The 144,179-nt window shown below is 46.9% G+C and overlaps 2 protein-coding genes and 2 long non-coding RNA genes across 10 annotated transcripts; 1 reads left to right on the top strand and 3 right to left on the bottom strand.

Moving 5' to 3' along the window:
• Positions 1-29,348: 29,348 nt before the first annotated feature.
• LOC130679472 (uncharacterized) lies at positions 29,349-47,832 on the bottom strand. The gene is made up of 2 exons (XR_008992424.1): positions 47,600-47,832; positions 29,349-29,687 (listed from the first exon to the last, which is right to left on the bottom strand). It is a non-coding gene; the product is annotated as an uncharacterized LOC130679472 (long non-coding RNA).
• An 8,768-nt stretch (positions 47,833-56,600) lies between these two features.
• On the bottom strand, positions 56,601-64,291 carry LOC118908576 (uncharacterized). Of its 3 annotated transcripts, none has more exons than XR_008992422.1 (6): positions 63,965-64,291; positions 61,624-61,779; positions 61,179-61,331; positions 60,760-60,903; positions 60,341-60,484; positions 56,601-57,139 (listed from the first exon to the last, which is right to left on the bottom strand). It is a non-coding gene; the product is annotated as an uncharacterized LOC118908576 (long non-coding RNA). The 3 variants fall into 3 exon arrangements; XR_008992423.1 differs by lacking the exon at positions 63,965-64,291 and adding an exon at positions 62,909-63,183; XR_008992421.1 differs by lacking the exons at positions 61,179-61,331; positions 61,624-61,779 and having other exon boundaries at positions 63,965-64,281.
• An 11,202-nt stretch (positions 64,292-75,493) lies between these two features.
• Positions 75,494-91,771, top strand: PTPN23 (protein tyrosine phosphatase non-receptor type 23). 3 transcript variants are annotated; one of them, XM_036878233.2, is made up of 25 exons: positions 75,494-75,709; positions 81,893-81,967; positions 83,663-83,790; positions 84,004-84,080; positions 84,643-84,692; positions 84,804-84,935; positions 85,200-85,280; positions 85,350-85,481; positions 85,556-85,603; positions 85,950-86,006; positions 86,125-86,183; positions 86,278-86,357; positions 86,476-86,590; positions 86,685-86,750; positions 87,043-87,188; positions 87,345-87,656; positions 87,737-87,891; positions 87,975-88,126; positions 88,204-88,383; positions 88,461-90,129; positions 90,202-90,386; positions 90,485-90,589; positions 90,661-90,799; positions 90,875-90,988; positions 91,076-91,771. In XM_036878233.2, exons 1-25 carry the CDS (start codon positions 75,626-75,628, stop codon positions 91,532-91,534), a joined length of 4,800 nt encoding a protein of 1,599 aa, XP_036734128.2. In that variant the 5' UTR covers positions 75,494-75,625; the 3' UTR covers positions 91,535-91,771. The 3 variants fall into 3 exon arrangements, with proteins under 3 accessions (XP_036734128.2, XP_036734125.2, XP_036734126.2); XM_036878231.2 differs by having other exon boundaries at positions 75,502-75,709; positions 91,061-91,771; XM_036878230.2 differs by having other exon boundaries at positions 90,875-91,771.
• A 260-nt stretch (positions 91,772-92,031) lies between these two features.
• SCAP (SREBF chaperone) lies at positions 92,032-142,680 on the bottom strand. 3 transcript variants are annotated; one of them, XM_036878234.2, is made up of 23 exons: positions 142,560-142,680; positions 121,897-122,120; positions 109,153-109,282; positions 103,492-103,649; positions 102,591-102,811; positions 102,326-102,431; positions 101,875-102,047; positions 101,337-101,463; positions 100,296-100,408; positions 99,244-99,338; positions 98,065-98,163; positions 97,755-97,973; positions 96,595-96,968; positions 95,992-96,159; positions 95,719-95,920; positions 95,510-95,625; positions 94,903-95,407; positions 94,714-94,799; positions 93,331-93,413; positions 93,064-93,230; positions 92,841-92,921; positions 92,505-92,711; positions 92,032-92,425 (listed from the first exon to the last, which is right to left on the bottom strand). In XM_036878234.2, the coding sequence occupies exons 2-23, from the start codon at positions 122,016-122,018 to the stop codon at positions 92,180-92,182; spliced, it is 3,798 nt and encodes a 1,265-aa protein (XP_036734129.2). In that variant the 5' UTR covers positions 122,019-122,120; positions 142,560-142,680; the 3' UTR covers positions 92,032-92,179. The 3 variants fall into 3 exon arrangements, with proteins under 3 accessions (XP_036734129.2, XP_036734130.2, XP_036734131.2); XM_036878235.2 differs by having other exon boundaries at positions 92,841-92,879; XM_036878236.2 differs by lacking the exons at positions 109,153-109,282; positions 121,897-122,120; positions 142,560-142,680 and having other exon boundaries at positions 102,572-102,811; positions 103,492-103,644.
• Positions 142,681-144,179: the final 1,499 nt, after the last annotated feature.

Genomic DNA, 144,179 nt, shown 5'->3' with positions numbered 1-144,179 from the left:
TCTAGCTTACTTTTCTGTAAAAATACAGCACATAATATGTATAATGTATAAAATATTGTTAATCGAGTGTTTATATTATTGGTAAGTCTTCCAGTCAAAATAGGCAATCAGTTTTAGGATAACAGTTTTGGCAGAGTCAAATGTTTTATGTATATTGGGACTCTGCGGGGTGTCAACCCCACTAGCCCCCATGTTGTTCAAGGGTCGACTGTATATACAGATCAAAGTACCTGAATGGAAAGCCCAGAAATGGCCCTAACCACCAATGGCCAGTTGATATCTGACAACGGTGGACAACATTAAATTCCGGAGAAAAAGTGTCTTTCCAGTAAATGGTGCTTGGCAACCAGCTGTCCACATGCAGAAGAATGAAAATGAACCTTAACTCATATCACATACAAAAATTAACTCAAATACATAAGGGCATACATGTAATATGTAAAACATGGGGATAAATGTTCACGACCTTGGATTTAGCTATGGTTTCTCAGATATGAAAGCAAAGTACAAGCAACAAGAGAAATAATAAATTAATTTCCCCCAAATTAAAATCTTTTCTGAATCAAAAGATACCAAGAAGTGAAAAGTCAGTCACAGAATAGAAGAAAATATCTGCACATTGTACATCTGACAAGAGCATTTATCCAGAATACACCACGAACTTGTACAGTGCAACAAGACATCTCAATTTTTTAAATGGATGAGAGACTCCAAGACATACAAATGCTCAACAAGCACATGGAAAGGTGTCACATAGAATTCCCTGTGCACACATGGGAATGGCTATAATCATAAAAACTGAAAATCACATGTTTCCAAGGATGCAGAGGAATTGGAGCCCCTAACCTTTGCTTGTGGAAATGTAAAACGTGCAGCCTGTTTATAACCACTTGGCATTTCCTCATAAAGATAAAATACAATTACCTAATTGTTGTTATACACCCACTCCTAGATAATACCCCAAAGACACGACAATGATGTAAAAACAGAAACTGGCCCACGAGTTCTTGGCAGCATTGTTCACCACAGCAAAAAGTCAGGAACAACTCAAACGCCCATCAAGGGATGAATGGATGGATAAAACCGGGTGGATCCATAAACTGCATTTTTCTGCCATATAAAGAAACAAAGGAAAATGGTCCACAGCCTTCTTGAAAACAGTGTGGGGAGTGGGGAGGGTGTCCCCAGAAACTTGAACATACAGTTAATGTTCAAGTTTATCCACACCACTCCATCAAAAACCTGTTACAGCTAAAAATAAAATCTATAATCTTACAGAATACAAAATCAATATACAGAAGTTGTTTGCTTCTGTTCACCAATAACCAACCATCAGAAATTCCATTTCAGGGCATCTGCCCAAACCACATGAAAGCAGAGACTTGGCTATTTGGACACCCATGTTCACAACTGCATGACTCACAATGGTTAAACGGTGGAGAAGACCCACGTGTCCACAGACAAATGGATGAACAAAGTGTGGTCTCCACACAGTGGAGTGAACAAGGGAGTCCTGGCACCTGCTACATGGATGGACCCTAAAGCCATTTTGCTCAGTGAAATGCACCAGTCACAGAAGGATGAATACTATGTGATCCCACTTACGTGAGATCTGGCAGAGCCCATCTGAGCTAAAGTCTCTGGAACAGTTCCAGAAAAAGGAAATGGGATCAGAATGGAAAGACATTTGCACACAGCTGGGGTAGGTGGAAACAGCTGTGTGGGGTCTCTGCACTGGATTATCATGTGGATGCCCTAATACCTCCCTCATTTAGGGTGAGGTGGTGGCTCCCTATTTGGGGGAGAGGCCAAGAGCATTTTGTGTGAACTGGTGGGTGTGGTAAAGTGGGACCATGGGACATTTATTGTAGAGTGTTTGTACTGACACTGCAAGTTTTCTGTGTGCTTGAAATTGCTGGAAAGTAAATTACTTTGCAGAACAACCATGTCAGTCCTGCACCAGAAAAGCAGGGCAGACATCACACCCAGTCACAGAGGCCAAGCCCTCCCCATTCAGTTCACCCAAAGTGGAGCACTACTCAGCCTGCGGGAGTCACTACAAGGCACGTGGTAAAATTCCCTTGCAGACACTGGGCTTGGTTGTTGGGACGACCTGGAGTGGAACAGTGGGATTCTTTAATTCCAGTATCCACACCACTCCATCAAAAACCTGTTACAGCTAAAAATAAAATCTATAATCTTACAGGATACAAAATCAATATACAGAAGTTGTTTGCTTCTGTTCACCAATAACCAACCATCAGAAAGAGAGATGAAGAAAACAATACCATTTACAACTGCATCATAAAGAATAAAGTACCTAAGGACAAGCCTAACCAATGAGGCGGGAGGCTTGAGGCTTGAGACCTGAACATTGTGGACACTGCAGACCTGGAAAGGAGGAGTTAGGCTATTACAAGTCCCATCCACCAACAGCAACCTGCAGACTCTGTGGGACCCCCCACCAAAATTCCACCGCACTTCACACAGAAGCAAACACCCAACAGGCTGAATGGAACTGCACAGGACCCCATCCCCACAGCCATCCTGAGAAAGCATAGCCCGGTCATCGTGCCCTGACCTCACACTACACTGTGGACCTGTAGCAACCGAGACCCCGTGTGGCGCCCAAGGAGAAGCAGTTGTGGAAACAGGACACCAGGCACCCTTCATCCCCCAACCTGCTCGGCATGAAGAACTGGCTCAACGAGGCCCCAGCGCAGCCCGCGGGTAGGGGCTGCCCTCAGGGAGCTGGGCTGAGTCAGCGCCATGCTGTGCCCAGGGGACCTCCCAGGCAGATCCCACCTCAGGGACCCTTCCCAGGAAACTGCCCCATGTGCTGGGTGCACAGCAAAGGCTGCAGCCCAGGTAAGTGGGCCGCTTAAGCAGCCAAGTCCCTTCCGACCCCATTCCCAACTCAGAGCCTCGTTAGGAAGGATGCATGCAGCCCAGAGGGCATCCCACAGGTGCAGCCAATCCACCCACTGCACGGGTCCCAAGGGGTGCAGTGTGGAGACACAGGCTCCCGGGTAAACGCTGGACGCCACACACCTGCCCCGGCCCATTCTCAGCCCGGGCCCAAATGCCCTGAGTGCTGCCCACCACACCCTGAACTCAGCCGCACCCATCTAGGCTCAGAGTCTGCAAAGACCCCATTCCCCATCACAGGCCTTCCTCCACCGGCCCCTGAAGAGGAGCGCTCAGCAGGTGATGCATGAAAAGCTTCTCCTGACCTTTCCCCATTGCAGCTCCTCAGGAAACTGAGCTGTCACTGTGGACATGGCCCACAGTGTCACGGAGCCACAGGGGAGCCGGAGCAATTCTGGCACCGGTCAGAGCTGAGAGAAAAGGCCTGTGTCCTGACTACACATGCACCCCACTGGTCCACAAAGAGGGCAGAGGCGCCGCTTGCGGGTCACGGTGAGTGGGGCAGGACCATGCTCACAGCTCAGAGAAGGTGGTGCCCCTTTGTGGCTAAACTGATGAACCACAAATCTTTGGAAATTCAAGCTGCAATGGGTACAAATTTCCTGTGTCTTCTCCACTTTGAGAGTGAAAGGAATGAAATGAAGTAGACATAGGCTTTACAACTTACACCAAAATTAACTCAAAATTCCCCATAAGCATGTTTCTTAGAAAACTAAAAATAGAAATACCAATTGACCTGGAAATTTCTCTCTTAGGAATTTACCCAAAGAATATAATTTCTCAGATTCAAAAAGACATATGCACCCCTATATTTGTTGCAGCACTATTTATAATAGCCAAGATATGGAAGCAACCTAAGTGTCCATCAGTAGATGAATGGATAAAGAAGGTGTGGTACATATACACAATGTGCCAGAGTCCACCTCCAGCAGGAGTGGGGGGGTGGGGGTGAAGCTCAAAAGGATGAGATGGAGTTGTTGCACAGAGAGACAAGACACAGAGTCAGATGGAGGTGGTCTCTCGACAAAGTGCTGATGACAGCTTTATTTATACCATTTTGCACAAGGATATGATTATTTTTTATTGTTCTGTTGATTAATTGGTATAGGCAGTTGATTAATAGGTATAGGCAAGCTTTTTTCTTTCTTCTTCTTTCTAATCTATTCGTGGTTGGTCAAGTGTTAGGTGATCGTTTTCTGTTCCTTGACCAAAACGTTTCCTAGCAACATGTACTCTATTGTGTTTTATGTTTCTATGCTATGCAGTTTCTAGGTAGTGCATGTGACCGCAGGAGCATGCAGTATCTAGCAGTTACTATGGAGTCTATCAACTCAGGGTGAAATACAGGTCACTCACTACCACAGTTACCTAGGCAGGTAACATCATGTATATATTTAATTCAATGGGTCACTTTATCTTCTCATAATATGTATTCTATCATAGGTAGATGCAAGGTAAAGATAGAAAGCATGATTTAGAACTGTAAGAAAGCAAGTATAGATGCTCAGGTTTGTGCCTATAGACTAGGTATTAATCCAAGCCAGCAAGGGCAACAAAACATCCACGGGTGTAGACAATTTCTCTCAAAACTGGGGGGTGAGGTTCAAGCCTCACCTCTGTTGGACCCCATTTTCTCACCTGATGGCCCCCCTGCGACTGTGCCTGTCTTAGGTTGTTCTTCCCTTGAGGAATCTTACCTGTCTCTGGCTAACCAGCCATCTTATGGGGCCATACAGGGAGATGTAAATCTGGTAAGTGAGAGAGAAGTAATGTTCTTTGAAAATGTTAGCTTTTCACTTCTTTGCAGATTTATGCCCCATGGCTTCTATGCCCAGCACTTGTCTTGAGGTATTTTTATCACTTCGAAGAATTATGGTACTTGGTAATTTCACATATGAGGCACAAATTCTAGTAAAGGGCTGTAATTAGGAAGGAAGAAGAAAAACTTTAGAAGTAGCAGAAGGAAGAGGGCAGAGCCAAGATGGCGGCATGAGTAGGACAGTGGGAATCTCCTCCCAAAAACATATATTTTTGAAAATACAACAAATACAACTAATCCTAAAAGAGAGACCAGAAGACACAGGACAACAGCCAGACTACATCCACACCTGTGAGAGCCCAGTGCCTGGTGAAAGGGGTAAGATACAAGCCCCGGCCCAGCGGGACCCAAGCGCCCCTCACCCCAGCTCCTGGCGGGAGGAGAGGAGTCGGAGAGGGAGGGAGACGGAGCCCAGGACTGCTAAACACCCAGCCCTAGCCATCCGTACCAGAGCGCAGACACAGTGCATACGTGGAGGGCTGGAAACTAGGGAAACAGGACAGCAGGACCTCTGAGCAGGTCCCGAAGCCAATGCCCCTGTGACAAAGAAAAGCGAGTGCTTTTTGAAAGTCTTAAAGGGACAGGGATGCCACAGCTGGATGGAAACATCCCAGGTCACAGTCCAGCAGCTGGAAATTCCAGGGAACTCCGGGTGCACTAACCCCCTGAGAAACAGCTCTGAGACCCCTCACGGAGGTAAACAGCCAAACAGCCCCACGTCCATTACCCCTCCAGAGCCCCACCATAGCAAAGAAGCAGCCGGAGGCTGGCCACGCCCTCAGCAAGGGAGCTTCCTCCATACCAGCCGGGCAAGATACAAAGACCCAGTCTACACGCAATTACCCAACACAAACCACTAGGGGTCACAGTTGCCCCAGTAAAGAAGGCTAGGAGCCAAGTGGAAAGCTGATAGATGCGTCAATAGCACTCCACTGCACCTATCAACATGAAAAGGCAAAAAAATTTGATCCAGACAAGACTAACCCAGACAGCTTCGGCATCTGCTACATCTTCCCCTAAGAAGGAACCTGGGGAGATAGACTTAGCCAGTCTTCCTGAAAAAGAATTCAAAACAAAAGTCATAACCATGCTGATGGACTTGCAGAGAAATATGCAAGAACTAAGAGGAGAATTCAGAAATAAAACAAGCTCTGGAAGGACTTCAAAACAGAATGGATGAGATGCAAGAGACCATTAATGGACTAGAAAACAGAGAACAGAAATGCAGAGAAGCTGATGCAGAGAGAGATAAAAGGATCTCCAGGAATGAAAGAATTCTAAGAGAGCTGAGTGATCAATCGAAACAGAACAATATTCACATTATAGGGATAGAAGAAGAAGAGAGAGAAAAAGGGATAGTAAGTCTCTTTGAAGAAATAATTGCTGAAAACTTCCCCAAACTAGGGGAGGAAATGGCCTCTCAGACTACAGATGTACACAGAACTCCCATGACAAGGGATCCAAGGAGGGCAACAACAAGACACATAATAATGAAAATGGCAAAGATCAAAGACAAGGACAAAGTATTAAAGGCAGCCAGAGAGGGAAAAAAAAGGTCAGCTACAAAGGAAAACCCATCAGGCTATCATCAGACTTCTCAACAGAAACCGTACAGGCCAGAAGAGAATGGCATGATATACTTAATACAATGAAACAGAAGAGCCTCGAACCAAGACTACTGTATCCAGCACGATTACCATTTCAATATGATGGAGGCATTAAACAATTCCCAGAGAAACAAAAGTTGAGGGAATTTGCCTCCCACAAACCACCTCTACAGGGAATCTTACAGGGACTGCTCTAGATGGGAGAACTCCTAAAAAGAGCACAGAACAAACCACCCAACATACGAAGAAGGGAGGAGGAGGAATAAGAAGGGAGAGAAATAATGAATCATCAGACCGTGTTTATAATAGCTCAATAAGCGAGTAAAGTTAGACAGTAAGATAGTAAAGAAGCTAACCCTGAACCTTTGGTAACCACAAACTGAAAGCCTGCAAAGGTAATAAGTACATACCTTCCAATAATCACCCTAAATGTAAATGGACTGAATGCACCAATCAAAAGACACAGAGTAATAGAATGGATGAAAAAGCAAGATCCATCCATATGCTGCTTCCAAGAGACTCACCTGAAACCCAAAGACATGCACAGACTTAAAGTCAAGGGACGGAAAAAGATATTTCATGCAAACAACAGAGAGAAAAAAGCAGGTGTTGCAAAACTAGTATCAGACAAAACAGACTTCAAAATAAAGAAAGTAACAAAAGATAAAGAAGGACATTACACAATGATAAAGGGCTCAGTCCAACAAGAGGATATAACCATTATAAATATATATGCATCCAATACAGGAGCACCAACATACCTGAAACAAATACTAACAGAACTAAAGGAGGAAATAGAATGCAAAGCATTCATTCTGGGAGACTTCAACACACCACTCACTCCAAAGGACAGATCCACCAGATAGAAAATAACTAAGGACACAGAGACACTGAACAACACAGTAGAGCAGATGGACCTAATAGACATCTACAGAACTCTACATCCATAAGCAACAGGATACACATTCTTCTCAAGTGCACATGGAACCTTCTCCAGAATAGACCACATACTAGGCCACAAAAAGAGCCTCAGTAAATTCCAAAAGATTGAAATCCTACCAACCAACTTTTCAGACCACAAAGGCATAACACTAGAAATAAACTGTACAAAGAAAGCAAAAAGACTCACAAACACATGGAGGCTTAACAACACGCTCCTAAATAACCAAAGAATCAATGACCAAATCAAAATGGAGATCCACCAATATATGGAAACAAACGACGACAACAACAAAAAGCCCCAACTACTGTGGGATACAGCAAAAGCAGTCTTAAGAGGAAAGTATATAGCAATCCAGGGATATTTAAAGAAGGAAGAACAATCCCAAATGAATGGTCAAATGTCACAATTATTGAAATTGGAAAAAGAAGAACAAATGAGGCCTAAGGTCAGCAGGAGGGACATAATAAAGATCAGAGAAGAAATAAATAAAATTGAGAAGAATAAAACAATAGCAAAAATCAATGAAACCAAGAGCTGGTTCTTCGTGAAAATAAACAAAATAGATAAGCCTCTAGCCAGACTTATTAAGAGGAAAAAAGAGTAAACACAAATCAACAGATTTAGAAATGAGAAAGGAAAAATCATGACGGACCCCACAGAAAGATAAATCAACAGATTTAGAAATGAGAAAGGAAAAATCATGACGGACCCCACAGAAAGATAAAGAATTATTAAAGAGTACTATGAAAACCTATATGCTAACAATCTGGGAAACCTAGGAGAAATGGACAACTTCCTAGAAAAATACAACCTTCCAAGACTGACCCAGAAAGAAACAGAAAATCTAAACAGACCAATTACCAGCAACAAAACTGAAGCGGTAATCAAAAAACTACCCAGGAACAAAACCCCCAGGCCAGATGGATTTAACTCGGAATTTTATCAGACGTACAGAGAAGACATAATACCCATTCTCCTTAAAGTTTTCCAAAAATAGAAGAGGAGGGAATACTCCCAAACTCATACTATGAAGCCAACATCACCCTAATACCAAAACCAAGCAAAGACCCCACCAAAAAAGAAAACTACAGACCAATATCCCTGATGAACGTAGATGCAAAAATACTCAACAAAATATTAGCAAAACGAATTCAAAAATACATCAAAAGGATCATACATCATGACCAAGTGGGATTCATCCCAGGGATGCAAGGATGGTACAACATTCGAAAATCCATCAACATCATCCACCACATCAACAAAAAGAAAGACAAAAACCACATGATCATCTCCATAGATGCTGAAAAAGCATTCGATAAAATTCAACATCCATTCATGATAAAAACTCTCAACAAAATGGGTATAGAGGGCAAGTACCTCAACATAATAAAGACCATATATGATAAACCCACAGCCAACATCATACTGAACAGCGAGAAGCTGAAAGCTTTTCCTCTGCGATCGGGAACAAGACAGGGATGCCCACTCTCCCCACTGTTATTCAACATAGTACTGGAGGTCCTAGCCACAGCAATTAGACAAAACAAAGAAATACAAGGAATCCAGATTGGTAAAGAAGGGGTCAAAGTGTCACTATTTGCAGATGACATGATATTGTACATAAAAAACCCTAAGGACTCCACTCCAAAACTACTAGAGCTAATATCGGAATTCAGCAAAGTTGCAGGATACAAAATTAACACACAGAAATCTGTGGCTTTCCTATACACTAACAATAAACTAATAGAAAGAGAAATCAGGAAGACAATTCCGTTCACAATAGCATCAAAAAGAATAAAATACCTAGGAATAAACCTAACCAAGGAAGTGAAAGACCTATACCCTGAAAACTATAAGACACTCGTAAGAGAAATTAAAGAGGTCACTAACAAATGGAAACTCATGCTCTTGGCTAGGAAGAATTAATATCGTCAAAATGGCCATCCTGCCCAAAGCAATAGACAGATTCAATGCAATCCCTATCAAATTACCAACAGCTTTCTTCAATGAACTGCAACAAATAGTTCAAAAATTCATATGGAAACACCAAAGACCCCGAATAGCTAAAGCAATCCTGAGAAGGAAGAATAAAGTGCGGAGGGATCTCACTCACCAACTTCAAGCTCTACTACAAAGCCATAATAATCAAGACAATTTGGTACTGGCACAAGAACAGAGCCACAGACCAATGGAACAGAATAGAGACTCCGAATATTAACACAAACATATATGGTCAACTAATATTTGATAAAGGGGCCATGGACATACAATGGGGAAATGACAGTCTCTTCAACAGATGGTGCTGGCAAAACTGGACAGCTACATGTAAGAGAATGAAACTGGATCACTGTCTAACCCCATACACAAAAGTAAATTCAAAATGGATCAAAGACTTGAATGTAAGTCATGAAACCATAAAACTCTTAGAGAAAAACATAGCCAAAAATCTCTTAGACATAAACATGAGTGATCTCTTTTTGAACATATCTCCCCGGGCAAGGGAAACAAATGCAAAAATGAACAAATGGGACTATATCAACCTGAAAAGCTTCTGTAAAGCAAAGGACACCATCAATAGAACAAAAAGGTATCCTACAGTGTGGGAGAATATATTCGAAAATGACAGATCCGATAAAGGGTTGATATCCAAAATATATAAAGAGCTCACACACCTCAACAAACAAAAAGCAAATAATCCAATTAAAAAATGGGCAGAGGAGCTGAATAGACAGTTCTCTAAAGAAGAAATTCAGATGGCCAACAGACACATGAAAAGATGCTCCACATCGCTTGTCATCAGAGAAATGCAAATTAAAACCACAATGAGATATCACCTCACACCAGTAAGTATGGCTACCATCCAAAAAACAAACAACAACAAATGTTGGCGATCTTGTGCAGAAAGGGGAACCCTCCTACACTGCTGGTGGGAATGTAAATTAGTTCAACCATTGTGGAAAACAGTATGGAGGTTCCTCAAAATGCTCAAAATAGAAATACCACTTCACCCAGGAATTCCACTTCTAGGAATTTACCCTAAGAATGCAGCACTCCAGTTTGAAAAAGACAGATGCACCCCTATGTTTATCGCTGCACTATTTACAATAGCCAAGATATGGAAGCGACCTAAATGTCCAACGGTAGACGAATGGATAAAGAAGATGTGGTATATATACCCAATGGAATATTACTCAGCCATAAGAAGAAAACAAATCCTGCCATTTGCAACAACATGGATGGAGATAGAGGGTATTATGCTCAGTGAAATAAGCAAGGCAGAGAAAGACAAGAACCAAATGATTTCACTCATATGTGGAGTATAAGAACAAAGGAAAACTGAAGGAACAAAACAGCAGCAGAATCACAGAACCCAAGAATGGACTAACAGTTACCAAAGGGAAAGGGACTGGGGAGGACAGGTGGGAAGGGAGGGATAAGGGCGAGAAGAAAAGAAAGGGGGAATTACAATTAACATGTATAGTGTTGGGGGGCCACACGGAGGGCTGTGCAACACAGAGAAGACAAGTAGTGATTCTACAGCATCTTATTATGTTGAAGGACAGTGACTGTGAACTTGGTGACGAGTAGTGATTTTACAGCATCTTACTATGTTGATGGACAGTGACTGTGAATGGGGATGTGGGGGGGACTTGGTGAAGGGGGGAGCCTAGTAAACATAATGTCCTTCATGTAATTGTAGATTAATAAAACCAAAATTTAAAAAAAGATGTAGCAGAAGGAAGAAAACATGAGAACATTTATTAAGTGTCAAATAGGGTTATTCCATTCAGTATTCCCCTATAACTCTATTTCTCTAATTTTCCTATAAAACTCACTAGCATTACAGAAAAGAGGGGCATTTCCACCTAGGTGGAGATGGGGTAGTCAATATTTGACTAGCTACCTGCAGGTTTTGGTATTCTATGCCAAGATTGCCATCTGGCCTCTGAGTGCTCTATTCTTCAGGACCACTGTCCTGAAAAGCTTCTGGGAAGTTTATGCTCTCCTCCATTCAATGCTGCTTAGCAAAGGTTAGCTTAGCCCTTGGCAACAATACAAGCAAAGACAAAGCCAATAGTATAATGGAGAATAACAAAATCAAGGTGGGTAATAGAGGGAGCCAGCTGTGAAGGCCCTTGATTTGTGGGGGTCTTTCTCCAGCCTGAGCTTTGCTACACAGCTTGAGTAGCATGGCTCCTGGCAACAGTGGAATACTACACAGCCATAAGAAAAAAACAAATCCTACCATTTGCAACAACATGGATGGAGCTGGAAGATATTATGCTCAGTGAAATAAGCCAGGTGGAGAAAGACAAATATCAAATGATTTCCCTCATTTGTGGAGAATAACAGCAAAGTAAAACTGAAGGACCAAAACAGAAGCAGACTCACAAAATCCAAGAAGGGACTAGCAGTTAACCAAAGGGTAGGGTGGGGGAGGGCAGGTGAGGAGGGAGGGAGAAGGGGATTGAGGGGTATTATGATTGGCACACATGGTGTGGGGGTCACAGGGAAGATAGTGTAGAACAGAGAAGACGAGTAGTGACTCTGTGGCATCTTACTACACTGATGGACAGTAACTGCAATGGGGTACAGAGAAGACTTTATAATGCAGGTGAATGTAGTAACCGCAGTGTTTTTTCATGTGAAACCTTCATAAGAGTGTATATCAATAATATCTTAATTTTAAAAACTATTTTTATGGTACACTCATAAAAAAATTTTCCATAGGCAAATTTTTATGCAAAATTATAAAATTTGTAGGTAAAAGCAAAATATATACAACCTTGCTGAAGACTTTCAACACCCAAAACCAAAGGATACATGGGCTTTATAAAATTATAATTTCTACTCTAAAAGACCTTGCTCAGAGAACCCAAACACAAGACACAAACTGAAAGAAAATATTTTCAAAATACATGTTTGACACAAGACAAATGCTGGGCATAGAAGCCACAGGGCAAAAATATGCAAAGAAATAAAAAGCTAACATTTTCAAACAATAAGGCTTCTCTCTCACTTACCAACTTTACATTTCCCTGTATGGCCCTGGAAGATGACTGGTTAGCCAGAGACGGGTAAGATTCCTCAAGGGAGGAACAACCTAAGACAGGCACAGTCTCAGGGGGGCAATCAGGTGAGAAATTGGGGATCAACAGAGGTGAGGCTTAGAACCTCACCCCCCCTGTTCTGAGAGAAATCTTCTGCATCCGTGGATGTTTTATTGCCCTTGTCTAGCTTGGATTAACACATAGTCTACAGGCACACACCTGATCATCTACATTTGCTCTCTTACAACACTAAACTATGTTTTCTACCTTTATCTTATATCTACCTACCACTTCAGCATTTTATTAAAAATAATAATAATAAAGAGAGAAATGTGGTATCCACATATAAATCAAGTATAAAAATCAAATGAGTATTCATATTTGAACTGACTGTTTATAGCTCATAATGCATGAGCAAAACCAAAAGTTTCTGTGATGACTGCCCTTGTACTGTTCACCATGTAACTTATTCACTATGTAAGAATTTGTTCTCCATGTAAGAACTTGTTCGTCATGCTTCAGAAGATTGGAGACTGACGAAAATTAGGCTTGGGGTGGATTAATGATTGTGCATTGAGCATTGACTCCCCTATACAGAATTTTATTGTTGTTAACAACCATTTGATCAATAAATATGAGAGATGCCCTCACAAAGAAAAAAAAAGTACACACTTCCAATTGTAAAACAAATAAGTAACCGGGATGTAATGTATAGCATAAGGAATATAATCAAAATATTGTAACAACTTGGTATGGTGATAGCTGGTACCTAGAATTATCATGTATATAAATGTTGAATCACTGTGTTGTACACCTGAAACTAATGTAATGTAATACTGTGTGTCAACTACCCTTCAATAAAAAATAATTATCTACAAAAAAAAAACATATTTGATAAAGGATTTGAACTCAAGATATACAAAAATCCATAAAACAAAAATGAGCCATTAAAAATATTTTACAATTTAAAAAAATGTCTCACCTTAACATCCAAGAATTACATCACCAGTATTTAGACAACTGCTTTGAAAAACTATGCCCCAGGTGAGGCTTAGAACCTCACCACCCTGTTTTGAGAGAAATCTTCTGCATCTGTGGATGTTTTGTTGCCCTTGTCTAGCTTAGATTAATACTTAGTCTATAGGCACAGACCTGATCATCCACACTTGCCCTCTTACAGCACTAAATTATGCTTTCCATCTTTATCTTGCATCTACCTACCACTTCAGCATTTTATCTTTTTAAAAAATAAGGGAGAAATGTGGGATTCACATATAAATCAAGTATAAAAATCAAATGAATAATCATATCTGACTTGATTGTTTATAGTTCATGATGCATGATCAAAACTGAAAGTTTCTGTGATATGACTGCCCTTGCACTGTTCACCATGCAAGAACTTATTCACCATGTAAGAACTTGTTCACCATGTAAGAACTTGTTTGTTATGCTTCAGAAGATTGGAGACTGTTGAGAGTTAGACTTGAGGTTGATTAATGATTGTGCATTGAATCCCCTATACAGAAATTTCTTGTTGTTAACAACCATTTGATCAATAAATATGAGAGATGCCCTCTTAAAAAAAAAAACTATGCCCCAACAAAAGCCACCATGCAATTTTACACAATAGCTCTATTCATAAAGGCTAAAAACTTAAAGAAATCAGGATGTGTTTCAGTAGATGAATGCTTTGGCAAATTGGGGTATGTACATTACATTTCAGTACAACTTGTACAGTGAAATGTACAGTGATTTGCCCAGTGAAGCTGGTGCCTTCATCACTGGAGGTTACAGGTCTACCCCACATGAGAAATGGTTTCTAACAGCTTCTTTGAGATTATGAAAGCATCGGCCTTGGGCCAGCAGAAGGCTTCATTCTTACCTGTGGGGTTAGAATGCATCACCCTCCCAGTACACGACATGGATGTGTTCGCCAACCTGGAAGCTCTCCAAAATCCATATTTTGAGACACTGGTATGACGTATTATTAACTCCATTTTTATCCCCTCCCCTTTCTCTGGAGAATTGAGGGGTGAGGCTGAAAATATCAAGCTTCTAATCATGGCTTGGGCTTCCTGCCTGTCAGACACCCAGCAGAACCCACCCAGAACCACCTACTATGAACAAAAGATGCCGCTATTACTCAGGAAATCCCCAGAGATTTAGGAGCGCAGTGTCAGGATTGAGACACAGACTAACATACATGTTTTCTACCATACTTCCATGTTCACAGTGGTGCATCCCAGGGAGAGGGTTGGGAAGTTGTGTTTCCACTATCCCAGGAGAATGAGGATTTAAAACAGAAACTAAGTTGAGTTATACAAAAAACATAATATATAAGGTGTGACCCCAAGATGTGCAGACTGAGATTCCAACTAAAAGGCCGATTTAGCTATAGTGACAAGTATCAACTTCCACAGCTATTTGAGGGTCTGACAGGCTGTGTCTCTAACTGTCCGTTTGCAGCTGTGGGTGGGGAGTGAAGGCCCCTCCCCCAGGGTGATGGAAAGAGACTTGTGCCTGTCTTTTTTTAAATTCCACATTAAATAATGTGAACATTAATAAAATACTAAGAATAGATTTAGGTGCAAATCTTGTGCATTGAAAATTATAAAACACTGATAATTTAAAAACTAAGAAAGATTTAATACATGTAAAGTCTACTCATGTTGATGGAAAGACTTAAATACTGTTAAGGTGGCAAAGACACAAATGCAACCTACATAGTCAACGTGATTTCTTTGAAAATTCACAGGCTTCAATGTACCAGCTGATCCTGACACATGGAATTTCAAGGGAACCCAAAGAGCCCTTGAAAACAATCTTGAAAAAGAAAATAAAAGCTGAAGGCTCATGGCCCCCAAGATATAATCTTAGTACAAAGTAACAGTAAATAAAACACTGTGACACTGTCATAAACATACACAGTTGGCCCATGGATAGCAGGGGTGTGAACTGCCCAGGTCCACTTGAGGGGATTTTTTTCCACAAATATATAGAAAAAACGTTTAAAGGCTTAAGACGATTTGAAACATTTGCTTTTTCTAGCTTACCTTACTGTTAGAATACAGCACAAAACATGTATCATGTACAAAATATGTGTTAATTGACTGTTTATATTATTGGTAAGTCTTTCAGTCAAAATAGGCAATCAGATTTAGGATAATACATAAGTTTGGGGGAGTGAGATATTTTATGTAGATTCTGACTCTGTGGGATGTCAGCTACACAAACCCCCGTGTTGTTCAAAGGTCAACTGTATGTATAGATCAACAAAACTGAGTGGAAAGCCCAGAAGTGATCCCAACCATCTACAGTCAATTGCTTTCTAACAAGAGTGGACAACATTAAATTAGGGAAAGAATGGTCTTTTCAGCAAATGGTGCTGGGCAAATGACTGTCCATGTACAGAGGAATGAAACTGAACCCTTAAGTCATATCACATACAAAAATCAACTCAAAACAGACAAAGGGCTTACATAATAGGTAAAATTATAGACTCTATAAGAAAACATGAGGAGAAACGTTCATGACCTTGGATTTAGCCATGGTTTCTCAGATTTGACACCAAAGGACAAGCAACGGAAGAAAGCATAAATCAGAATTCCCCCAAATTAAAAACTTTTTTGCATCAAAAGTCACCAACCAGGAAGTGAAAAACAGCCACAGAATGGAAGAAAATATCTCCACATTGTACATCTGACAAGAGCCTGTAACCCAGAAAACACCACAAACTTGTACAAGGCAACAAGACAACACCCAAATGTTTAAAGTGGATGAAAGATTCCAAGGAAGACATACAAACATTCAACAAGCACATGAACACAGCATTACTTGCAATGGAAAAGCAAATTAAACCACAGTGACCACCCCCTGCAAGCACACAGCAATGGCCTTCTTCAGGAAAATTCAAAATCACGTGTGGCCTAGGATGTAGAGTAATTGGAGCCCCTAATTTTTGCTTGTGGAAATATAAAATATGCAGCTTGTGTACAACAGCTTGGCATTTCCTCGTAATATATAATACAATTACCTAATTGTGGGTAAACACCCACTCCTAGATACATATACCAAAGAAATGAAAAAGCTCTTCAAACAGAAACTGGCCCATGAGTTCTTGGCAGCACTGCTCACCACAGCAAAAACGTAGAAACAACTCAAATGCCCTTAACGGGGTGAACGGATGAACAAAACAGGGTAGACCCATGAACTGCATTATTCTGCCAAATACAGAAATAAAGAAAAATGGTCCAAAGCTGCTTTGAAAACTGTGTGTATCGAGGGCGTCCCCAGAAACTCGAGCACAGAATTAACATATGATTAGCAATTCCATTTCAGGGCATTTACCCAAATGACATGAAAGCAGGGACTTAGACATTGTACACCCATGTTCACAGCTGCATGATTCACAACAGCCAAAAGGTGGAGATGACCCGGGTGTCCACAGTTGAAAAAAATGTGGTCTCTACACAGTGGAGTAAACAAGGAGTTCTAGAACCTGCTACACACATGGACACCAAAGCCATTATGCTCAGTGAAATGTGCCCCTCAAAGAAGGACAAATATTATGTGATCACACTTATGTGAGGTCCTGGAGAGCCCAACTGAGGTAAAGTCTCGGGAACAGTTCCAGGAAAAGGAAACCGCATCAGGACAGAAAGACGTGTGCACACAGCTGGGGAGAGTGGTGACAGCTGCGGTGGGTCTGTGCATTGGATTATCATGTGGAGACCCTAATACTTCCCTAAATTTGGAGTCAGGTGGTGGTTTCCTGGAAGCATGTCCCCGTTTGGGGTAAACTCTCCAGCATTTTGTGTTTAGTGGCAACTGTGGTGAAGTGAGACGCTAGGAAATTCAGTATAAAGAGAATATGTACTGATACTGCAAGATTTCTGTATGTTTGAAATTGCTAGAAAGTAAATTACTTTGCAAAACAACCATAAGAAAAGCAGAGGAGACATAATACCCTGTCAAGAGAGGCCAAGCCCTCCCCATCCAGTTCACACGAAGGGGGCGCTACTCACCTTGCAGGGGTCCAGGGATCTTTAGAAGGCATGTGGGATGATTCCCTGTAGCCACTGGGCCTTGGGCGTTGGGACGACCTGGGGTACAAACAGTGGGATTTTAGAATTCCAGTTTCCCACCCTACTCCACCAAAGACCAGTTAGAACTAAAAATGAATTCAATGAACTTGTAAGATACCAAACCAACATACAAAAGTCGGTTGCTTGTATTCACTAAAAACTAACATCAGAGAGATTAAGGAAACAATGCCCTTTACAAGTGCATCATAAAAAATAAAGTGCTGTGGGTAAAATTGCAGTATTTCCAGAATCTCTCACCTGGCCTTAGTAAATCTCCACATCAGTAGGTGTTTCCAAGGGGTGGAGAGAAGTAGTCCATCTCTATATCAACAGGTAATTATAAGGACTAGCGAGTGCATATCTGGCCTGGATAAGTTCAGTAGGACCCCTTCTTCTGCAGCCAGGTTTTGAGAGACACTGGAGAGCAGAAGTGGACTGATCTCGGTTCAAAAGTATTTTGCCCCAGAATTTTCCCCAGAAGTTACAGGTACCTAAGAACAAACTTAACCAAGGCGGTGGGAGGCCCGAGCTCCGAAAACTGTGGACACTGCAGACATGGACGGGAAGAATTAGGTTATTACAAGTCCCCTCGGCCCACAGCAACGTGCAGACTCCGGGCGACCCCCACCGAAACTCCGTCGCACCCCTCACAGAAGCAGAGCAAACGCCCTACAGTCTGGATTTAATCCCCACACAGCCATCCTGGGAAAGCAGAGCCGGGGCGCCGCACCCTGACCTCCCACTACACTGCGGAGCTGCAGCAACTGAGACGCCACGTGGCGCCAGAGCAGACGTGGGTGCCCACGCCCTCTGCACCCCAAACCCACTCTGCCCAAGGAGCCGGCTCACGAGACCCCGGACCCAGGCCGCGGGTGGGGGCCGCCCTCGGTCGTCAGGCTGGGTCAGTGCCGCGCTGCATCCCGGGGGCCTCCCAGGCGGCCGCCACCCCGAGGAGCCTTCCCAAGAAACCTCCCTGTGTGCTCGGCTCACAGCAAGGGCTGCGCCCTGGTAAGCGGGCCGCCTCAGCAGCCAAGTTCCTTGACCACACTCCCGTCTCAAAGCCTTGTTTGGAAGGAGGCCTGGAGCCTGCCGGGCGTCCTGCAGGTGCGGCCAATCCACCCGCTGCACGGGGCACGGGGTCCTGGGCGCGCAGCGCGGAGACACGGGCTCCTGGGACACGCTGGATGCCGCGCCGCCCGCCGCACCCGCGGCCCAAACTCACCCGCGCCCGCCTCGCCCCAAAACTCCGAGAAGACCTCGTTCACCGCCGCAGGCCTTCCTTCCCTGGCCCCTGGAGGGGAGCGCTCGGCACGCGGCGCACGGGGAGCCTCTCCTCTCCTTTCCTTCCAGTGGGTCCCGAGGAAACCGAGCTGTCACTGCGGACGCGGCCTGCGGGGTCCCGGGGACGCCACGGAGCCGGACAAATCCTGGCTCCCCTCAGCGAGAGAAGCAAAGTCCCGCGGCCTGAACGCACGTGCGCTGCGCGGGTCCACAATGAGAGCCCAGGCTCTGCCTGCGGGCCACGGGGGGCGGTACGGGAGGAGCGGCCACAGCTCAGAGGAGGTGGCGCCGCCTCGTGGCTAAAATGATGAACCACAACACTGGGAATTCAAACCGCAGTGGGCACGAATTTCCTACGTCTTCTCCAATTTGTTGGAGACCATACACAATGAAATTGAAGGTAGACACAGCTTTACAACTTACACCAAAATTCACTCACAATTCTCCATAGGCAAATATTAAATGCAAAATTATAAAATTCTAGGTAAAAGCAAGAAAATCTACACAACCTTGCTGATGACTTTTAACACCCAACACCAAAAGCCTATCCACAAAAGAAAAATAATAAATTTCTTGGTCTTTATAGAATTAAATTTTCTACTCTAAAAGATCTTGTTCAGAGAACCCAAACACAAGACACACAATGGTAAAAAAATATTTGCAAAATACAGAATTTGATAAAAGCTTTGTACTCAAGATACACAAAAATCCATAAAACAGAAAAGAACCATTAAAAAATATTTTACCATTGAAAAGGTAAGTCTCACCTTAGGATCCAAGAATTTTGTCACCAGTATTTAGACAACTGCTCTGAAAAACTGTCCCCAAAAAAATTCCACCATGCAATTTTTCACAGTAACTCTATTCATAAAGACTAAAAACTTGTGCTCTCCAAAATCCGTATTTGGAGACACTGGTATGACCTATTATTAACTCCGTTTTTATCACTTCCCCTTTCTCTGGAGAATGGAGGGGTGAGGCTGAAAATTCCAAGGTTCTAATCATGGCGTGGGCTTTCTGCCTGTCAGACACCCGAGCAGAACCCTCCCAGAACCACCTACTTAGTATAAAAGACACTCTTACCCAGGAAATTCCCAGGGCTTTAGGAGCCCAGGGTCAGGAATGAGGCCTAGACCAATATATGTTTTCTATTGCATTTCTGTGTTCATGGTGGCACATCACAGGAATAGGGGTCAGGAAGTTCTGCTTCCACTATCCTAGGATAAGGAGGATTTAGAACAAAAACTAAGTTGACTTATTAAGAATGTTATAATGTTTGACCCCAAGGTGTATGGATTAGATTCCAACTAAAAGGCTGATATGGCTGTAGTGACAAGTATTAGCTTCCACAACTATCTGAGTGTCTGACCGAGTCTGTTTCTATAACTGTCCATTCACAGCTCTGGGTGGGGATTGTGTGCACCCCCCACCCCCTGGGGTGGTGGAAAGAGCCCTGGGCTCAGAGAAGAAGCCTGTCTTACACCAGAACTGAGACTTTGGTCTAAAGTTGCCAGACAAACACAAGTTAAATTTGAATTTCAGAGAACAAATAATTTTTTGGACATACCTATATTAAAATATTTTTTGCTATCATCTGAACTATATCCTGTGTTTTTACCCCAAGTCTGGCAGCCCTACCTTAGGCCAGTCATGTAAATGCTTGGAGCTTCAATTTCCTCATCTGAATGATAGAATGATGCCCACTGTAGAGTGCTGTACTTAGTATCAATGGGGACCACTGCAGGGGGTGGGGGAGTTTTCTTGACCCTCTTAGGGTTGCTGGATTTGAAAACTAAACTGACAAAGACAGATTAACCAGAGAAAAGTGCACCCATTTATTCATAACTTTTATGTGATAGAGGAGACTTCAAAAGGAAGTGAAGACCCAGAGAAGCATTTGGCCCTGAGCATTTTTGTGCAGGGTTTGATAAGAAGTGGGCAGTTGTGGAGAAATAGGACAGGTTAAGGAGTATGAGGTAGTGTAGTAAATAGGGGGAACTTATCAATACCTGTTCGTTAGGATTCTTCTTTGTGTCCCTTTGTCTTCAAAGAAAAGGATTCTCCTCTCTTCTGGGTATAGGGAGGGTACCTCTCACATAAGGGGTGTATGATCTGTTTCAGGGGGAAAGGATGTGGAGAAGGTCAGAGTGAGCTTCTTGCTTCTTTGATTTTTACCAAACTCCTTCAGCTTTAAATATTCAGTATTCCAAGTTACCATAGTTTGGGGTAGCATATCCTGGACCCCATACTTACAGTGGTTGAAATGACCTACAATCTGTAGTCTTAGGCACTCCTAGAATAGTTCTGCAATAGTTATAAGTCTGTGTGGAGTAACACAAATTTATGTTTTAATTTTTCTACTTAATAGATATTGTTCTTGGATATCCATAAAGTGAGGTGATAATAGTATCTACCTCAAATTATATTTATGAGACTTAAATGAGTCAATAAATGTAAAATGTTTAGTCCTGAGCATGGTACATTATAAATGCTTAATAAATAATACCTAGTTACCCCTGCAGTTGTCCAAATATGATGTAATATCATCCAAATGAACTGAGGAGACTTTGAAATGAATCATTCAACTGAGGATGATTTACTGAGTCATATTTCAGCACTAAGTGCTGATGGGCAATACTTGTCCTTCCCATTGGTTATCAGAGAGGGACAGAAATGGCCAAGTTTAGATGGGGAAGACATTTACAAATCTTCCTGAGTATGTAACAGACAAAGATAACACCTTTGTGATACTTTTTTAAGGATATAAAAAAATTTCCTGAATCTTAGCCCATTCTTTAAACTCAGAAGGCATTGACAGCAGATGCCTGCATTTTACCAGAGGCAAAAACATGCCTCATCAGCAAACGGTGGGTTTACTGCAGTCTAAGGTGTACTACCGGCAGAAGCTAAGACTCTTCCTGCTTATCAAATGAAGCTGACCCAGTCTTGGTCACAGCATCATTGAATGGAAAGCTGGCCTTGCAGGATTTCCCTAAATCCCTGATGGCAGAGAAGAATGAATTAACCAAACAGCCCATCAGGGGATTTCAGGAAAGGCTCTTAATAGAGGAAAGCATTAACATGTAACCAGACAGAAAGGCAGAAACACAACTAGATATTAGTGGCAGCAGTTTCAGGTTTTAACATTTCTTGAGCTTGTTTAAAAAACATGGATATTTGTTCAGCTGCATCTCCTGTACCGTCAGTGCTGACCTGTCAGGGACCTGAGATCTAATGGAAAAGTGAGCTGATATGCAAATGACAGCATAAGACCCAGCAGCTATCAGACAAATGGAAAACCAAGCTTTCCTCCCCAACCCTGAGCCCATCCTGATTTGGGTTGCAGATTTTTTTATGCTCTTTTCTCTCTTTCTCTCTGCTGTTTCCTTTATCAACTTTCTCCATCCTAAAACTTTCACAACCCAATCTCCATGTTGCTGCCTCCTAACTCATTTCTAACATTTGATAGGTGTACTTGTAGAAATAATTGTGCCTTTCCTTGAACTGATGTGCAGGGTGTGGAGTGGAGAAGTATCTGTTTATAGCACTTCAAGGGCAATAGGCAGACTCACGTCAATCAAGTGACTCAGTATGAACTGACATGTAAGATACCCCTTGGGAGTGATTTTTTTATTTTATTTTCAGTTGAAGTGCTTGTCATTTCTTTAAATTTCATATTTCTTCAGATGCAACAGAGGCATTGTAGTGAATGTAAAATGCACAACTAAAACATTTATTTAAAAAGCAAAAGCCTTGAAACAGTATAGCATTCACAAGTCAGATACAGTTTCTTATTCCATGGTAAGCATTTGCTAATGTGAAGCTTTATTGTGTAAATGCACCTGCATATGCAATGGTACACAATTCCCTGACAACATTGGTTGAGTCATGAAATAGTCTTAAAGCTGAAAAATAAGTTACATTTTCTGGTAAAACCTAGGGTCTTCTGTGAGGCCTCAGGGGTTTGATTTCCCGTGAACCTCTTTAGATTACCTTGTGGTTCGCAAGCCTCTGTTTTGGTTCTTTTTTCCTCATTTTCTTTCTTTTTCCCAGAAAAATTCAGAAAGTCATCATTACTGAACATGTGTTCACTGTTTCCCACCATACTCTCCATGTGGCTTTGCATCCCAGAAGGGGGCAGCTAGGCAGTGGGAGTGGCAGCCTGGGGGGCTGACCAGCTGAGCAGGATGATAGAACCAGTCTGTCACCCACATCTCCCCTTCTCCTCACCGCCACCCTCTGCCTTCCCACCTCCTCCCACTGTTCCCAGCACTTTAGACAAAGGCAATAGAACATGAGCTTTGGGGTCAGGCACACCTGTCTTTGAATGCTCCCACCTCCCAAGCTGTGTGACCTGATAAGCTGCCTGCTCCACCACGTCAGTGTTTCTTCACTTGACATGTGGCCAGGGTCACCATTTGCCCTGCTTTTTCTGGGCCAGTCTAGGTGTATGCTTTGTGTCCTGACATACTCATTAATATTGCCTCTGTTCAATGTCTCAAGTACCCTGAATAGACTGTAAAAATGAGGCATTTTAGATGTCTGCTATAGTGCCTAGTACATAGTTCCTTGAGATGGTAACTTCTGCTGTTATTCATAATGATTTGACGTGATCCTCCCACCAGATCTCAGTGGGTTACTTGATGTGGTGAGCCGGATGTGAGCTTAGAACTAAGAAGTCCATTTTGTTTTTGGACTTTGTTTTAGAAACAATTAACACCCGCCTAATTTTTTTATGATCTCAACTGAATGTAGGGCTCCCCAGAATAAAGTAACCAAAGCAAGAAGCAGTAATGACCAGTTTTGGCTGGAAAGGAGAAGAGAAATTGGGCACAATTTCATTGTGAACAGGAAAAAAAGTGACATTTAAAGCAAAAACAAAACAAATAAAGCATTTCAGAGCAGGGTAGAATAAATATCAGGCATAGATGGCTTTTCCAAAAGTAGTTCTCAGTGAGCTCTGTGGGTAGAGCCTGAGCTGAGCAGCCTGCCAGCACAGGGCCTTGGGAAGATGGGTGAGGCGTCTCAGCAGAGAGAAGTGGGCCCCAGTGATGCTCAAGGTAAAACATCATCTATAGTGGAAATAGCAGACGAATCCACAGGAAAACCTCTGTTAGGGAGAAAACCAAGAATTGGTCTTGTCTTAGTTTTTCTGAGTCATAAACCCACTGCCGGACTGATTAATTGCTCAAAGTTATGTGCCAGACCCTGAACTACACCCTGGTCATGTGGGATGTGACACACAGTCCCTGCCCCAAGTAGCTCAGACTACAGACAAGGAGAGACACATGGCAATGACAGCACTCTGTACTGTGGAAAGGCATACTGTGTAAGTTGGGAAGGGTAACCTCAGTAACAAAGGGCCCCAAGCCCTGTCGCTAGCCACAAAATGTCGCTAGCATTTCCCACTGGTATTGCAGAATAGTGCGGGAGTTTGCAAGATAGTCCTCATGTGGCTCTAACTATTCCCATGGCCTTAGAGTTCTCTTTTGGATACTTCACATCCAGTCAACAGGTAGAAGAAAGAGGAAACTAGAGGGTGTCACAGGAATATTTTGGGGGCTAGGTTTGGAAGTGGTGCCCACAAGCCATTTGTCAGAGTTAGTCACATTGGCCCAACATAATGCAGTACCTGGGCAGCCACTTCCTGGTAACAATTCTACAGGGTGAAGTGGGAGAATTAGTCTTTTCTGAACAGCCAGCTGTTCATGGGACTTATACATGTAGGAGTATGTGATGGAAGCTCAGAAGAGAGAGAGAACCCAAACGTGCATATGTGTGTGTGTGTGTGTGTGTGTGTGTGTGTGTGTGTGTATTTCTGGAGTGAGGGATAGATCCTAGCAATGGCTCCATGGAATAATTGATATTTTAACCAAGTTTTACAAGAGAAATAGTATTTAACTCATAAAGGGAATTAAGAGAAGACAGTTTAAATAGAAGGAACAGCATATGTAAAGGTACTGGAGAATTCATTCCATCATTTATACAACAAATCCTAAAAAAGTGTCTTTGAAGTGCCAGAAATAATTTAAAATGCTGGGAATGCTGCTGTACACAGAACAGACAAGGGCTCCACTCTCCTAACCCAATATTCTAGTGGAAGGAGACAAACCACACAGAAGCAACTAAGTACACAACTCCAAACATCAAGCAGCATGTTGGGTGGAAGAACCACATAGCTGTAAGCAGGGCTGGAGCAAAGGGTGAATGTTGAAAGTGCGGAAAAAGGAAGTGAGAAATGATGAGACGATGAGACTGGAGAAGATGGAAAAGGCCAGCCTGGAAGTAGCCTTCGTGCATTAACAGGTACCAGCAAGAGGAGATGGACAGAGCTGTGAATTATGGAAGGTCCCTGGCTTGTGACAGAAAGACTCCAGGTGTGGCTGCAGGGAGACTGATTATAAGGCTGTGTGAATAGCCTCGGTGTAAAGTAGGAGCCATGGTTGGAGGGGTGGAAATGTGAGCGGGTGCAGTGCACACAGGGGGCTTGCCCCTCCTTCCAGGTTTCAGGCAGAAAATGGGCAGAATGTGTTTCCCTAACCCAGTCCAGTCCTTCCAGTTTGTGTACATTTTTACTTTTAAAATTTTGTATATATACCCTCACAGAAAAATCTAAAACTTAAAATGTTACCCTGTGTTATTAGACAGTGCTGGGTACAGAGGAATACATGTACATGTCTGTGTGTACACAGACACATATATATTTATGTCTATGTGCATAGATATATTTTGTTAACTCTGCTACACCTGTGTGTACACAAGCTCCCCCACTGTCTCTGTCCCTTTCCCCACTGCAGATGTTCTCCTCTCCCCACCTGTACTCCAATACTTGCATCAGGTGGAATCACCGTGTGGAAGCCCACACCTTGCCGGGGCTCCAAGGTAGCCCCCCCCCTTGGAATTCCCTCCACACCCTGCTCAGGCTCTGACTACCTGTCCCATGCCATGCCACCACCTCCTGAGGCTGCCCTCTTTACCCTGCCTGGGCTCTGGGCCCTGCCTCAGTCACCGCAGCATTCCTGCACTCTCCCACAGCCACCTACCTCACTCAGACCTCTTGAGGAGCTCTACAACAACACCATTCCAGATGAGAAGTGGGAAAGAACAAGGGCAAGACAAAAAGTTGAAACACACAAAAATTTTTTTAATCAGAAAATGGAGTTGACAGAGATGGAAGCAAGACTTGTGTGTTTTTATTTAATGTTGATTTTTTGACCAAGTAAATCCTTAAATATTTAAAACAAGAGTCCCTAAAATCAAAAGTAAGTATACTTACATCCTTAATTGGTAACAAATACATCAAGAAAATGATTGTTGCAATGCTTTAAGGCAATTATTTTAACATGCTCAGAGGGATGTGTTCTCAGGATAAAAGAGATCTAAAGTTTAACTCAGGAGTTAAAAGCAATAATACTGATATTGTTGTTTTAGAATATATGTATTAAAAGATATAGAAATAAATATGTTAATATTAACAACTGTTTTCAGTGTAAGAGAAAAGCAATGTAAGTATAAAATTTTTTAAGTTAAAGTAAAACTTCAGTATTGTTAAATTTGAATAGAAAATTTCAATATGAACAAAGAATTTAAAAATACATACATGCGTGTTTTCCTCTACTTTTGCCCACTGAAGGACCTAGAAGCACTGATGACCCAGTGGCAGTGAGCACCCTCAACAGCCAGAGTTCTGTCTCTTAACTAGTTTTCCCATGAAAGGAACCAGGGCTCTTTAGAGAAGTGGCTGGTTCTGGGTCTGGGAGAGGGAGTGCACTTGGTGAGTCGGGGACACCTTTCTGTGCCAGGAAAAGAGGCAGTTTGAAGGGGCTCTTACTGGCCAAAGATGGGAAATTGCAGCTTCAAAATGAATGAAATACACTGACTATATGCAAACCTGTAAATCAATAAAATGATATTCAGAAAAGAGAAAAACAAAGATAAAACAGGCAAAACACATTTGAGGTCTACTCCTTACTATTAAAGGGACAATTCAAATACATAACTATATACCTTGCCTTTCCAGAAGAAGCAGTTGATGAGATAAATCTCTCCCTCACTCTTTCTCTCCAACAAAGACTGCCAACTAATAAACATAAAAGGAATGATAAAAATAGAGAAATCAACATTTTGCAACCCCTGGTGAAGTCACTGCTGGAGGCAAGAATCATCAATGGATGATTAAGCCATTAGGTGATACACTGACGGAGAGCTGGATCCCCCAGTACTGCTCAAGTCTGATGCCACAGATTATCTGATGGTTTAAAAAGAGAAATAGAACTTTATGAGGGAGAGATGAGGCTGTGTTTGCTACTGATAAAGAGTCAGTTAGAGGTACCTCATGAGGTAATGTAAAATCATACAACATCAATGATGATGTCTTGCCTGAAATGTTTAACCTGAATGTAATCCAGCCTCTGTATCCACACTCCAGGTTACAGAGAATTCATGGGTAAGTGAAATAATGTAAATGCCACCAAAAATTCAGAAGCTGGACAAATTCAGAAACTAGGACATTCTGTGGGACTGCTGGCCTAGTCGCTTCACCAAGTTAATGTCATTCCAGAGAAAGGGGCAGGGGAGCACCATTATAGATCATAAGTGACTTAAGACATGTAACAACCAAACACAGAGAGGAGTGGATCCTGGTATGACTAAAATAGGAGTAACATACATTTTTTGGAGCAATTGGCAAATTTTGAATATGGATCAGGTATTAGATGATGATAATAGAAAATTATCATTAATTATGTTAGCTATACAATGGTATTGATTTTAAGAAGAAAAATGTTCTGATTTTCATGGTGTTCATTTAATTTAAAATATTTTGGCTAAAAAATTGATGATGTAAACATGGCAAAACTGTTGATAACTATTCATCTAGGTAACGAATATACAGGCAATCACTATACTCTATTTTCCTGTGTGTTTGAAAATATTTATGATAAAAAGTTAAAAGTAATTCTGATTCCTAGGCCCCAAACCAGACCTACCGAATGAACCTAAAGCCTTGCTGGCATCTGTATTTTATCAAATATCCCATCTTGATGAAGGAATGAGTGAACGAATGACTTTTTCATCCATTGTAACCTTTTTCAACAAATATTTATCAGGCCCCTACTACAGGCCAGGAACTTTTCTAGGTGCTGAAGATTCAACTCTGAACAAAACATACACAAAGGATCATAAACCTGTGGAGCTTGGCACCCAGCCTTGTCCACAGTAGGCCTCTTTTTAAGATAAAGTAAAACTTCAGTATTGTTAAATCTGAATAGAAAATTTCAATATGAACTCACCCTCACCTGGTCAGGAGGCACCTCTTTAAAGCAAACCAACTTTTTTAAACTGTTAAATATAACACAAACCCAGAAAACTGCCTAAAACAGATGGACAGATTAATGAATTGTTAGGCAGTAACACCCCCACCTCCCACAGAACCCAGAACCCTGCCAATCAGTGGGGAGTCTCTCAGGCCCATGCTCACCACTTCACCCTCCCCAAGAGCAGGGCCTCAGAATGCCACTATGAGGAGCAGAGGCAGAGTTCAGAACCCGGTCGCCAACATTCTTCTGAGCATTACCTTGCCCCACAAAAGGAAGATCCTACATTTTCTTTCCCTTTGGTTCAAAAGGACCTATTTGCAAACTTTTACAGAACAGCACAACTCAGACATGTGTATTACACACGTGACTTTCACTTTATAATATCAAGTAAATGCAGCAGCTCCAGGCAAGCATATACCTGATTCACAGCTAATTTCAAGAACATGAAGTCATAAAAGGTACAGACACATAATTCTATCATGGTGGGGTGAAGAAACAAAAGTATTATTTAGAATAACCTCAGTGTCAGCCTCAAATGGTAACAGCGGGGAGGCTGTCTGCAGTCATGTGGAGTGATGTTAAGAGGTGACCTGAGGTGTTGCTTGTTACCTAGGCTAGTTGAATCAAATGAGAAATAAGCTTTTCTCCATTTTTTCTTTTTTTAAAAAAAAGAGAACTTTAATCTTCTCTGCATTTTATATGACTTTTTTTCCTCCTCTAATCTAGGTCTTTCAGACCCAGAACTGAAATACTGTGAAAATGGACAATGTGTCCCCTGCCTGACTGTTCTCAAAATGCCCAAACCTTGGAAACGATGCAAGGATGGAAAAGTAAAGAGACTGCATTTCATGCAGCAGTCTCAAAGCTCTGACAATAGGTGACTGTAAATGCACAGTGACACACCACGTAGGCAGGCTGCCATGAGCATTAAGTAAATAATAGGCACACAGTGCAGCTTGGGGCATATCCCAGGAGATGGAGAGTTCAGAGGCAGCTGATGAGAGTGGGCAGGTCTCCCCTTCCAGCAACTCCATTTCCTGCTGATGCGGCCTAAGGCCCATGCAGAGCAGAAGCCTCAGCCCCTTGTGAGCGAATGGGGAAGATGCCGATGCCTCCCAGGGATGCCGTGAGGACTGATGGCAACTCCCATCCACCTGGCGCCCCCAGGGCCACTCTGCCTCCATCCACTACCTTGCACCTCCTCGAGGTTTCTACCCCCTTGCTACTCAGGAGCAACTAGAATATGTAGGAAATGCATGTCTTTTTAAAGGGGGCGCTTTTGCCATTTCCACCGTCACCCGGACAGGAGGCACCGTGATTGCGTCCTGAGACATCTTTTAATGGTTGTAATCACTTTCAAGCTACATAATCTCTCTAAATCTCAATGTCCTCACGTACAAAATGGGGATGGAGAGGTCCTTACAAGGGGTCTGAGTGAAGAGTAAATGAGATAGGGAATTTTTGTTTCTGTTAGTGGTGAGTCTGCGATGTTTCCCCAGGTCCCCTGCGCAGACAGGACCCACATCATCCCTCCTGGCATGAACGTGGCTGAGACAGCGGGCCTTGAGACACAGCAGCGGGGGCTGCAGGGTGACAGACGTGGCCTCCGGGACATGATGCGAACTCCTGCCGCAGCCCAGGATCCCCACAGCCAGACCTGGAAAATGTCAGAGAGAGAGACGGTCAGGGGCGGTCGCTCTCCGCTTCTCTCCGCCTCTCTCTGCCTTTCCTGGGCAGTGAGTCTTCCGCTATGGCCTCAGCATCTTCCTTGGGGTTTAGACCTTGGCACTCTAAGTTTTAACGAAGAATAGCCACATTGGGCTCTTTTTTACTCTTGTTCAAAGCCTTATATTTGCTCTCCGGATGAAAAATGGAAAGGTGTTATGTCAGTCTTGGGCTGAACATTAAATGAAAACTCAGACAGAATGGAGTGTCAGCAGCGGAGCAATGGGATTTATCCTTGGCTCTGGGTTTCAGGGTATAAGCTTCCAGGCCCCTGAGTCACTGGGGGGTGGGGTCCCTCCTGGCCCCTGAGTCACTGAGGGGTGGGGTCCCACCAGGAGCCAAAGGCACAGGCCATTTCTTTCTGGAAGCTTCTTAAAGGGCCTGTTTTATCACAAGGCTGCTGGGCTGTGTTCTCAAGCAGCCCTATGTTTTCTCTCCTCATGTGCTCATGGGAACACAGGGTGCAGGCCAGGACCAGAGGGAGTCAGGCTGCTCCTGGAGCACCAGAAGACCCTTGCATGCCTGAAGACCTTCTTTGCCCCTGGCCTGAAGCTCTGTCCCTAGCCATTGCCTCCAATAGGCCACTGCTGAAATGCCACCGTCAAGAAGCTCTCACAGGCCATGAGGCCTGAGGCCGGGGCCCCCTGCTGCAGGGCTTCTCCACAGGCAGCACAGAGGTGAGAGGTGGGCATGTGACGGCAGGCCAGCTCCACCGGTCAGCTTGTGCCACACGTGGGCAACACATCCTGCTTTACTGTCCTGCCAGGAAATACAGAACCAAACAAGACTCAAGTGTAGCCATAGCCTCATCCTTCTGGCTTGTCCCTTACATAAGTCCCTAAACCTGGGTGTTCATCTCCTATCAGGTTTTTTGTCCTATCCCTGATTCTTTGTTCTTACTACAGTATGTTGACATTTTTGTGTATGCTTTCTTGTAGTAAGCTGTGTGGAACACGGCACAGAATGTAAATACCTCAAATATCTCAAGTGACACTCCCTGCTCCCCGTGTCAGTACTGGCTTCCTCTCTAAGGAGGGTATGAGTCTGCACCTTATGAAGGGCAGCACCAAGACAGGGCTCAGCGGCAGTCCTCTTATTACACCGTCTATCTGCTTCAGGACATTTCATGAGCTGTTGTATGAATTCTACACAGAGACCACCTCATCTATTACTCAAGACACCCCATGAAAAGGGCAGGTGAGAGAGTGTGGTGGGTGAGCCAGAGGGGTGCTCCAGCCTGGTCTCGAGAGACTGCGTCCTCTCTACCTGTCTCCCTCTCAGCCTCCCTCCTTTTTCTTCCCCCTCACTCATAGACTATTTTATAAACCAAATTGAACTAGCTCTATTTGGTTTTCCACCTTAATACGTAGCCTTAAAATGAAACACCACATTGTCATCTAGAGGTCATGAGACACCCAGAGCAATTTCCTGATGCTATTTAACTCTGGGATGTCCTTAGGGAATGCTCTGAGGGGGGTCTCCCTCCCACCCCCTCGGCTGGATGCTTCACTTCTGACTGTTGTGGTTTAAAATGCCACCCTACAGCTTGATTTCTTAGACCATGCTTTTTCGCATGCTCTGTAAAATCTCGTAACAACATAAAAAGAAAGGTCACTTAACAATGAGACAATTAACATATCTCCTCCCCAAGAATGAATTTTGGTGTAAAAAGCAGCAAAAATAGTGCCAGAAACAAATTACTGGCTTATAAACATGTTTATTAAATGCATCATACTTGGAGAAGCAGATGTGAGAATGACAAAGGATAAATGCCAACAGCAGGCTGCTCAGTAGATTCCTTGGCTTGCTGCTGAAAATGAGAGGCTGCACTTGGTAGGAGCTGCCATGGAATTACAGATTCCTGCTGTGCTGCTCCTCAGGGAGCCATGATCAGCTCCAGGAATTGTTTGGAGAAGTTTTCCTTTGGTGTTAATAGAACAGAGAACTCTCTTTAACAGAAAACTTTTATAAGTTCCAATATTTTTGTGAATTCACAATTTCCTTATGTCTTCAATTCCAGTTGTTTGTTACACTTCAATAAATAAGTAAAATTGATTAATAAATCTATCAAACGTAATTCAGGATTACCCCAATTCCTGTCTGTCCTCAATCCTTGCAAATAAAGGACTGTTGGTTCGAGATGGTTTAGAATAAGCAGAAATGACTCAATAAAAAGATGATAACCGGTTTTTGGCATTTTTAAGTCATATTTCTGCTACAGAAATTGGCATATCTTGCAATAAAGCTGTTGATGTGATTAGGAGAACTACAAATTCCACACTATAGAGACAAAGACTCCTCCTCATGTACAATTTCCTATTCACAGATCTGGCGTTCTTCTCATTTCCTGTTTAGAACAGTATTCTCTGGCCCTGTTGACAAGAATAAGTCATTGGAAGCTCTGGCAAACAATGCTGTGTGGGGTGTCCACTGGAGTCAGCAGCTCCCCTTTGAAAACTGCCATTGCTGTTGGAAGCTCCCAATTTTGCAGTCAGGAGGTCATATAGAATCAATTAAGTCAGAAGATCTCTGGGGAATCTCCTCTGAGGGCTGTTGCCCAACTGTGATTATTTGCCAACATGGCAGCTGACTCCCCAACTCCTGTGAAACTCGGGCTGAGAGTCGGCCTCCACCTTCTGGCAGCCTCCACCTCCCAGCAGCCTTCACTTCACCTCCTGGCAGCTCAGCTTTTTCCCTTGGCCGCCCGTGCTAGTCCAGCTCTAGCTGCGTCTCCCCGAGTCTGACCCCAGCTCCATTCTGAGATGCCAGGACAATGCCCTGCTGTGTGAAGAGGTTGTGGCTCTCAGTTCCTCCTCACCAGCAGGAAGGAAGCTGGAGGAAGTACCACAAATTGCTGCTGCTGCTATGGCAACGAGCTGCTGCTCAGAAGAAAGTGGAGGAAAGTGCCTTTCATCTTCTGATTACCTTTCTGCACCTTTCCCTTCCTTTACCCATTATTAGGCCCCTAAGCAATCATCTCTCCTAGAATCCATACATCTCCCCTAAGGCTTAAACATCTGAAGAGCCTTCAACCATTAATAAGCACCAATTCTTGAACCAAAAGAAAAAAATATCATATTATAATATCTATTATAATTGTATGCACCGTTCAGCTGGGTGGAGAAAGTATTTTTATGTACAGGGCAGGAAATCATTCATTCATTCAGGCAATTAATAAATACTCACCAGTAACTACGATGCAAAATGCTAAGCCCTGGGGATTCAGAGATGATAAAACACCGTTTCTACCTTACCGTCTAGTGGGGATGCAGATATGACAATGAATGCCCATGATAAGGCATTTCTGGTGTCTGATAAAAGTCCACCTGGGCCTGTGGGGCTGTGAGCTGCTGGGGGCTCTGAGGGGCTGGGAAACACTCGCCAAGGAGGTGAGCTGTGAGGCAGACGCAGGCAGGCATGAGCACACATCACCCTGGAGGCCTCTTCAAGGCTCCCCCCGAGCTCATTGCTTGGTCTAACTTATTGGGTGGTGGGTCAATACCCAGGAAGCTCCAAGAGCCTTTATGAGATACAGTGTAAATGATTCAGAAGAAGCCAGTGGTGTTTCATGTGAGTTTTGGAAGGTGGGGATCAGTGTGATGGAAAAAGGGGAGGTGGAGGCTGCAGATGGGGAGAAAACTAGAGACCAGAGTGTTACCAGAGATGGGTCCTTGGCCTCCTGTGAGGAAGAACTCAAGAACAGACACAAAAGGCAGCTCAGCACTAGGAGTTTAGAGAAAGGAGAACATACAGACCTGGGAGGTGGTGAGGGCATATCAGAGGAAGTAGCACTGAGGAAACAATAAGGGCCTTTGTTATGTAAAGGAAGATGAACATTCACTAAGTGGGCTCAGGTTTCAGAGGGAACAGGTGAGTTCTTTTTGGGGTTTGAACTTGCTCTACCCTCACATCCAGAGGAGTTTTGGTTATATTTGGTTCATACTGGGACTGTCATGGTACAGGTAGGTGCAATTTTTACCGTTAATGAGGGCATGATTTTTGGGTGAGGTTTAGGTCAACTTCTCCATGTTGGAACCAGCCATTTTCAGCTGGTCTGTTATCTATACCCTCACTGCCCTCATCCCACAAGAACAGCTCACAAGGAAATGTGCAGAATGTAAGCACTGGACAGACATCCCCTCCCCCTGCCTGCTTACGTGTGCTGTCTACCTACTCTAACGGGAGGAGTAGTGGGTGTAAGGTAATAAACCCCCTGGGAGTGTGGAAGCCCGAAATTGGGTGGGACAATGACAGGAAAAGACCCATCTGACTGTGATTCTGGGCAACACATCTGATTAGTCTAGACTCTGCCACCACTATCTGGAGGTGGAGGATGAGTCGCAATCTTTTGAGGCCTATTTTCTCAGCTGTAAAATGGGAAATATAGATCTTCCATTGGTTGACTTCCATGGTCCTCTCTCAAAATTCCCATGTTGAAGTCCTAACCCTCCAATCCATAGAGTTAGGATCTCCAGAATGTGACCATATTTGGAGATAGGATCTCTAAAGAGATGATAAACTTTATGTAACTCATTAGGATGGGCCTTAGGTAATGGGACTGGTGTCTTATAAGAGGGAAATGTGGACACAGGCATGGACAGAGGAAGCTGGTACGAACACACAGGGGGAAGACGGCATCTACAAGCCAAGGAAAGGGGCCTGGGGTGGCGCCTCCATCACAGCCCTCAGGAAGAGCCAACCATCACTGTCAACACCTTGATCTGGGCATTCGACCCCAGAACTGTGAAAGAACAAGCCTGCTGCTCGAGCTGCCCAGTCTGTGGTACTTGGTTGTGGCAGCCCTAGGGAACTAGCCCACAGTGTCATTGTGAGGACTGAAGAGTTTACACAATGACCAAAGCATGTGATAATATTCAATGTGTGGTGGCTCATATTGTCAGTAACAATACAATTGGCTTTACTTTAAATAAAAACAAACCCCAACTTATTTGCATAATTGGATTTTAAGGCTATCAAGACTGATTTCTCTAGTTAACTCAATGCAGGAGGACATTTTGTTTCCATTCTGCTGCTGAAATCTTTTAAACATGACTCGTCCATCCTTATACTATTAAAACTGAACATTTTTTTTGATTTACAGGCCCAAGTGCCTCTTTAATTCTAAGAGATTAAAACTGAATGTGTACTGCTTCAAAAAAGAAGTTTTGTTTGGGTTTTAATAAGTCAGTTGTCAATCTTTTCTAATGATTTCCTTTTTTTTCCACAATGAAGTGTTGACAACTCCAGCTAAGTTCAGGGTTCTAGACAATTGAACAAATCCAATGTGTCAACATTCTTTACTTTCCATGAACACATTAAGCGAAATAGAGTGTTACATAACTGCCCTACATTGTAAGGACTCAAACTTGTTACTGTAACTTTAATTATAATAAAAAAATACAAATTACTATCATTTTCTCCATTTATTTTGGACCAGCTGCCTCTGAACAATTAACAAACAGATCATGTAAATGTAATTAGTTACAAGAAATACCAGGCTCCAAACAGAAAACAGAATAAATTGAATTCTGTTTACAATCATCCAGACTATGCTTCTCAATTGTATTTACGAGAGCTGGCACCAAACAGTAAACTGTGCTTTACCATTGCCCTGATCTGACATTTCTAATTAACTTCTAAGAGTGAAATTTATTTAGCTTCTTTCTCTCCCTTGGGAAGAAGGTTATAAAACACAGAACAAATGATCTATCTCCATTGGTAGAGGACCCTTACTGGTGTGTGGATTAAAATGCCATTCCTCCCAAATAATCGAACAGATCATGCAAATACACAGAACTCCCAACAGAAAGGACCCAAGGAGGACAACACCAAGACACATAATAATTAAAACGGCAAAGATCAAGGACAGGGAAAGAGTTTTAAAGGCAGCTAGAGATAAAAAGGTCACCTATAAAGGAAAACCCATCAGGCTATCATCAGACTTCTCGACAGAAACCTTACAGGCCAGAAGAGAATGGCATGATATATTTAATACAATGAAACAGAAGGGCCTTGAACCAAGGATACTGTATCCAGCACGACTATCATTCAAATATGATGCAGGATTAAACAATTCAAAGACAAGCAAAAGTTGAGGGAATTTGCCTCCCACAAACCACCTCTACAGGGCATCTTATAGGGACTGCTCTAGATGGGAGCACTCCTAAAAAGAGCACAGAACAAAACATCCAACATATGAAGAATGGAGGAGGAGGAATAAGAAGGGAGAGAAGAAAAGAATCTCCAGCCAGTGTATATAACAGCTCAATAAGTGAGCTAAGTTAGGCAGTAAGATACTAAAGAGGCTAACCTTGAACCTTTGGTAAACACGAATCTAAAGCCTGCAATGGCAATAAGTACATATCTTTCAATAGTCACCCTAAATGTAAATGGACTGAATGCAACAATCAAAAGACACAGAATAATAGAATGGATAAAAAAGCAAGACCCATCTATATGCTGCTTACAAGAAACTCACCTCAAACCCAAAGACATGCACAGACTAAAAGTCAAGCGATGGAAAAACATATTTCAGGCAAACAATAGAGAGAAGAAAGCAGGGATTGCAGTACTAATATCAGACAAAATAGACTTCAAAACAAAGAAAGTAACAAGAGATAAAGAAGGACACTACATAATGATAAAGGGCTCAGTCCAACAAGAGGATATAACCATTCTAAATATATATGCACCCAACACAGGAGCACCAGCATATGTGAAACAAATACTAACAGAACTAAAGGGGGATATAGACTGCAATGCATTCATTCTAGGAGACTTCAACACACCACTCACCCCAAAGGATAGATCCACCGGCCAGAAAATAAGTAAGGACACAGAGGCACTAAACAACACAATAGAACAGATGGACCTAATAGACATCTATAGAACTCTACATCCAAAAGCAACAGGATATACATTCTTCTCAAGTGCACATGGAACATTCTCCAGAATAGACCACATACTAGCCCACAAAAAAGAGCCTCAGTAAATTCCAAAATATTGAAATTCTACCAACCTACTTTTCAGACCACAAAGGTACAAAACTAGAAAAAAATTCTACAAAGAAATCAAAAGGGCTCACAAACACATGGAGGCTTAACAACATGCTCCTAAATAATCAATGTATCAATGAACAAATTAAAATAGAGATCAAGGAATATATGGAAACAAATGACAACAACAACACAAAGCCCTAACTTCTGTGGGACGCAGCAAAAGCAGTCTTAAGAGGAAAGTATATAGCGACCCAGGCACACTTGAAGAAGGAAGAACAATCCCAAATGAATAGTCTAACATCACAATTATCAAAACTGGAAAAAGAAGAACAAATGAGGCCTAAAGTCAGCAGAAGGAGGGACATAATAAAGATCAGAGAAGAAATAAACAAAATTGAGAAGAATAAAACAATAGCAAAAGTCAATGAAACCAAGAGCTGGTTCTTTGAGAAAATAAACAAAATAGATAAGCCTCTAGCCAAACTTATTAAGAGAAAAAGAATCAACACGAATCGACAGAATCAGAAATGAGAACAGAAAAATCATGACAGACTCCACAGACATACAAAGAATTATTAAAGACTACTATGAAAACCTATATGCCAACAAGCTGGAAAACCTAGAAGAAATGGACAACTTCCTAGAAAAAAACAACCTTCCAAGACTGACCAAGGAAGAAACACAAAAGTTAAACAAACCAATTACGAGCAAAGAAATTGAAACGGTAATAAAAAAAAAAACTACCCAAGAACAAAACCCCCGGGCCAGAGATATACACCTCGGAATTTTATCCGACACACAGAGAAGATATAATGCCCATTCTCCTTAAAGTTTTCCAAAAAATAGAATAGGAGGGAATACTCCCAAACTCATTCTATGAAGCCAACATCACCCTAATACCAAAACCAGGCAAAGACCCCACCAAAAAAGAAAATTACAGACCAATATCCCTGATGAATGTATACGCAAAAATACTCAATAAAATATTAGCAAACCGAATTCAAAAATATATCAAAAGGATCATACACCATGACCAAGTGGGATACATCCCAGGGATGCAAGGATGGTACAACATTCAAAAATCTATCAACATCATCCACCACATCAACAAAAAGAAAGACAAAAACCACATGATCATCTCCATAGATGCTGAAAAAGCATTTGACAAAATTCAACATCCATTCATGATAAAAACTCTCAGCAATATGGGTATAGAGGGCAAGTACCTCAACATAATAAAGGACATATATCATAAACCCACAGCCAACATTATACCAAACAGCGAGAAGCTGAAAGCTTTTCCTCTGAGATCGGGAACAAGACAGGGATGCCCACTCTCTCTCCCCACTGTTATTTAACATAGTACTGGAGGTCCTAGCCACAGCAATCAGACAAAACAAAGAAATACAAGGAATCCAGATTGGTAAAGAAGAAGTTAAACTGTCGCTATTTGCAGATGACATGATATTGTACATAAAAAACCCTAAAGACTCCCCTCCAAAACTACTAGAACTGATATCGGAATGCAGAAAAGTTGCAGGATACAAAATTAACACACAGAAATCTGTGACTTTCCTATACACTAACAATGAACCAATAGAAAGAGAAATCAGGAAAACAATTCCATTCACAATTGCATCAAAAAAAATAAAATACCTAGGAATAAACCTAACCAAAGAAGTGAAAGACTTATACTCTGAAAACTACAAGTCACTCTTAAGAGAAATTAAAGAGGACACTAACAAATGGAAACTCATCCCATGCTCGTGGCTAGGAAGAATTAATGTCGTCAAAATGGCCATCCTGCCCAAAGCAATATACAGATTTGATGCAATCCCTATCAAATTACCAGCAACATTCTTCAACAAACTGGAACAAATAGTTCAAAAATTCATATGTAAACACCAAAGACCCCTAATAGCCAAAGCAATCCTGAGAAAGGAGAATAAAGTAGGGGGGATCTCACTCCCCAACTTCAAGCTCTACTACAAAGCCATAGTAAACAATACAATTTAGTACTGGCACAAGAACAGAGCCACAGACCAGTGGAACAGATTAGAGACTCCAGACATTAACCCAAACATATGTGGTCAATTAATATTTGATACAGGAGCCATGGATATACAATGGTGAAATGACAGTCTCTTCAACAGATGGTGCTGGCAAAACTGGACAGCTACATGTAGGAGAATGAAACTGGACCATTGTCTAACCCCATACACAAAAGTAAATTCAAAATGGATCAAAGACCTGAATGTAAGTCATGAAACCATTAAACTCTTAGAAAAAAACATAGGCAAAATCCTCTTAGACATAAACATGAGTGACCTCTTCTTGAACATATCTCCCCGGGCAAGGAAAACAACAGCAAAAATGAACAAGTGGGACTATATAAAGCTGAAAAGTTTCTGTATAGCAAAAGACACCATCAATAGAACAAAAAGGTACCCTACACTATGGGAGAATATATTTGTAAATGACAGATCCGATAATGGCTTGACGTCCAAAATATATAAAGAGCTCACCCACCTCAACAAACAAAAAACAAATAATCCAATTAAAAAATGGGCAGAGGAACTGAACAGACAGTTCTCCAAAAAAGAAATACAGATGGCCAACAGACACATGAAAAGATGCTCCACATCACTATTTATCAGAGAAATGTAAATTAAAACGACAATGAGGTATCACCTCACACCAGTAAGGATGGCTACCATCCAAAAGACAAACAACAACAAATGTTGGTGAGGTTGTGGAGAAAGGGGAACCCTCCTACACTGCTGGTGGGAATGTAAATTAGTTCAACCATTGTGGAAAGCAGTGTGGAGGTTCCTCAAAACGCTCAAAATAGACTTACCATTCGACCCAGGAATCCACTCCTAGGAATTTATCCTAAGAACACAGCACTGCAGTTTGAAAAAGACAGATGCACCCCTATGTTTATCACAGCACTATTTACAATAGCCAAGAATTGGAAGCAACCTAAGTGTCCATCAGTAGATGAATGGATAAAGAAGATGTGGTACATATACACAATGGAATATTATTCAGCCAAAAGAAGAAAACAAATCCTACCATTTGCAACAACATGGATGGAGCAAGAGGGTATTATGCTCAGTGAAATTAGCCAAGTGGAGAAAGAGAAATACCAAATGATTTCACTCATCTGTGGAGTATAAGAACAAAGGAAAAACTGAAGGAACAAAACAGCAGCAGAATCACAGAACCCAAGAATGGACTAACAGGTACCAAAGGGAAAGTGACTGGGGAGGATGGGTGGGTAGGGAGGGATAAGGGGGGGAAGAATAAAGGGGATATTATGATTACCATGCATAATGGGGGGGTGGGAGAAAGGGGAGGGCTGTACAACACAGAGAAGACAAGTAGTGATTATACAACATTTTGCTATGCTGATGGACAGTGACTGTAAGGGGGTTTGTAGGGGGGACCTGGTATAGGGGAGAGCCTAGTAAACACAATGTTCTTCATGTAATTGTAGATTAATGATAAAAAAGGAAAGAAAAGGGGGAGTACTCCCTGACAGGATAAAACTAACTGCAAATCACCGATTAATGCATGCTTTAAATATCCTTACTTTTGATCATTTAAAGGGTGTCAGCTGATCAGCTATAGAAGTACATTTTTATGATAATATTCCTTTTTCTTAAAAAAAAGAAAAGAAGGCAGTTCCTGTGTGGTGATCTCCAATAGGTTCTTCACAATGGTATAAAGGGCATATCAATGCAGGGGGGTTGTTTGTGTTTATACAGAGGATCAAAGCCTAACTTGGCTACCCAGAAAAATGAATTAAGATAAGATATGAAGAAGAACTTCCAACATCAACATTCTCTGGAAGAGTCATTCCAGAAGATGATCATCAAAAAACTTCAACAAAGATCCTGGCCCTGTTGCAGTTGTAGCTGCATTCATCCCACCGGTTCCTGGACTTGCCATTGGAATGAAGAAGGAGATATCTAAGCTGGCCTGTGCATACAGTAAAACAACAAATTTGACTGGATCTATACTGTTGGAACTCAACCAAGAATTAGGAGAAGTGCAAGTTGCAGCACTCCAAAATCGTGCAACTATAGACTATCTACTGCTAAAAGAACATATGAGATGTGAACAGTTCCCAGGAATGTGTTGTTTTTATTTGTCTGATTTTTCTCAAACTATTCAAATTCAGTTAGACAATATCCATCATATCATTGATAAGTTTTCACAAATGCCTAGGGTGCCTAACTGGTTTTTTTGGTTTCACTGGATATGGCTGGTAATTGTAGGTCTGCTTTTGTTATGTAGCTGTATTCGCATTATGTTAATGTGTGTACACAATTTAATTAGTAGTTTAAAACCTATACATGCTTATGTGACTCTACAAGAAGATATGTCAAAGAAATAATCAATCTTCCCATGTTTCCTTCCATCTGCTACTTCTATAGCTTTTCTTCTTCCTTCCCAATTACAACCCTTTAGTAGAATTCGTGCCTCATATTGAAATTTTTCCGAGTGGAAAAAATACCTCAAGACAAATGCTGGGCATAGAAGCCACAGGGCATAAATATGCAAAGAAGTAAAAAGCTAACCTTTCAAATAATATTTCTTCTCTCTCAGTTACCAACTTTACATTTCCCAGTATGGCCCCGGAAGATGACTGGTTAGCCAGAGAAGGGTAAGATTCCTCAAGGGAGGAACAACCTAGACAGGCACAGGCGCAGGGGGGGCATCAGGTGAGAAATTGGGGATCAACAGAGGTGAGGCTTAGAACCTCACCACCACCCCTGTTTTGAGAGAGAATCTTCTGCATCCGTGGATGTTTTGTTGCCCTTGTCTAGCTTGGATTAATACTTAGTCTATAGGCACACACCTGATCATCTACATTTGCCCTCTTACAGCACTAAATTATGTTTTCTACCTTTATCTTGCATCTACCTACCACTTCAGCATTTTAATAATAATAATAATAATAATAATGGAGAAATGTGGGATGCACATTTTAATCAAGTATAAAAATCAAACGAATAATCATATTTGACCTGATTGTTTAAAGTTCATGATGTGTGATCAAAACCGAAAGTTTCTGTGATATGACTGCCCTTGCACTGTTCACCATGTAAGAACTTATTCACTATGTAAGAACTTGTTCACCATGTAAGAACTTGTTCGTTATGCTTCAGAAGATTGGAGACTGTTGAGAATTAGGCTTGGGGTTGATTAATGATTGTGCATTGAGTCCCCTATACAGAATTGTATTGTTGTTAACAACCATTTGATCAATAAATATGAGAGATGCCCTCTCAAAAAATAATAATAAATAAAATAAAATAAAATAATATTTTACAATTTAAAAAAAAGTCTCACTCTGACATCCAAGAATTACATCACCAGTATTTAGACAACTGCTTTGAAAAACTATGCCCCAAAAATGCCATCATGCAATTTTACACAATAGCTCTATTCATAAAGGCTAAAAATTTAAAGAAATCAGGATGTGTTTCAGCAGATGAATGCTTTGGCAAATTGGGGTACATCCATTACATTTCAGTACAACTTGTACAGTGAACTGTACAGTGATTTGCCCAGTGAAGCTGGTGCCTTGATCACTGGAGGTTACAGGTCTACCCCATGTGAGAAATGGTTTCCAACAGCTTCGTTGGGATTATGAAGTCATCGGCCTTGGGACAGCAGAAGGCTTCATTCTTCCCTGTGGAGTTGGAACGCATCGCCCTCCCAGTACACAACATGAATGGGTTCTCCAACCTGGAAACTCTCCAAAATCCATATTTTGAGACACTGGTATGATGTATTATTAACTCCATTTTTATCCCCTCCCCTTTCTCTGGAGAATGGAGGGGTGAGACTGAAAATCTCAAGCTTCTAATCATGGCTTGGGCTTTCTGCCTGTCAGACACCCAGAAGAACCCACCCAGAACCACCTACTTAGAACAAAAGATGCCTCTATTACTCAGGAAATCCCTAGAGCTTTAGGAGCCCAGTGTCAGGATTGAGGCACAGACCAACATATATTTTTTCTACTGTACTTCCATGTTCACGGTAGCACATCCCAGGGAGAGGATTGGTAAGTTGTGTTTCCACTATCCCAGGAGAATGAGGATTTAAAACAGAAACTAAATTGAGTTATACAAAAAATATAACGTATAATGTGTGACCACAAGATGTACAGACTGAGATTCCAACTACAAGGCCGATTTAGCTATAATGACAAGTATCAGCTTCCACGGCTATTTGAGGGTCTGACAGGCTGTGTCTCTAACTGTCTGTTTGCAGCTCTGGGTGGGGAGTGAAGGCCCCTCCCCCAGGGTGATGGAAAGAGCCTTGTGCTCAGAGGAGAAGCCTGTCTTTTTTTTAATTCCACATTAAATAATGTGAACATTAATAAAATACTAAGAATAGACTTAAGGTGCAAATGTTGTATATTGAAAATTATAAAACATTGATAATTTAAAAACTAAGAAAGATTTAATACATGTAAAGTCTACTCATGTTGATGGAAAGACTTAAATACTGTTAAGGTGGCAATGACACAAATGCAACCTACCGAGTCAACGTGATTTCTTTGAAAATTCACAGGCTTTAATGTACCAGCTGATCCTGACACGTGGAATTTCAAGGGAACCCAAAGAGCCCTTGAAAACAATCTTGACAAAGAAAATCGAAGCTGAAGGCTCATGGCCCCCAAGATCTAATCTTAGTACAAAGTAACAGCAAATAAAACACTGTGACACTGGCATAAACATACACAGCTGGCCCATGGACAGCAGGGGTGTGAACTGCCCAGGTCCACTTGAGGGGACTTTTTTCCACAAATATATAGAAAAAATGTTTAAAGGCTTAAGACGATTTGAAACATTTGCTTTTTTCTAGCTTACCTTACTGTTAGAATACAGCACAAAACATGTATCATGTACAAAATATGTGTTAATTGACTTTATATTATTGGTAACTCTTTCAGTCAAAACAGGCAATCAGATTTAGGATAATACTTAAGTTTGGGGGACTGAGATATTTTATGTGGATTCTGACTCTGTGGGATGTCAGCTACACAAAACCCCATGTTGTCAAAGGTCAACTGTATGTATAGATCAACAAAACTGAGTGGAAAGCCCAGAGGTGACCCCAACCATCTATAGTCAATTGCTTTCTAACAAGGGTGGACAACATTAAATTAGGGAAAGAATGGTCTTTTCAGCAAACGGTGCTGGGCAAATGACTGTCCATGTACGGAGGGATGAAACTGAACCCTTTAACTCATGTCCCATACAAAAATTAACTCAAAACAAAGGGCTTACATAATAGGTAAAAGTATAGACTCTAGAAGAAAACATGAGGAGAAACGTTCATGACCTTGGATTTAGCCATGGTTTCTCAGATCTGACACCAAAGGACAAGCAATGGAAGAAAGCAAAAATTAGAGTAGCCCAAAATTAAAAACTTTTCTGCATCAAAAGTCACCAACCAGAAAGTGAAAAACAGCCACAGAATGGAAGAAAATATCTCCACATTGTACATCTGACAAGAGCCTGTAACCCAGAAAACACCACAAACTTGTACAAGGCAACAAGACAACACCCAAATGTTTAAAGTGGATGAAAGAATTCCAAGGAAGACATACCAACGTTCAACAAGCACATGAACACAGCATTACTTGCTATGGAAATGCAAATTAAACCACAGTGACCACCCCCTGCAAGCACACAGCAGTGGCCGTACTCAGGAATATTCAAAATCACATGTTGCCAAGAATGTAGAAGAATTGGAGCCCCTAACCCTTACTTGTGGAAATATAAAACATGCAGCTTGTGTACAACAGCTTGGCATTTCCTCATAATATATAATACAATTACCTAGTTGTGGGTAAACACCCACTCCTAGATAAATACCCCAAAGAAATGAAAAAACTGTTCAAACAGAAACTGGCCCATGAGTTCTTGGCAGCACTGCTCACCACAGCAAAAAGGTAGAAACAACTCAAATGCCCTTCAAGGGGTGAATGGATGAACAAAACAGGGTTGATCCATAAACTGCATTATTCTGCCAAATATAGAAATAAAGAAAAATGGTCCGAGGCTGCTTTGAAAATGGTGTGTGGGTACCATTTGCAACAACATGGATGGAGCTGGAGGACATTATGCTCAGTGAAATAAGTCAGTTGGAGAAAGACAAATGCCAAATGATTTCCCTCATTTATGGAGTAAAACAATGAAGCAAAACTGAAGGGACAAAATAGCAGCAGACTCGGAGACTCCAAGAATGAACTAGTGGTTACCAAAGGGGAGGGGTGTGGGAGGGTGGGTGGGGAGGGAGGGAGAATGGGATTGAGGGGTATTATGTTTAGTACACATGGTGTGGGGGTCACGGGGAGAACAATGTAGCACAGAGAAGGCACATAGTGGATCTGTGTCGTCTTACTGCACTGATGGACAGTGACTGCATTGGGGTATGGGTGGGGACTTGATAATATGGGTAAATGTAGTAACCACATTGGTTTTTCATGCCTTCATAAGAGTGTATATCAATCATGCCTTAATAAAAATAAATTAATTAATTTAAAAAAACAGTGTGGGGGGGGCATCCCCAGAAACTCGAGCACAGAATTAACATATGATTAGCAATTCCATTTCTGGGCATTTGCTCAAATGACATGAAAGCAGGGACTTAGATATTTGCACACCCATGTTCACAGCTGCATGACTCACAGCAGCCAAAAGGTGGAGATGACCTGGGTGTCCAGAGACACATGAAAAAAATATGGTCTCTACACAGCAAAGTAAACAAGGAGTCCTAGAACATGCTACACAGATGGACCCTAAAACCATTATGCTCAGTGAAATGCACCCCTCAAAGAAGAACAAATATTATGTGATCCCACTTATGTGAGGTCCTGGAAAGCCCAACTGAGGTAAAGTCTCGGGAACAGTTCCAGAAAAAGGAAACTGCCTCAGGATAGAAAGACGTGTGCACACAGCTGGGGCGCATGGTGACAGCTGCGGTGGGTCTGTGCATTGGATTATCATGTGGAGACCCTAAGACTTCCCTCATTTGGGGTCAGGTGGTGGTTCCCTGGGAATATGCCCCTGTTTGGGGTAGGCGCTCCAGCATTTTGTGTGAAGTGGCAACTGTGGTAAAGTGAGGCGCTGGTGAATTCAGTATAAAGAGAATTTGTACTGACACTGCAAGTTTTCTGTATGCTTGAAATTGCTGGAAATTAACTTACTTTGCAAAACAACCATGAGAAAAGCATCACACCGTGTCAACAGGGGCCAAGCCCTCCCCATCCAGTTCACCCGAAGGGGGCGCTACTCAGCTTACAGGGGTCCAGGAGTCATTAGAGGATCCCCTGTAGCCACTGGGCCTTAGGCATTGGGATGACCTGCTGTACAAACAGTGGGATTTTAGAATTCCAGTTTCCCCACACCACTCCACCAAAGACCTTATTAGAACTAAAAATGAATTCAATAAACTTCTAAGATACAAAACCAACATTAAAAAAATCGGTTGCTTGTATTCACTAATAACGAACCATCAGAGAGATTAAGAAAGCAATGCCCTTTAAAACTGCATCATAAAGTATAAAGTGTTGTGGGTAAAATTGCAGTATTTCCAGAATCTCTTGCCTGGCCTCAGTGCATCTCATCAGTAGGTGGTTTCCAAGGGGTGGAGAGAAGTAGTCCATCTCTATATCAACAGGTAATTACAAGGGTGAGGGAGGGCATATCTGGACTGGAGAAGTTGGGCGGGGCCCCTTCTTCTGCAGCCAGGTTGTGAGAGACACTGGCGAGCAGTAGTGTATGGCTGCTAGTAAGTAATAAACTGGTTTCTCCCACTTTATTTCTCCCTTTGACTGATTTCGGTTCAAAGGTACTTTGCCCCAGAAATTTCCCCTGGAGTTACAAGTACCTAAGAAGAAACTTAACCAAGGACGCGGGAGGCCTGAGCTCTGAAAACTGTGGACGCTGTGGACGTGGATGGGAAGAATTAGATTATGACAAGTCTCCTCTGCCCACAGCAACGTGCAGAATCCGTGCCATCCTCACCGAAATTCCATGGCACTTCTCACAGAAGCAGACACCTTACAGGCTGGATGGAATCCAACAGGACCTCATCCCCACAACCATCCTTGGAAAGCAGAGTTGGGGTGTCGCGCCCAGACTTCCCACTACACTGCGGTGCTGCAGCAACTGAGACCCCGCGTGGCGCCGAGACAGACGCGGGTGTGGAAACAGGCACCGGACAACCTCAGCCCCCCAAAACCCGCTCTGCCTGAGGAGCTGACCACGAAGCCCTGGTCCCAGGCCGTGGGTAGGGGCCGCCCTTGGGGAGCCATGCTGGGTCAGCGCCTCAATGCGCCTCGGGGGTGTCCAAGGCGGCCCCTTCCCTGGGGGCCCTTCCCTGGAAACAGCCTGGTGTGCTCGGCGCACAGCAAGAGCTGCGGCCCCGGTAAACAGGCCGCCTCAGCAGCCAAGTTCCCTGACCCCACTGCCGTCTCAGAGCCTCGTTAGGAAGGACGCCTGGAGCCGGAGGGTGTCCCGCAGGTGCGGCCAATCCACCCGCCACACGGGGCCCGGGGCGCGTGGCGCGGAGACACAGGCTCTTGGGGACGCGCTGGGCGCCGTGCACCCGCCTCGGCCCCGCCGTGCCCCGGCCCGAATTCACCCGCGCCCTAAACTCGCCCCGAGCACCGCCCACCACGCCTGCAGCCCGAAATCACCGGCGCCCGCCGTGCCCCCAAACTCCACGAAGAAACCGTTCCCCGCTGCAGGCCTTTCCTCCCCCGGCACCTGTAGGGGAGCGCTTGGCAGGCAGTGCACGAGAAGCCTCTCCTCACCTTTCTGTCCCGCGGCTCCGGAGGAAACCAAGCTGTCACTGCGGACGCGGCCGGCGGGGTCCCGGGGCCGCAGCGGAGCCCAAGGAATCCCGGCTCCCATTAGGAGAGCGGCAGTCCCGGGGCCTGATAGGAGCAGAGGCGCCACCTCGTGGTTAAAAGGATGAACCACAAATCTTTGTTAATTCAAACTCCCAATGGGCAGGACTGTTCCGTGTCTTCTCCAATTCGTTGGAGACTGTACGGACTGAAAGGAAGGTAGACACAGGCTTTACAGCTTACACCAAAACTCACTCAGAATTGTCCATAGACAAATTTGAGATGTAAATTTTTAAAAATTTTAGTTAAAAGCTAGAAAACCTACACAATCTTGCTGATGACTTTTAACAGTCAACACCAAAAGTCTATCCACAAAAGAAAAATAACTAATCACGTGGGCTTTATATAATTAAAATTGTCTACTCTAAAAGACCTTGTTCAGAGAACCCAAAGACAAGACAGAAACTGGGAGAAAATATTTACAAAATATGTATTTGATAAAGGATTTGTACTCAAGATATACAGAAATCCATAAAACAAAAAAGAACCATTAAAAAACATTTTACCATTAGAAAAAGATTCTCACCTTAGGATCCCAGAGGTGAACCTCCCATATTTAAACAACTGCTTTGCAACACTATCCCAGCCATAACCATCATGCAATTTTATGCAGCAGCACAATGGCTAAAAACTTAGAGATGTCAGAATGTTCTCCGGTAGATGAATGGATACGCAAATTGTGCTACACCCACGGGAAGGGGAGCAGACTATGCCTCTTTGGAACAGGATTATGTTCAGCTGATTAACTATTTTTAAAAGCAGAGGATAATTCTCTGGAAATTGAAAAGCTGCCCTGTTATGAGGGGCATTTGCTTTTATGCAGGAAATCCACATGTGTAAGGGTGCCTCCCTCTGTACTAGGAATGGAAGGATAACCAAATCTCTAGAAACTTTTATCAGTGGAATTTGGCCTCGGTTCAAATTTGCATGACAACCATGCACTTGTGTTTATCCTATTTTGCCTGATAACCTCCCAGTAACCTAGCTTCCCTCCTTCCCTAACACCTTTCTGGTTATTAGCTGAAGATAGCTTTTAAGGTGGTAACTTGGGTCATTTTGGGGAGCTACTCAGTGTTCCTGGGTATCTCCCATGCACACGGGAAGTATACATGTCATTACATTTCTGTCTGCTTTTCTCCTGTTGAGCATTCTTTATTGTGGGCAGGAGGAGCAGCTGTCTCAGGCAGGAACAGAGAAGGGCAGGGGGGATATTCTGCCCCCCTTACACAAGGAATGGAAACTATTCAGCAACAGAAAGGAAGGAACCAACAACCCGTGCAGAAACGTGGGTGAATCTGTGTGCATAATGCTAAGTGACAGAAGCCAACCTGAAGAGACCACACACTGTGGGACCCCGTGTACATGACGCTCTGGACAAGGCACAGCTACGGAGGCAGTAAACGGGTCATGGTGGGGTGTCTGGAGTGTCCTATGGGACCCCCCAGTGAGGGACACTGGCCACTATGTGTTTGTCTAAACCCATAGATCCTTAGGGCCCAACAATTAAATCATAATCTATTCAAATTAAGTCAGTTAGGATGTGAGAGTGTCCAAGGGTGGAATACAAAATTTAACAAAGAATCTAACTGTATTAGAAATGTCTGGGGGAAAGCTCACTGTTGGTGGTGAGACCTAAGGAAACTGGGAAATGAACAGAATCTGTTGACTAAAGGGAAAATGTACTGTACGCAGATAGGAGATTGTGTTTTATCAGCTATTTCGATGCAGGTCCTTGCTGACAACCCTGAAAACACTACATCTGTAATCTAGGATGAGCAGTGGATTATGTAAGTGACACATAGTTGGAGCCAGGTTTCTCCCTGTTGGAGGCAGAAGTTACAGGTAAGCAAGGGGAGAAGGTTACAAGATCTATGCGATCATGGATCAAGTTGGAGACCTGCAGCTTGGTGTGGATGTCGGAAGCTCCACACACAAATCTTTATAGCTAGGTGTGTGAACATTGTGAAAGACGGACACTACTGGAGCCGTGTCAGAACGGAGGTGGAGCGGCAGCTGGCGAGAAGCCGCCTCACCCACCTTTGTCTGAACTGGGCCAAAACGTTTGGAATGTGCAAAGCAGCCATTGTTTGAGTGGCCAGCAGGAGGACAGACATCTGATGACAAGTGTGATGGATGTGGACTTCCACAAGATAGACTCAGTGTTCAGTATGTAACACAGAGTAGATCGGCTTGTTAAGACACCCATAGAAAGTTCTTTTCTCTTTTTAGTTCATCTAATTGCTCGCCTTCCTTTTTCTCATAGAACCCCTTGTTTTCACCCTACAACTGGGAACACGATTTGGGTACCTACCTGAATCTGCGCTCTCCAAACTGAAATTATGTAATCCCAACTAAACTCTAGGTTACACACACACACACACGCACACACACACACACACACACACACACACACACACACGCAGCTCCCACAGATACCCTAACCAGTACCTGTTCCCTGACCCGCACCCTAACCCTACCACCCCTCCCAAACCCGCACCCTAACCCTGACCCCTAGAATTCCCTCTCCGCCGCCCTGGTGACGGTAGCTCCGCCGCCGCCCGCAGTCCAGGAGCCCGGCGAAGAGCACGGGGCTGAGGGTGAGGGAGCCGCAGGAGGAAAGCAGGAGTTGTCCTGAGTCCAGGCGGTGTGGGCGGGGAGGCGGCACAGCGACAGGACGGGAAACCGCCCGCCAACGACAGGAGGGATCCCAGAAATGGGGGACAGGGAGCGAGCCGAGCCTCTCCCGGGGTGCCAGCAGGTAACGGAGCCCAGCGCGGCGCGGGGACGGACCGGAAGGGAGCCCCCGGGGGGAGGCTGCAGGGCAGAAGGGACAGACACGCAGACAGCAACGGGCGGCTGACCCAGCTACGAGCTTCTGCGCCTCAGCACAGAGGCAGGACGCGCCAGGAGCAGAGCGAACCGTGCGCCTATGAACACAGGAATCTACGGAGAGCCACCGGCAGACCTGCGCGGGGAGAGACGGACAGAGGCGGGGAATCACGGACAGAGGCGGAAATTGACGGAGACGGAGATTGGCGAGGAGAGGCGGGGGATGACGAAGACTGACGGAAAGAGCCGGAGAATGGCGGAGAGAGACGGGGAATGACAGACAGGGGCGGAAATTGATGGAGACGCAGATTGGCGAGGAGAGGCGGGGGATAACGAAGACTGACGGAAAGAGCCGGAGAATGGCGGAGAGAGACGGGGAATGACGGACAGGGGCGGAAATTGACGGAGAGAGACGCAGATTGACGGGGAGAGCGGAGGAATGACGAAGACTGACGGAAAGAGACGGAGAATAGCGAAGAGAGACGGGGAATGACGGACAGGGACGGAAACTGACGGAGAGAGGCGGAGATTGACGGGAGAGGCGAGGGACGACGAAGACTGACGGAAAGAGACGGAGAATGGCGGAGAGAGACGGGAAGTAACGGAAAAAGACGGAGAAGGGCTGGCGGCTCAGTAAAGACCTGACGTGCAGGTTCGCGCTCGTCCATTCACAGGCCCGCAAGCGCATCTCGACCCCACAGGCGTGGCTCTAGGGACCTGTTGCCTCCCCAGCCTGGGTGGGTTGGGGCACCATGTCCTCGCCCCTCAAACTTCGCTCCCGATCCTGACATTAGGGTACCGTCATTCTTCAGAGCTAGCAAGGAGCAGTTTCTGCTTATGGTGCTGACATTCAACCGTCTACCCTGCTGACCGTGTCTAGTGGCTCCGTTCGGCGGCATAAGCACTTTCGGCGTTTGGCACCCACCACCAGCCCCTCACTCTCCATCCCCCAAACCCGACTCTGCAAGATGATGCCCCGCCCGGCCACGCCAAACCCTCCGCGTTCTGCAAGGCAGCCCCAGGTGCGCAGTCCCTGCAGCGGCTGCACGAACGGTGTGCACACGCTCTACGGTGAGGACCAAGCAGAAAAGGAGCAGGCGGAGGCGGCCCGGTGCCCCAGCCCGTGCCCCCAGCTCCAGGCCTAGATCGGCCCTTCCTTTCGGCTCTGCACGGTTCCCTGCTTCTCCAGGTGTCCGTGGCCCCTCCAGCACATTCACGCCTTGCTTAAGCTACTCGAGAGCCATCTTTGCAGCTACACCACAATACCGGAGGGTGCGCCCCAGTGTGCTCTGCCCGGTACTCCAGGGAATGGCAACCAAGTGCTCGGAGCCTGGGTGCTCTAGTCCCAGCCTTGCTGCAGTCTGGCCTCCACCCATCACACACGGGCAAATACAGGGGGAGGATAATGGGGGGACTCAATGAGATGATCCTCTATAGGCCCAGGACACCCGGGGGTCCCACAGGGAGCACAGAGGCACCCACACTTCTCCCTGCAAGCCCTTAGAAAGCCCCATCTTGCCAATGCCCCCAGTTCACGCTTTAGTGAGGCACTGATTTCCTACGTTTGTGGTACTTTGTTACACCAACTCCTGGATGCTAATGCAAGCTATCTCTGTCACTCCTGTTGGGGAGGAATTTGGTTTGCAGATGCAGTGAAGTCAAGAGTACGAGGTGAGGAAGGAATTCTTTAAAACCTGAGTATCATGGAATGACAGCTGCCTTGCAGCAGCAGAGAGTAAGGAAGAACAGAGACATAAAGGGGAGCTCATTGAACTGCTGCTCAGCATATGGAACATCCCCTGTTAACTCCTGAAGCCTGTGCCACCTGGCATCCAGTGTCTGCTTGGATCTGCACGAACCCAAAAATTCATGACTTTGTTTTGCAAGTGTCCTGGAAAACTGGATTTCCAGAGCAATGAATATTGGAGTCCATAGTAGTGTGTAGCTCACAGACCCCAAGACTGCACATGCATCCTGGTGATCCCGTTGTGGGGGAGCCTTGCAGCTGCTGGCCAAAGCCTGTTTCCATTTTTCTGCTGGTGTCTACACTGCACTTCCCAGCCCATCCCCACCAGCAGAGTGGGCACCATGTCTCTAGGTTTCCTATGAGGAAGTGGGTGGGCTTGATGAGGGCCTCTGCCAGCTCAGGTCTTAGGATGAAGGATGCAGTTCCCACATGGTCACACTGGCAGCCCTATACCCCCTGCTGGCCAGAACCCTCCAGCCTGGAGGAAGAAGGAAAAACAAAATGGACACAGCAGGACTCTGAGACCCACCTGCCCCAGGCGCTTGTGTGCAGGGAGTGGTCCTTGACCTCTCAGCCCCTCATGTGCTGGCACGCTCTGTTGCAGTAGCAGCCTTTGACCCTAAAAAGAAAGGTGCTTTGCAAGCCTGTCTCCAACTGTAACAGAAAATAAGGCTTGATTTAACCCACAGTTCTGAAACCAGAGAAGATGACTGAATCACACTGAAAAGATGACTCTCAGCTCATTATTCAGATAATGTTGCTTAAAAGCAGTGGCACCTTTAGGAGGACCAAAGGGAGTCCAGCTCCCCAATTCCTGCCTTCTGCTCTGAGAAGTTTCCTTGACAACCTTAACAGGCCTGCTCCATTTCCTTGACAACCAACTTTCTCAATTGTCCAAGCTTTCCTGCTTCAAACACTCCTGCTTTAGCCTTGCTGAGCCTAAAGTGACAGTGCTGTCATTTTGTCCAGCGACTGATTCTTCTATACCTGTAATTACTGGTGCCATAATGCTATTAATGGCAAGATTCCAGAAGATGCTTTCTGAGGTAACTACTCTGGACTCAGTGCTGGGTCCCTTTTGCTGAGAGAAAGGGTGGCCAAGTGCTTTCATGAGCCTCAAAGTAGAAAGTCACTTTTTGACTGAGCCCAGCCTTGATTCCTCCCATCAAAGGCGCTGCCAGGGTCCTCATTCTGCCCCCACCCCCATCCCACACAGTTGCTGGCAGTGCCAGTCAATATAGGGCCCTGGTCATCTCCTAAAATAAAGGGTGATTTTCTGGGCCCAAAAATGATATTCCCCCAGAACATGTGAATGGGACCTTATTTGGGAAAAGGGTGTTTGCAGATGGGATTAACTGCAAAATCTGATATGAGGTCATCCTGGATGAGGGTGGCCAGTAATCTAGTGACTGGTACCCTTATAGGAGTCAGAAGAGGAGAGACCCAGACACAGAGGAGAAGCCATGTGGACACAGAGGCAGAGATGAGAGGGATGTGGCCACACTCACAGGGCTACCTGGAGCCCCCCAGGAGCTAGAAGAAGCCAGAAGGAGCCTGCCCTGGAGCCTGAGGAGGGTGCATGGCCCTGCCCACACCTCGAGTTTGGACGTGTGGTCTCCAGAACCAAAAGAAGATAAATCCCTGCTATTAGAAGCCATCTGGTTTACATAATATGTCATTGCAGACATGAAAACATAGCCAGGGAAACAGCATGCCCTCCTCTGTGCTCTGAAGCAGCATAAAGGTAACATAAAATGCTGAGACTTGGGAACTGTGAATGGATGATGCATAAGATCTGTCGGCAACCTATTGTTGCCCTTCTAAAAGGCTATCATTATGTCAAAATAAACATCAACAAAAATTCTCAGCAAACATTGTATGTTCATGCTTGATAAGGCATTCTTAGCTAACTAATGGTGTCGATTCCTTTGGGATGAATGTGATGAACTTGGTGCAGTCATCCCTGCCTTTATCTCAGGTGATCAAAAGGACATTTAAGCACAAGTTAACAACAGCAACACTAGACAGAGGAGGTCACAGCGTACTGAGAAGCTCTGCACAGTGGAAACAAGCCGCTCAGTGGGAAGGAGACCCGCAGGAGATGCGGGGATCCCAGGCAGCCTACCTGTAATGTGGACAAAGGACCAGAAGAGACATTTCTCCAATGAGAAGCACAGTTGGCCAACAGATGTATGAAAAGGTGCTGACACCTGTCATCATGACAGAAAAGCAAACCAAAACCACAGTGACATGCCGTCTTCCTCCCAGTAGGACAACCACTATCAAAAACCAAAAGACAAATGTAGGTGGAGAAACTGGAGACCGTGTGCACTGCTGGCAGGAATGTAAAATGGTGCAGCTGCTGTGGAAGACAGTACGGCGATTCCTCAAAACACTGAACATACAATTACCATCATCACCCAGCAATGAGACTTCTGGGTACATGTCCAAAAGAACTGGAAGCGGGATCTCAGAGACATCTGCACAGCCATGTTCACTGTAGCATTATTCACAGTGGTGGCCAAGTGGTGGAAGCAACACGAGTGTCTGCTGGCAAATGGGCAAAGGAAACACGGTCCAACCACACAGTGGAACACTGTTCAGCCTTAAAGAAAGAAATCCCATCACATGTCACAACATGAGGACATGATGCTGAGTGTAACAAGCGGGACACAGAGGGACAAGTCCTGTATGATTCCATTCATAGGGGATACCTGCCATCATCAAAATCACAGAAACAAAAGCAGGGGCCAGTTGCCAGGGTCTGGGGAGGGAAGTGGGAAGCCGTTCCATAGGGACAGAGTTCAGCTCTACTAGATGACAATGTTCTGGAGATCTGTTCCCCAACAGTGGGATACAGTCAATGGTCCTAAAATGTGCTTAAATACTGCTGGGAGGGTACATTTTGTGTTCTACGCTTTTTGCTACAATTAAAAATACTCTTTCTTTATGGCCAAGTTCACACTGTACTTTTTCTTCCTAGTAAATGTGGAAACAAACCTTACTGTAACGTGGCTTTACTGTCTGGGGCAGAAGCTCTAAGGCTTTCAGAGGAAAGGGCTGTGGATTTTGCTAAACGCCAGCACCTGGAGTGGGGAAAGCAGGACACGTGGAAGGTGTACCCGGAGAGAGTGTCTTTGCCAGGAGCCCACTGTCATGTGTGACCCAGCCCCAAATCAAGGCAAATGCAGGAGAGGGGCTTGGCTGAGTTGGAGGGGACCCGACCTGGAAGAGATGCTAAAAACCCCGAAATGAACCAGCTGCTTGACATGGGTGACCCCAAGGCTCTGCACACCAGCGGGTCCCCACCAGGCTCTGATGAGCCTGCAATGGTCCCAACTCGCACAGAGGTGTACCAAGGGCCCAGAGCTCTTCCCACTGTTCACCGCAACAGAGCTGCTCCCCAAATCAAGGCCTCAGACCTGGGACAGAGGGACAAACAATGCAGGGATGTGTGGCTGCAGATGGGGACTGGAGTGGGACACATGCCTCCCCAACCCCAGGTCAGGCAACTAGGGGGATTAAAGCCTGACCGAAAGACAAAGCTTCACTCCCCAAACAAGCTGCTGAGGCACATGAGCCCCCCATGAAAACAAGGCTCGTGAGCACAGGGCCCCATGAGCAGAGGGTCCCCCATGAGAACAGAGGCCCATGGGCAGGAATCCCCATGAGCACAGGACCCCCATGGGCACAGGGGGAATGGAGGGAAGGGGGAGGGGAAGGCAGAGGGGAGGGAAAGGGGACTGGGTGGGGTGAAGGTGGGAGATGATGGGCCTAAGTGGAGGGGGCAGAGAAGCAGGTGGCGGCTGGGCAGGAGTGATTGACCTCAGCCGATCCCAGAACTCCTGCAGACACAGTGAGACAAGGCCCCAGAGAGGTGTGGAGACCTCAACCCACTGGCAACCCCAAAGACCTGTCTGGTCTGGGGGACTCAGCAGGCATGGGGGGCACAGTGACAGGGCTAGTTGCCCCAAGGACATCCCAGGGAGAAGACTGGGAGGGGGGTGGGAAACAGCCAGCCTGGCTCCTGGTGCCCTGGGTTGGTGCGCTCCTGCCCCAAGAATCCACGCCCACCCACTGTGGGGCCACCACCAGGGCAGGCCCAGGGCCACTCAGCACTAGGAGGGCTGGACACCTGAGGAAAAGTCTGGCCACGAGCGGTCCGTCCTGCTCAGAGACATTCCTCCTAAAACATTCCTTGTATTTTCAAGATTTAAAGCAATCTTCTAGTTCCTCCTTTTCACAGAAAATGAAGATTCTGAATGTGGTTTAATTATGAATAATTCATAAAATTAAATACATTCACTAAAAAATAAACTACAAAATAAAAAAAGGAAAAGTAGATATTTATTGAGAGGGAAAGGAGAACCATCTCCCACATTAGAGCTCTGGTGTTGAATATTCAGTGCGATTTGATATATTTTAATTGCTGTTACTCTGTAACACCCTTACCTTTGAAAATTCTTTGGGTGTGCTTCCCTGTTCTACCTAAATTAGCTGATAAATCACACAAACCAATAACCAAGGGCCTTGGTTGTTGCAGGAGTGAAGCCTTTAAAAATGGTTTCATTCTTCTGATATTGTTTTCGTGTGTGATACTTTTACTAAGAAAGAAAGTCATTATGCGTGTGCCTTGCACGTTTATGTAAAATACAGTTGACATTGCTGGTCTTATTCGTCCTTATTGAAAAGGAGAAAAGAGATTATTGTAGCTTCAACTCACTTTGAGAGTATCTGTCCACTTTTTCTCAAAATACTTCCTCATACTGTGGCCAGCTCTGCCTGTATCAGAATCGTCTTGATTAAATGCTTCACAGTTGTCAAAAACAAGCCTGACATCAACAGCAAAGGCTTCCAGGTTTGGATACCTGAAAGAAAACACATGATTTAGAGGTTATTTTGTAGGGTGGCTTTGTTTTGTAAACAAATGAAATGATAATAAAAGGTAGAATAAAAAGTAAAACAGAAAAGGTAAGAGAAAAAAAGATAATTGCATTTAAGCAGAAATAAAACACCTTATATCCTCTTACAAATGGAACATTTTAAAACTTCCATGTGTTCTGGACTTTTAAGGATATAGACAGGTTAAATGGAAAAACAGATTTCTCAGAAGACCAAGATATATTTCAACTAACTAGCATTTCTCCCCCCATCCAATTTTCAGTTTGACTTGAACCACAATTCCATCCCAGGACTCATCCCACTTGACTAGTTTAACTTTTCTGACCAATTGTAGCACTTGTAGTACCCTATGACCCACATTCAAAACAACTTAGTTTCATTAGAAATAATGTCAATGCCTCCTATGCACGATACACATTACAGCTGCCCTGGAGCCTTCACGTACATCCCAGGACAGGCCACTCTGTGTTAAATCTTCCCCATATCCTCTTTCTCTTCTCTTTTGAACAGTGCTCTTTTCTCAAGCAATGGATTATGATGATCCCAACAACAAAACAGCACGTTATCCCTTCACAGAGAAACACTACGAGGATCTGCCCTTCCATTGGAAGCACTGTGGCATCTGTGTTTTGGTGCGATAAACCTGATTCTCTTTCTCTGTAAGAGCACAGAGAAGACAGAATGGTGAATGCACCTGCCTAAGCTTTTTGGTAAAAAAGGACTGCCTTGTTTCAATCCAACTCAAGCATTTCAAGTCAATACATTTTGAAGGAGGGCTCTTGGATATCCAAATTTAAATTAATTCTAATATATGACGTATGATAAGCTGAACACTAATCTACCTTTTAAAATACCTATGAAGTACACACTGGAGCTCTGAGACCTGGTAAAAGTGGAACTGTTTCTTTCATCAAATACCTTGTATATAGTCTTTTTCACTCTCTCATTATGATATATGCAATAATAAGAGAATTAAGTCAGTACTAATGTAACCTCACCCATTTTCCTATTCTTCTGGGAATTATTATTTTTATTCAGGTGACATTCACATAACATAAAATTGGTCATTTTAAGGTAGCTAATTCAGTGGCACTTAGTATATTACACACATTCTACAACCACCACCTCTATTTAGTTTCAAAACATTGTCATTACCCTAAAGTGAAACCTCATACCCAACCAATTAAACAGTTACTCTCCATTCCTCCCTATCCCAGTCCCCGGAAACAACTAATCTGTTTTTCTGTCTCTATGGATTTATCTATTCTGGGGATTTCATAAAAATAGAATCATACAATGTATGAAAATAGCTTTTATAAAATATTTTAATGTTACTTTGAGAAATATTTCTCTCTTTATAGACTCTTCCTTACTACAAGAAAAGGTTAATGATTAATGTCAGGAAGACTGGAATCCAGGAAGGAATTCTCGGTGAGATTCTAGGTGCAGTGAGTGTGGTGCTCACATCTCTGCCATCCCTTCACAGGACAGGGCAGCTGACAGAACCCAGACTCATTAAACTAGGCACCTCTGCCCCTCTGTTCTATAAATTTCTGATTTAAATATTTGAAATATTGTTGTGAGTTTTGTTTCCAGCTCATTAGTTTGGGCTTAATCGAACAACTTGAAGTTAGAGGAGCTTGAATCCACTGAATTTTGCCTCAGACACGGCTGGCGTCATGAACGGGATCATACAGAACTGCTCCCCTCCACCTGCCTCCCTCTGCTATGTTTCTCCTCCATTCACCAGGACTCGTTCTCAAAAGGGAGCTCCAATTTTTGGTAATGTCTAAGCTCTGTTTTAATGTTTGAACCTGTGTGTTTTGGGGATTTTGAGGCTGGAGTTCATCCTCCACCCAGGGACTGGAGAATCGCAGAAGATAAGTCGAGTTAATTTAAACACTGGTAAAGTCTTCCTGTGTAAGTCTGTATGCTACCCACCTAAACATCTGAGCAAAAGAACTAGTTCCTATCTAGACACCAGCTTCTGCTGTTTGGTTCATATTAGAACCAATATTTTAACAGTCTTAAATGTTTTCTGAATTTTAATTTTTTAAAAGGTAAATAGAATCTTTTGAAAGACTGGCATTTTAGCTTACAAACAAATAAATTAGTCATTTTGTCAACTTCTTAAATCCTTTGATCCATATAAGAATGTTGGTCACTAATGAGTTAAGTTCTAGTCAACACTTCTAAATTGAATATAAATTATAGAACACGGTCATTTTCTCCCAAGGAATATTCAGGAGGGATCAAATAATACACTGTTAAATAATGCTTTTAAAAAACACAGTAAGAATGTAATCAAAATATATTTTATGGTTCTTTTTCATGTAAAGTTCCTTTTTTCTCCAGAATTACTGGTGAATTTGCCTGCAGTTATGGGCACAAGCTACATTAACCAAAAGCAGTATATAGGAATAAAGGGGGCGGGGAGAATGGAGTAGAGGGCCCATGCAGCTCCACGGCTCCTGGCCATTCTCACGTGAAATGCTTTATGTGGGTTTGTTCTGTAAACAAACAGCCTCATTCCTTCCTGTGGTTCCACAGGAGTCCAGTATCCAGAACCAACTAAAGCCCACTGACAGTGGTCACTCCCTGGCAGGAGTCTGAAGTCGTTTTAACAAAAATCATTAACTGTGACCAGGAAGCCACTTTACCCTTTGATAGGATCAAAAAGACCATATGGTAGAGAGGAGCAAATAATTTTCTTCTACTTTTAACACAGGCCTTTTTTGTAATCTATGATTCATTGTAAAGCTTTCATTACTTAAAATTAACAATGATCCATCTTATAATAATCTGAAAATATTATGAAATCAATTTTTGTTAAATGCACATGAAATGATATTGATATCCCAATGATGCACAATATAAGCTCCAGCTTACATGTCACTTAAGTCACTTTGGGAGGCTTCCCTGATACTTTTCCTTAACTCCCAGGCTAGGTTTGGTGGCCTTCCAAAGTCAAAACAGCTTTATTACACTATTTCTAATTACTGATATAATTTTAATTGACTTGTCTTCCATATCATACTACCTTAACCACACATATATATCCTGTCTCTAAAGGCAGGGCTTGTAATTGATGTATTCTTGGCTCACTATAAGAGTACTGAGCACATAACAAACATTCAATAAACACTGAACAGAAATGATGTACTTACTGTCCACTAATTAATTTCTCTCTAATTGTGGAAAAATCCATAGGCTTCTTAATAATTTTGGTATAACCAGGAACAAAGTTCAAATTTACAGGAAGACGAAAAGGCCATGCATCCTCATGATTTTCTATTTCGGTAAGGATCATACTAGAGAAAATAATGTTTGAAATCAAAATCGATGCTTTAGAGTTATCTATCTTTAGTAAAAGTTTAGCTTTTATTCTCTTTCAAGTAAACACAATCCAAATTTAATTCAAAAAAAGACAAAAGAATACATTTACTTATAGTACAGAGCTTACATTACATAGGAAAATTCTTATTTACACAAACTGTCAAAAAGTCACCTGTAATACGGTGAAAGGTTTCTAAACAAATACAGTGGGATGTTATGAACATATAGGATAGGGAAACAGAAATAATACCTGCACAGGTCCTTAAAGTCATCTCATTTCACTTTCTTAACACAAGTAAAACTTGGTTCTGACGAGTTACCAGAAGTGTTTTCCTCTATTTTTCTTTTTCTCTGGTCTTTGCTTAGATGAGTTTCCATTTCATTAAGGTTGGTACTAGAGAAAATAATGTTTCAAATCAACATCCATGCTTCAGAGTTACCCATCTTTAGAAAAAGTTTAGCTTTCATTCTCTTTCAAGTAAAGACAATGCAAAGTAATTCATGGAAAAGATGAAATAATACATTTACTTATAGTACAGAGTTGACATTACATAAGAAAATTCCTATTTACACAAACAGTCAAAAAGTCACCTTTAGTATGGTGGAAGGTTTCTAAACAAATACAATGGGATGTTATGAACATACAGGAAAGGGGAACAGAAATAATACTGGCAATTAGTCAGGTACAGAGACTCCTCTTGTTTCGGTTTCTTAATAGAGGTACAACTGGGTTGTTTTGACAAGTGACCCAAATCATTGTCCTCCATTTTTCCTTTTCTCAACGCTTCTCTGAGGCGAGTATGCATATCAGTAAGGATCATCCTAGAGAAAATAATGTTTCAAATCAAAATCCATGCTTCAGAGTTACCCATCTTTAATAAAAGTTTAGCTTTCATTCTCTTTCAAGTAAAGACGATGCAAATCAATTCATAAAAAAGATGAAAGAATACATTTACTTATAGTACACAGTTGACATTACATAGGAAAATTTCTACTTACAAAAACTGTCAAAAAGTAATTTGGTGTAATATGTAATATGTAATATGGTGGAAGTTTTCGAAACAAATACAATGGGATATTGTGAACACATAGGTCAGGGGAACAGAAATAATACAGGGAAAAAGTCATGTCCTGGTAGAGGTCCGGGTTCTCTATCGGTTCCTTAGAATAAGTAAAAGGTGGTAGTTTTTTCAAGTCACAAGTGTTTTCCTCCATTTTTCCTTTTCTCAACTGTTCACAGAGGCGAGTTACCATTTCAGCAAAGACAAAACTAGAGAAAATAATGTTTCAAATCAACATCCATGCTTCAGTTACCCATCTTTAGAAAAAATTTAGCTTTCATTCTCTTTCAAGTAAAGACAATGCAAAGTAATTCATGGAAAAGATGAAAGAATACATTTACTTATAGTACAGAGTTGACATTACATAAGAAAATTCCTATTTACACAAACGGTCAAAAAGTCACCTTTAGTATGGTGGAAGGTTTCTAAACAAATACAATGGGATTTTATGAACATACAGGAAAGGGGAACAGAAATCATACCGGCAATTAGTCAGATACATACAGAGATTCCTCTCGTTTTGGTTCCTTAACAGAGGTACAACTGGGTTGTTCTGACAAGTGACCTGAATCGTTTTCCTCCATTGTTCCTTTCCGCTGCTCTTTGCTTAAATGAGTTTCCATTTCACTAAGGTTCGTACCAGAGAAAATAATGTTTGAAATCAATATCCATGCTTTAGAGTTACCTATCTTTAGTAAAAGTTCAGCTTTCATTCTCTTCCAAGTAAAGACAATGCAAATTAATTCATAAAAACACATGAAAGAATACATTTACTTATAGTATAGAGTTGACATTACATAGGAAGTTCCTATTTACGCAAACGGACAAAAAGTCAACTTTAGTATGGTGGAAGGTTTCTAAAAGAATACAAGGGGATGTTATGAACATACAGGACAGGGACACAGAAATAATACCCGCAAAGAGTCAGGTCCTTAGAGTGTTCTCGTTTCAGTGTCTTAACGGAACCGAAAGTTGGTAGTTTGGACAAGTCACAAGTGTTTTTCTCCATTTTTCCTTTTCTCAACTCCTTGCTGAGGCGAGTTACCATGTCGGCAAGGATCATCCTAGAGAAAATAATGTTTCAGATCAACATCCATGCTTCAGAGTTATCCATCTTTATTAAAAGTTTAGCTTTCATTGTCTTTCAAGTAAAGACAATGCAAATCAATTCATAAAAAAGATGAAAGAATACATTTACTTATAGTACAGAGTTGACATTACACAGGAAAATTCCTATTTACACAAACGGTCAAAAATCACATATAGTATGGTGGAACCTTTCTAAACAAATACAGTGGGATGTTATGAACATATAGGACAGGGGAACAGAAATAATACCGGCAAAAAGTCACATACTCAGCCTCCTTTCGTTTCGGTTCCTTAAAAGAGGTACAACTGGGTTGTTTTGACAAGTGACCCAAATCGTTTTCCTCCGTTGTTCCTTTTCTCTGCTCTTTGCCTAGATGTGGTTCATACACCAATACCAATGAAATGGGATACTCCTATTTACTGATGTCTGCCACTTGATGCACTACTTAAAGCCATAAAAGCTGCACCATTGGCCATAAGGGCATCTAAAAGGCACAGTATGAAAATAAGATAAGCACTACCAGTAGCTTAGAGTTTGATCATCTCATTTTATTTCAAACTTCAAAAATCAAAGTTGTAAAGTCTAATCAATTCTTTTTAGTACCCCCAAAGGGATATTTATAATATCACTTCTAAAATTTAGCTATAAAACACAAATCTATTTCATATTCTCTCATCAACCTAACTGAAAATTCCCATTGTATTCAATGGCAGTTTGGCATCAGGAAAGATGGGAGAATATGGGTCATAATTGTACCTGATTGTACAGTTATCCAACTTTCCTTTTGACATCAGTAACACAAATTTTCAGACAGCGGCCTTCAATAAAGCTTACACAATTCAATTAAAAATCTTGGGGACAGATCATACTTACAGACAGACAAGCAGATGTATGCAATGCACTGTGCTGTAAAGCCATGCAGCAGTATGTAATATGACAGTAGCCAGTGCTACACTTTATGCATTGCTATGACAACCATATCACAACCAAATCACAATGCGGTGTTAGATGTACAAAAATAAACATACCCATACCATATCTACTCTATGCCTCTCCACCTCCTGGTAGAAAGAGTTGGCACAACATTATGAAACAGAAATCACATAGTCATGAAACCAATTTTTAACCCCCCAAAAGACACCAATACCAAAGCAAGGCAATAACTGTAAGATGAAGGGAAAACTTAAGGGGGAATCATAATGGAAATTTTTAAGAAAATATTTTCAAGATGCTCCCCAAATTAAGATTTAAGGAAAATCATAAAATGTACATTTCAACAATTGTTTAACTTTATGTCTACAGACCTGATGCTTCAGAAGAACAGCTTGTTGTCTTCTGATTTCTTTCTCCTAAAAAATAAAAAGCTTTTAATATATAATTTCAGGGAAGATTTAGAACATGTTACAAGTATTGCAAGTTCCTTTTCTGATGTTCTATAGTTGTCCATTAGGTCAAACTATATAAAATTGCAAATATGTAATCATTTTTTACTTACAAAATAGGGAATTTCATGCGGTTCTACCTAACACATAAAAACTGTATGACAATGTCAAGGATCTTTATTCAGCAGCCATTTAAACTTAAAACTCAAGGACCTCATGCCACATTTCAATAGCACATTTAATGAACCGACTGACCTAGATTGTCAGATACAAATGGAACACGTATTTTTTATCATTTTAATAATAAAATATTTATTTATTTATTTTTGAGGTGGTGTAGTTTTGTTTTGTTTTGTTTTTTTAGATAATTATTTTTTATTGAAGGGTAGTTGACACACAGTACTACATTAGTTTCAGGTGTACAACACAGTGATTCAACATTTATATACATGATAATTCTAGGTACCAGCTATCACCATACCAAGTTGTTACAATATTTTGACTATATTCCTTATGCTATACATTACATCCTGGTTACTTATTTAATTTACAATTGCAAGTGTGTACTTTTTTTTTTTTTTTGGTGAGGGCATCTCTCATATTTATTGATCAAATGGTTGTTAACAACAATAAAATTCTGTGTAGGGGGGTCAATCCTCAATGCACAATCATTAATCCACCCCAAGCCTAATTTTCGTCAGTCTCCAATCTTCTGAAGCATAACAAACAAGTTCTTACATGGAGAACAAATTATTACATAGTGAATAAGTTACATGGTGAACAGTACAAGGGCAGTCATCACCGAAACTTTCGGTTTTGCTCATGCATTATGAACTATAAACAGTCAGTTCAAATATGAATACTCATTTGATTTTTTTTTTCCTGGATAATTATTTTTTATTGAAGGGTAGTTGACACACAGTATTACATTAGTTTCAGGCGTACAACACAGTGATTCAACATTTATATACATGATAATTCTAGGTACCAGCTATCACCATACCAAGTTGTTACAATATTTTGACTATATTCCTTATGCTATACATTACATCCCGGTTACTTATGTATTTTACAATTGGAAGTGTGTTTATATATATATATATATATATATATATATATATATATATATATAGTGAGGGCTTCTCTCATATTTATTGATCAAATGGTTGTTAACAACAAAAAAATTCTGTATAGGGGGGTCAATGCTCAATGCACAATCATTAATCCACCCCAAGCCTAATTTTCGTCAGTCTCCAATCTTCTGATGCATAACGAACAAGTTCTTACATAGAGTACAAATTCTTACATAGTGAATAAGTTACATGGTGAACAGTACAAGGGCAGTCATCACAGAAGCTTTCGGTTTTGTTCATGCATTATGAACTATAAACAGTCAGTTCAAATATGAATATTCATTTGATTTTTATACTTGATTTATATGTAGATACCACATTTCTCTCTTTATTATTATTATTTTTAATAAAATGCTGAAGTGGTAGGTAGATACGAGATAAAGGTAGAAAACATAGTTTAGTGTTGTAAGAGAGCAAATGTAGATGATCAGGTGTGTGCCTGTAGACTATGTGTTAATCCAAGCTAGACAAGGGCAATAAAACATCCACGTATGCAGAAGATTTCTCTCAGAACAGGAGGGGGGAGGTTCTAAGCCTCACATCTGCTGATCCCCATTTTCTCACCTGATGGCCCCCCTGTGACTGTGCCTGTCTTAGGTTGTTCCTCCCTTGAGGAATCTTACCCGTCTCTGGCTAACCAGTCATCTTCCGGGGCCATACAGGGAAATGTAAAGTTGGTAAGTGAGAGAGAAGCCTTATTGTTTGAAAAGGTTAGCTTTTTACTTCTTTGCATATTTATGCCCTGTGGCTTCTATGCCCAGCATTTGTCTTGAGGTTTACCTTTACCACTTGGAAGAATTATGATACTCGGTAAATTCGACATGTGGCACGAATTCTATTTAAGGGTTGTAATTAGGTAGGAAGAAGAAAAGCTATAGAAGTAGCAGGCAGAAGAAAACCTGGGAAGATTGATTATTTCTTTGACATATCTTCTTGTAGAGTAACTTCAGCATGGATAGGTTTTAAACCACTAATTAAATTGTGCTCACACATTAACATAATAGGAGTACAGTTATGCAACCAAAGCATACCTGTAATTACCAGCCATCTCCAGTGAAACCAAGAAAACCAGTTAGGCACCTTAGGCATTTGTGAAAACTTATCTATGATATGGTGGATATTGTCCAACTGAACTTGAACAGTCTGAGAGAATTCAGATAAATTAAAACAACCCATTCCTGGGGACTGTTCACATCCCATATGTTCTTTTAACAGTAAATAGTCTGTGGTTGTTAGATTTTGGAGTGCTACAATTTGCACTTCTCCTAATTCTTGGTTGAGTTCCAACAGTATAGATCCAGTCAAATTTGTTGTTTCACTGTATGCACAGGCCAGCTTAGATATCTCCTTCCTCATTCCCATGGCAAGTCCTGGAACTGGTGGGATGAGTGCATCTACAGCTGTGGCAGTGCATGGATCTTTGTTGGGGTTTTTTTTTTTGCTGATCATCTTCTGGCATGAGTCCTCCCGAGAGTGCTGATGTTGGAAGTTCTTTTTCATATCGTATTTTAGTTCATTTTTGGGGTAGCCAAATTAGGCTTTGATCCTCTGTATAAACACAAACAGACCCTTTGCCTACACTTTTTTATGCCCTTTATATCATTGTGTAGAACTCATTGGAGGTTCTGCTTTTTTTTTTTATCATCAATCTACACACAGGAACTGCTTTTTTTTTTTATCATCAATCTACACTTACATGATGAATACTTTGTTTACTAGGCCCTCCCCTATACCAGGTTCCCCCTATATACTCCTTTACAGTCTCTGTCCATCAGCGTAGCAAAATGTTGTAGAATCACTACTTGTCTTCTCTGTGTTGTACAGCCCTCCCCTTTCTCCCACCCCCTATGGATGCTAGTCTTAATACCCCCCTTTTTCTCCCCCCTCCTTATCCCTCCCTACCCACCCATCCTCCCCAGTCCCTTTCCCTTTGTTACCTGTTAGTCCATTCTTGAGTTCTGTGATTCTGCTGCTGTTTTGTTCCTTCAGTTTTTCCTTTGTTCTTATACTCCACAGATGAGTGAAATCATTTGGTATTTCTCTTTCTCTGCTTGGCTTGTTTCACTGAGCATAATACCCTCCAGCTCCATCCATGTTGCTGCAAATGGTAGGACTTGCCCTTTTCTTATGGCTGAGTAGTATTCCATTGTGTATATGTACCACATCTTCTTTATCCATTCATCTATAGATGGACATTTAGGTTGCTTCCAATTATTGGCTATTGTAAATAGTGCTGTGATAAACATAGGGATGCATTGGTCTTTCTCATACTTGATTGCCGCATTCTTAGGGTAAATTCCTAGGAGTGCAATTCCTGGGTCAAATGGTAAGTCTGTTTTGAGCATTTTGATGTACCTCCATACTGCTTTCCACAATGGTTGAACTAATTTACATTCCCACCAGCAGTGTAGGAGGGTTCCCCTTTCTCCACAGCCTCGCCAACATTTGTTGTTGTTTGTCTTTTGGATGGCAGCCATCCTTACTGGTGTGAGGTGATACCTCATTGTAGTTTTAATTTGCATTTCTCTGATAATTAGCGATGTGGAGCATCTTTTCATGTGTCTGTTGGCCATCTGTATTTCTTTTATGGAGAACCATCTGTTCAGTTCCTCTGCCCATTTTTTAATTGGGCTATTTGTTTTTTGTTTGTTGAGGCGTGTGAGCTCTTTATATATTCTGGACGTTAAGCCTTTATCGGATGTGTCCTTTTCAAATATATTTTCCCATACTGTAGGGTTCCTTTTTGTTCTATTGATGGTGTCTTTTGCTGTACAGAAGCTTTTCAGCTTAATATAGTCCCACTTGTTCATTTTTGCTGTTGTTTTCCTTGCCCGGGGAGATATGTTCAAGAAGAGGTCACTCATGTTTATGTCTAAGAGGTTTTTGCCTATGTTTTTTTCCAAGAGTTTAATGGTTTCGTGACTTACATTCAGGTCTTTGATCCATTTTGAGTTTACTTTTGTATATTGGGGTTAGACAATGGTCCAGTTTCATTCTCCTACATGTAGCTGTCCAGTTTTGCCAGCACCATCTGTTGAAGAGACTGTCATTTTGCCATTGTATGTCCATGGCTCCTTTATCAAATATTAATTGACCATATATGTCTGGGTTAATGTCTGGATTGTCTGGTCTGTTCCATTGGTCTGTGGCTCTGTTCTTGTACCAGTACCAAATTGTCTTGATTACTATGGCTTTATAATAGAGCTTGAAGTTGGGGAGTGAGATCCCCCCTACTTTAATCTTTCTCAGGATTGCTTTGGCTATTCAGGGTCTTTGGTGGTTCCATATGAATTTTTGAATTATTTGTTCCAGTTCATTGAAGAATGTTGCTGGTAGTTTCATAGGGATTGCATCAAATCTGTATATTGCTTTGGGCAGGATGGCCATTTTGACGATACTAATTCTTCCTAGTCATGAGCATGGGATGCATTTCCATCTGTTAGTGTCCCCTTTAATTTCTTTTAAGAGTGACTTGTAGTTTTCAGAGTATAAGTCTTTCACTTCTTTGGTTAGGTTTATTCCTAGGTATTTTTTTTTATGCAATTGTGAATGGAGTTGTTTTCCTGATTTCTCTTTCTGTTGGTTCATTGTTAGTGTATAGGAAAGCCACAGATTTCTGTGTGTTGATTTTGTATCCTGCAATTTTGCTGTATTCCGATATCAGTTCTAGTAGTTTTGGGGTGGAGTCTTTAGGGTTTTTTATGTACAGTATCATGTCATCTGCAAATAGTGACAGTTTAACTTCTTTACCAATCTGGATTCCTTGTATTTCTTTGTTTTGTCTGATTGCCGTGGCTAGGACCTCCAGTACTATGTTAAATAACAGTGGGGAGAGTGGGCATCCCTGTCTTGTTCCCGATCTCAGAGGATAAGCTTTCAGCTTCTTGCTCTTCAGTATAATGTTGGCTGTGGGTTTATCATATATGGCCTTTATTATGTTGAGGTACTTGCCCTCTATACCCATATGGCTGAGAGTTTTTCTCATGAATGGATGTTGAATTTTGTCGAAAGCTTTTTCAGCATCTATGGAGATGATCATGTGGTTTGTGTCTTTCTTTTTGTTGATGTGGTGGATGATGTTGATGGACTTTCGAATGTTGTGCCATCCTTGCATCCCTGGGATGAATCCCACTTGGTCATGGTGTATGATCCTTTTGATGTATTTTTGAATTCGGTTTGCTAAAATTTTGTTGAGTATTTTTGCATCTACATTCATCAGGGATATTGGTCTGTAGTTTTCTTTTTTGGTGGTGTCTTTGCCTGGTTTTGGTATTAGGGTGATGTTAGCTTCATAGAATGAGTTTGGGAGTATCCCCTCCTCTTCTATTTTTTGGAAAACTTTAAGGAGAATGGGTATTATGTCTTCCCTGTATGTCTGATAAAATTCCGAGGTAAATCCATCTGGCCCGGGGGTTTTGTTCTTTGGTAGTTTTTTGATTACCGCTTCAATTTCGTTGCTGGTAATTGGTCTGTTTAGATTTTCTGTTTCATTTTGGGTCAGTCTTGGAAGGTTGTATTTTTCTAGGAAGTTGTCCATTTCTCCTAGGTTTCCCAGCTTGTTAGCATATAGGTTTTCATAGTAGTCTCTAATAATTCTTTGTATTTCTGCGGGGTCCGTCGTGATTTTTCCTTTCTCGTTTCTGATACTGTTGATTTGTGTTGACTCTCTTTTCCTCTTAATAAGTCTGGCTAGAGGCTTATCTATTTTGTTTATTTTCTCGAAGAACCAGCTCTTGGTTTCATTGATTTTTGCTATTGTTTTATTCTTCTCAATTTTATTTATTTCTTCTCTGATCTTTATTATGTCCCTCCTTCTGCTGACCTTAGGCCTCATTTGTTCTTCTTTTTCCCATTTCGATAATTGTGACATTAGACCGTTCATTTGGGCTTGTTCTTCCTTTTTTAAATATGCTTGGATTGCTATATACTTTCCTCTTAAGACTGCTTTTGCTGTGTTCCACAGAAGTTGGGGCTTAGTGTTGTTGTTGTCGTTTGTTTCCATATATTGCTGGATCTCCATTTTGATTTGGTTATTGATCCACTGATTATTTAGGAGCGTGTTGTTTAGCCTCCATGTGTTTGTGAGCCTTTTTGCTTTCTTTGAACAGTTTATTTCTAGTTTAATGCCTTTGTGGTCTGAAAAGTTGGTTGGTAGGATTTCAATCTTTTGTAATTTACTGAGGCTCTTTTTGTGGCCTAGTATGTGGTCTATTCTGGAGAATGTTCCATGTGCACTTGAGAAGAATGTGTATCCTGTTGCTTTTGGATGTAGAGTTCTGTAGATGTCTATTAGGTCTATCTGTTCTAGTGTGTTGTTCAATGCCTCTGTGTCCTTACTTATTTTCTGTCTGGTGGATCTGTCCTTTGGAGTGAGTGGTGTGTTGAAGTCTCCTAGAATGAATGCATTGCATTCTATTTCCTCCTTTAGTTCTGTTAATATTTGTTTCAGGTATGTTGGTGCTCCTGTATTGGGTGCATATATATTTATAATGGTTATATCCTCTTGTTGGACTGAGCCCTTTATCATTATGTAATGTCCTTCTTTGTCTTTTGTTACTTTCTTTATTTTGAAGTCTGTTTTGTCTGATACCAGAATCGCAACACCTGCTTTCTTCTCTCTGTTGTTTGCTTGAAATATCTTTTTCCATCCCTTGACTTTAAGTCTGTGCATGTCTTTGGGTTTGAGGTGAGTCTCTTGTAAGCAGCATATGGATGAATCTTGCTTTTTTATCCATTCTATTACTCTGTGTCTTTTGATTGGTGCATTCAGTCCATTTACATTTAGGGTGATTATTGAAAGGTATGGATTTATTGCCATTGCAGGCTTTAAGTTTGTGGTTACCAAAGGTTTAGGGTTAGCCTCTTTACTATCTTACTGTCTAACTTAACTCGCTTGTTGAGCTATTATAAACGCGGTCTGATGATTCTTTATTTCTCTCCCTTCTTATTCCTCCTCCTCCCTTCTTCATATGTTCGGTGTTTTGTTATGTGCTCTTTTTAGGAGTGCTCCCATCTAGAGCAGTCCCTGTAGGATGCCCTGTAGAGGTGGTTTGTGGGAGGCAAATTCCCTCAACTTTTGCTTGTCTGGGAATTGTTTAATCCCTCCTTCATATTTAAATGATATTCGTGCTGGATACAGTAGTCTTGGTTCAAGGCCCTTCTGTTTCATTGCATTAAGTATATCATGCCATTCTCTTCTGGCCTGTAGGGTTTCTGTTGAGAAGTCTGATGATAGCCTGATGGGTTTTCCTTTGTAGGTAACCTTTTTTTTCTCTCTGGCTGCCTTTAATACTTTGTCCTTGTCTCTGATATTTGTCATTTTAATTATTATGTGTCTTGGTGTTGCCCTCCTTGGATCCCTTGTCATGGGAGTTCTGTGTACCTCTGTGGTCTGAGAGGCCATTTCTTCCCCTAGTTTGGGGAAGTTTTTGGCAATTATTTCTTCAAAGACATTTTCTATCCCTTCTTCTCTCTCTACTTCTTCTGGTATACCTATAATTCGTATATTGTTCCTTTTCGATTGGTCACTCAGCTCTCTTAAAATTCTTTCATTCCTTGAGATCCTTTTGTCTCTCTCTGCATCAGCTTCTCTGCGTTCCTGTGTGATCTGAACCCAGGACTGTCTCTCTCTAAAGCCTGGGGTCTTAGCCACTACATGTACTTCACTGCTATTACAAAGACATTTTTATACTTGATACTGATCACGATATTCAGGATGAAAGCATATTCAAGATGACGTTATGGCAGGGTTATGGAAAAAAACCAATGCACATACGCAGTGTCTACATGTCAAGAAAATATCTATACTAAATATTTTCATTAATTCCCATTTTAAATATTGATCCTGAGGAGAGAATTTTGGCTGAGATTTCAATGAAGTCAGTAGGATCAGCAGTTGTACTAACTGCATTTTTACACCATAAAACAATAAGAAGGGGAGGGTGGATGGGAAGGGAGGGGTAAGGGTGGGGAAAAAGAAAGGGGGCCTTATTAGCATGTATAATGTGGGGGGGAGTGCACAGGGAGGGCTGTGCAACACAGAGAAGACAAGTAGTGATTCTATAGCATCTTATTACACTGATGGACACTGACTTTAATGGGGTTTGTGGGGGGGACTTGGTAAAGGGGGGAGTCTAGTAAACATAATGTTCTTCATGTAATTGTAGATTAATGATAACAAAATGAATTTTTAAAATTATGATTAAAAAATATATGTCATTACTTTATAAAGATAACACAGCAAGAACTCACCAGTCACCTTTGGAGTTAGCTATGGCATCAGTGCCTGATTATCCTACCATTCCTATAGGTTGGGCATGTTCTTCTCTCTAGAATTACACAGACGTTCAACTAACAAATGCAGACGGAAGGACAGAAATTAGAACATCACCACTTTGCTACAATGTACACACAAAAATCAGCAGCTGAAAAGCTCATAGAACAATAAATGGAAGGATTAGACTGACACCTGAGCCCAGCGATCAACATTAACATCGCAAAAGGCACACAGCACGTGCTCCCGATGTGATGCCAGCAGAAGTGCACAGCACCACCTACGTAATACTCTGCACAAATCACGGAACTTGAAACTAATCAAGCCTCAGGAGCCAACTGACCATTTAAGGGAAAATAGGGATAGAGTACATGTTAAAATGACACCATGACGATCAAAACAAAATCCAGAACGTAGTAAATTCTATAGAACAAAATGACTCAGTTTTTTCAAAAGTGTAAGAAAAAGCTTAGTAGTAGTATCGTAGATTAAGAGCCCTGCCAGTGGGGAGGGCGCCCGGCTCCTGGGGGGGGCCGAGGCGCTGGCAGCCGGGTCCCGGCACCAGGGGAGGCCAGCGTCGTGGCGGGGCTCGCGGGCCCCGGGGGTGTGTCTGGCACGCCCCAGGACCACGGAGGGGTTCTGCCACCGACTTGGCTGGAGGGCGGCTGGCTCGCAGTGAGCGCCGGGGGAGCGCGTGCCTCCCGCGGCCGTTCCCACAGCTGCCCGCCACGCGGCGGCACCTCCCTGCGCGGCTGCGCGGCCGGCCGTGGGAACGCGGACTCCGCCCCCCGGGGATCGGCGGGCCTCTCAGGGCGCGAGGTTCGCCCCGCCCCCGGCGCGGCGCTCCGAGCATCCTCGCTCCGCCCAGGCCCGGCCGGCTGCGTGAACTCGTGTCCTGCGTTTTCACGGATGCTTCAAACTCCGCGGTGACGCGGACACCGGGCTTGGCTTGCGGGGAGGGCTCACATCCCGGCCGCTCCCGCGCCGCCCGTCCCCGGGTTGCGGCTCCCCAGCCGGAAGATTGCAACTTTGCAGAAAGAATCATCAGAAGCATCTTCCATATACAAAACGCAGTTGGAGAACTCACTGACCCCGAACGAATGACAGGCCTGTGCTGAGAGGCAGCGGTGAAAGGCTATGATCTGTGGAGACGGTACCCTCAACACCCAAGCCTGCCTTCACATGAAGAGTGTGAGCACAGAAAGGACAGAGTTGCCTTTCATTATTTTGTCAACTACTGGTGTTTTCACAGTACTTTAATGCCTGATTTCAAATTACAACAATACCAATATTTATTTTGAAAGGTAATCCTAGGTTTCCATATAGCAGATATTAGCAACTTCCAACACAATCTCTAGTAATAATTCACAGTTCTGAACCATGCTTTAGGAAAACATTTCCTGTACAAACAAACAGTTAAGTATTTTAAAAAGCACAAGTTATCTTAACATTCCAGCAATTATTATATACAACAAAGTAGAAAAGTACAGAAGCTCAGTCATTATCAGAACCCAATTCCATGCCTTTTATGGCAGGTCCATCTTCGTCTCACATCATTGCAACCCTTTAAGTAAGCCGTTGAACAGTTTAAGAACACTCACTAGTCGCATTGCTAACAATACACTCAGCAAGTAACCGTGTAAATTAAGTTAACCATCAGTAGTTGCTTTAATACACAATAAAACACCTGAGGGAAAAAAAATAGTTAAGTCTAAATTACCACAAGTAACAAACATTTAGAAACCCGACCTGACCTGTTTTCGTTCAATTGCCTTCTGAATTTTTCTTCATGCCCCGTGAAAAGAATAATTCAACTTGGAAGGGTAATGTTACAGGCAACATGTTAGAATAAGCAGTAATTCAAATTAAGATAAACTAATGAACATTTCTAGAATAAGAAAAAACAAAACATATTTAAAACCCATTTAAAGGCATCTATACAATAAATACCTCGTGATTTTCAATGAATAACCTTTTTAATAAAATGATATGTACATTAAGCTACTGGTTAAAGTGAAGATAATTTACAATTATAAGTCCTTCATTTTCTCTATGACTGAATTTCAATCCTATCCAAGGATATTTCAATCCAAGGATCACCCCAGCCTCATCATAACCTCATCTTTAAAAAATTGCCATTTTCCTCTCCCACTATCGGCATTTTGGGAAAAGACATGAGCACAAGGAGGAATGGCTGTATAACCAGAACTGTCAATCAAATAGCTTCACCCTGTCTATCAAAGAAGTGCCTCCCCTACGTTTAGGGCCTTTGTATACCTTGGCTCTGGCCAGCTCCTCCCTTGGAACGTATTCAAATAAAATTTTCACTCTGCTTCGCTATTGTCTCTGCCTTTCAATTCTTTGTTGCAGCGAGAAAAGAACTGAGGAGAACTCAACCCGTAACATACTGACTCAGAGGCATCTAACACAGATGTGAATCTGTACTCTTCCCAGCCCCCCTTGTTAGTAGACAGCCCTGCAGCCACCCAGCTGGAAACTCGGAAATTGTCTGTCATTCTCATTGCCCTCATCCACGCACCCCACTTTGGCCACTCTTTTCGTAACTCTGCCCGCTTTTCACTTCCCTCTGTCTCCCCCCAACATCACCCCTCTCTGGGAAGACTACAGAAGGGTCCTCCTCGGCGTCCCTGTTCCAGCTCTGCTCTCACGCTCTCCGAACCCTTCTCATCTCACTCCGAGAGCAGGTGGCACGCTCGTGCCTGCACGTCCCCGCCCCGCGGCGCCCGCCCCTAAGCACCGCCGGCCTCCACCCAGTTGCTCCTCGTTCCAAGCTCGCACAGACCGGTCGCATCCCCGGAAAGCCCGCCCGCCGCGGGGCCTCCACGGGGGCCCCAGGGCCCTCGCCAACCATGGGAACTAATCCTCGGGGCGCGCCCCCCACGCCCAGCCCCCGAGGAGGAGCGCGCGGCGCCGCGGCAGACGACGGGCGTTCCTCCCGGAGCCCCTTCGCCACCGCCCAGACCGGAGCGTCACTCGGCGGAGGAGAGCACGCATGTGAACCCGGCAGCGGGGCGCGGGTACCCGGCGGTGCTGGGTACGCGCTTCCCAGCAGGCCGCGCGGGCGCTTCCGTCCCCGCGTGACGCGGGACTTCCGGCGCGGAGGGGCTGGGCGGGCGCGCGGGGAGCCCAGCCCTAGCGGCGCGGGGCGGCGGCGCCATGGAGGCCGTGCCCCGCATGCCCATGATCTGGCTGGACCTGAAGGAGGCCGGTGACTTCCACTTCCAGCCGGCCGTCAAGAAGGTGAGTGCGCCCCGCGCAGGTGGGCGAGGCCGGGAGGCGCCCGCTGGCTGTTCTCGGCCTGGCCCCGCAGCCCCGCCGGGGCCTCGTCCTGACCTCTGCCGGGCCGCCCGCGGGTGTCCTCGGAGCCCCGGCTCTGCCCCCCGACCCGGGGCCGCCCCGCAGGGCTCGGTGGGCCGCCCGGGTTCGTCCTCGGGGACCCGCAGCCATTCCCGATCCGTGGACTTGGGGCCTTTCTGACGCGGGGTGCAGTTCTGTCTGGTCTCAGAACCACCCTCTCTGGGAGCCTCACTGGGCCAAACAGTGCGGTTCCATGACGTTTCCGGGAGGGTTATTCCTTTTCCTTAATGCCCGGAGACCCCTTGGCAGTCACTGTTGGGCCTTCATTTGGGCGGAGGAGACTGGCAGGTTTGGCTTTGACGTGGGCAAAGGTCTCCTGTGGCGAGATCAGTTCGGCTTTTAGAAAAAGCGGTCAGGTGTGTTGACTGGGCAATCAGGTGTCCACAGACATCTGCTGCCTTGGGAGGGGCGATCTGGTAGGACCCGGTCAGAGCAGAAGTGAAAAGGAACCACCAGGACGCTGTTCCAGGTTAAGTCCCAGATCATCTGCACGGTGCACCACTTAGCTGGGTGCTTGAGAAAAGAAATAAGGCAAAGAAAATGGGTTTGGAAGTAGTCCCACAATAAGCTATCACTCTCTCTTTACACTGCCTTGGTTTGGACACTAACAATTTGTATTTCTTTGAGCTTATCATTGAACTCTTTTGGCCTCTTCTTCCTCCTTTGTAAAACCAGGAAATTGTGTTGACTGATCTAAAATTCCAGAATTTTGTGACCTCTGACCCAGACTTTGGTTTCTTCTCCATCTGCTCTTTTTTATAAAAGTACAATTAGATTTTTCTAAAACATAACAAAACTCCTTTGTTTTCTAGTTCAGCCCTAACTCATTCAGAGTTCTCCCTGACCTACCCCAGGTTCTTTAAGCCTTGTTTGAGGGTCTACTATGTGCTTGATCTGTGTGCTTGTGATATCAAGTATTCCAGATTCTGTTTGCAGTCAGCCGCTTGCCGCTCCCTTAACAGTCTCTGTATGTTTGCTCTTCTTTGCCTTTTGTAGTGGAATTCCTCCCACCTAGAAGAGGTCTTGTCTTCACCCAGTGGGGTGGGGTGAGGCCCTTTTTTAATCTCTGTTCTGTCCGTGTTCCAGATCTACTTTAAATCAGGGTTTAATCCTTTCATCTGGATTAATCTTTCCCCTTCTCCTAATTCCTCACTTTTTTCATCCCTTTCCTAGTGAAGGTTATGTCTGCTGTGTTTTAACCCCCCTTTTCAAATGAAAATGACTTAAGAAGCATCTCTGTGCCCTGCAAAACCTAGCAGAGTTCTGCTGCATAGTTGGCACTTAGGATAATGTTTTGCAGATGTCTGAATGACCACTGAATGGGAATTCAGAGATGATGACCACAAATGGGTGGAAATCCAGGGGATAAAATCTTAGCCCAGAAACTCCTAGGATATATTTTTGTTTGAACTGAGCCTTCAGTGCTTTTTTAACTCACACCTATCCCTAAGCAGTGTCTTCCCTGGGAGCCCCAGAGCTCTGGGAGAAGAGCTGCTCATTGGCTGTTTAGCTTGAGGTGGTATCATATCTGGAAAAAGCACTTTCCCATGCATCAGTTCTTCTTTTGTTCCCTCTTTAAGATTGGGAAAGATACCATCATCGATTGTTTGATGGGTTAAAATTGTGGTATGTGTTTGCATCAACCCACTGAAAAAGCAGTAGCACCCTGTAAGCAGGCTGGGCTCCAGAATCGCTGACTCCCTCAGAGCACCCTGGAACAGAAGCCACTGCAGCCTGAGAACACTTCCTGACCTGGACTCCTCTCCCCAACCCTAGAGCCCCCACCCTGCCCTCTGCCACTGGTACCCTTGTTCTTTTCTTCCCTTGCTCTGAGCTGCAGGAAGCTTCACCAATGATTGGAGCTAAGGAGTACAGTGTGATTTAGGGTTATAGGGTAAGAATTGTTTCTTTTGAGGTCAACCTGTCAAGCCTATATGCTAAGCCCTGGTAGTATCGGCAAATAAGAGACAGTTCTTTTTTTTTTTTTTAATGGAATTCACAGCCTACTAGAGGAAATAGAAGGCGACATCAATGGGAGAGTAGAACATATGCACAGTGTACAGAACTACCAGCCTAAGGACAGGCCATTAGGGAAAGCTTGCCAAGGAGATAGGTACCAAAGGATGAATAGGAGTTTTCCAGATAAAGGATTTCTTTCTTTGTGAGAGCTAGGCTTCTGGGGAAAACAAAAACCCTTCTTAATGGTAGTATTGGTTTTTACTCCTGTTGGACATGCCTTTGATTATGGGATAATGTGAAATAAGAGCCAGGAGAACAGCAAGCAGGCTTTTAACTGCTGTGCCAAGATTTAGGTGGGAATACTTGGATCCACATATTTTTCGAGTGGGAAAATGCTGTTGGTCCTGTACCTCCAAGCCTGTGCTCTGGAACGCACGGCGCTAACTCACTGAAAAGTGCTGCTGGATGACTCCTGTGCTCCTGATCCATGAGTGAGCTGGCCCCAAGCATTAGTGTTTCCAGTTTGTTCCTCTTCTGGCCCCAAACACCTGCCCTTAACCTACACATTTGAGTTCAAGTCAAGCTCACCTGGACTGATGTGTTGGCTCCATGCCTGATTCGCTCATCGAATAGTGAGTGATTATTATGTGCCGGCCCTGAATTTAAGGGCCACATGTGATGACAAAAGCCTTTGCCGTCGTGGAGCTTGCCTTCTAGTGATGGTGACTCTCCCTTAGGGCAGATGCAGTGTGTGGTAGCCACCCTGCCAACAAAGTGGCTTCCTGACCCCTCCCCTCTTCCCAGTTGTGCTGGGTGACCTCTCTGAATCTCCACTTTCCCACCAGGTTCCTCAAGAAAACCTGCCTGATGTTCAAGGCCTGCCACCACTGTGCTTCTGCCTGCCCCTCCACCCTCCCCGCCCCAGGGTTCTCCTAGGGGAACATTCATCCTCTTTTTCCTTCCACGTGTGGTCACTGTCCTTGTTTGGGTCCTGGGACTGCTTTCCTCCTGTGCATCACCTAGGTTGACCTGTGCCTCCTCAGAGCCCCTCTAGCTGCCCCTGTCGGTTGTACTACCCTCTTCCAGAATCAGCCAGGTCTTTCTGCTCCCGTCATTCAGCAGTTTTTCCCCTTTCCAGATTTCCCATGGGGCGTCTGACTCTTGAAAACCGTATCACCCATACAGAAAGGGAAGTGAGATGACCGGAGGCTGAGAAGGGCCCTGCCAGTTTACCTGTGGTGGTGACCTGCCTTATCTACTATCACAGATTAGGAGTCACCAAGCTGACCTGCCAGAGCCCATCTGCCTACCTGTGTTTTACAGCAGAAGCTCCAGGCATGGATGACCTGGACTGTCCAATTCTTTCTTGCCTGACTTTAATCTCCTGCACCAAACTCCTATATCCATTTTACACCAGATTCTTTCCTTTACTCGGTCAGTAGTAAATACTTGAGTGTAAGTGCTGAATAAGTGTTGGTTGACTGACCTAGTTCAGTCCTAGTACCCTCCAGGAGGTGGAAGTTGAGTCATCCTCCCTGGGGTTGTTCGGACAGGCCGTGGGAAGACATGGGAGAGATGCCTCTAGTGCAGGGGTTACGGTTAGACTAGGTCTCTTCCCACCTGCGAGTGCTCGTGGCCTGGAACTTAGTGATACGTTTGCTGACACAAAGGGGCTAGAGATTTCCCTTGGTGATAAGACTCCTTTGTATGATTAAAATTAATCTTCCTTGAAATTCAATAGCAGAGCATATATTGTACTAATTAACTATCTATACGGGGACTTACTTTTCCTGTGGAACAGCCCAAGGAATGCCCAACAACGAGTCAGCCCTGCAAGTGGAGAAGAAAAAATATAATGTGTATGGTAGACAAAGGCGACACTAACACACGATGCCTTTTACTGCCTTCTCTCCTTGGTTATTGCTTTAATTAGCACCACGCCGCCCCAAGATGCTATACCGACTAAAGAGCAAAAGCTAACACCCCTACCACCTCGGAGCGGGGAGACCCACACGTAAGAAGAATGAGAGCCTGCCGGTACAAGACTAAGTGACACAACAGGAATATCCCTGCGTCAGAAGTCAGGAAAATGTTACCTGTTGTCCCCAAAATGTCTTTTACGACTTTCCCTGCCCAAACTCAGATCCATTCAGGGTTTACATATTGTATTTAGTTCTGTTTCTTTAATCTCTTCCAATCTATAATACTCTCCCCCACACACCCCTACCCTTTAATGTCATCGATTTTTCAGACACTGCATTAATTTTTGGATAAAATGTCTTATCTTCTGATTTTTGCTGCGTGTCTTTCAGTCTTGTAGAGTTTGTATGCCCACCCTCTGCACTTACTGTAAAGGCACCCATCTGCCGAGTATCCAGCATAGCTCCAGGCCCCTACTGTTCCTGATGCACTCAGTCTGGGGTGGGGTTGTCACTGGCCATGACCCTGCTGGGAGGCGCAGTCTGAGGAAGCACGTTCAGAATGTGGGAAGAGCAGCATCTGATGTTTAAGGAAGTGACATCTCAGCTGAGTCTTACTATAGAAGGCAGAGGCACTGAGATCTGAGAGCAGTAATTCCAAAGTACCATTGGCTGGTTGTCTCTGGAAGGGGTCGGGGGACAGTCCTTGAAGGCTGTTGGGAGCAGGTTGTGAGGGGCCATGAACCCTGCCGAGGAGATTAGACTTGGTCCTGGATGCTTGGGGGAACCGCTGTTGTACACTATTTGTAGATGACAGTTTTTCTCTTTAGATTACAGCTCTTCCCCATAATCTCACTACCCAGAGAAAAGCACATTTTCGTTTAATTTTTCTCCAGGGCTATGTGTGTTTCAGAAGGATTTAAATTGAGGAGTGACATCAGAGTTGTGTTAGAAAGATAATTCTGGCCACTAGGTGAGGAAGCGGTTTGAGGGAGTGGGTCTCCAGGCCAGGGGTGGCAGGGGGACAAGAGGAGAGCTCGCAGACACTCAGGACTCTCAGGAGGTAAGACCAGCCGAAGAGGGGTCAGTGTGGGAGGTCTGGGAATGTGGCTGGATGGCGCTGAGATGGACTCAGCAGTCGGCTGCCTTCTACCAGCCCCTCCCCTCCCTGTCCCTCCTGGAGCAGGTAGGAGCTGCCACACAGCCTGCTAGGTCCCCATGCTGCTAATCCCACATGTCACGGGTCCTGGGAAGGAATCCCAGGAAAGGTGGGTGGGCCACAGACATGGGGTGAGTGCACTAGTGGACAGAGAGGCCACCACTTCTCTGCCCCACAAGCCTCAGCTGGGGCCTAAAGGAACCTTGTGAGGCGGCATCAGCGCCCTTGCTGAGTGGGCGGGTCTGGACCCCTCGGATTGAGAACACAGACACCAGGCGGCAGGCACTACCACAGGGGCAGTTCCAGCTGCCTTTGTCTGGTGGTCTCAAGCGAACGGGGAGCCTTTGGTCGAGGCTGCGCTTCAGGCTGTGAGCGTGCTCGCTGTCCAAGGCAGTCGGATCTCCAGGTGGTGAGCGCCATTGTGGGCAGGCATGCCGTCCCCATGGGAGTGGCGGCCTCCCCTTTTCCCCTTCTCCCACCTGGGTCCTTCCCGTCACACTCACAGACCTTTCCTCACAGACGGGGACACTGAAGGTCGCTTACTTCTGCGGTGCCCTTTCCTAGCCAAGAAGGCGGCTTTGTGCTCCCACTCTGGTTGGTGCTTCTTGCCTGCATCTGCTGTTGGGTCAGGATTATCGTCATGACCCCAGAGCACAGCAGGGGCCAGCCCTTGAGGGAGAATTGAATTTTTGGCCTATTTTGGGATGCTCAGTAAGATCCCATTGCAGCTAGCTAAGTTCCTCCGCTTCCTGTGTCGGCAGAGCCCCCAACATGGTAGAAAGGGCTGCAGCGTGATGAGGACTGGACATGGAGGGTCACCCAGCCTTATTTTCCACTTTGCTCAAAAGAGGAGGCTCCCATGGCCGGCACCTTGGTATTGCCCCGTCATTGAGGTAGTTCAGGAGATAAGCTGGTGGTTGTGGTCTGGACTTGGTCCCGAGCCCCATGACTGCCAAGGGGTTGGAGAGCAGGAGTGGGAGTAGGAGCGCCTTCTCTATCCTGGGTTTACGTTCTTCCCTCTCTCTGTAGTTTGTCCTGAAGAATTACGGAGAGAACCCCGAAGCCTACAATGAGGAAATGAAGAAGCTGGAGTTGCTTAGACAGGTAGGAGGGTGGTATATTTTATGTAGGTGTGAACAGGATTGCTTTGATAGAGAGGGAAAGAAACCAACTGGGACTGTGACGTATTTTAATTCAGTATTTTTTTCCTCTGCAAAAGCAGCAAAATTAATGATTGGACAATTTGAAAATTAAAACCCAAAAAGGAAAAACCAATTTAAAAATGTTTTTCACAATTTCTATGTATATATTTTAAAGTGTTACTTGTATATACTATAGCACAGTAGGATCGTCTACCAATGTGCGGTGTACATAGCCTGTCCTTTCCCTAAACATCTCATGGGTACGTTTCCCTATCAGTGACCAGTAGCATGTTTAATGGCCTGCGGTGATTGTTGCAGTGCCTTCTCTTGAAGAAATTGGCTCAGTTTTTTGCCGTTGTAAATCTGACCATGTCTGCATACTCAGGCATTTATAGGATTGTTTCTGTAGGAGTTAATGGATAACCAGACGTACTTGTTTCAAGCTACAAACCCCAGCAGGTGTGCGCGTGCTCCTGCAGTTATTTTTCAATTCTGGCAGTCTAATAGGTGAAAAAGGATTTCATTTTCAGTTTCTTGGTTAATGATAAGTTTTCACAGTTGCGGATGTGTTTTGTTGTAAGTCTTTTAGGAATTGTCTGTCAGTGCCCTTGTCCATTTTTTTTTACTGGGGTGTTAAACCTTTTTTCTTAACTAATTTATAAGACTTGGTCTCACATTAATGATGTTGCCCCTTTGTTTTATATGATGCAAATATTCTTCTCAGTTTATTTTCCTTTATAGAGTTTTTTTAATGCAGACTCTTCATATTTTACATACAAACATGTATGTATAACCAGGTCCATCTCCTGTCCCTTTACCTGTCTGCCTTTGATGACGCACTTAGAAAAACGCTGTCACCCAAATCAGCTGTAAACAGCCACTGTTGTTCTTCCTCCAGGACTTGTATGGTTCCAGTCTTTACCTAAATCAAGATTTAGGTATATGATTTGTGAGGGAGGCCTGCACTTCACTTCTACTGCTTATGCTGAATTCTTATGTATAATTTAGGTCTATTTAGAATTTCCTGCTCTATTCCACCATCTCCTCTGACAGGCCCATGATATTTTAAGTATTGAATCTATTATCTATTTTAATAATACTTGATAATAACTTTTCTTTTTCAATTTTTACGTGGCTTCTGATTTTTTCTTGACCTGTATGTCTAGTTGGATGTCACCATCTGTATGATTTTCCATAAGTGAAATCATACCTCTCATCTGTTACACATTTCTTTTTGCCTGATAAGGTTAAGATTTAATAAACAGATATCCTTCTCTTCAGTTTTGTGGCTGTAAGCATATTCTCTGCTTAAACAGTCTCCTGTAATGGAACTCTTGGTGATGTCCAGTATTTGACCCTGTGAAGATCACTGTGACAGTATCCTTGTGTGCTCTTCTAAGCATTCACTTTTCTGGATATCTCTTTCTGTATTTTTTTACATGTAGAATTTTCTAATGGTTGTTGTAAAAGTCCCTTCTGAAAGGAGGGGCTGATTGTCTGCCAGACCTGGCTGGTGGAATGGTTGGTGAATGATGACAGGTGCAGCTGTGGGTGCTATGGATCCCTGGAGTGTGCAGCCTTCCAGCACTGATGCGTATCTCCTGTGCATTTGTGGGCATCTCCTACAATCCTGCCTCTCCCGTTCCCCACCCCCCAGAATGCGGTCCGTGTCCCACGGGACTTTGAGGGCTGCAGTGTCCTCCGGAAGTACCTGGGCCAGCTTCACTATCTGCAGAGTCGGGTCCCCATGGGCTCAGGCCAGGAGGCTGCTGTTCCTGTCACCTGGTGAGCTGGCAGGGCTGGGCTCGGGGCCTGGGACAGCCCTGGGGGGTCTGGGTGGCAGGGATGCCACTTCCCTCCGCTTTCTACTTGCTGCAAAGGACGGGGAGCAGCTGGGTGTGGTGTGGTGTACCCAGGCCTCCTTCCCTCCAGCCCAGTACTGGGTGGCTGGGCCCTGGCCAGCTCTTCCCTAAATATGACTGGGTGGCATTTCTACAGGACTGAGATCTTCTCAGGCAAGTCTGTGGCCCATGAGGACATCAAGTATGAGCAGGCCTGCATTCTCTACAACCTCGGTGAGCTGCGTGGGCATTCTCCATGGTCCCATCCACCAGGCTTGCCAACCCAGGTCTCAGCTCCCAGTCACAAAGGCAGCAGGTTGAGGAAGACCTGGATTCTGCCCCCTCCACTACCTTCCTCACTGCTCTGACAGATGCCTCTTTTCTGGGCTGTGGGGAGAGACGGACTCTCCTATTTTGACAGACAGCCCCTGACTCCCTCTGTAGCTCGGGCTGCTCAGCCCAGCTCCAGGCGGGAGCCAGAAGAGCCCAAGAACTGCTGTGTAGGAGCCCCCGAGGCTTCATGGCCAACTTAGGCCTGGCTGTGGACAGAAGGCCCTCCCTCCTCCACCCGGCCTGGTGCAGAGCAGGAGACTCAGGGTTGGCTGCACTTCTGAGTTTCCCCATTTGTTCCAGCTTTGGTGTCCTTGCACCAACTTCCCCAGTTCCCATATCCCCGATTTCCTGATCACAGTGACACTGCCCAACCCCCTCCCCATGGCCTTGCCCTTGACCATGGTGTGGGCGGCCTGGGAGCAGTGCCTGGCGAGTCCTGACACTGAGCCCTCTGCCTCCTCAGGGGCACTGCACTCTATGCTGGGGGCCGTGGATAAGCGGGTGTCCGAGGAGGTGAGGAGTTGCGGCACGGCGGGGGAGGCACCGAGTGTGCACAGCCCCATGGGAGGACACCAGCATCTGTACGGCTCTGCCTCCGGCCATCCTTGCCCTCTTCCCTCCCAGGGCATGAAGGTCTCCTGTACCCACTTCCAGTGTGCAGCGGGCGCCTTCGCCTACCTGCGCGAGCACTTCCCTCACGCCTACAGCGTTGACATGAGCCGCCAAATCCTCACGCTCAATGTCAACCTCATGCTGGTGAGGCGGTGCCCCTCTGGGCAGGGTGACTCCACTCCCGGGGGCGGGGTGCTGGTCGGGCTGGATCCTGGACCTGGTCCGAGCAGCTGGCAGTGACGGATAAGCACGGCCTTGGCTTTGGTCTTTGGTGCTCCGCGGAAGTCAGGAGCAGGGCTGTGCCTGCCGGAGTGGGGGCACTGGCGGAGGTCCGGCAGCGGGGGGTCCTCGGGGTCGGCCCACCACAAGGGCCGGCCTCGGGCGAGTGCACCTGCTTTGCTGTCCCAGGGCCAGGCTCAGGAGTGCCTTCTGGAGAAGTCCATGCTGGACAACAGGAAGAGCTTCCTGGTGGCCCGCATCAGCGCACAGGTGAGGACGGGGGGGACAGCAGGCCTCTGCACCCCTGACCCCACGCTGACAGCCCATCCTGGCTCCCAGGTGGTGGACTACTACAAGGAGGCGTGCCGCGCCCTGGAGAACCCCGACACCGCCTCGCTGCTGGGCCGGATCCAGAAGGACTGGAAGAAGCTTGTGCAGATGAAAATCTACTACTTCGCAGCCGTGGCTCATGTGAGGGTGCCGTGGCCACGGGCTGGGCTGCACGGCCCCCGCTCAGATCAGTGATGTCTCTTCTTTCTTGGCAGCTGCACATGGGGAAGCAGGCCGAGGAGCAGCAGAAATTTGGAGAGCGGGTGAGTGAGCTGGGCAGGGAATGGCTCCGGCCTTGTTGGTGGGGCCCCCGTCACCACACAGGAGGGCGGCTTTGCCCCATCTCTGACCTCATGTTCCTGCCCCCCAGCTGCAACCCTGTGCTCTTCTGTGCTGTCCCACCTGCGCCGCCCTCAGCACTAGGGGGTGAGGCGGTGGAAGCCGTGCTTGGAGCAGGGCTCGGTGCTAACCTTGGGGCTGGGGGCTGGGTGCCAGGTACCGCCTCAGCTTGTTGACTTCTCATGGTTGCCTGATGGCCAGGCTGCACCAGGTGGGAGGTAGGAGAGTAGGGTCCTCGCAGGGAAGGACGGACCAGGCTTTGCCCCACAGGTCACATACTTCCAGAGCGCCCTGGACCAGCTCAATGAAGCCATCAAGTTGGCCAAGGTAAAGCTGAGGAAGAGCCTGGCTGTGAATACAGGGAGCGAGCCTGGTAGGGCCCAGGGGTGACCTGGCCCTGGCCTGGGTCAGGGCAAAGCTCCCCAACCCTGTCCCTACCCCACAGGGCCAGCCTGACACCGTGCAAGATGCACTGCGCTTCACTATGGATGTCATTGGGGGAAAGTGAGTCTGTGGGGCTGGGGTGGCCCACATAGGAGGCTAGGTCCTGGATCCCCACTGACCACCCAAGTCCCCATTGCCCCATCCCGACCCCCAGGTACAATTCTGCCAAGAAGGACAACGATTTCATCTACCATGAGGCCATCCCAGCTCTGGACACCCTCCAGCCTGTAAAAGGTCTGAAGCAGAGGGGAAGGGCAGCAAGTGTTGCGATAGGGGATGAAGGTGGGGCCATGGACAGAGGCATACTTGAGGTTTGTGGGGGCATGGGTTTCCCCAACTCTTCCCCTCCCAGGCGCCCCCTTGGTGAAGCCCTTACCAGTAAACCCCACGGACCCAGCTGTTACGGGCCCTGACATCTTCGCCAAACTGGTACCCATGGCTGCGCATGAAGCCTCGTCGCTGTACAGGTGGGTGGTAGGGGCCAGCTCCAGTCCAGGTCAGGTGGGCTTCGTGGGTCTTGGGACACAGGCTTCCCACAACCACTGTGTCCCTTCTGTGCAGTGAGGAGAAGGCCAAGCTGCTTCGGGAGGTGATGGCCAAGATTGAGGACAAGAACGAGGTTCTGGAGTGAGTACAGGGCAGGGGTGCCGCACGTGGGGGCAGGGGGCTGTCCTCTCCTCCAGGTCTTCCAGCTCTGCCCTCCTGCCCAGGCTGTGGGTGCCAGAGCTGCAAAGCAAAAGGCTCATGTCTTGGGGGGAAGAAGACCCTGCTGCTCCTTTGCTTCCAGCAGCGTCCTGGGCATAGTCACAGGGCCAGACCTTGCTTCAGTGCTGGGGGTCTTGCCCTGCTGGACTCCCTTTACATGTTGAGAGGTTGGGTCACCATTCAGCAGCCACTTGCCCTTGTTGGCCCCCCACAGCCAGTTCATGGATTCTATGCAGCTGGACCCCGATACAGTGGACAACCTGGATGTGTACGGCCACATCCCACCCCAGCTCATGGAGAAGTGTGCTGCTCTCAGCGTCCGGCCAGACACCGTGCGGAACCTCGTCCAGTCCATGCAAGGTGAGTGAGGCAGGAATGCGGAAGCCCTCACTCTCGGCCGCTCCGTGTTGCCTGCGTTGCTCTGTGAGTGGTGGGCAGTTCTGCTGGGCGGCAGGCCCAAGTGGGCACCCGGTCTGCCTGCCTCAGGAGCTGCTCCCCGTCCCCAAACACCCTCAGTGCTGTCAGGCGTGTTCACGGACGTGGAGGCCTCCCTGAAGGACATCAGGGCTCTGCTGGAGGAGGACGAGCTGCTGGACCAGAAGTTGCAGGAGGTGGTGGGCCCAGCGGGGGCTGGGCTGGCTGTCTCCAAGGCTGAGCTGGCAGAAGTGAGGCGAGAATGGGCCAAGTACATGGAAGCCCATGAGAAGGCTTCCTTCACCAACAGTGAGCTGCACCGTGCCATGAACCTGCACGTTGGCAACCTGCGCCTGCTCAGTGGCCCGCTGGACCAGGTCCGGGCTGCCCTGCCCACACCAGCCCTCAGCCCAGGTAAGCCTCACCGTCCCATCCCTCGGGACAAGCGGTGCCAGGCTTTCTTGGCCAGGCCTCACAACCCACGCTGCTTCCAGAGGACAAGGCTGTGCTACAGAACCTGAAGCACATCCTGGCCAAGGTGCAGGAGATGAGGGACCAGCGGGTATCCCTGGAGCAGCAGCTGCGTGAGCTCATCCAGAAGGATGATATCACCGCCTCTCTGGTGACTACGGACCACACGGAGATGAAGGTGCGTAGGCCAGCATGCGGGTAGGGACTCGGGCTCCCCGCTGCAGTGGTTCGGCCCTGAGTGTCCCTCCACACTCGCTGCAGAGGCTGTTCGAGGACCAGCTGAAGAAGTATGACCAGCTGAGGGTGTACCTGGACCAGAACCTGGCTGCCCAGGACAATGTCCTCCGGGCCCTGACGGAGGCCAACGTGCAGTATGCGGCCGTGCGGCGGGTACTCAGCGACCTGGACCACAAGTCAGTTTCTGGCCCTGTGCTCGTGCGGAGCCGCTCTGGAGCTTGGAGCCACCCCCTCACCTCCTCATGCCTGCTAGGTGGAACTCCACGCTACAGACCCTGGTGGCCTCATATGAAGCCTATGAGGATCTGATGAAGAAGTCCCAGGAGGGCAAGGACTTCTATGCAGACCTAGAAAGCAAGGTGGCCGCGCTCCTGGAACGGGCACAGACCGCCTGCCAGGCTCGTGAGGCTGCCCGCCAGCAGCTCCTGGACAGGTGGGTGTGGCTAGGCCCCTGCCAGGCTGGGCTGGAGGGGCGCACTGGCTCCACCTCTTCCTTACCTTATCCTACAGGGAGCTGAAGAAGAAGCCACCCCCACGGCCCACAGCCCCAAAGCCGCTGCTGCCCCGCAGGGAGGAGGGTGAGGCCGTGGAGGCAGACCTGCCCGAGGAGCTGCGCAGCTTGCCCCCCGACCCCTTCCTGGCAACTGCTGCTCCTGTCCACTTTCCTCCCAGTGCCTTCCCCACCCCTACACCCCACTATCTGTCAGGCCCACACCCTGGTACCTACTCTGGCCCCAGCCCAATGTTGCAGTCCAGGGCCCCCCAGGCCCCAGGGCACCCTCCCATGGCCATGGCCCCTGGCCATGCCCTCTACTCAGCCCCTGCCTACACACCAGAGCTGGGCCTTGCGCCTCGGTCCTCCCCTCAGCACAGGGCGGGGAGCGGTGCCTATCAGGGGGCAGGGCCACCTCCACCGGTTGTAGGTCTGCCCTCAGCGCCACCATCCCAGTTCTCAGGCCCCGAGTTAGTCCTGGGGGTCCGGCCTGCAACCACCACGGTAGATAGTGTCCAGGCCCCCATCTCCAGCCTCCCAGCACCACGGCCACACCTCAGCCCTGCTCCTCCCCAGCCCTGCTTCCCAGGGCCACAGCCCTATGTCTACCCTGTAGGGACCAAGCAGCCTGTTCCAGCACCCCCCCAGCAGTTCTGTCCTGGGATCCCCCCAGGTTTTCCAGCCCCGGGGATTGGCCCCCCAAACCCCCTGCCCCCACAGCAGCCCCTTCCACTCCAGCATCCACACCTCTTTCCACCCCAGGCTCCAGGACTGGCCCCTACCCAGCCCCCCTACTCCTTTGCCCCTCAGCCTGGTGTTCTGGGGCAGCCACCACCCACACTGCACACCCAGCTCTACTCAGGCCCCTCTCAGGACCCTCTGCCGCCCAACTCAGGGGCTCTGCCTTTCCCCAGCCCTGGGCCCCGTCAGCCTCCCCATCCCACCCTGACATATGGTCCTGCACCTGCCCCCAGGCCTCTGGGCCCCCAGGCAGCCCCTCTCTCCATCCGAGGCCCTCCTCCCACTGGCCAGTCCACCCCCAGTCCACGCCTGGTGCCTTCGCCTGCACCCTCTCCGGGGCCTGGCCCGGCACCTCGGCCCCCTGCAGCAGAGCCACCCCCATGTCTGCGCCGAGGTGCCACGGCGGCAGACCTCCTGTCCTCCAGCCCTGAGAGCCAGCATGGTGGTGTGCAGCCTCCTGGTGGGGGGCAGCCCCTGCTGCAGCCCACTAAGGCGGATGCGGCTGAGGGACGGCGCCCACAGGCCCTGCGGCTCATCGAGCAGGACCCCTATGAGCGCCCTGAGCGGCTGCAGCAGCTGCAGCAGGAGCTGGAGGCCTTTCGGGGCCAGCTGGGAGACCCAGGGGCTCTGGACGCAGTCTGGCGGGAGCTGCAGGACGCACAGGAGCACGATGCCCGTGGCCGGTCCATCGCCATCGCGCGCTGCTACTCACTGAAGAACCGGCGTCAGGATGCCATGCCCTATGACAGTAACCGTGTGGTCTTGCGCTCGGGCAAGGATGACTACATCAACGCCAGCCTCGTGGAGGGGCTCTCGCCGTACTGCCCCCCATTGGTGGCCACCCAGGCACCTCTGCCTGGCACAGCTGCTGATTTTTGGCTCATGGTGCACGAGCAGAAAGTGTCGGTCATTGTCATGCTGGTGTCTGAGGCCGAGGTGGAGAAGGTAAGGGAGAGGCTGGGTGGGAGACCAGGGGACACTGCAAACCCAGCCCTAAGTGCCCTGTTTCCTCCTCAGCAAAAGGTGGCACGCTACTACCCAACTGAGAGGGGCCAGCCTGTGGTGCACGGTGCCCTGAGCCTGGCCCTGAGCAGCGTCCGCACTACTGAGACCCACGTGGAGCGTGTGCTGAGCCTGCAGTTCCGTGACCAGAGCCTCAAGCGCTCTGTGGTGCACCTGCACTTCCCCACGTGGCCCGAGTTGTATGTCGGCTGCCCTTCCTAGGGGAGGGGAGGCGTGGGTGTGGGGGCTGGTGGGGGACTCGGTCAGGCCTCACTCCTTGACAACCCTGCCCCTGCAGAGGCCTGCCCGACAGCCCCAGCGGCCTGCTGTGCTTCATCCGGGAGGTGCACACGCACTACCTGCACCAGCGGCCCCTGCACACGCCGATCATCGTGCACTGCAGGTGAGGTGCCTGGCAGCTGCCTGGGGGCTCCTCCTGGCGGGCCCTCACCTCATGCCCTGTTCCCGCCACAGCTCCGGGGTGGGCCGCACAGGAGCCTTTGCACTGCTCTACGCGGCTGTGCAGGAGGTGGAGGCTGGAAGCGGGATCCCAGAGCTGCCACGGCTGGTGCGGCGCATGCGGCAGCAGAGGAAGCACATGCTGCAGGAGAAGGTGAGGCTCTGGGCAGATGGGCAGGGGGCCGCAGGGTGAGGGCTGCCCTCTGACTGGGCCTTGTGCCCTCTGCAGTTGCACCTCCGGTTCTGCCAGGAGGCAGTGGTGAAACATGTGGAGCAGGTCTTGCAGCGCCATGGCGTGCCCCCCCCGGGCAAACCCTCTGCTGGCACAGGCCTCGGCCAGAAGGTGAGGTGGGGCCAGGGCAGCTGGGTGGATGCGACTCATGGGCCCCCACGGTCACCTGCTCTGTCTTCTCAGCATCACCTTCCTCAGGACTCCCAGGACCTGGTCCTTGGTGGGGACGTGCCCATCAGCTCCATTCAGGCCACGATTGCCAAGCTCAGCATCCGCCCTCCTGGGGGACTAGAGTCCCCAGCTGGCAGCCTGCCTGGCCCAGCAGAGCCCGTGGCCCTGCTGCCCAGCCTCCCAGAGGCCACCCAGCCTCCCTCCTCCCCGCCCCCCCTTGCTCCACCCCTGCCTGAGGCCCCACAGCCTGAGGAGGAGCCACCAGCACCTGAGGTCCCCAGCCTGGGCGCCCCTTCGTCCTCTCTGGAGCTGCTGGCCTCCCTCACTCCCGAGGCCTTTTCCCTGGACAGCTCCTTGCGGGGGAAGCAGCGTATGAGCAAGCACAACTTTCTGCAGGCCCACAATGGGCAGGGTCTGCGGGCTGCCAGGCCTGCTGATGACCCTCTCAGCCTCCTGGACCCTCTCTGGACACTGAACAAGACCTGAGCAGGCTCTGCCTGCCTGTTCCTCACACTACACCACCATCGCCCAGGCCTGGCAGGGTCTCTGGAGAGACGGGCCGGGCCTTTACTCCCATTCCTGCTGCCTTTTTAGCCCTGCCTGGCCCAGCCTGCACACCGGTGGGGTGGGGATGCACCGTAGGCCTTGTGTCAGGTTTTCCTTTGTGGGGCCTCATGTTTTCCACCTCTTCACTGGTGAAGTAATAAACCAACCTGTTCCATAGCCTGTGTCTGTCAGTCACTGCTGCCTCAGGGGTTTGGGGAGGCCCGAGTCTTAAGCGACGTGCCTCTGGGAGCATGGAGTGGGGCTGGCCTCACAGAAGCAGACCCTGGGCACTTACTATCTGTGTGTGTGGCTCCTGCCTGGAGCAGCTCTGAGCCAAGAAGCCTTGAACCTGATCGGCACAGGGTTGGCAGGGATGTGACCAAGGAGCTCCTCTAGGGGAAGGCGCTAGGGGCTCACAAGGGCCCTGGGAGACATGATTTATAAAAAGGAGTTTAATATTAGTTGTTATGAGGCAGCTTCCAGAAATCACAGCTGCACACCCCCATCCAGATCCAGTGCATTGGCCCCACAGAGCAGCCAGTGCCACTGCACGGCTGGTGCAGGGGTCACAGTCACTGCCCACCCTCAGTCCAGCTTCTCCAGCACGGAGGGCACGTATACCAGGCTGAGCTCGCTCCCAAAGTTGCAGACGATGGCGGCATTGTCCAGCACCAGGATCTGGCGGGCAGGCTGAGCCTCGCTGTTCTTCCCCAGGTAGACTGTCTGTAACAGGTCGCCGTAGTTCAGGTCCCAAAAGGAGACACAGCCCTGGCCACCAGTCACCAGCAGGTTGTCTGAGATGACACCCAGGCTCGCACCGCAGCCCAGATCCTGGAGACAAGGACGTGGCAGGTTCAGTGTCTGGAGTCCTTCCCGAAGAGACAGATGCCTGTGGCCCCCAAGCCCTTACCTGTTGAATGGAGTAGAGCTTGATGCCTGTGCTGCGGTCCCAAATGCTGATGAGATCATCCAGGCCGCTGCTGATGATGCAGCAGGTGGTACAGGTGAGTGAGGTGACGTCCCCACGATGAGCAAACATGTGGCTGACCCGGCTGCCGGTCAGCACATCCCACAGGCAGATGGCCCCATCCTGTCCTCCACTGGCCAGCACCATCGTCTAGGGACACAGGCACAGGGGCACTGGTCAATGCTGGAATACCTCTGTCAAAAGAGTGTCCCAGCTTCCTGGATTCAGAAACAGGTCACAGGCTGGCTAGGTCCCCGGCACCCACTGGTGGCCCCTTACCTGGTCCATGTACACTGTGGTGATAGCCCCTGAGTGGCCCTGCAGGGTGAAGAGACAGCACGAGTCCTCCAGACGGAACACCTGGGCGGGGATGGGCGTCAGGCCTGGGGGTCTTCCAGGTCACAGAAGTCCCTACCCTAGTTCAGGGCACCTCCAGCCTCCCTGAGCAACTGCCCATCCCCTGCACTAGGCCACCCAGCACCGGGGACAGGGCCACACTCACTCTCAGCGTGTGGTCTTGGCTCCCAGTCACGAGGCGCCCAGCGGCGGCCTTCAGGGCTGTGATAGGCTTCTGGTGTGCACAGGGCACCGTGTGGGTCAGGTGGCAGGCCACCGTGTCACTGCTGCTGTACACAGGGGATGTGGGGGAGCTGCCGCACCCTGGGTTCCCTGGGGACAGCCGACCTGTGAGGGGTCTCTAAGAGGACACCCCATGGGCGGCCCCACCCACCACCAGGTTCAGGCCCCTGCCTGGCCCAGGTCCTCTGACCTCGGAACTGCAGGGGGCTGAGGGCAGCGTGGGTCTCCAGGGAGAAGAAATCGAGGGATCCATTGAGCCGGGCAGCCACAATCCTGGAAGAGAAAGAAGGGCAGCTGTTGGCGGCCCCTCAGAGTTCCCAGTGTGGGCTGAGCACAGAGGGCAGGTGGGAACCTCAAGGGAAGCACTGGTGCTGGGGCTAGAGACCCAGCTGCAACTCTGTTAGCCTCTCTGTGCCTCAGTTTCCTCATCTGTGAAATGAGGACAACAGTAGCCCCCTTGGTGTGATCATGAGTGAGCTAACACATGTGGCATGGCACCTGGGTAGCATCCTCTCATGTAAGGTAGTAAAACAAGCATGCGGAGGTTCCTCTTTAGAGCCCGAAGAACAGATTTCTGCAGAATGGGCACAGGAGCTATGGAGCCTCTGTCTCACTCACATCAAAGCAGCTTAGACCTGAGCACCACCCACTCCATTTCCTTTTTCTACAAAAAAATAAGGATTTCCTTTCCTGTTCATTAATTCACATACACAGGTTGACAGGCAGAAATGGAGACATCTGCCCAGTGTTCCCAAAGCCTCCAAGTGAGTGGGGTCCAAAATCTTACTCAAGTAAAAGGCAATTGCACGTCTACGGCCTTGTCCCATGAGCATGCACGGCTCCTGGCAGAGCGAGAAAGTGGGGGGCAGGGAGAGGCCACAGTCACCCAGACTCAGGGTTGGGCTGAGATGGGGGTTTTCTTTCAGTAAGACCAAAGTCGCAGGCAGCAGGTAAGGGTTTCCAAGCATGTGGGAACCCGAAGGACTGGGCCGGGCTGGAGAAGAGGAAGCCTTGGCGGTGGCAGGACTGACAGCAACAGCACTGAGAACAGCACAAGGGGTCAGGCTCCAGCTGGACTCAGGTCCCATGAGAAACCAGGGCGCTGAGGGTGCCAGCACCTGGACAGGACCTGGTTTATGAGCCCAGAGGGACCAAAGCCTGGGCCCAGGGCCTGCCGCACGTGGAGCCCTGGGGATGCCCACACCAGGGGAAGTGCTGAGAAGGGAGCAAGAAGAGCTCAGCATCAAAGGGAAAGAAAAGGCTCAATAAGGTCCTGAAGATGCATTTTCCTGTAACCCAGAATGCAGCCAGGAGAACCAAAAACGTCAGTATAGACACAAGAGCAGCTGACTTCGGAGGGTCAGTAGAAAACCGCGCTGCCACCCTGCTGTTCTAAGTGCTTCATACCATCACTTCTCAGCTGGCACCCTTCCCGTGAATATGGCAGTGACAACACGGTCGCTGTCAGGAGCAGGAGGGAGATAAAATCGCATAGCAGTGATGGGAGCCAGGACTCAAACCTCAGGAGGATGCGGGTGTCTATGGAGGGTGAGGCCGAGCCCAGAACGCCCACCTTCTGTCCAGGAAGACGAGCGCCGTGATGCCCGAGGAGACCTCCTCGCTGCTGCAGCGGAGCGTGCCCTCGACGGCGTCCCACACCTGCAAGCCCGGCAGCTGCGGGCACCTGTGTGCTGGGAAGGCCGCGAGCGGCCTCCCGGAAGCCCCGCCCCCGCCCCGCCCACCTCCAGCCGGCCCCGCCCACCTCCAGCCGGCCGCTGCTCCGTCCCACCACGATGAGGCTGCCCTGCAGCTCCAGGCTCCATATGGCGCCGTCCGCGCTGGGAGCCCAGGAGAGAAAAGCGGACCCCTCTTCAGGAAGGGAGCCCTCCTCCTCCTCAGGGGCCAGAGGCGGCGCCGGCCCAGGCGAGGGCGGGCGCACGGCCTGCGTCGGGGCCGGAACCAGGCCCTCCCCACGGCACATTCGCTGCACCAGGCGGTGGAAGTCGTAGCCCGCGGAGCCCCGCGCGCCGTAGCACCCCCGGTGCCGGGGCTCAGGGAGCCTTGCCGGGGCTGAGAAATCCGTATCGATCAAGCAGCTGAGGTCCGGCTGGTCTCCGAAGAGCGGCGGCGGCGGCGGGCCTCGGGGACGGTGCCGCAGCGGAGAGCCGTCCCCGAGCTCCTCCGAGCCGGCCTTCCCGTCGTCCGACAGCCTCCCCCAGCTCTCCGGTGCCTCGGGAACGCTGCCACCGCCACTGTCCCGGCGATGCCTGCGGGGGCAGGAGGGCGCGTGAGCGCCGCGGGCCGCCATGAGGGTGGCTGTGGGGTGGACGCCGACGAACAGCCGCGGGCGGTAACCCCCGGGCGCCTACCCGGGGCGCGGGATGCGCGTGAGGCAGTCCCCGGTCTGCGCGTCCCACACGCACACGTGGCCCGCCAGGCAGCAGCTCACCAGCAGCATGCCGTCGCTGGCCAGACACTCGATGTCCTAGAGGGGCACAGCGCAGACACGGGTCCGGCTCCGACTGGAGGTGGCGCCACGGCCCGGCCCCGCCCCCTCGCCGCAGCCCCGCCCCCTCACCATGAGGTGCCCGCGCAGCACCAGCGGCACGATCTCCGTCTCGGGCGGTGCGTAGCCGTAGTCGTCACACGGCAGCTCCCCGCGCCGCCGCCGGCCGGGCCCGCTCCCGGGCTGCCCGTAGTTGCGCGGGCAGAGCACGCGGTAGAGACAGAGCAGCAGCAGCACGAGGACGACGCCCGCGGCCAGGCCGAGCGCGGCCACCCTGCGCCCAGCAGGACACTGTGAGGCCGTCCGGACCCTCCCGCCGGCCGCCCCTCCCCGCGCAGACCTTACTTGTACAGCGTGACGTCTCGGGGGCCCTGCGCCGCGCTCGGGGCCTTGGGGCCGGCCTCCCAGGGCCCGGGCCACGCCCCGCGGCCGTCCTGAGGGCGCCGCCCCTCCAGGGCCTCGCTTGGGTGCAGGCGGAGCGTGACTGGGATGACTGGCAGGAGGCTGATGTACCTGGGGCCGGGCAGCGAGGCCTCAGCTGGAAGCGCCTCCGCTGCCCCTCCCCTCTCCACCTGGACAGCGGCTCAACCTGCCAGCCTCCGGGCCCACCCATCCGGGGGCGCTGGGGGCACAGGCGGGTCGCCCAACCCAACTCACACATCGTAACCTCGCTGCCTAGCCACCGAAGCAGCAGGGCACATGGTCCGGGTCCCCCACCCTGGGGTGGGGGGTCCTCACTACAGCCAAGGCTGACTGACCCAGGGGCCCCAGACCACCCATCTTGGGCTGTGGCTGCTAGGAGCACCAGTTCTAACCTCACCACCTTACAATGTCAAAGATTTAAAAGAAATGCACAATTCAAACTGGTGTCTCCCCTGAGGGGAAGGGATGCTCCAGGAAGGTGAGCTGACATCAACCGGGGGGTGGCAACTGGCAGGGCCACCTCACCTCTTTGCCAGCGTGATGTTGTAGTAGCTGAAGAGCGTTGGCCAGTGGCGGAAGGACAGTCTTCTCCAAAGCTCCTCATCCTCAGGCCCCCAGGTGACCTCTGGTACTGGGCCATCGTGGACACCGTCTGCCAGACCCCCAGGCTCGGGTGGATACCCAGGCAACGTCTGGTTCTCGACTGACTTGGCATCAGGCAGGACAATCGGGAAGGCAGGGTCTGGGTGGCTGGCGGGCAGCACCCCGCTTGGCACGGGCACAGGGGTCAGGGCACCCTCGCCCAGTGGGCTCTGTTCTGTCACTTGGGCAGTCAGGTAGGGCCGCAGCCCTGCTGGGTCCGTATACACCAGGATACCAATCCAGACCACAGTGCCAGCCTGCAGGGGACATCAGCTGCTGGGGGGATGGGCTCTGGGAGGAAGGGAAGTCCCATCCTTGCCCCAGCAGCCTGGGCCTCAAGCAGGAAGGAAGCAGCATGGGGCCTCAGGCCCCATCTGTCCTTCCCTCTGCCTCCTGACACCCACCAGTTGAAGGGATCTAGGGTCACAGTCTGGAAAGAGGAGATCCTTAGGTTGCAATCAGAGCTCTCCCATCTCCACTGCTGCCCATGGTCAGCACGGATGGAGGGACTGGCCGCCCACCCTGCTGCTCAGGGGCCTTGGCCTCACTCTGCCCCCCATCGGTCCCTGGGGGAGGCACTGCCAGCCAGCAGCCCGCCCTGCTGCTTCTCCCCTCCACCCAGACCAGCAGGTGAGTTGTCCCGCCTCATGCTTTCTGAAACCTACTCACTGAAGTGGCCAGTGAACCCTGACCGTGAGCCATGGTCCATCCCATCCCAGAGCACCCCATCCAGCAGGCTGCTCTCCTGGGACACTCCAGGGAGATGAGAGCCCACGGACTGTGTCTCCCATAGATGGGCCCATCAACTCAGAAACCACCAGGGTCCTGGCAGGGTGTGCTGGCCGGCTCCCCAAAGCAAGACTTGAAAGGGCCACGGAAGCTTAGGGGGCAGCCCCACCTCCAGGAGAAGTGGGACAGTGCCAAGGGTCCCGAGAGTGGCCGGTACCATGATGAGACACTGGGTCAGGAGTAATACCATGATGAGTTATTGGGCTGGGGAGTGATACCATGAGGCGGCACTGGGCCAGGGCCAGGGGTGGTACCATAATGAGGCGCTGGGCCAGGCGGGTGCGGGCCAGGAAGTAGATGACGCGCAGCCTCTTCGGGAGCCGCAGATTTCGGAAGGAGGATGGTTGCAGGGTGATGGTGTGAGGTGTGGACGGGCGCACAGCCAGCTGCCGCTCAAAGCGTGCAGGCCGTGCCCCTGGCTTAGCTGCGGGCAGGCAGGCCTCTGGGGGCAGCCGCTTGTTCAGGTCCGCCAGCTGTGGGGGCACAGTGCTCAAGGCTGCAGCCGCTTGCTCACTGCAGGTTCCCACACAGCCTGGGCTGAGGAGGGGGGCCCAGTCCCCCTACCTCCATGCGGCGAATGTCGATGGACAGGACAGTGGTGAAGAAGAGCATCTGGAGGAAGAAGTCAGACACCAGGCCCACGACAGCGAAGAGACAGAACTCCTGCAGCCAGCAGACAAGGGGGCCGTTACCTCGGGCCCAGCCCCTCCCATCCCCACCAAGGGACAGCAGAGACCCTGTTCCCTAACCCCAGACGGTGGGCGGGCAGGCAGGCAGTCAGCACCCTTCTGATCCCCAGGGACACCAGCCTGCTGCTCAACAAGCTCCCAGGGCCCAGATATGAACCCAGTTTGGGTCTCTCTGAAAGGTTCCTGTCAGCAACTACACAAGACCACTGGAGGGAGGGCAGGAAAGAGTTAATTCTGCCCTAAAACCGGAAAAGAGTCAGCGGCTGCATTAAGCTCTACCAATAGATGGTATTTCCCAGATTCAGCTTTTCCTCCCCTGCCGCGTTGCTAGAGACCTCTGCGCGTCCCCAAGGCATCAGCTCAAATCTGGAGTAGGACCAAGTGTCCAGCACATGGTGGCATAGGGGTCACATCAGAGCTAACGTCCCAGGCTGCATGGTGCCCTGTGGATGCCCAAGGAGCTGTCGGAGGAAGCAGCTAGAACCCTTTGCTCTCTCAGCCCTGCACCCCATTAGGCCTTCCAGCCTCGGGAAGGAGATAAGCCATTCCCTTCGTGCCACTCCTGCATCAGCTGGACTTCCAGCACCATGCAGGTCCAGCCCTACAGCTGAGTGAGGGCACTTTCCAAGAGGAGAGGCCAGTCAGGGCAATGTCTGGTGGCCCTCCATCAGGGGCCCATGTGTCTGGAGGGCTAAAGTCAAGAAAGTCAGCAGGGGACCACTGTGTCTCTGCCTGAGAAATGGGAAACCACGTCTGGCTGGAGCTGTATAGCCGGGCCTCTCTGCTGTGCCCACTGAGCACATCCTGACACTTGGCAGCATAAGAGTGCTTAAGGGGACAAGGTCAAAGGCAGAGACTGCCTGCGCAGAGCGCCAATCCCATAATCCGGCCAGGGCTCAATGAGTACCTTCTGAAACAGGAGTGCCAGCACTCTGCGCAGCAACCACCACCTTGTCAGCAAAGAGGCCCCACCATCTGGCAGTCATCCTGCACACAGCCACATGGCTGGGCCTGGCATTGGGCCCACAACCACACAGCAGGCCTGGGGTCCTACCTGGATGGCAGGCACCAGGGTGAAGTAACCAATGAGGATGATGCCCAACTCAGTGGCCATGTTCTTCATGATGGACCAGCTCTCGCTGCTTAGCCCTGCAGAGGCAACAACATGGCCAGGGGGCCAGCACATGACCTCCGTCCCGGACGTGTCTGGCCCTCCCAGCTTCTGAGGCAGCCACTCTACCGTAGTGCCCAAAACTCAGGCCTCTGCAAGTGCCCGCCATCCGCCACCGCACAGCTGCTGCAGGGAAGGGAACTTGGGGGCCTGGAGGGTATGGGAGTGCTGTCGCCATCAGAGGGAGGCAAAAGCAGAGCAGGGTGTGGGGCTGAGTGAGCCCAGAGGAAAGCGAAGGACGACCCTCTCTGGCTCACCCAACATCCACATGCTGCTCTTGACAGGTCTGCATGGCCAGGGTGTGAGGGAGCCTGCCTGCCACGTACCAAAATGGCTCAAGGGATGGGAGAGCTAGCCTCCTCTTCCACGAGGCCTCCCCTCTGGGACCCTGGCTGTCCTGCACCCATGGCAGCCTAAGGCTGTAAGCATCTGGTGGCCATCTCCGCGGGACGCCACTCTAGCACAGGGCCCAGCCTCCTGTGGAAGTTGGCAAAAGTGGCTGTGTGATGTAGCAGCCTGCCCCGGGTGCAGCCCCAAAGATGGGGGTCAGGAGTGGGCACAAGGTCTCAGGCTTCGAGGCTAGGCTCTCCTCTCTGCTTCCCCCAGAAGCCGAGGTCCATAGCTCCACCACTGAGGTGGCCAGCAGTGACCGAGCCCAGGGGCCTAGAGTGGTGGAGAACATACCAGGTGCCAGTCTGGACAGAGGGCCTTCAAGCCCGAGCCCACACAGCTTAGTGGCCATCTTGTTGACACCTGGAGCCCAACAAAGCACAAACCCAGAGACCCCATGGCTCCCTGGCATGAGCCCACAAGCTGCCGGGCCTGCTGGCCCACTGTGGAGGGTGTTCTGGGGCTTCTGAGGCTCCTGCCCCTCATCAGGAACAGCGTGACCCAGGCCCACCCCTGCACACCACTGCCCGCCCGATCCCGGATACCTTGGGCGATGCGCAGCTTCACCTCCAGATCCACGGGGGTAGAGACCACTGACTTGGTGAGCACCAGCACGTTCTCTAAGCCAATAACTACCACGAGGTAGGGGAAGATCTCACTGGGGACAAGGGAGGGCGGTTCTGACGAGGCCAAGCACACCGTGCTTCCCAACAGGTTTGGGCCCCAGGCAGGATGCTGGGCCTACAGCCTGAGGTGGAGGCTCAGGGCAGAGACCCATCTCCCCGCCTCTACCCACGGGACCTCCATCCACACAGCCCCACCCTGACCCGTGGGACCTCTGTCCAGTCCACAAAGACCCCAGGCAATTCAGCACCACCAGTTTAGGGACAGCAAGCAGGTGTTCTATCACCAAGGAAAGTAGAAAACGCAAAGTTGCTCTCCCTGCAATCAGCCGGACAAGCAAGGTGGGGACAGGCTGATCGGTTTGCGACCGCAGACGGACAGGCAGATGAGGGGCGGGCTCGCCAGGGCCAAGAGAAAAGGACTGAGGCCGGAGGGAAGACCCAGGGAAGGGCTTCTCATTGGGCTTCAGAGAGGACATGCAGGGGAAGGGAAATACCACTGAAAGGTGACGAGGTAGAGTGCTTACTCTACAGTGACCTACCTCATTAGGCAGTTAAGTGTTTTAATAGTGAAAAATGAAGAAATCGACCCTATCACACACCCACCTGTGGCTGAGGCCATCGGGAGCAGTGTGCTTGAGTACAGATGCTAAAAGCTCAGACATGCGTATACAGTTATACACACATACATACTCAAGACGCAGCCATGCAGATGCCTATACACACACACACACACACACACACACACACAGAATCCTAGACACGTACCAGATGTACACACAGACACACTACATACACACACATGTGACTACCAGCCGGGTGACGGGGAGAGGAAAACGATGCACCTCTTCAATGTCCAGACAATGGGAAGACGTGGGGTAACAGGCAGCATCCAGGCCAGGGCAGGCCCAAAGGTGCAAGGCTCTTGAGCCCAAGGCCCCAAGGCCTTTGATGGGGACCTACCCGCCATTGAGGGTGGGAGTCAGGCCAAAGAGCGTGCAGAGCCCCACGGACATAAGCAGCGAGCTGAGCACGGTGACCACGGCGGCCAGAGCCAGCCCCCACTTGGACTTGACCATGTCGATCTTGCCTGGAGGGCAGAGAGGGTGATCAGGGCAGCACCTGCAGCCAGACCCTGCCACACATGGGCGCCTCTTAGCCAAGCTCTGGGAGTAGAGTGTGTCCTGGAATTTGAGGCAGGGGAGGCCCCTGGCTTCACCAAAGGAAAGGATGCCCAAGAACTTCCCTGTCTCCAGGGCAGTGGCTACCCAAAAGCCTTCTGTTGTGTGCACATCTTTTGGGAACCCTAACCCAGAAATCTTTTCCTGAGAAGCAAGAGCTCTGGAAGCCCCGAAGCCACAGCTCTGCTGATGGATGAGGGCCTGGGTCTGTGCCCACCGCCAGTGCTGTCCGTCTCTGCACATGCCCCCTCCAGAGGCAGGAAGGTCAGTGAATGGGAGCCGCCCATCGTAGCCTGGAAGAAGCCCCTGTGGGTACCCACGTGTGGAGAAGTAGATGTAGGCAAACAAGATGATGTAGGTGGTCACAAGGGGGATGAGCTCAGCGATGCCAATCTCCTCCTTAAAATGCACGTGAACTAGGCTCTCCGCCCGGAGACTGCAGTTGGGGCTGGGGTGCAGGAGCATCAGGCGGGCCCGCAGGCTGCCCAGGAACCTGTCACAGGGTGAGAGGAGTTCAGCGTTGCCTCCCCTGGGCCCAGCAGAAGTGTCTCAGTGGCCACCCCTGCTCCTTCCCAGCACCTGTCCCCAACCTGTCACAAGTGCCCAGGCCCTTGCTGGGGAGCCATGGGCAGGCGCCACTGGGAAGGACTGTGAGGCCACACGGGGCTCTGGACAGATCAGTGGGGGCATGCTGTTTGGCCCGCACCCAGACCCAGAGGTCAGGCGGTGCCCCTCAGATGTCTGGGTGGGCCCTGGTGCCAAGGGCCTTACTTGGCGTGATAGTGCTGGAAGACCAGGGTGATAGCATACGAGACCATCCTCCTCCTGGGGTAGAGGCTCACCCCACTGTCCTTCCCAGGAACACCAAACAGTAGGTCTGCAGGAAGAAACCAGCAGGTGCTGACAAGGGGGCAGAAGCTGCTGTGGAGTCCTAAGGATCCCTCTCCGCCCCACCCTTAGAAACACAGGAAACCCTGGGTCTGCCAGAGTGCCCGCTGAAGGAGACATGGTACCCACAGGTGCCCACCCGTAGCACCTTTGAGTGTGGCCGAGGTCTGCAGGGTTTTGGGCTCGTGCTGGTGGATGGTGCCAATGATGTCAGGGTCAGCATGGAAGCGCTCCCGGTCATTCTGCCAGAAGTTTCCAGGGGATAGCAACAGGCACCCGTGCTCAGGGAGTATGTCCCGGAGCTTCCTGAGGCCCGGCAGCAGGTCTGTCACCTGCAGGCACACCTCCTCCAGGCTCCTGGTCCCCGAGCTGTGCAGGAGACAGCAGGAGGCAGCCTGTGTTGCTAGCAAGGAGGCCCCGGAGGTGCCTGGTTCTCAGAGAGCCCGAGTACAGGGGCAGCAGGGGAGCATTCTTTCAGGCATCCCACACCCACAACAAAAGCCAGTCACTCAGGACAGGCAAGTTCTGGGAGCACACACCACCCACCCACTCACACACCTTGGCCAACTGGGAGGGCAGAGGAGACGGGGTGAAAGGCAGAGGCTTTGTCTCATTCACCAAAATCCCCGTCAAAACCCTCAGCTAACTGAAGGCAGCTACACCAGAGCCACATGGCAAGTGGGGCATGCCTCCTGGCAGACCTGGGTGCACCCTTGGAACTGGCCCATCAGCGTGGCTGCAACCGTGCCATTCAGGTCCTGCCACCCCAAGGCGGTGAGCCAGCAGAGGCACAACTGAGCCAAGCCCATCAGCTCGTGGCAGCCAGCCTGGGGGATACCCACTGTCTGTGACATGGGGCTGGACCTCAGGCTGCCATCTGTGACATCTGCAGGAGTCCAGGCACAGCAAGCCTCAGGGAATCCACAAGGACGCTGAGAATGCACAGCTGTTCTGCCCGCTCACCCAGTTTCTGCAGAGCGGGCTGCTCCATGGAGGTACAGTGGGCTGCCCTTGGCACAGGTCGGCGGCTGGGCCCCTGAGACAGTTACCTGTCTCTTAGCACATGGTTCCGGACCTCCTCCACCAGCTGGAATGCCCGGGACAGAGGTGAGCGGAACACATCGACTGCTAGGAGGTTCTTGTGCCAGGGAGACACAGACGACTTGACAAAGATCTGCTGGACGTAAGCCACTGGAGCACCCATGTACTGCAGAAGCAAGGGAATGGAAGACCGGCTCAGCACAGACGGCAGCTGGGGCCCATGCGCAGGGAGGCTGTGTTCAGCACCCGCAGGCGAAGCACTGTGGGGCCAAAGGTGCAGTCCCCCAACCAAAGATGCCCAGGAAGGGGGTTTCGCCATTGCTGAGACACTTCCCACACCTCCCCACTGGCCAGTGTAGGCAAACCGTGGGCCACACGCGGCAGGGGGCACAGCACCGGTTTTTCTAAGTAAGGTTTTATGGGACACAGTCATGCCCGCTCCACTCAGAGTCTCCCATCGCTGCTCTCAGGGCAGAGACTCTGTGACCCATGTGGCCTAAGACATTCGCCATCTTGCCTGTGATGGGAAATGTCTGCCGACCTCGCAACAGACCACAAGCTCCCAAAACCTGCTGTTGCCTGTCTTACTGACCCTAGTTTGGCCACTTGCAGGGCCACAGATTTTGAAGATCAAAACACCCAGTCTTAAGTCCCAGCTCTCCAGCTGGGCAGGCTGGAAACAATATGCCTTCTCTGGGTTTCAGCCTCCTCGTGCAGAGGGGGTAAGGACAGTCAGCCTGCAGCATCAGGGAGACACACACACACCACAGAGACATACACATGTGTTAAACAGCATGTGCAGAGACTAGTGGACATACAAGCATGCAACAGCTGTGGCACATGACTGCATGTCTATGGAAACAGGAGGCCACCTCAGGCATCATGATGGCACCTAGACGCCAACCTGGTCTCCTCCCTGAACGTCGCATGCTCCTCCTCCCAGAACCTGCTCTGCCCTGGGAAAAGGATCAGCAGGGGCTTCAGAGCCCAGCCAGCCGAGGTGCTCAGAGGAGCCCTGCCAGGCGCCACAGTACAACTGAAGGAGTGGAGGCCAGGATGGGTCCTGGTTAGGCAGTCGACCCAGAAAGGCCTGACTCTCTGTTCAACAGAAACCATTCTCGGGCATCTGCTATGTGCACAACACTGGATGATGCAACTTTGGATGAAACATTGATTCAACTGAGTCAAAATACAGAGCACAGAGGGGCTGGAGGGGGAGGCGCCTGGGAAGTGCCAACCAAGCTGAGTGGGATGGCAGGGGTGCATGCCAGGCACACCTGAGGGCAGTCCAGCAGGAGCCTTTGCCCCCATCTCTACTTTGGCCAGATCTGACCAATGACAATGACGACATGGTGATGGCCACAGACATCTGTCACGTGGTGCAGCGACGGGCCAGGCGCTGCACTTACCCTCTGCATCCCTTCCCTCAATCCTGTGATGATGTCCACTGCAGGCCCAGTTGGCATCCCCATTTACCAATGCAGAAACTAAGGCACAGAGGTGCTCAGTGACTTGCCCTGAGTCACACAGCTGGAACAGGGACGTTTCCACCTTCCCTGCTGTTCCCCTTGCTTCCTCTCTTCCCAGAGGGAAGTGCCTGCCCCAAGCCCACAAGGCTGCTGACCACAGCGACTCCAGCACAGGGTGGCCCCAACTCAGGGTGCAGGGACCTGGCCGAGTTGACAAAGCCCTCCCTGGGGGACACCCACAGGCATGAATTCAGGGTACAGCTGTCATCCCTCTGTGGGACACGTCTACAAAAGAGGGCTGGAGGTCACTCCCAGAAAGAACCACAAGTAGAGAACAAATGCAAACAAGTCAATCAAAATGGCCACATCTTGTGAGCACACACTGCACAGAGGAGGAAGCTCAAGGAAAGCACTGCAGGCGCCCTGAGCATCCACTAGAAAGGCTGGCAGAGAGCCTGGCAGCACCAGGGGCTCTGCAGCACAAACACTTAACTCCACGGGGGTGAAAAATCATTCAGAAGGTTGACGGACGTTAGGAGGACACTTTGCCATCCCAAACCTACAACCCGTCTAGTCTAGGGAAAAACAGACCAACGCCACTTGACAGATACGCCACACAGCAGGCGCGCAACACTTCTCAAACTGTCAAGGCCATCAAACATAAGGAAAGCCTGAGACACTGTCCCTAGGAAAGTAAGGACACCAGTTCCCTCCTCCCCCAGGACCCCGCCCGGGACACTACAGGCGCCTGGCTGTCCTGTCTACTGAGGCTTCTCAGGGTAGGGGTTTCCCAGGCTTCCCTTACTCTGAGTGCCGAGCAAGGCTGTGTACACAGTCCCTCCCTGGGGCCGCCTGGTCGTCCTCATGAGGAAAGATGCCCTTCTTGCCTACCCACCACTCACCCCAGCTGGGGCCGGGCCTGGTCTCCTTGCTGAGGGGCAGCCAGCACGCTCTCCATGGAAAGGAGCCTCTCCTCCCCATTTACTTATTATTCGATCATATGGACTCGGGTATTTATACACTTGGGGTTACAATCCAATCCACTGTATTTTGTCATACAACATATTTCACTTTCCAGCATCGGCCACTGGGAACTTCTCAGTTGGCTCCTATGTCTCTCAGACATACATTGTATTTATTTCCCACTGACATCTCTGTCTCTTCCCAAGCACCCTGGGACCTCCTTGGAAGACATGAGGCTCTGCATGTCCCGACAACATCCCACCAGGCAAACTGCAGACCCTTGGTGCCCATGTCCTGAATGAAGGCATAAATGGTCTGTGGATGCCATGGTTTCCCTGGCGTGGGCAGTGGACACCCCACCGCCCACATCAAGGCTGCCCACTTTCCCTTGGAGCCCCTTATTCTCAGCCTGCTGAGCAAATCCCCCTCTGCACAGGACTGAGGATGCGGACCCCACTCAGAGCCCAATGGGCACACTCTTGCCCTCTCCTCCATGCTGTGAGAACATGGGGCTGGTGCCATTGCAGCCAGGTCAGGGGATCACAACCGGGCTGACTCACAGCCAAGAGATGCTCTCCTTCTGAGCTTGAACCACAATATCCTCAAGGGGCCATGGCCTGGCCACGAGTTTTGCAACATACTTGTTCTGTCTGGGTCGATAACTTCTGCATCCCTATTATGCCTGTGTTCCTGGCCACCAGTGGTACTGTGGACAGTCCCTGGAGGTGAGGTCACCAACCGCTGAGCTGCTGGGCACCAGACCTGGGTCTCCTTTAGTCCTGACCCCTGAGCCCTCCTGTGTTTGAACACCCACTTCCTGCAGTCATCCAGGGCAAAGAAGGGCGCCAGGGAAGCCTGGAGAGCTTGCAGACAGCTAGACGCTCCCAGCCGCATCATTGGACATTTGCTCTGCACCGTCAGGCCTACTGAGCTCTACTCGCCAGCAACACCCACAAACATAGACTACCTTGTTGAGATAGGGACTTCAGATAATTATGTGGTAAAACCTCATCAAGAGGTTAATGAAGGTACACGGTTTAAACCAAGGAGGCCCCACTGTGAGCCACTGGTCTGGCAGGGCCACAAAGTTACAGAACTGGCTTCTGCCAGCATCCGAACACACTGCCTCTGGCCTTTGTGGCCAGTCAACAAAGCCCGGGCTGTGTGCTCCCCAGTGGCACCAGGTGTCATTTAACATCCACCTACCTTACCAGATATGGCTCCTTGAGCAACAGTACAGCTGAGTTTGTAACAAGATGCCCAGCTTCTGTGTGACCCCGGAAGGAATGTGCAGCCACTGAGAGAAGGCAGGAGACTGTCCCTGAGCCCAGTCCCTCCTCAGCAGCCTCCGCATGTCAGGGACTAAAGCATGGCATAAGGTTGAGAAGCTACTCAAGATGGTAAGGTCTCCAAACAGCAGGTCCAGAGTTTGGGTGAGTGAAGCCCTGAACATGACTCTCAACTGCAAGGGCCTGTCCTTGTTTGCATCAGCGCTCAAACTGGAGACAGTCTGCAGAGCAGAGCGGCCCAGAAGCACTGGGCTCCACCAGGACACCCGGATCCTAAAGAAGTGTGGACCCCACATAAGCTGCAAATGAGACACGGTGCCACCCTCGGGTCCCCAGCTTCCTGAACTGTAAAGGGTTAAAACCCTGCTTTTTACCTGTCTGGACTGTGAGGAGCAAGGAGGACCTAAGAGATGTGACAGTCAGACACAACCTCCTGGACACGTCTCCTCAGGCAAGAGAAACAAAATAAAAAATGAACAAGTGGGACTAAATCAAACTAAAAAGCTTCTGAACAGCAAAGGACACCATCAGCAGATCAAAAAGGCAACTATAGTATGAGAGAATATATTCGTAAATGACTCGTCTGATAAGGGGTTAATGTCCAAAATGTATACAGAAACTCACATGCTTCAACACCCAAAAAACAAATAACCCGAATAAAAAATGGGCAAAGGACCTGACAGACATTTCTCCAAAGAAATACAGATGGCCAGCAGGCACATGAAAAAAATGCTCCACATCCCTAGTCATCAGGGAACTGTAAATTACAACCACAGTGAGATACCACCTCACACCAGTCAGAATGGCCACTATCTACAAGACAAGAAACAACACACATCGGTGAGGATGTGAAGAAAAGGGAGCCATCCTCCACTGTTGGTGGGAATGCCAATTGGTGCAGCTACTGTATAAAGCAGTATGGAGGTTTCTCAAAAAACTAAAAATAGAACTAACATTCTACTCAGTAATTCCACTCCTAGGAATTTACCCAAGGAAAACAACATCACTGATTTGAAAAGACATATGCACTCCCGTGTTTATCACTGCTGTTTGCACACAGCAAAGATATGGAAGCAACCTAAGAGTCCATTAATAGGTGAACGGATAAAGAGATGGTACATGTACACAATGGACTACTATTCAGCCATAAAAAGAAAAGAAATCCTGCCATTTGCAACAACATGGATGGAGCTAGAGGATATCATGCTCAGTGAAATAAGCCAGGCAGAGAAAGACAAATGCCATATGATTTCAATTACTTGTGGAATATAAAAACAAAATAGAAGGAACAAAACAGCAGCAGACTCATAGACACTGAGAAGGGACTACTGGCCACTGCAGGGGAGGGGTTGCACTGGGTAGGTGGGGAAAGTGAGGGGGATAAAGGGGCACAAAAATTCTAAATCATTAAGTTGGTCACAGGGATGGAAGTGCAGCATAGAGAATAGTCAATGATCCTGTAACATCTTCCTATGCTGACAGATAGTAACCAGACTAGAGAGGGCGAGGATTTAAGAATACGAGTAACTGCTGAACCACTGTGTTGCACCTCTGAAACCAATATAACATTGTATATCAAAGATACTTCAAAAGGAAAACTTACTTGGGGGAAAAAAAAACAGTCAGGCACACACAGCCAACACCGGCTGTCAGAGCACCCTATGGACACGCACGACGGCTCTGGGTACCAGCTGGCACAGTGTGGGAGCGGCCAGGCTGTGAGACCAGAGCCGCTGGCCCAGCCATGCCGACCACACACCAGCTTTCCTAGGATGGTCACACTTCTGTGTCACCTGCTGTTTCCTTTCAAAAAAGGTTACTCATTAAAATTTTTCTGGCGACTTTGTCAAGCTGCTCAAGGACATGTATTTGCCAGTCTGAAGCTGACTCCTGCCCTGGGCAGTTTCTACCACACAGGGCCCTCCTCAGCAATCCGCGGGCACCTTACCCACTCTGGCTGCTCACTGGGTTCTCCTGGTTGGCAGTCAGGGGCTGCAGGCGGGGGTGAGTAATCCTTCATCGGAGTGGTGAATTCCACAGGTCCTGCTCCTGGCAAGGGGAGCTTCAGCAGAGGGTAGCTGGGGTGAACAGAGAGAGAAGGGTCAGGAGGTGAACAAGGGAGGCTGTGCAGAGGCAGTACCTTGGGGCCCTTGGAGCTGCACTGAATTCCTCCTGCTAGGAATGTACAAATGCCTAATATATTAAGACCATAAAACTTCAGAGCTAGAAAGAAACTCAGAAGCCACCCAGGGAAGAAATTTTCAGACTCAGTTTTAGTCACAGAAACTTACAAGGAAGCCTGACTCATAAAATACACTGGTTGAATACTTTTAGAGATCTAAAAAAGGCAAGATACTAAAAGAAAAATAATTCTTGTTAGACAACAATAAGAAATGAGAAAAAGCTATGAAAATCCAGAACGGTCCAATTCAGACTGCTGAGCAATCATTCCAATCAACAGGGACAGACAGTGACAGGCTGAGGGTGCAGATCACACCAGGCCACATGACACAAGTCCACGAACCTGCCACACAAGGAGAAACCCTGGCCTTGCATCAGAAGGTTGGCAAACAAATGCACATTTAGTTTCAGGAATTTTTTTAAAACATTTTTTTCAACTGAGGATTAATTTTACACGTGTGATACGCAGGTCTTCACGTAGTGCAGTGAATTTTTACATCTGTGTGACCATTACCTCCATCAAGCTGTAGGACACCAGAACCTCAGAAGGCAGCCTCGTGCCCCTGCCCAGTGAGGGGCACATTCCCAAACCACAATCAGGACTTCTGCCACTATAAATGAGGTTTGCTTCCTTCTGAATGGCTTTCACATGAGACCAAGCACTGCCTCTGTGCTACTTCATGAGCGGCTGCTTTCACGTGTCCTGCACCTGCTGGAGTCACCCACGCTGGTACACGTGGCAAGGTCATTCTCCTCCACTGTACGTTCTGCTCCTTTGAACAAACACACTGTAGTGCATTTACCTGGCCACTGTTGGGGTACTGAGCTATTAAGAGTAAAGCTACTGTGACTGTTTGCATATATGACTTCTGGTGGCCACCAGCACTCATTTTTCTTGGTTAGGCTCCTAGAATGATATTTCTGGGTTATAGGATGTCATTAGCTTGGCTTTATAGATGATACAAGTTTCAAAGTAGTTAAACAAATGACAGTTCCAACTTCTTCAAATCCTGCCACCTCTTTATTTTGTCGGTTCAACTGATTGCAACCATTAAGAGGAAGCAATGGTTCCACTTTGTGGCTTTAATGTGGAACAATGCTGAAAATCCTTTCATATGCCCATTGGACATTTGGATATGTCCTCTTTTGTGAAGCGTCTCTTCAACTCTTCTGTGTTTAAAGTGGGTCAACTGCCCTCTTCCTGGTTTACGGCTTCTCACATACCCTGGACACGACCCGAGTCCTCCTCCCAGCAATCAGCCTCCCTCACATGCCCTCACAACTCCCCATAAGCTTTGTGGTTCCAGCATTTCCATATAGTCTGATTTCTTCACTGCCTTACTGGTTGTTTCAGAACATGTTCAGTTTCCATGTATCTGTGATTTTTTTCCTGTTTTCCCTCTCTTACTCCTCTTAGCTTCATTCCACTGTGACTGGAAAAGATCCTTCCTATGATCTTGGTCCCTTACAACGCCTCAGGACTTACTCTGCGGCTGCCCGCGGTCACTGCCGGACGCTCCACTGCACTGAGACCATGTGTGCAGCGCTGCTGGGGGGACGGTTCCCTCGGTCCGTTAGGTCCGCTTGGTTCACAGCGTCGCTCACGTCTGCATTTCCTTCCCCACCCGTCTGCTTGTTCTGCCCCCTATGGAACGTGGAGAGCTGCCGCCTCCAGCTGATGCAGCCGCGCTGCCCACTTCTCCGCACGGTCCCGCCGGCTTTGGTCATGCGTTCTGGGCTTGGGGTTGGGTGTGAGTAACCGTTACAGCCTCCTGCTGCACTGAAGCACTTATCAATATGCTCTTTCTCCCTTATAACACTTTACCTGTTGCCTGCCAATAATACAGCCACTCCTGCTCTCTCCAGTTCACGCCTGGCATGGATTATCGTTTCCATCCCTTTACTTCCTGCCTCCTTGTGTTCTTGTATCTCAAGTGTAGCACACATCTAAGTGTTCTGAAGACAGCACATGGCTGGAGTCTTTTTTAAAATCTCATCTACCAACTTCTGTCTTTTAATCGGAGAGCTTAATCTTATTATTACACATAATAAGATTACTGACAAGGGAGTGTTTACTTAGCCATTTAGTTATTTTCTCTATGTCTGGTATGATTTTGTTCACTTCCTCCATTGCTGCTGTTGAGTTTGGTTTATTTTTTACAGTGTGCCATTTTGATTCCCTTCTTTCCTTCTCTGTATATTTCAAGCTATTTTCTTAGTGGTCACCTCAGAGATTTCAATTATTATTAACAGCTTCTAGCAACCAAAATGAAACAGTTTTGCTAAAGAGGACTCTGTTCTGTTTAGCAATTTAAGTAACCACATATTCCTCTTGATACAGGCAAAAGAAAACACCAAGAAAAAGATTCTACAAAAAAGTCCAAGTGCAAGAGAGTAATTGCCCTCCATGGCTACCAAATTCTAGACCAAAAGGAAAGCTTAGAAGAAAAATGTCAGGGAATTTTCAGAAGAAAACACACACTCATTTTTCTGAAGTGACAAAACAGACTAAAGACATGAAGAAAGAAGTCATCTGGGGCTTTCTGCTACCACCCTCATACTGCCTCTGCAGTGTTTCTAGGACCAGATTTACCCTGATCCTACAGAGCCCAGGAAACGGACCAGGCCACGGTCCCCCCACTTCCCCTGCCCTTCCTGTCCCAGCAACACCCACTCTAGCCACTCAGGGCAGGAACTTTGATGCCAACCCTCTATTGCTCCACATCTGGTCCTTAGAGAATCCTGAAGGCTCCTCCAGAATACATCCAGACTCAGCCACATCTCACCACCTCTGGGCTCCCACTTAGACTGAGCAGCCATCTCTTCTCCCCTGCAGTAACACACTAGCCTGGCTAGGCTCCCTGCTTCCACCCCTGCAATCCCGTCCCTTTCTCCTGATCACATATGGACTGCAGCCCGGACCTCCCCCAGCCCGGCCCACATGCCTTTCGACGGCAGTGCCTCTACAGCCTGCTCCCCACTCCTGGCCACCCAACACATCTTCAGAGGCTGCTGGGGCCATACCCTCATCCCTCTGATCTTATTTCTGGGCGTGCTGGCCCAGTTTCCGACCATCCGCACTTGCAGCCCTTGGAGGCTTGTCTGCCTAGGTGAGAAAGTCCATGGTGCAGGAATTCCTGCTGGCTGACAAGGGGCCTCAATGAGATGTTGTTACTGTGCACATCAGGGATCGGCAAACTACAGCCCATGTCTGCTTTTGGGAGGTCTATGAGCAAAGAATAATTTTTTAAAGGCTTATATAAAACAAAAATAAAACAAAGAAAAATATACAACAGGGCCTGCACATGGCCTTCCAGGGGGGTCTACTGACCCCAAACAGACATCCCAGCCACACACCTGGGTGGGGAGCTCCAAGGTGGTCCTGCCCCCATCCCTCTGTGTCCCCCTGTGAGGTTCCTGTCCTCTGGCCATGGTGGGAACATGTGGGACGACGCACCTTCCCATCTTCTTCACTTTCCCACCTTCCTACCAAGTTCACTGCATCCTGCATACATGCTACATGTACTCAAATACTTGTCTCTGGGGGCACCCAAAATGAAATGCTCCCCTGCACCCCAAATGCTGGCCAAATTCCTGTTTATCCTTAAGGCAACACTGCCTCTACTCCTCCACCCCTGGACTAAAAGGCACCTATGCTCTGTACACCAATCCCAGGAACTCTGTTCATCTGCTTGTGACTGTAAAAGACACTTGGGGAGGGTGCATGCCATTTTAATTTCTGCATTGCCAATACCAGCCACATGGAAGATGTTCAACAAACATGCATTATTTATCTACCAGATGCTGCACATGGGGTACAACCCGTGTGTCTACACAGGAACCCACCGTCAGGAGGGCCTGGCACGGGGGTTTAAGGCTCTGCAGTAACCACACATAAATTCTTAGTAAACCTGTCTTTACACTGGGGCTTTGTCAGTGAGCTCCAACACAGTGGGCCATGTGCTGAGGGTCTTGAGTGTAGGCGGGTGCATGGCCCCTCTTCCCTAGCACAGGCTCATGCCCACCAGCTTCCTCCCCTTGCATCCAGGACCTGGCCTGACCCTCCTTGTCCAGGTACCCCATTTGCCACTGGCCCATGCCAGGGGCCTGAGTGTAGGAACAAGGAGGGCCAGGGCAGGTGTGCACATCCCGCTGTGTCCTGGCAAGGCAAGGCGACGGCCCCCCCAGCCCGGCCAGCAGCACCACAGTACACCCTGTGGGCACTGGCAGGACGCTCTCTCCCCACTCCCATCCTGTGATGGCACTTCCCTGCTTTCTGAGCAGGCAGCCCTGCATGCTCACGTCACCCTGTGTGCACACGGTATCCTGGCTGCACAGCTCTGTTATCGTGATGGGGAAACCGAGCATGTGAAAACAGCAACCCCAGAAATGGCACTCAGTGTCACATGGGCATGGAGGATGGGGTGTGTTCTCCTCCCTCCTCGAGGGGAGCACTGCAGGACTGCAAGGGGTGAGAAAAGCCAGGAGTCATTTCTGAGGTCACCTGACCTCCCTTCTTCAGGTCGTGGGCATCGTGGGTAGCAAAGGAGTCTCTGGCCTCCTACAGGCTTTTTGGAGCATCTCTGGAGCTTGCCTGTGAGGCCAGGAGTAACGTCTGCTCAGGGGTGCCCTGGCTTTGGAATGCTGAGCACATCAGCACCCTGAGCCACTGGGTGAGCTGCCCGGGGCTCTGGACTCCAGGCTTGAGAGAAGAGGTCTGGGGTGCTCTGGGACCCTGCCAGCCGCCCGGCCCAGCTCTCAAAACCACGAAAGAGAATGCAATGTGCGCAGAGTGCCACAGGGACACAGAAAGGAACCAGTCCCACAGTCCCCTGAGTGCAGCCCCTAAAGTGGACATGGAGATGTGGGCACATGGGGGAGACAGGCTGAGAAGCAGAGGCTGCTTTCTTCCAGAGAAAGAGGGCTCAGGACAGGCCCGCTCTGGAATGCCCACACAAGCTCCACGGTGGTCATTTGCTAGGGGCCTTAGAACAGCCTCACTGTGACTCCAACTTGCTTTCCAAGTTTAAATCCACCTTCTACCCATGGGCACAAGCTGTGGAATCATAAGTAACCCTGTGACCCTCACGTTAACCTCTGACCTGTACCAGGGCAGTCCTGCTGGCTTTGCACCCTGGCCTCCTTCCTGCCCCATGGTGCACCCCCTATGCCCCACGGCGGGCCCAGAGCCAGCACACTCTGCCTTGGGGGACTGCTCAGGGCTGCATCTCAGTCCTGCTGGCTGAACCTCCGAGGACATAAACAGACACCTCTTGCCACAGTCTCCTCAGGCTTCCCAGAGGGAAGGGCATTCACAGTCCAGGGTGGCTTTGCGGTGGACAGCAGGCCGAAGGCTCAGGTGGCTGCCTGGCCAGGCAGGGTATCAGGAGCAGCCCGGGCCCAAGCTGAGCGAGCCGCTCACTCCCGGCACGATGACAGGTAAACATTCATGGCACTGAAGTAGCTAGTAAGCCTCCCGACAGCTTCCATGACACGCACTTGCTTTCTGGAGGAAACCTGAGGCCCTGATGCAGACGGGGAGCTGCCCAGGCAGGAAGGCTACCCAGGGTGGAAGCGGTAGCAGGGCCCAGAACCTACAGGTTCTCTGAGAGTCTTCACTGTCGTCAGAGGGTGGGCGCCCTTGTCTAGCCTTGGAAAACGTTTCCTAAGCCAATCAGATGTTGAGAAAAGCTTTTTAAAAATTCTTTTAAGATCACAGGACAAAGATGCTGTTTTGGGAAAATAAGTTCACAGCACTAAGAATGTGATGACACAGACTGGTGGTTCTCTCTTCAGACTGAGAACATGAGGGAACCAGAGTGCCACCAGAGGGCAGGACGACAGAGGGCAGCAGGTGCGCCGGGTCCTGCCCTGCTGGGGAGCAGAGACTGAATGGGCACAGCCACACGGGAAGCCTTCCCACACACCTCTCTCCGCACAGGGTAGCATCACAGCCACAGCTCGGCTGTCTGGCTTGGGAGGTCGGCGCCGCTCTCTGGAACAGAGATCGAATGTTATGGCCACATGCACTGAGGTGCTTTCTCCTTGACTTCCGTCAGGTAGGCCATGCCCTCTGTGCTATCTAGGCAGAACCTGTAAGGCCCTGTCCCTGACCCACTCAGCTTAGACCCTGTTCTCAGGCTTCTTGTTTAAGGAAAAAATTCCTTCAGTGACAGGCACCAGCACCAGTTCTCTAACAAGGTCCTATCGCCTGGTGGGATAGAAAAGGATCTATTCTGACCCACCACACAGGGGTGCCCCTAAGTAGCTCTTCATGCTAGAGTCACCATCTTTACAGGACCCACAGAACAGCAACCCTCCAAGGATGCCAGGCAACCAAATGAGCAGCAGCTTGGAAGGCTATGCCGGACACTGTCAAGAAGACCGTCCCCTCCCTCCCAGCAGCCTGCTCCACCCTGAGCCTCACCCTCCCCTTCTCAGGACTGTGCTCAGCCAGGAGCCCCTGATGGACCAAGGCAGGCATGGCCACACTCAGCTCTGCTGGCTGCTACACACCGAGTTGATTGTATCTGCCTCCTCGCTAGCCCCTGCACCCCTCCTAGCTCACCTGAGGGAGGTGTCCATACTTGTTGAGACTTTGGCCATCTCATCATCACGAGGCCCCACATGATAAATTCAAGTGCAGTGTGTCTTCAAACACTTGTGTGATATCAAGTTATTCATTCAAAAAGAAGACCCAACTGCAAGAGAGCAGCTGCTGCACATACCCTACACTCCTGTGCAGGGAGCTGCCTGGTCCCAGCTGGCTGTACACAATCCCCAGAAGATGGACGGCAAAGAGAAGTGCTTCTCTCTTCCTGCAGCTAGAGCTGTCTGTGCAGAAGGGGAATCACAACCACCTCCTCAACTGCCCACCCAGATACAAGCCTACCTCAATATCCTCGTCCATCCAGTGTCTATTTACCCCATTCACCCGTGCAAAGGTGCACAAAGGGATCATCAAGGAACTGGGAATTCAGCAGAGGGGAAGCTAGGTCCCACCACCCTACACAGAAGGCAACCCGACTGATAATAACCATGAATCTCACCCCAAACTGCTGGCCCAGAGATGAGAAAAAGGGAAGTAGAACTTCAGAGGAGTTTCAAGAAGCAGCCTGGCTCACCATGTGGTCTGTAGGCAGAGCTGTCTTACAGATGCAAATTCCTGGTCTCTCACCTCAGACCCCATGGGTAACAAACTGTGGGTTGGAGGCTGCAATCTGCGTTCAGTGTGCCCTCCAGGTGATTCTGACACATGCTCGGGCTGGAGAACCACTGCCGTGCACAGGCAAGGCCTGGACAGTGCAGCTTCGGAAGAGAGACAACATGAGGGAATGGCCAGCGCAGGGCTCTGGGGGCTGCCCGGCTCCTCAGCTACAGGACGTCACACAACATGACACAGTCCACAGAACACAATGCAGACTCGGTGGGGAACTGGGTGACAAAGGGACACGGTGCAGGCACCAGATGCCTAAGCCTGGATTTGAACCCTCAGTTCGTTCTTGTGTAGACCAGCCAAGTCCCTGATCCTCCATCCCCCATTGGTTAAATGGAGATAAAAGTGGGCCTCTCGCACAGTTATTATGAGGGCTGCTGAGACCAAAAATCAAGATATCTAGCCTGGCACACCAACTGCACCCAGTAGGGATTCCCAACGAGCGGTGCTCAGTGGTCCTGCTCAGGCAAGCCCTTGGGCTCACGGACAACTGTGCTAACAGTGGAGTCAGCCCTGCTCCTTCCTGCACAGTGCTGACCACAAAACATCGCACACTGGAGGCAAGAAGGGCTCTTTCACCGCCGTCAGTGTTTTACAGCCAAAAGGGCCATCAGATGGCCTCCCACATTGGACTTCTTGCTGCCATGGCCTTCAGGCTTCCACAGGGCCCTGGACAGGAAGACAAGGACCAAGGGCAGTCACAGCCCTCACAACAGTCCTTGTTGACCAAGGCAGGCCCCAAGAATCAACGAGAGGGCAGGAGGAGTTGCTGCAGGAAAATGATGGAGGAACAGAGAACCAGGCCTCTGGGGTTATCCTGTAAGAGGGTATCCAAGGAATTGTTCAAATGGACTTGGCTTTGCAATACTCAAAGTCTCCTGCTTCTAACCACGTACCAAAAGGAAACTGAACTCTGAGAAGGAATATTAAAAGATCATGCCTTTCACAGTAAGTACATACACATCAATAATTACCTTAAATGTAAATGGACTGAATGCACCTATCAGGACACACAGGGGGTGGCAGAATGGATAGTGAAACAAGACCCAGCTATATGCTGCCTACAAGAGACTCACTTCAGACCTAAAGATACACAGACTGAAAGTGAAGGGATGGAAAAGATACTTCCTGCAAACAAAAGGGAGAAAAAAGCAGAAGTGGAAGTATTTACATCAGACAAAACAAATTTCAGAACAAAGAAGGTAACAAGAGACAAAGAAGGACATTACATAATGATAGAGGGATCAGTCCAACACAATCATCTAACAATTATAAATATCTATGCACCCAAAATAGGAGCACCTAAATATGTTACACAAATACTAACAGACCTAAGTGGGAGACTTTAACAACCCACCTACTTCAATAGACAGATCATCCTGACAGAAAATAAATAGGGAAACAGAGGCACTGAACAACACATTAAATCAGATGGACCTAACAGACATCTACAGAACACACCACCCAAAAGCAGCAGGATACACATTTTTCTCAAGTGCACATAGGAAGTTCTCCAGGATGCATCACATATTAAGACACAAAAAAGAGCCTCAACAAATTCAAAAATATTGAAATTGTATCAAGCATCTTCTCAGATCACAATGGTATGAAACTAGAAATTAACTACATGAAGAAAAACTAAACAAAAAATACACATGGAGGCTAAACAACATGCTTCTAAGTGATCAATGGATTAATGAACAAATCAAAGAAGAAATCAAACAACACATGGAGACAAAATGAAAACAGAAACACAATAGTTCAAATTACGTGGGATGCGCCAAGGCCGTTCTGGAGGGAAGTACATAGCGATACAGGCCCGCCACAGGAAGCAAGAATGATCCCCGATGGACAACCCAACGTCACAACCAAAGGAACTAGAGAGGGAAGGACAAAGCCCAAAATTAGGAATAGGGACAAAAATAAAGATCAGAGCAGAAGTAAATAAAATAGAGAACAATAAAACAACAGAACAAAAGTCAATGAAGCTAAGAGCTGGTTCTTCAAGAAAATAAACAAAATAGATAAGCCCCTAGCCAAACATATCAAGAGAGAGAGAGGTCACAAATAAACAAAATCAGAAATGAAACTGGAGAAATTACAACCAAGACCACAGAAACTCAAGGGATTACATGACAATTCTATGAAAAATTATATGCCAATAAATTGGACAAGCCAGAGGATATGCAAAAATTCCTAGATATGTCCAATCTTTCCAAGACTGACCCAGGAACAATCTGAACAGACTGTTACCATTAACGAAATTCAAACAGTAATTAAAAAATTCCCAACAAACAGAAATCCAGGACCAGATGGCTTCATAGCCAAATTCACCAAACATTTAAAGAAGAGGGGATACCCATCCTTCTTAAAGCATTCCAGAAAGCAGAAAAGGAGGGAATACTTCCAAAGTCATTCTACGAGACCAGCATCACTCTAAAACCAAAACCAGACAAGGACACCACAAAAAGAGAAAATTACAGACCAATATCCCTGATGAACCCAGAGGCAAAAATCCTCAGCAAATATTAGTAAACAATTCAAAAACGCATCAAAAAGATCCTCCAGTGCAACCAAGTGAGACTTACCCCAGGGATGCAAGGATGGTACAGTATTTGTAAATCAATCAACATCACACACATTAATAAAAGGAAGGAAAAAACTACATGATCATCTCCACAGATGCTAAAAAAGCATGTGACAAAATTCAACATCCATTCATAATAAAAACTCTCAACAAAATGGGTATAGAGAGCAAGTACCTCAACATAATAAAGGCCATATATAACAAACCCACAGCCAGCATCACACTTAACAGTGAAACGCTCAAAGCTTTTCCTCTAAGATGGGGAATAGGACAAGGATGCCCACTCTCACCAGTACTGTGTTGAATAAAAGTACTGGAGGTCCTTGCCACAGAAATCAGACAACACAAACATAAAAGGCATCCAAATTGGTAAGGAAGAAGTTAAACTCTATTTGTAGATGACTTGATATTATACATACTAAAGACTCCACCAAAAAACCTATTAGAACTAATAACTGGATGCAGCAAAGTCACAGGATACAAAATTAATATGCAGAAATCTGTTGCATTCCTACACAGTAACAACAAACTAGCAAAAAGAGAAATCAGGAAAACAACTCCATTTACAATTGCATCAAAAAGAGTAAAATACCTAGGAATAAACCTAACCAAGGAAATGAAAGACCTGTACTCTGAAAACTATAAGACACTCATGAGAAAAATTAAGGAGGACACCAATAAATGGAAATTTATCCTGTGCTCATGTATAGGAAGAATTCATATGGTCAAATGGCCATCCTGCCCCAAGCAATTTACAGATTCAATGCTATCCCTATCAAATAGCAACATCATTTTTCAATGAATTAGAACAAATAGTTCTAAAATTCACACAGAACCACAAAGGACCCTGTAGAGTCAAAGTCATCCTGAGAAAGATCAAAGCTGGGGGTATCATGCTCCCTGACTTCAGGCTCTACTGCAAAGATACAGTAATCAAAACAGTTTGGTACTGGCACAAGAACAAACTCATGGATAGATGGAACAGAATAGAGAGCCCAGATATAAAACCTGACATATACGGTCAATTAATATACAATAAAGGAGCCATGAATACACACTGGGGAAAGACAGCCTCTTCAACAACTGGTGCTGGGAAAACTGGACAGCTACATGAAACTGCATTACTGTTTAACTCCATACTTAACAGTAAACTTGAACTGGATTAAAGACCTAAATGTAAGACACGAAACCATAAAACCCCTAGAAGAAAACAGGCACAAATATCCTGAATGTAAGCATAAGCAATTTTTTCCTAGACACATCTCCTCAGCCAAGGTAAACAAAAGGAAAAATGAACACATGGGACTACATCAAACTAAAAAGCTTCTGTACAGCAAAGGACACCATCAGCAGAACAAAAAGGCAACCTACAGTATGGAAGAATATATTTGTAAATGACTCATCTGATAAGGGGTTAACATCCAAAATATATAAAGAATTCATATACCTCAACACCCAAAAACCAAATAACCTGATTTGAGTGAGTGGTGGACCTGAACAGACAATTCTCCAAAGAAGAAACACAGATTGCCAAAAGGCACATGAAAAGATGCTCCATATCACTAATCATCAAGGAAATACAAATTAAAACCACAGTGAGACACCACCACAGACCAGTCAGAATGGTCATTATCCAAAAGACAAGAAATAACAAGCACTGGCAAGGATGCAGAGAAAAGGGAGCCCTGCTACACTGCGAGTGGGAATGTCAATTGGTGCAGCCACTGTGTAAAGCATTATGGAGGTTCCTCAAAAAACTGAAAAAGAAAATACCATTAGATTCAGTAATTCCACTTCTAGGAATATACCCTAAGAAAACAAAATACCTTATTCCAAAAGATATATGCACCCCTATGTTTATCACTGCATTATTTACAATAGCTAAGGTATGAAAGCAACCTAAATGTCCGTTAGTAGATGAATGGATAAAGAAGATGTGGTACACATACACAATGGAATAGTATTCAGCCATAAAATGAAAAGAAATCCTGCCATTTGCAACAACATGGATGGACCTAGAGGGTATTATGCTCAGTGAAATAAGCCATGTGGAAAAGGATGAATACCATATGATTTCACTGATTTCTGGAATATAAAAACAAAACAAAACAGAAGAAACAAAACAGCATTAGACTCACAGACACTGAGCAGTGACCAGGGGGAGGGGTTGGGGTGGGTGGGTGGGGAGGGCGAGGGGGATAAAGGGGCACAAAAATTCTCAATCATAATATAAGTCACGGGGATGAAAGTGCAGCATGGAGAATATAGTCAATGGTCCTGCAACATTTTTCTATATGACAGTAACTACACTCATTGTGGTGAGCATTTAATAATGTAAGATAACTGCTGAATCCCTATCTCATAGACTTTAAACCAATATAATATTGTCTATCAACTATGCTTCAATAAAAAAAAAAATTCCACCACCACAAAATCATACTGATTATCTCATGGCTTCTTAGAAGCATCTAAGCATTATTTTCAGATAGGTCACCAGTAGCATCAAACCTGGTGAACTGCAAAGCCAGGGCCAGCCTGGATTGTTTTACTTTTTTGTTAAACACCCCAGAACTAGAGGTCTGAACTCAGCAGTTCCAAGGAGCCTTAAATTCTACTGTGTCAAGAGCACACACAGTCCAAGGGCTACAGAGCAGTCAGGTCAGGAGGACTGCTGTCCCAAGGCACTCTAGGGCAACTCTGAGACGTACCAGCAGGCCAAGATGCAGAGCCCTGTGAAGAGGATGATGGGGATGGGGTAGGATGCGCAGAGCAGCCCATGGCTGTAGAAGGCCTGAGATATCTTCCCACGAAGCCTTTCAGTCAGGGTCATCCTCAGCTGCAGTCACCTTGCTGCCATCCCGGAAAGCAACCATGGAACAGCCTGGCACACGCAGGACAGCACAGATGTCGGACACCCACCATCTGCAGGTACCTGGCAAGAAGGGAGAGAAGCCAATTAACAAAGAGCACGTGGCTGCCCACACTAGAGCTGCTGGGGCAGTGGCCATGGTGCTGGGGGATGGGGGCCAGTTCCTCAGCTGCCCCTGTGCCAGGTCTGGAGACACCATTCCCAGCACACAATACCTTTGCCAGTTCTTAGTGAGTGGGCAGTTTCCAAGTCAGTCTAACCAAAGAAGCCTAAAAACTGCCCCTCTAGCTCTAGTAACAAGCTCCCAGCCCTCTTCCACACCAGGAGTTTCTGTGAGTCCTCTCCCCAGAAGACAGCATTCTTGCAGGCAGTACAGAGGGCTGCCTGCATAAAGCCACCAACTTAAGCTGCTCCCTGCCAAGTGGGGGCTCTGCACACCCTCCCACCATTCTCTGTGCACAGGCCAGACAGAAAGAAACCCTTGGGAAAACCCTTTATAGGGGCTGGACCCATCAAAAAACACATTCTTCCACAGTGAGTCACTGATAGAGAATATTCTGTGGGGTCAATCCTCAACATGAAAACAACAAAACCCTAGGCCCCTGACACAAAACAAAGTCCACTCTGGCAGCTGCATGAGGTGAAGTCGCTGCTCCTGGGCCCTCCGGTACCTGCCGCCCAGTGGCTATCTCCTTCTGGAACTAAGAGCAGCCCAGGCTGGCCCAGGGAACAGCCTGGAAGGACTGTGGGTCAAGGTACCCCTCCCTGACCCGTTCCAGGCCAGATGGCCCTCTCCCTGCACTCTGACTTCTGGGCAGATGTGCATGCTTATCCATGCCCAAAACCAGGCTGCTCTGCCTAGTCCTTTCCTAAGACGAGCACACCAGCTTTTCTTTCCTGTCTGTGAGCCATCCCACATCCTTCTAATAAGCCTCTTTCTGCTTCTGTGAGCCACAGTTGCTTCCATGTTGAGAACCATAACCCAGTAAAATGAAAACAGAGAACTCCAGCAGAAGGCCCCTCCCTCACTGAACTCTCATTAATTCCACATTTAAATCCACTTCTATTCCTGATGGTGCTTCTTTTGGTCTGTGCTTCGGGGAACCTGCCCAGACATGTGTCCTGCCTTGGTTCGGTTCACTGATGAACAGCCAGGCCACAGAGATGACTCCTCAGGAGTGTCGAGGCCAGAAACGAAGAGCAGGAGTCATACCACAGCCACCTCACAAGAAAAAATGGCCATTGCTCCTTCCACATTCGTGGAAACAGTCGTAAGTGGATATGCATTTTCCAGTCCAGCAGCCTTCTAAGGAAATAAAAAAACCCCTATGTGGGCCAATTCAATAGGCAATGGACAGAGGAGTCAGCAGGTGCCAGCTGCTGGGCAGCTCACATGGCTCACCTGGAGCAGGGCAGGTCCAGGAAGGCTCACGGTGGATGCCAGCAGGAGACCAGCAGCATAAAACCCGGCTGGGGGAGCAGCATTTCCCTTGTCCCCAGGGAGTTAACAATTGCTAATGAGACACACACACAGCCATTATCAAGAACCCTGAAGATCACAGGCCACGGACACTGTGGCCTCCCTAGCTTCAGTCCTATGACAAGCCCCACACCTCTTCCCTTGGGTGCCCCCAACCCAAGCCCTCTGGGAGGACCTGATCTCCTAACTCCCATCTCCTTCTCAAGCCTCTTCTGCACACAACACACAAGCAGGACGGGTGAGGGGCCCACCTTTGCAGTGTAAGGGATAAAACTAATTCGCTTCCATTTTACAGCAAATACAAATCTTTCTGACATGACCTTAGTCAATTTCAGCTTCCTTTAATCTTTATTAGTTAATCCACTTGTTACTTTTCACAGCCCCTCCAAAACAAAGCTTTAAAAAAGAAATCCAGGATCTGAACAGACACTTCTCCAAAGAAAAAATTCACATGGCCAACAGACACATGAAAAGATGCTCCACATCCTACAATCAGAGAAATGCAAATTAAAACCACAATGAGATATCACCTCACACCAGTAAGGATTGCTACCATCCAAAAGACAAACAACAACAAATGTTGCCAAGGATGTGGAGAAAGGGGAACCCTCCTACACTGCTGGTGGGAATGTAAATTAGATCAACCATTGTGGAAAACAGTATGGAGGTTCCTCAAAAAACTAAAAATAGAAATACCATTTGACCCAAGAATTCCACTCCTAGGAGTTTACACTAAGAATGCAGCAGCCCAGTTTGAAAAAGACAGATGCACCCCTATGTTTATCGCAGCACTATTTACAAGAGCCAAGAAATGGAAGTAACCTAAGTGTCCATCAGTAGGTGAATGGATAAAGAAGATGTGGTACATATACACAATGGAATATTATTCAGCTGTAAGAAGAAAACAAATCCTACCATTTGCAACAACATGGATGGAGCTAGAGGGTATTATGCTCAGTGAAATAAGTCAGGTGGAGAAAGACAAGTACCAAATAATTTCACTCATCTGTGGAGTATAACAACAAAGAAAAAAACTGAAGGAACAAAACAGCAGCAGACTCACAGAACCCAAGAATGGACTAACAGTTACCAAAAGGAAAGGGACTGGGGAAGATGAGTGGGAAGGGAAGGAGAAGGGGAATAAGGGGCATTAAGATTAGCACACATGGTGTGTGGTGGCGCACGGGGAGGGCTGTGCAACACAGAGAAGACAAGTAGTGACTCTATAGCATCTTACTACGCTGAAGGACAGTGACTGTAATGGGGTATGTGGGGGGGACTAGGTGATGGGGGGAGTCTAGTAAATATAATGTTCCTCATGTAATTGTAGATTAATGATACCAAAATAAAAAAATAAAAAATAATAATAAATGTGTGCCCCAACAACAAAAAAAGAACTTGGAATGAGTACATTAAAGAGTTATACATTGTACTTAAAAAAAAAAAAAAGAAATCCAAATTCTGGTTCATCGTGTAGCCTCCCCACTTGAACTCAGCCAAGAGGAGACACTGTTCCTCTCACTCCCATACACATTTTAATGCCCAGCTATTCCACAGCAAAATTTACACAACCTGAAACAAAAAACCTGTTTTTCTTCTATTGCCCCATACATACAGGTTTATTCAGATCAAAATGTACAGCTCTTGCTTCCTGAATTTAAAGAAACACAACATATTGAAAGGATGGAGGCCCCCGAGGTCTGAGTGGACCACATTTCACAAAATGTAAGTAATTGTGTACCTGCCTTTTTGCAGGAGACCCCACTACAAGCAAGCGCAGCTCAGTTTGTTATTAGACACCCAAATTACAGAGCTGTAAAGAAAAAGCTACGGAACCAGGACAGAACGGCTCTGAGCAAGTCTGCCAAGAGGACAAGTCAGGTCAAGTCAGATTCCCTGGCTCAGATGACAAAGTACCAGGTGAGTCCACAGATGCAGACTTGGGGCAGGCTCATCCCATTTGTCATATGCTTGGTTAAGGTGCCCAGGTTCTGAACCCGCCCCAAATGAGATAATAAACGTGTAAGTTTTAGAAAAATCCATACACATACACTCACAATATATTACTGTAAGAAATGATTTTTAAAATATTATTTGATTATTCTGTGCCTGTGTTCACCAAACTTTTGGCATATAAAATTTTCTTCAATCATCTCACACACACAAAGCTCAACCAAGAAAGATACGTGTGCCAAAGGCCAAAGGGAGGTGGACAGAGTAGGAAAAGATGTGAACACCGGAGACTGCAGGGTCTGGCTCACGGTCTTCCAGATCACCTGCTGAAAATCCTTACCATCTTCCCGAGCTTCAGCCTCACTGGACCTATCTCGCTGCTCCTTACCACGAAAGCTTACTGACAAACCTATTTCTCTGGATTAAATGCCAAGCAACTCCAGGTAGTATGGTATGTTTAATAGTAAACTGCCAAAACATATTCCAGAGTGCCTGCACCACTTTACGTTCCCACCAGCAGCAGGAGACTGGGTTTCTTCTCATCCTCGCCAGATCTGCACTGCCACTATTTTTACTTTAGCTGTGCAAATAAGCATGTATTGATATATGATTGGGTCTTAATCTGCATTCCCCTGTGGCTATGACACCGAACTTTGCCTGTGTCTATGTATTCCTTAGGACGGGAGATCGTGTTCTTTGCAGAGACAGTTTAATTCCTTCTTTGCCAATCTTGATGCCTCCTTCTTTTTCTTGTGAAACTGTCCTGGCTAGAACTTCCAGTACAATGTTGGACACAGTGGTGGGAACAGATCCTCATCTAACTGCTCAATGTAGGAAGAGAGCATTCAGCCTCCCACCATTAGTTATGTATTACATGGGAGGTTTCCCTAATGCCCTTAATTAGGTTGAGGAAGCCCCTTTGTTCATCGTTGGTGGTGTTTTTGGGTCATGACAGGGTATTATGTTTTTTGTGTGTCTTTTGAGACAATCGTGTGGTTTTTACTGCCCTGCTAATAAGGTGTATTACACTGACTAGGTCTGTTGAACCAACTTTGCATCAGGGCTGTAACCTGTGTGTCTGCTGTTAGACTTGGTCACTGATACTTTATTGAGGGCTCCTATGTTTGCACTCACAAGGGACCCAGCTCTGCAGCTTTCTTTTTTTGATGTCTTGGTCTGGCTTTGGAATTAGCATAATGCTGGCCTCACCAACCGGCATGGGAAGTGCTCCCTCCCACTATTTCAGAATAATTTGTGATAAATTTTCTTTAAACATTTGGAAGAATTCACTAGTGAAGCCATTTAATTTGGGGCTCTAATTTTTTGGAAGCTTTAAAATTATTACCTCAATCTCTTTACTTGCTTTAGGTCTAGTCAGGTTTTCTAGTTCTTCGTAAGTTTTATTGGTTTGTGTGTTTCTAGGAACTGGTGCACTTCATCCAGGCAATCTAATTTATTGACACAGTATTTACTGTTCAAGGCATTTCCTCATAATCATTTTTATTTCTGAAAGGTTGGTGGTCATGTTTCCTGTGGGTAAAACTGTAACATTTCCAGAATATCTCGCCTGGCTTTAGTACATCTGCATATCAATAGGTGTTCAGAGGTGGAAAGAAGTATGGCTTTAGTGCATTTGCATCATTTCTCAGGGGTGGAGAGAAGTTCATCTCCCTATCAGTGGGTAATTACCTGGGCAAGGAGGGCTTATCTGTACCTGAGAGGTGAGGGGGAGGGCCAGTTTTGCTGCTGCTGGAGCAGGAGCGAGAGATGGGCCAAACTGCAGTTTTGTAAGCAATAAACAGGTTTTAAACTTTATTTCTCCCTTTGACTGATTTAGGTTTTTAGAGGTATTTTGCTATGGGATTTCCTTTCCCTGGACTTACACCTGGTGCGGTTGGCAGGGTTCCTCTGAGCCCAAAATCTGTTCTAATGGGTGCAACTTTTGGGAGAGCCACCCCTCGAAATGATGGGGAGAAGTGGCGCTCGCACCGAGGGACATGTGTCTACACTCATGTGGTTGTAGAGGCACCACCATCGCTGCTGGCCGCGCCAACCCCGGCCTGTTGCCCGAGCCTAAGGCTACTGCTTCTGCTGCTGCTGCTCCTGTTGCCGGATGGAGCCTGGTCATAACTATGAAAAGGAACAGAGGTCCACGTCACCTTGACAGAAAACCAACTGGCTGCTGTGTACCACACCTTGCTGGCTACCGAGCCCATCGCTGGAACAGCTCCGACCAAGGTAATAACCACCTATCCCATTGCAGGGTGGGTGAGAGACTGGACCCAAAGGCCACAGAGTGGTGTGGCACAGGTACCTACTGTATATCACGTGACTGGCCATTTGCCTTTCGCATCCCCAGGGAATAATGAAGCAGACGTATTGGCCCAGGTGCACTCAATAGAAGGAAAGACTGCCTCTGATGTGGCCCAATGGCTACACCAGCATTTCTTGCATGCGGGGCAAAAGACAATGGTGGTCCCATCGGTGGGGCTTGCCATTGACCTTTGAAGAAGTCAGCCGAGCCCGAAGGAGTGCCCTGCATGTTGTGAAGATCAGCAAAACACCAAGAGGAGCATCTCTTTGCAGCCTACGGCCAGTTGCCGGTGATTGAGAGCGATCAAGGCACCCACTCTATTGGACATGCGTTGCAAGGATGGGTGCAGCAATTAGGAATAAAATGGTTGTGGCCTTGGATATTTCAACACATGGATCAGCAATGGCTGGCTCTTCTGGCACCTTGGGGAAAAGGCCTGGAAGCTGGCCACCTGTGTATTCCTGGAATAACAGCAAAGTGGCCCCCCACAATCATGGTTATTTGCTTCTATGGTCCTTGTGTCCTGAATGCACCCCCTGGCTGCAGCTGCCGCATGATGGCTGGAATGGACAAACTTTGGACTTAATCTGCGTGGGACTTTGAACCTAGCTGAATCCTCTGGCTTGAGAATTATCATGATTGTGTTGCTGTTGTCAAGACAAAAAATGCTTAAAGAGAGGCTTGACTTTGTCTAATGTTTGGTAAAAGTTTTGTGAGCAATAATCTAGCATGGTTGTTAGGAATGAGCAAAACAAATGTAGAAACATATTTTGTGCTTAATGAGAGACTGTGCTGTAAAGTACATTTACTTAATCTGCATAAGCTGAATCCTCTGGCTTGAGGAGTATCAAGATTGTATTGCTGTTGCTATTGTATGTTATAAAATTGGTCAGAAGAGGGGGAACAAGTAAATTATAAGGTGAGATTTCTGAAGGGGTGGCCTGTGGGTAAAACTGTAACATTTCCAGAATATCTCGCCTGGCTTTAATACATCTGCATATCAACAGGCATTCAGAGGTGGAAAGAAGTATGGCTTCAGTGCATTTGCATCATTCCTCAGGGGTGGAGAGAAGTTCATCTCAGTATCAGTGGGTAATTAACTGGGTAACAGAGGGCTTATCTGTACTTGAGAGGTGAGGGGGAGTGCCAGTTTTGCTTCTGCTGGAGCAGGAAAGAGAGAAGGGCCCGGACTGCAGTTTGTGAGCAATAAAGGGGTTTTAAACTTTATTTCTCCCTTTGACTGCTTTCGGTTTTTAGAGGTATTTTGCTCTGGGATTTCCTCTCCCCGGATTTATATCTCCACTCTCATGAATGAATCTAGTAAGTTGAATCTTTTTTCTCCATCATCTGAGCTAAAGGCTTGTCAGGGTTGTTGATCTTCTAAAAGAATCAACTGGTGGTTTGACTGACTCTCTCTTCCTAGTCTTCACTCAGTTGTTTCCACTCCAGTCTTCATTATTTTCTTTCTTCTGTTTGCCTTGGGTTTATCTTGCTCTTCCTTTCCTACTGTCTTAAGGTAGTCAAGGTTGCTGAGTGGACTGCTTTTTTTTCACCCCTAACAAAGGCACCTACACCTAATGACTTCCCTCCAAACACATCTTTGGCCACATCCCATAAGTTTCCACATTTAAGATTCATCTCAAAAGTATCTTCTAATTTCTCTTTGCTTTCACCTTTGATTCACTGGGTGTTTAGGAGCTGTTGGTGAGATTCTTTGTATGCTCCAGGCAGGAGTCTGCCATGTACGTTGTTTGCAAGCATTTTCTTCCAGTGTGTACCTTGTCTTTTTTATTCTTTTCACAGACTCTGAGAGAACCAGTTTCTAATTTTGATGAAGTCTAATTCATCCATTGATTCTCCTTCACAGATCATGCTTTAGGTACCACAAATTCTTCACCAGGCTGTACTTTTGAAATTTCTCTGATTTTCTCCTAGACTTTTTTATATTTCTATATTTTAATGCATTCCCTATTTGAGTTATTTACGGATAAGATGTGAGGGTTAGGTCTCCATTTTTCTCCCTCTGGATATCTAAAAGCCAGCAGTTCAAAGTCTACCGCTTCTCTACTGAATTGCTCTGGCACCTGTCTTACTTCAGGCTGCTGTAACAAAACACCACACACTGGGCAACGTAAACAACAAAGGTTTATCTCTCAGATCTGGAGGCTGTGAACTGCAAGGTCAGTGAGCCAGCAGGTTTAGCTTCTGGCGAGGACCATCTTCTCATGGTGCCCTCACATGGCTGAAAGGAGTCCGAGCTCTCTGGGGCGTCTGTGCAAGGGCGGTTATCCCATTTATGAGGGTTCCTCTCTTGGACCTCGTCACCTCCCAAAGGCCCCCGCTTCCTAGTATCATCACACCAGGGGTTAGGGTTTCAACCAATCAGCCCTGGGGGGACACACATTCAGTCAAAAGCAGTTGGCTATACTTGTGCAGGCCTATTTCTGGGTTTCCTATTCTGTTCTAATGATCTGTGTGTCTCTCTCTCCACCCATACCATACAGTCTTGATTACTGTGGCTATAAAATAAGTCTTGAAATGAGTGGAGCAATTCCTCTCATTTTATTCTTCAAAATTGTTTTACCTGAGTTTTTGTAGATTCCTTGGACTTTTCTGAGTAGACTATCATATCGTCTGCAAACAGGGACATGTTCATTTCTTCCTTTCCATAATTCCTTCATACATTTTTCTACACCAGTCCATTTCCTCTCCTTTTAGGAATTTGATAACATGAAACACAAGCCTTTTATTATTCCCCCATGGGTTCCTGAAGCTCTGCTCATTTTTCTTTTTATTTTAATCCCTGTTGGTCAGACTGGTAATTTTTATTGCTCTGACCTCAAATTAAATGACTCTTCTGTTAACTCCATTTTGCTGTTCAGTCCACTGAATATATTTTTTAGCCATAAAATGTCCAATTTTAAACTTACCTTCCTTATTTTCCATTCATTTTAAGAGTGTTCACCCTCACTTCTTAGAGCAAGGTTTTAATTAATACTTTGTTATGCTATTTGCTTTAAATTTCTTGAGAACTCCAATAGCTGCATCTTGTCATGGCTGCCATGTGTTGACTGCCTTTTCCCCTTAGGAAATGATGAGATGGTCCTGACTCAACAAATGTGGAATAAATTTGAGTTTTTGGATGTTACTCTGGATCTTGTTTACATCCAAGGAAAATGTGGAGTTTCCGTTTGTTTCAGCAGCGATCAACCTGATCAGGCCCCATCCACAAGTTCCCACTCACCTTCTGCGGGTGGTTCCAGCACCAGTTCAGTCTTCACAGCCCCGCAGTAGTATTCTGATCTGCCCAGCATGCACGCAGGGTTCTGGGCAGGACCTGGTGGCAGTGCACTCCACGTTCAGCCCTTCGGTGTGCTGTTCAGCGTCAGAACATATGTGCTACTCCGGGGGAACCCAGGAGTCTGCACCCAGCACTGCGGCTCCCCTTGTTGTTGAGCTCCGCCCACTGCACTCTTCCTGATGCTTTCCAGCTCCCAGGACCCATCTCCCGGGCTTCTGCCTAGAAACGGCTTTACTTTCCCTGCTTTGCTGAGCAGCTTCCACAACTATGACTGCCTCCACCAGGGTGAAATGGTGAGAGAACAGAGAACAAAATCTGCCAGTCTTCCCATTTCCCAGGACTATAATCCCTACAAACAGAAGGATTCCTCTCCAACCAAGCTGCCAATGTCACTGCTGCCTCCACCCCTACAGCATTTCACAGGGGCCAGGATAGGAGAAAATGGGAATAAAAGCAAACAAAAAATAAGAGATGCTCTTCCTCCATTCCTACCACCCCACCCCCAGCCCACAGGGAATCCCCTTTCCTCCTCCTCAGACTAGAAAAAGGGCTTCCCCTGGATCCCTTTCTGTTTGCACCCCTCCCCATGGTAACTACAGTCTCTTCTGTATCTAAAAGTCTATTTGTTTTATGCATTTGTTTTGTTTCGTTTTTTAAGATCCCACATACTTAAATTTTGTAAATTCAGCATAAAATATAGCAATATAGAAATTATAAGCATACAATTCCATGAAGTGGAACAGAGCTATTTGACATAAATACCACTCATATCAAGTAGAGAATTACCCCAAATCTTCCCTTTAAAACCTGCAATAGTGATTATTTTCCAATCATGAAAGTAGTCCACAAACATGTTTATACTCGCATGTATAGTGTGGGGGGGCACAGGGAGGGCTGTGCAACACAGAGAAGACAAGTAGTGATTTTACAGCATCTTACTACACTGATGGACAGTGACTGTGAAGGGGTATGTGGGGGGTGAAGGGCCCCCACCCATAAGATGGCGAACCTCCTGCTTCTCTTCCGGGTCCTCGGTTCCCGCCGGCGCCACCTGAAGCCCAATCACCCCTCGCCCCCCTAATCCCAGCACCTAGTCAATAGCCACCAGCCCCGCAGAAGTGACACCACAATCACCCCATGCCCCTTCCTATATAACCCAGCACCTTTCCCTAATAAAGCGGAATTCTCCGGTGAATTGCTGCTGTGTGTCGCTCCTTTCCTTTCAGGGGGGACTTGGTGAAGGGGGGAGCCTAGTAAACATAATGTCTTTCATGTAATTGTAGATTAATGATACCAAAATTTTAAAAAATTAAAAAAAAACTGAGGTGAGATTCACATAGCATACAATTAACTCATTTTAAAGTGAACAGTTCAGGGCCATTACACAACCACTACCTCTATCCAGTTCTGAAAAGACTTTATCACCCCAAAATGAAACCCTGTACTCATTAAACAATTACTCCCCATTCCCCCTGCTCACAACTCCTGGCAACTATCAACTTGTGTTCTGTCTCTATGGATTTGCCCATTCTGGATACTTCATATAAATGGAATTGTACAGCATGTTAAAAAAAAACAAAAAAAAACATGTTTATACTCACATAGCACAAGAACACATCTGATTTTAGTTACTGTGGCTCCTATCTCCTCATATGTTGTCAAGGTTTAGTGTACTTGCTATTTCAACTATTACACTACAAATCTCCCATTCACTTTCTGTGGCTGATTCTAAAACTTGACAACCATTTAAAAATCACTTGGCATATCTGATAATGCAATTGCCATTCACTGAGAAAGCTTCAGAATGCCTAGCAAAAAAGTCGATCCCTCCTAAAGCCAGTCAGTAAAGCTGGAAGATGATTGTGTCTGCAAATGAAACACAGTCCCATGAGACCGCAGGGAGCATGAACAGCTGAGGAGACAGAAAACCACCAAAGGAACACAGCGGCTGTCCAGTGATCAGCCCCCAAAGAAATGGACATCTACAGTCTGCTCAGTTCAGAAATCAAAACAGTTGTTTCAAAGCAGCTCAGGGAGCTAAAAGGAAACACAGAAAGACAACTTAATGGAGTCATGAAAACAGATGTAGAAAATGAGAAGTTTTAACACAGATAAATCATTAAAAAAAAAAAAATTCTGGACCGTGATAAAACAATGAATGACATGCAAAACACAGTGAAGACCATTAACCGCAAATGTGACCAAGCAGAAAAAAAGAATCTGTGAAGGAAACATAATCATTATCTGAAAATATCATAATTGAAGTTATCCAGTCAGAGGAGAACAAAGAGAAAATACTGAAAAAAGAGTGAATCATGGGATACCAACAAGAGAAACAATCTAAGCATTGCTGGAGTCCCAGAAGAACAGCAGGGAAAGGGGGCAGAAAGCTTATTTAAAGAAGTAATGACTGAGACCTTCTCAAATCTGGGGAGAGATCTGGACGTCAAATTCATAAAGCTCATAAGTCCCCTAACAGATTGAACCCAAAAAGATCTCCAAGACACACTATAATAAAACCAACTAAAATCAAGCACGAAGAGAATTTCAAAAGCAGCAAAAGAAAAATTTCTCACATACAAGGCAATCCCTGTAAGGCTGGCAGCAGATTTCTTAGCAGAAACCTGGCAGGGCAGAAGTGAGATGATACACTCAACGTGCAGCAAGAATACTTTGCCAGCAAACTTGTCCTTCAGAAATGCAGGGGAGATGAAGACTTTCTCAAACAAAAGCTTAAGAATTCATCCCCACTAGACCCTTACAAGAAATGCTGAAAGGAATTCTTGAAGCTGAAATGAAAGGACACTAATAGCAACATGAAAACTTATGAAAATATGTAACACACTGGTAAAAGTAAGTATATGGTCAAATTCAGAACACTCTAATAATGTAATATGGTGGTGTGTAAACAGTTAAACTCTAGTAGGAAGGTTAAATGACAAAAGAATTGTATATAGATACAATAATTTGTTAATGAAGGCACAAAATAAAACACATAAATTGTGACATTAAAAACAAGATATAGTGGGGAGTAAAATCATACAGTTTTTATAAGTTATCAAAATTAAATTGTTATTAGCTTACAAGAGATTATTATGTTTTATGTAACCCTCATGGCAACTGCAATATAATGAGTCATAAGAGATACACATTTGGTCATTCGTACGACCAAATATGTATTTCGTAGGTGTATTTGGTCTTCATCCCATTACTGAAAACACTACAGAGTCTTAAAGGCAAAATGGGTGTCTTGTAATGTTAATGAGAGACTTTTGGACCCACCCATGGACAGGGGCTGGAGGCTGAATCAGCCAACAGCCGATAATTCAGTGAATCATGACCATGCAATGGAGCTCCTACAAAACCCCCTCAGTTCTCTGTGCAAGAGAGCTTCCATGCTTGGCAAACCAGAACACGTCCACATGCCACCGAGCCAGGCCCCAAGGTCCATGGGGACAGAAGCGCCTTTATTTGAGACCTTGTCCTATGTGTCTCTTCATCTGGCTGTTAACAGGTATCCTTCATGGTACCCTTTATTAAACTGGTAAATGTGTTTTCCTGAGTTCTGAGACCCACTCTAGCAAATTAATCAAACCTAAGGGGGAGGTCATGGGAACCTCCAATCTGTAGCCGGTAGGTCAGAAGCACACAGAAATGCCTGGGGCTTGCAACTCCTAGGAATTCCACTCCTAGGAATTCACCCATTGAAAACAAGTTCTCAGATTCAAAAAGGCATACCCACCCCTATGTTTACTGCAGCACTACTTACAATAGCCAAGATGTGGAAGCAACCTAAGTGTCCATCAGTAGATGAATGGATAAAGAAGATGTGGTACATATACACAATGGAATATTATTCAGCCACAAGAAAACAAATCCTATCATTTGCAACAACATGGATGGAGCTACAGGGTATTATGCTCAGTGAAATAAGCCAGGCAGAGAAAGACAAATACCAAATGATTTCCCTCATTTGTGGAGTGTAACCACAAAGCTAAACTGAAGGAACAAACTAGCAGAAAACTCACAAACTCCAAGAAGGGACTAGCAGTTATCAAAGGGGAGGGGTGGAGGAGGGAGAAGAGAATTCAGGGGCATTATGATTGGCACACGTGGTCTGTGTGGGGTCATAGGGAAGACAGTGTAGCACAGAGAAGACAAGTAGTGACTCTGTGGCATCTTACTACACTGATGGACAGTGACTGCAATGGGGTTTAGGGGGTAATTGATAATATGGGTGAATGTAGTAATCACAATGTTGCTCATGTGAAACCTTCAAAGATTGCATAACAATGATACCTTAATATAAAAATGAGCAAGACATGAATAGACATTCCTCTAAAGAAGATACACAGGTGGTCATAACATCACAATTGTTGGGGTGAAAATTTAATAGTGTGGTAACTGAACCACTGTGCTGTGTACCTGACACTAATATAAGATTGTATATCAACTATAACTCAATTAAAAAAGGAATTAAAAACTAAAATTAAAATAAACAAACATAAGATGGCCAATAAGCACATGAAAAGATGAGCTCAACATCACTACTTATTAGGGAAATGCAAATCAAAACCATAATGAGATACCATTATCATACACACTGGGTAGCTCTTATTAAAAAATAAAAATAAAAATGGAAAAAAGCAAGGGTTGGTAAGGATGTGGAGAAACTGGAGACCCTACTGGGATTACTAGTGGGAATGTAAAATGGTGTAGCTGCTGTGCGTATAATCTGGCAGCTCCTCAATAGGTTAAGCACAGAATTACCATATGACCCAGCAATTACTCTTAGGTTTATATGAAAAGAATTCAAAGCAGGGATTCAAACAGGCATCTGTACACCCATGTCTGTAATGGCATTATTCACAATAGGGAAAAGGTGGGAAGAGACCAAATGTCCAATGAAAGATGAAATGATGAAACAAAACGTGGATATACATACAACAGGATATTATTTGGCCTAAAAAATAAATTAAATTCTGACACATGCTACAACATGGATGAACATGAAAACAGTAGGTGAAGACAGAGACACAAAAGGACAAATACTGTATTACTGCACTGATATGGGGGCCTAGAATGGGCAAATTCACAAGAGACAGGAAGTAGAATGGGGGTTGCTCGGGTTGGGGAGCTCTTTAATGGGTGCAGCATTTCTGTTTGGAAAATGAAAAAGTGCTAGAAGTGGACAGTGATGATGGCTGCACAACACTGTGAATATACTTGTTGCCGCTGAAAGGTACACTTTAAATGATTAGAAAGGTAAATTTAATATTATGTATATTTGACAATGTAAAAATCACTAAATAACTTAAGAAGAAAAAAAGAAAACATGAGAAGAGTGGTGGATACAGATGAAACAAGAGTGCTGAGTTAACAAGTAAATGACAGCCATGACTGATAGGTGCACAAAGGCTCACCACTCTCTGCTTTTGTGTGTATTTTCATTTTATCATAATAAACATTAACAAATCCTTTGTAATTTGCAAAGCCTTTTCGAAATTTATCCCTACGCAAAATTTAAGCCTATTAAATTTAGCAAGAACGAATACACCAGAAACAAAGACCTAAAACTGTGAAACTGAAAGCTTTAAGACACTGGCTTTCACAGTGATTTATTGGCTATGATACCAAAGGCACAGACTGGAGTTCATTAAATTCTTTAAATTGTGTGCATCAAAAGATACTATCAATAGAGTAAAAAGGTACCTCACAGAATGGGAGAAATATTTACATAACAAATATCTGATAAGGATCAATACCCAGCATATATAGAGAACTCCTAAAAATCAACAAAAAAACAATTTGATTTGAAAAATGGACAAAGGACTTGAATAAAGGTCTTTTTTTTTGTTAGAAGATACACAAAATGGCTAACAAGCATGTGAAAAGTTGGTGAATATTGGTAATCATTAGGGAAATGCAAATCAAAACCACAATGAGATACCACCTCACACCCACTAGGGGTGGGTATCATAAAAATAAAATAAAATAAACTAAGTGTTGGCAAGGAGGTATAGAAATTGGAGTCCTTGTGCCTTGCTGGCGAGATTGCAAAATGGTGCAGCTGTTGAAGAGAACAGTACAGTGGTTCCTCAGATAACTGATGATAGACTCCACATGACTCAGCAACCCACTTCTGTGTGCACCCCAAAGAATTAAAGATGGGGACTTGGACAAATACTTGTCACCCATGTGCAGAGCATTATTCACAATAGCTAAAGGGTGTAAAAACCCAAATGCCCATCAATAAATTAATAAACAAAATGTGTATATAAATATAACAGAATCTCATTCAGCCTTAAAAACGAAGGAAATCCTACTGGCACAAGACCCCTCATAGACCAGTAGAACAGAATAGAGAGTCCAGATATAAACCCAAGCATATATCATCAATTAATATATGATAAAGGAGCCATGGATATACAATGGAGAAATGACAGCCTCCTCAACAGCTGGTGTTGGAAAAACTGGACAACTACACGTAAGAGAATGAAACTGGATTACTGTCTAACCCCATACACCAAAGTAAACTCAAAATGGATCAAAGCCCTGAATATAAGTTACAAAACCATAAAACTCTTAGAAAAAAACATAGGCAAAAATCTCTTGGACAAAACATGGGCAACTTCTTCATGAACATATCTCCCCGGGCAAGGGAAACAAAAGTAAAAATGAACAAGTCGGACTATATCAAACTAAAAAGCTTCTGTACAGCAAAGGACACCATCAGTAGAACAAAAAGAAATCCTACAGTGTGGGAGAATATATTCATACATGACATATCTGATAGAAGGTTGACATCCAAATTATATAAAGAGTTCACACACCTCAACAAACAAAAAGCAAATAATCCAATTAAAAAATGGGCAGAGTAGCTGAACAGACACTTCTCCAAAGAAGAAGTTAAGATGGCCAACAGGCACATGAAAAGATGCTACACATCGCTAATCATCAGAGAAATGCAAATTAAAACCACAGTGAGATATCACCTCACACCAGTGAGGATGGCCAACATCCAAAAGACGAACAACAACAAATGCTGGTGAGGATGCGGAGAAAGGGGAACCCTCCTACATTGCTGTTGTGAATGTAAACTAGTTCAACGATTGAGGAAAGCAGTATGGAGATGCTTCAAAAAACTCAAAATAGAAATACCATTTGACCCAGGAACTCCACTTCTAGGAATTTACCCTAAGAATGCAGCAGCCCAGTTTGAAAAAGACATATGCACCCCTATGTTTATCGCAGCACTATTTACAATAGCCAAGAAATGGAAGCAACCTAAGTGTCCATCAGTAGATGAATGGATAAAGAAGATTTGGTACATATACACAATGGAATATTATTCAGCCATAAGAAGAAAACAAACCCTACCATTTGCAACAACAGGATGGAGCTAGAGGGTTTTATGCTCAGTGAAATAAGCCAGGCGGAGAAAGGCAAGTATCAAATGATATCACTCATCTGTGGAGTATAAGAACAAAGAAAACACTGAAGGAACAAAACAGCAGCAGACTCACAGAACCCAAGAATGGACTAACAGTTACCAAAGGGAAAGGGACTGGGGAGGATGGGTGGGAAGGGAGGGGTAGGGGGAAAAAGGGGCATTACGATTAGCACCCACAATGTGGGCGGCGGAGACGGGGAAGGCAGTATAACACAGAGAAGACAAGTAATGATTCTATAGCATCTTACTACGCTGATGGACAATGACTGTAATGAGGTATGTGGGGGGGACTTGATAATAGGGGGAGTCTAGTAACAATCATATTGTTCAAATAATTGTACATTAATGATACCAAAATAAAAATAAAATAAAAAAGGAAGGAAATCCTGACACATACTACGATGTGGATGAACAATTGAGGACATAAAACTAAATGAAATGAGCCAGTCACAAAAACACAAATACTGTGTGATTCCAATTCTATGATGAAATTTAGGGTAGTCAAAATCAAAAAGACAGAAACTAGGATGGTGGTTGCCAGAAACTTGTGGAAAGAATGGAGAGGTAGTTTTTAATGAGCACCAAGTTTCAGTTTTACAAGGTGTAGGGAAAATGCCAGTTCCACGGCCAGATCCTCACCTGATACCCACTGTGTCCGTGTAATGATGTAGTTTACCGCGCAGGGGCATGCTGGTACACCCGTGGGCATAAGCTGTCACTGCCTGTGTTGCTATATAAAGAGCTCCACCCAGCGCGAGAGCAGAGCCCCAAACAAAAGCAGAGAGCCTGGAGGGCAGAGCAGAGCCTGGAGCAAAGCAGAGGGAAGCTGGAGAGTGGAGCCTAGAAAAGAGCAGAGACTGGGGAGCCAGAGAGCAGAGACTGAGACAGGCTCTCTGGGGCAGAGGCGGATGTGATTCCAGCGCTTGACCTGCCACCATGAGAATAAAGCTTCGTATGAGCTCCTTTTAACCCGCAACACTCCACTGTCATTTTTGGGTCTCATCGAATCCATAGTGAAATTGTCCAGGGCTGAAACCCTCAGGAGACACACACGGTGAAAAGAGTTCTGGAGATGGAGGATGGGATGGTTGTATAGCAGTACGAATGTATTTAACACCACTGAATTATATACTTAAAAATGGTTAAGATGGTAAATTTTATGTATGTGTATTTGCAACAACAAAAAAGAATAAGTACACAGAACAGGGGGTGAGGCCTGCTCAGAGGGAACCAAGTTCATAAAATAAAAGGAAACAAGATGAGAATGAAGACTTGGCTAAAAGAATAAAATCACAGCCCTGTTTAGAACTGGGGTGAAATGGGTTATATAGTTTATGGTAAAATCTGAGAGAAAAAGCAAACTATCTAGCCATTAAAAACAATACCAGTGATTCTACAGCATCTTACTACTCTGATGGACAGTGACTGTAATGGAGTGGGGGGTGGGGGGGACTTGATGAAGGGGGGAGCCTAGTAAACATAATGTTCTTGATGTAATTGTAGATCAATGATAACAAAATAAAAATTAAAAAAAAAGAAAAAAAACAATACCATAAGCCAGAAGTAAGGTTAATGCAATGAGCACAAGTCAGAGGATTGTGAACACAAACTAGACTTTGAGCTCCCTGGTAGGGCAAAGAGAGAAACACTGTTGACACAGTTCACAAGACACTTTAGACAGAATCAAACCAGAGACTCAGAAGAGGCACAGGCATCCCTGTTACTGCACCTCAAGGAAATTTCTAATTGGCTTTCCAGATTTTTCTTGGGGAATTAGTACAGATCTCAATGCAAGCTAAAGAGGCCTTGTAAAATGAGCTTAGTAAAAGGCAGCTGGAAGAGGGTCCAGAATTGTGCTGCTTCCTAATGACCCAGCTTCCTCTAGAGAATAAACACTGGAATGAACGGGTGCCCTGAAGCACTTTCCAGCCCAGTCCCATGGATGTTCTTTCTCACAGTTGAGCTCAGAATGGCTTTTGGGAGAATGAACATTTTAACTTCTGAAGGGATATATGATATAATATATGTCATTTATATATTATAAGTTAAAACTTAAAATTGGTGTTATACTTGAGACATAAAGAGTATTAATATACCAGATCCTCTTTCACACTCGTGTCTACAAGTTTTAAGTTAATGTATGATTGGTTATTAATATTAAATACTATTCTCTCTGATTGTGTGGAATTACACTGAACTTCCCTAGACTTCCAACTCAAGAATTAGCACGTCTTACATATTTTCTGCATTCAGAAAATGCTGAATATCAAACAAATTATTGTTTTCCAAATAACTGATTATGAACCCCAACAACAAAAAATTTGAGTATATATCCCCAACATACAGATATTTATATGTTATACAATACTGTGATAACATACAGTGTACATTATAAAATACATAGTAAAAATTAAATAAGGCTGAAATAAAAACAGAGATCGGTCTTGGGTTTTTTTTCGGAGGCCCGTGTGTACCCTTAATGTTGCACACCCCTTCTTTGGACACCACCGCGAAGCTTATGTATAGGCGCAGCAACAGTGCAAGCACTGGGGTTCGGCTCCCTGACCACTCCAGTGGAAGCTGGCAAAGGAAGGGGCCAAATCGATGCAGTCTGTGATGCTGGCTTGCTCCCTTCACCCCCATCACCTTTTCTGCCACCTCTCACCTGCCAATGGGCAACAGACTGCGAAGCCCGCAGGTACAAGGAAAGCATAAAAGGCGGACTCTGCAGTCAGACAAACCCTGGTATGATCCTGTCTCTACCTCTAACTCACTCGGTGACCCGGAGGGTAACAGTGTCATCTTACCCGGTCATGATGATGACCGGGCAAGATAAGGTAGCTATCACTAGAACACTCTGCACAGCACCCAGACAGCACACGTGCTCAGTAAATATTTCACGCAGAATTATTACTCCAGGTGGAAGAAGAAGTCACCTGGACTTTGTTTCAATGAGCCGGTGGAAGCAACTACGTGGAGACCTCCGGAGAGGCGATGCCTTTGCCGTGGCAGCGAAAGAAGAGAGCGAGCGAGCTCTCAATCACCAGATTAGTTCATAATAAAGGAGAAGCAATTCCTTCCATTCCAATCATGACCAAGAGAATAACAATGGAGATATGTTTGCACATTGCTTTTTACATGTGCCCAGTGGGAATGCTCCGAAGTGTGTAAGACCTAAGACCAAACTATACCAACATTTAAAAAGACACAGGTGAATGTAATAACCACACTGTTTTTTCTTGTGAAAGCTTCCATAAGAGTGTACATCAATGATGCCTTAATTTTAAAAAAGACGGGTGGTCAATCAGGATCACTCGGCAACACCTAAAATGTACTGTGCGCTGACCAGACCCCCTGGACCCCGACTCCCTCAAAGCTTCACCCTCCGCACAAAACCTGAGCTGGCAGCTCCCCAATGAGGACACAGCGTGGCCAAGACAGCAGCGCTCACAAACGCGACACCACTGAAGAAAACTTGTCTGTGTCCTTTTCACGAGAGTTACCACAAAGTCCCCAGAAAGTGCAGCCTCGCAGCTCTGCCCCCACACAAGGGCCGGTGGGTGGTCCGAAGCAGGGACACGCGCGCAGGCCGCCCGGGCACTCTCTGCGCCCTCGGCCGCCGACGGCTCCTGCAATCCGCCCGCCGGGAGCGAACGGGCCGCGCGAGCCGGCGAAGGTCGGGTTTGGATAGAACAGAACCTTCGCCGAGCGAAAGCCGGCCAGAAGATACGTGACGCCTGCCAACCAGACCTTCCCGAAGAGGCGCGGGCAGCAGGCTGCGCCGCCTCTGGAGACCCCGGCGCGCCGCGGGCCGCTCCCTCATGGCAGCTTCTCCTGGGCGCGTCGGGGCGCGGGGGAACGTGGCCCAGGATGCGAGCGTCCCGCACCGCTGCTGGACAGCGCCTCCGGCCCCGCCGAGCCCCGGAAGCCCCTGCGCGGCGCGGCGCAGGCCAAGGCCGGGCCGGGCGCGGGAGGCGCCAGCGGAACGCGCGCGGAAGTACCTGCGACGGCGGCGGCCGGCGGCGGCTCCCGGCCTGCGGTTCGGCGCGAGGCGACAGTCCTCTCTCTCCGCCGCCGGGCGCCGCGCAGCTTCCGCCCCTTCACCTCTCACCTCCTACCTTTCCCCTCCGCCCCTTCCCCTCCACCCCGCCCCCACCGCCCTCCGCACGTGCGCTCAGCAGCGCGCGCATGCGTCGTCGGGCCCCGCCGGCGGCTCGCGCTCGCCCCCCGGTGGCCGCTCGTCTCACTTCCCGGAGTGAGCGGCGGGGCGGGACTTAGGGGTGGGGCGCAGGGTCAGGGGCGGAGTCACGCCCGGGGCCCCAAAGAGGTCCCTGCGGACTCCGCCTCACCCAAAGTCTGGCCGGCACTCCTTGGCCCTCCCAGAACAGCGCGGCGCCGCACGGTCAGCGCAACAACCGGGAGGACAAGCGGCCTGGGCCCAGAGTCACCTGAAGATTGTGCCCGTCGCAGCGTTGTCTTTGGTTTGGGAGAATCCTCATCCTACAAGCGGAGAGAGCAGTGCGGGGGTCCGCCGCCCTGTCTCACGCCCGCCTCACTGTCCACATCGGCCCCTCGGACGCTTCCGTCGCCGGCTTCTCCCGCCCTCTCTCGGGTTCGGCAGCTGCAGGTCCTCCCAGAGCTTTAGTTTTCGCAGTGACCCTGTGACAGAGGCCCACCACTGCCAGTCCCTACAGAGGATGAGGGTCCTGCCGCAGGACCCCGCACACCTTCCGGGCCGAGGCTGTCCGCGGAGGCCCCCAAGGGGTAGAGTGAAGTGGCCCATTGGAGGGTCTCCAACGTGTCATTGTCAAAGACAGCTGACAACTGTACACCCGATTCTACAGCTGAATATGTCTAAAAAACCCTATCCATTTATCCACCCACCAAGTCATTTTATTATACATTTCCCTGTAAGTTGTACGAACCTGATTTCAGTTTTTACATAAAACTCGGGTGACTCAGCTCTATTTAGCCCTGACTACCCAAACATCAACCTTATTTCAGATGCTCCCCATGGGAATGATACATTCAAAAGCTTTTTAAGGAAAATGGAGCTCAGAGATCACAAAGTGATACTAGTTCCCAGGATTTGCAGGACTGGAGCTGCTGCACTTGGCCAATCTTCATGACAATCTTGAGAAACAAGGGCTGGATCTAATTCACAAATGAAGAAAACTTCCTCGAGAGATCTGCACAAGGTCTCTGATAACTGGCTGGGCAGCCAGTCTGGTATTGGGGTTCCAGCCTATGGTCTAGCTACCTCAGCCTGTCATGGACACATAAAAGTGTTTCAGTGACTCAGGTCGGTCTTTGCAAACACGTGCACTAACAATCAAGCTTTAGTGAGAGCAACCAGCAATGTGATAAAGTGGAAAAGGCTTCTTCCGACCCAGGTTCCTCAGATTAGGGTTCTGGTTCCAACACAACGGCAGCTGCTCTCTGGCCAGATTTAACTGACCCTCAGGGAATCTTGATTCAGGAGTCAGATTCCGTGACACAACCAAGAATACCCACCTCTGTGGTTCTAGAAAAATTAAGTCAGTGTGAACACATATAATAAGATGCTTAGATTGCAATAAACAGTAGCTGTTCTACTAACCATGATACAGTCACTAATGAGT

This window comes from Manis pentadactyla, chromosome 1 (genome assembly GCF_030020395.1).
Source record: "Manis pentadactyla isolate mManPen7 chromosome 1, mManPen7.hap1, whole genome shotgun sequence".
In the NCBI taxonomy this organism is placed as follows: Eukaryota; Metazoa; Chordata; class Mammalia; order Pholidota; family Manidae; genus Manis; species Manis pentadactyla.
This window is presented reverse-complemented; position numbering and strand designations above follow the sequence as displayed.

Coding starts and splice junctions, on each gene's coding strand:
- PTPN23 (XM_036878230.2), top strand. CDS start 75,626: ATGGAGGCCGTGCCCCGCATGCCCATGATCTGGCTGGACCTGAAGGAG. Junction 87,892..87,974: donor CGGACCACACGGAGATGAAG/GTGCGTAGGCCA, acceptor CACTCGCTGCAG/AGGCTGTTCGAGGACCAGCT. Junction 90,130..90,201: donor CTGAGGCCGAGGTGGAGAAG/GTAAGGGAGAGG, acceptor TTTCCTCCTCAG/CAAAAGGTGGCACGCTACTA.
- SCAP (XM_036878234.2), bottom strand. CDS start 122,018: ATGACCCTGACTGAAAGGCTTCGTGGGAAGATATCTCAGGCCTTCTAC. Junction 96,160..96,594: donor AACATCACGCTGGCAAAGAG/GTGAGGTGGCCC, acceptor GCCCGGCCCCAG/GTACATCAGCCTCCTGCCAG. Junction 92,712..92,840: donor CCACAGTGTACATGGACCAG/GTAAGGGGCCAC, acceptor CTGTGTCCCTAG/ACGATGGTGCTGGCCAGTGG.